General features: G+C 39.2%; 12 protein-coding genes and 1 long non-coding RNA gene across 14 annotated transcripts in view; 6 read left to right on the top strand and 7 right to left on the bottom strand.

Moving 5' to 3' along the window:
* Positions 1 to 4,679: 4,679 nt before the first annotated feature.
* Positions 4,680 to 5,494, bottom strand: LOC105922505 (histone H3). Its single transcript, XM_012858398.3, has one exon. It carries the CDS (start codon positions 5,316 to 5,318, stop codon positions 4,908 to 4,910), a length of 411 nt encoding a protein of 136 aa, XP_012713852.1. The 5' UTR covers positions 5,319 to 5,494; the 3' UTR covers positions 4,680 to 4,907.
* Positions 5,495 to 5,597: 103 nt separating this feature from the next.
* LOC105922506 (histone H2A-like) lies at positions 5,598 to 6,087 on the top strand. Its single transcript, XM_012858399.3, has one exon. It carries the CDS (start codon positions 5,700 to 5,702, stop codon positions 6,084 to 6,086), a length of 387 nt encoding a protein of 128 aa, XP_012713853.1. The 5' UTR covers positions 5,598 to 5,699; the 3' UTR covers position 6,087.
* Positions 6,088 to 6,905: 818 nt separating this feature from the next.
* On the bottom strand, positions 6,906 to 14,950 carry LOC105922507 (membrane-spanning 4-domains subfamily A member 4A). The gene is made up of 7 exons (XM_012858400.3): positions 14,818 to 14,950; positions 12,026 to 12,259; positions 11,836 to 11,937; positions 10,708 to 10,764; positions 10,075 to 10,284; positions 9,069 to 9,194; positions 6,906 to 7,575 (listed from the first exon to the last, which is right to left on the bottom strand). The coding sequence occupies exons 2-7, from the start codon at positions 12,227 to 12,229 to the stop codon at positions 7,495 to 7,497; spliced, it is 780 nt and encodes a 259-aa protein (XP_012713854.2). The 5' UTR covers positions 12,230 to 12,259; positions 14,818 to 14,950; the 3' UTR covers positions 6,906 to 7,494.
* A 2,644-nt stretch (positions 14,951 to 17,594) lies between these two features.
* Positions 17,595 to 19,436, bottom strand: LOC118565169 (histone H2A-like). Its single transcript, XM_036144882.1, has one exon. It carries the CDS (start codon positions 19,355 to 19,357, stop codon positions 18,971 to 18,973), a length of 387 nt encoding a protein of 128 aa, XP_036000775.1. The 5' UTR covers positions 19,358 to 19,436; the 3' UTR covers positions 17,595 to 18,970.
* Positions 19,437 to 19,651: 215 nt separating this feature from the next.
* LOC118565168 (histone H3) lies at positions 19,652 to 20,274 on the top strand. The gene has a single exon (XM_036144880.1). It carries the CDS (start codon positions 19,739 to 19,741, stop codon positions 20,147 to 20,149), a length of 411 nt encoding a protein of 136 aa, XP_036000773.1. The 5' UTR covers positions 19,652 to 19,738; the 3' UTR covers positions 20,150 to 20,274.
* Positions 20,275 to 26,364: 6,090 nt separating this feature from the next.
* On the top strand, positions 26,365 to 34,082 carry LOC118565534 (B-cell receptor CD22-like). The gene is made up of 6 exons (XM_036145953.1): positions 26,365 to 26,615; positions 29,405 to 29,665; positions 31,629 to 31,889; positions 32,458 to 32,548; positions 32,653 to 32,710; positions 33,952 to 34,082. Exons 2-6 carry the CDS (start codon positions 29,620 to 29,622, stop codon positions 34,045 to 34,047), a joined length of 552 nt encoding a protein of 183 aa, XP_036001846.1. The 5' UTR covers positions 26,365 to 26,615; positions 29,405 to 29,619; the 3' UTR covers positions 34,048 to 34,082.
* Positions 34,083 to 36,529: 2,447 nt separating this feature from the next.
* LOC118565415 (B-cell receptor CD22-like) lies at positions 36,530 to 48,207 on the top strand. Its single transcript, XM_036145850.1, has 8 exons — positions 36,530 to 36,619; positions 37,633 to 37,738; positions 43,291 to 43,470; positions 43,612 to 43,872; positions 44,713 to 44,791; positions 44,887 to 44,950; positions 45,748 to 45,938; positions 46,193 to 48,207. The coding sequence occupies exons 1-8, from the start codon at positions 36,530 to 36,532 to the stop codon at positions 46,275 to 46,277; spliced, it is 1,056 nt and encodes a 351-aa protein (XP_036001743.1). The 3' UTR covers positions 46,278 to 48,207.
* Positions 48,208 to 48,578: 371 nt separating this feature from the next.
* Positions 48,579 to 81,931, bottom strand: LOC105923485 (complement C3). The gene is made up of 44 exons (XM_036144879.1): positions 81,759 to 81,931; positions 81,664 to 81,678; positions 81,542 to 81,577; positions 81,268 to 81,306; positions 79,526 to 79,715; positions 79,195 to 79,360; positions 78,991 to 79,061; positions 78,604 to 78,695; positions 77,650 to 77,732; positions 77,039 to 77,126; positions 76,838 to 76,940; positions 75,587 to 75,701; positions 73,278 to 73,393; positions 73,036 to 73,179; positions 72,605 to 72,820; positions 72,297 to 72,497; positions 71,360 to 71,512; positions 71,091 to 71,220; positions 70,610 to 70,678; positions 64,788 to 65,096; positions 64,226 to 64,499; positions 63,190 to 63,275; positions 62,669 to 62,808; positions 62,380 to 62,589; positions 62,124 to 62,184; positions 60,994 to 61,077; positions 60,691 to 60,894; positions 59,287 to 59,362; positions 58,716 to 58,872; positions 57,892 to 57,999; positions 56,847 to 56,997; positions 56,303 to 56,466; positions 55,360 to 55,515; positions 55,148 to 55,207; positions 54,194 to 54,284; positions 53,798 to 53,849; positions 53,127 to 53,214; positions 52,896 to 52,985; positions 52,517 to 52,622; positions 51,494 to 51,583; positions 51,329 to 51,412; positions 51,133 to 51,213; positions 49,730 to 49,877; positions 48,579 to 48,813 (listed from the first exon to the last, which is right to left on the bottom strand). The coding sequence occupies exons 1-44, from the start codon at positions 81,842 to 81,844 to the stop codon at positions 48,669 to 48,671; spliced, it is 5,328 nt and encodes a 1,775-aa protein (XP_036000772.1). The 5' UTR covers positions 81,845 to 81,931; the 3' UTR covers positions 48,579 to 48,668.
* Positions 81,932 to 82,569: 638 nt separating this feature from the next.
* On the bottom strand, positions 82,570 to 115,664 carry LOC105923893. Its single transcript, XR_004932228.1, has 44 exons — positions 115,530 to 115,664; positions 115,435 to 115,449; positions 115,313 to 115,348; positions 115,035 to 115,073; positions 113,221 to 113,410; positions 112,870 to 113,035; positions 112,665 to 112,735; positions 112,262 to 112,353; positions 111,269 to 111,351; positions 110,660 to 110,747; positions 110,459 to 110,561; positions 109,200 to 109,314; positions 106,716 to 106,831; positions 106,474 to 106,617; positions 106,043 to 106,258; positions 105,735 to 105,935; positions 104,714 to 104,866; positions 104,407 to 104,536; positions 103,927 to 103,995; positions 100,897 to 101,205; positions 100,376 to 100,643; positions 99,219 to 99,304; positions 98,698 to 98,837; positions 98,409 to 98,618; positions 98,153 to 98,213; positions 97,022 to 97,105; positions 96,718 to 96,921; positions 95,389 to 95,464; positions 94,808 to 94,964; positions 93,822 to 93,929; positions 92,917 to 93,067; positions 92,349 to 92,512; positions 91,389 to 91,544; positions 91,178 to 91,237; positions 90,261 to 90,351; positions 89,865 to 89,916; positions 89,216 to 89,303; positions 88,984 to 89,073; positions 88,605 to 88,710; positions 86,317 to 86,406; positions 86,152 to 86,235; positions 85,956 to 86,036; positions 84,553 to 84,700; positions 82,570 to 83,688 (listed from the first exon to the last, which is right to left on the bottom strand). It is a non-coding gene; the product is annotated as a complement C3 (long non-coding RNA).
* A 2,520-nt stretch (positions 115,665 to 118,184) lies between these two features.
* On the bottom strand, positions 118,185 to 124,931 carry ccdc130 (coiled-coil domain containing 130). The gene is made up of 10 exons (XM_012878213.3): positions 124,860 to 124,931; positions 122,561 to 122,592; positions 122,210 to 122,263; positions 122,044 to 122,126; positions 120,990 to 121,045; positions 120,839 to 120,899; positions 120,606 to 120,748; positions 120,342 to 120,514; positions 119,114 to 119,252; positions 118,185 to 118,728 (listed from the first exon to the last, which is right to left on the bottom strand). The coding sequence occupies exons 2-10, from the start codon at positions 122,561 to 122,563 to the stop codon at positions 118,226 to 118,228; spliced, it is 1,215 nt and encodes a 404-aa protein (XP_012733667.3). The 5' UTR covers positions 122,564 to 122,592; positions 124,860 to 124,931; the 3' UTR covers positions 118,185 to 118,225.
* A 22-nt stretch (positions 124,932 to 124,953) lies between these two features.
* LOC105937074 (transcription factor IIIA) lies at positions 124,954 to 126,443 on the top strand. The gene has a single exon (XM_012878214.3). The coding sequence runs from the start codon at positions 125,049 to 125,051 to the stop codon at positions 126,129 to 126,131; it is 1,083 nt and encodes a 360-aa protein (XP_012733668.2). The 5' UTR covers positions 124,954 to 125,048; the 3' UTR covers positions 126,132 to 126,443.
* Positions 126,444 to 137,223: 10,780 nt separating this feature from the next.
* Positions 137,224 to 137,967, top strand: LOC105937057 (persephin). Its single transcript, XM_012878187.2, has 2 exons — positions 137,224 to 137,415; positions 137,509 to 137,967. Exons 1-2 carry the CDS (start codon positions 137,337 to 137,339, stop codon positions 137,964 to 137,966), a joined length of 537 nt encoding a protein of 178 aa, XP_012733641.2. The 5' UTR covers positions 137,224 to 137,336; the 3' UTR covers position 137,967.
* Positions 137,968 to 139,888: 1,921 nt separating this feature from the next.
* The window catches only part of wdr83 (WD repeat domain containing 83), a 5,229-nt gene continuing 2,660 nt past the window's right edge, over positions 139,889 to 142,457 (bottom strand). For both annotated transcript variants that reach the window (XM_012878185.3, XM_021324381.2), the window contains exons 7-10: positions 142,357 to 142,424; positions 142,095 to 142,203; positions 140,348 to 140,462; positions 139,889 to 140,143 (exon numbers count right to left, since the gene is read on the bottom strand). In XM_012878185.3, the coding sequence (XP_012733639.2) occupies positions 139,988 to 140,143; positions 140,348 to 140,462; positions 142,095 to 142,203; positions 142,357 to 142,424 (448 nt within the window). In that variant the 3' untranslated portion in view covers positions 139,889 to 139,987. The remainder of the gene's footprint in view (positions 140,144 to 140,347; positions 140,463 to 142,094; positions 142,204 to 142,356; positions 142,425 to 142,457) is intronic.

Raw genomic sequence — 142,457 nt, 5'->3', positions numbered from 1 at the left:
CAACACATTAAATCACCGAACATCATCCTTCTGCATAGTACAAAACAATATGTTAAAGACAACTGACACACTGATGGAGAGGGGAACTTCTCATATCCAGCTGCTGCGCATGAAATGTGGTCTGTATCAGAAAAAGTGTACACAAATGAGGAGGAGGCCTCTGCCAAAACGTCCCGCCCGTTCTTGATCCAGATGTAGGGATGCTGATCAGGCAGACAACTGCTTTTGCATTTCATCTCTGTCCCAGCCTGAATCTGTCTGCGTTCTGATCTGATCACTTGCACCTCGAGGGCTGAACGCAAGACGACATAAGAGAAATTAAACTTGTGAGATCACTTAACACATTTGAATCATCCAATTAAAATGTAAAATCTTACCAGAGACAATCAAATGAACCCCTGGTAAGCCAGTGTACTTCCCATCGCGGTGATTTGTTATGAACCTCGTCTTGTAGATAGCAGAGTCTATCTCTCTTACATCCCTGATTTCTGCAGTGCAGTTGTTTTTATACGCCACACGACCGCGGTAGTCTTGGTCACTTTTCAGATCCACAGGAGCATAATTTGGCCCTTTGGTGAACCACAGTAAGTTTTTGACTTCTATAACTGTATCACCCATTTTGGGTGGATGTGTATAGTTGCAATGTAATTCTACTGTCATCCCTTTTATGGCACAGATGTATGCGGGAGAGTAAGTCACGCTCCACTGGTTTTCACCCTGAACCCCTGCAACACATTGGAAAACAGAACGGGATTAACTAATTGGACTAAAGTTCAGCACATAAATATGCAGCTCAGGAAGAATATTGTTACTTTTTGACTAATTCTGTTGATTTCTAGATGAGGTGGCTGTAATTGTTGTCATTGTTTAAATGAGCCAGTTGTATCTGTATTTGCAGATCAGTGCTGTGAACCAAATGAATTGAGACTCTTGTTCAGAAGTAATCTGTCTTTCTCTTTAGACATTTGTATACTCATTAACTGCTGTCATTTATTACTTTTTAGAGAACTGATCCACGACTGTATCTGGCACGTTCTTCAGCACCGATGTACAGAATCAAGAGTGTGTGTGGGGTGCGACTGATGCCCTTTCTTCCACCACTCAAATAATAAAACGAAAATCTTTTCAAATACCTTACATAAATGAGAAACAAGAATTTTTTTCCCTGTTCTCCTTCCCTCCACATGTGAAAATGTTTTACTCTCTGTTCACATAGAGTACAAGAAGATATAAATGTGTCTAATTGTGGACTTGGAACTGGGACTTATTAGTTAAAACATAAAGTTTTGCTTGATAAGCCAAGAGAAAAGGGAAGTGGGGTCCTTATTAGGAAATAAAATTCTGACAACCAAAGAAACGTAGGCCAAAATTGATCATGACCAGGATGGCTGCGAATCTTCACCAACATTTTGAATTGAGAAAGCTCCCTGGATGGGAAGCGAAACGGAATATTTCTTAGTCAGTTGTAACATTTAAGAACATGATGATTTAATGCAAGACTGCCACTTTTTCTTACATTTTTCAGCTGTGTATAATAAAAAAAAAATCTATCAATGACATGAAAGACATATGAGTTCCCAAATAGTGTTTATGTTCCAAACGTTTCTCGGAGACGTGCAATGGAAAGATTCCAAGACATTTTATAGAAAACCACGTCTTTCTGAGACCTTTTAGCAAAATAGGAACAGTACTCTTTAAACAAACCAACTCAAACCGAACAATTTCTATGACTTTTCCACTTACGTAATACTCTGGTGTGTTCAACAAATTGGATGCTTCCCCTTATTTTCTCATCCTTAGAGATAAAAAGAATAACCTACAGTACCTGACAGAGAGAGGGCCGAGAGAACAAATACGCTTACTGCAGCAGTCGAATGCATTGCTTTTTCTTCCATCTCTTTTTGTGGCCTTGATGACATGAAGTCTTCAGAAATATGTGTTACAAATGATTCTACCTTCGATGCTGATGGCCACTGTCAGTAAAGACATATTTCCTCTGTGGTTTGTGGACAGGATACAGCATCAAAAATAGCCCATGTTACTTTTGTTTTCACACCATTTTAATGGCTGTAAGCTTGTGAAGGTCTTAACAAGGTTGCAAGGGGGGGGGGGGGGTTCACAAAGTGCACATCTAGGCTTGCTTCATTTCAGGGAGGAACCAAAAATGATGACGTCCAAAGGCTTGCTACCCAGTAGTGCCACATCAAGTTTCCTGCAAGTTTTGACAGCCATTTCATCGCCTCAGTATTCAGTCAAAATGAGGGGGTTTGTTGGAGAGTTGCTGTCACTTCAGCTTTTGGATATCATTTTGATAGCCTGGATAGTATCACAGTTTGGAGACAAGTTTGGGTGAGAGGAGCTTGGTGACTGAAGAGGGCTAGGAGAGGATAGAGGATGGATCCAGCTAGGAAGAGGAGGATTTCACCTATCAGGCAATATTTGATTTCTCCTAATAACATTAAGTAAATCTTACATTCTTAAGATTCATAAGATTTGCTTACAGATAACTGTATTTTCACAGTTACTTTATTTATAGGTGAGGTGAAGCTGGCCCACAAACCGACGTCCCTTTATCAACATCATACCGTAGTTCAACCTTGTTGGAGGTTGTCTTTCTTTGCTGTCTCTACTTCATGACGCCACTGCTGAGCTGTCTGCAGAGTCAAATGTTTCTGCCACCGAACTGGTTCCCCCTCATAAATGTTGGAGCAAAGCCTTCAGCAGGAGATGACAAAGCCAGCAAGTTGGAGACCACCTCACCGGGCAACTATGGGAAAAGTATCAGATTTTGCAGTCTATACGCATCCTAACCCTAGCTCTCTAGACTCTAGATTTAATGTTATAGGTTTTGGTTGACTGCAAGTTTTATAATATCTAATATTTATAAATAAAATAATGACTGATTTGGATTTTCTTGTTTTGTTTCCTGTATACAGTTGCACATATTGAAAAAAATTTTTTTTTAATAAAAATGCTAAATAAAAATTGGCTAAGTTCCTTAGGCACTTTGTCTGCTTAAGGCCATGCCATTTCATTAAAGTAACAGAAAAACATATGATCTATATCGGTAGCCAGCCATATAATCTTGTACTTGGAAAAAATATACACATAACATGTAAAACATATTTTAATATACAGATGTGATAATCATAAGATACATATATGGCTATTATTAATGATAATTCACAAGGGCCCTAAAAGATACAAATAGAGGTTCATTCATTATAGCTTCATTCATTATATTGTTGACTGATTATGGTTCCGGCCAGTAGTTGGGTTTCATGTGCAAATGAAGCCGAGTGAACTGAACCCTTTCCTGAGCTCAAGTTAGGGGTGTCAAACTCATTTCTATACTGGGCCACTTTGGCATCATGAAGTCATTAAAAGGGACGATTGCACCTGTTTAGATGACACCTTTGATTTCATAATTTAATCTCAATTCACATAGAAATATTTTAAAAATGCACAGTAACATAATAGTAGCACCCTTAGGCCAGGTTTGCACAGTTTATCTGCAAAATAAGTTGATATTGGGGTGTGTTAAACTTTAAACTAGTCATCACTTTTTTTCTCTTTTTCAGTTTTTTTAATGTGTTGTGGGAAGACTGACATCTAGTGGCAGGATGCTGTTACTACACAGTTAAATCAACATCCGCTACAAAAGGCCCAGTTTTGGGCACTTTATACAATTTAAAAGGATATATGCCTCTACTTTATGACATGATATGCCTGTTTGGCTCTTGAGGGCCAGATAAATTGCCTTGATGGACCGGATTTGGCCCGCAGGCCTTGAGTTTGACACATGTGGCTCGAGCGGTTCAATGCCTCATGAGGCCTCATCTCATTCCATTATTACCTTTCTGGAGGCCAGATGCTGAGCCAACACTTTACCCAAATCATCATCATAGTATTGCATGATGTACAGCTCAATTAAAGGTACATAGCCACCTTATTTGACTTTTCTTTATTCTTATTTATACATCAGTAGCTCACTATGCATCAGTTTTTATGAAAAATGATGATGTCCTGCTGGCGTATTAGTTATTTTGGTGTTTTATCCTAAGTTTTGCTCAATTTGTTAGTAAAAGCCTTTCGTGTTTATTTATGATTTTAACAGAAGTACGTACTGGGCATGTGCAGCAGGGCTTAAAACAAGGCGGTGGTCAATGGCTATTAGCACCTCCAGGCGAAACAATGAAGAACGTTCCAAGATCCGGTGGTGGCATTTCAGAGGGTCAGGCTCGGTCTGGCATTATTTAATATTGATTTATTAATCAAGCAAACCGACATTATGAAAGCTCTGCGATATTGTCACTAGATGCCGTCACATCTGTTTATATCTGCTAATCGTGCCTGCGGGGGCAATATTCATTCACAAAAAGGACCAACAAAACATTACCAAGATGGAGACTTTGTGTATAAAACCTTATTTCATCATGATCAAATGGGTTTTGGTTTTTTCAAAGCATATACTGTGGCTATATATACACACACCTTTAAAGAATAGCTGAAATTTGGTTTTGCCAACTCATGCATTGATAAAGATGCACATTACACTTCTTTTGTTGCAACTTTGACTGATACAGGGTCTTTCAAACAAGATTTTTTTTCCTTTTTCCTATGAAAACTTTAAAAAAGGCACAACGTGTATCTGCCACATTTTTGCTTTTAATTTAAAATAAATAAAATAACTTGACCAAAAAGGTGCTCATAGTAGAGCTGGTAAACATGAAATTTTCATCTTGCAATTTTTATAAGCAACTTTCCCTCATATTGCTCTTTGGTGTCTTTATCTTCGTCACTTAGTTACATTTAGAAAATATGTAATACACAAGGAAAAAGCTCTTGAGTGAGAGTGTGTGGCTCTTAAAAGAGCCTTTGAGGTTTGAGGAGCGCTGAGGAGTTTTTCAAGCTCTCTCTCCGCGGATGCGGCGGGCCAGCTGGATGTCTTTGGGCATGATGGTGACCCTCTTGGCGTGGATGGCGCACAGGTTGGTGTCCTCGAACAGACCCACCAGGTAAGCCTCGCTGGCCTCCTGCAGAGCCATGACGGCCGAGCTCTGGAAGCGCAGGTCGGTCTTGAAGTCCTGAGCGATTTCTCGCACCAGCCGCTGGAAGGGCAGCTTGCGGATCAGCAGCTCCGTGGACTTCTGGTAGCGGCGGATCTCTCTCAGAGCCACGGTACCGGGCCTGTAGCGGTGAGGCTTCTTCACGCCGCCGGTAGCCGGCGCGCTCTTCCTGGCCGCCTTGGTGGCCAGCTGCTTCCTGGGAGCTTTGCCTCCGGTAGATTTACGGGCGGTCTGCTTGGTTCTGGCCATGCTTGCTGCTTCCTTTGCAGTAGGACTGGAAAGTATGAAGCAGAAAGCGGGGAGCCGCTGCTGTTAAAGGGTGGCAGCAGCCGGGAGGCGGTGCCGCTGCGGGACGTGTCCAGCTGCTGATTGGTGAGCGGCTCCTCCCGGAGCTCAGCTCCGCCTAGAGAGCGCCGAGCAGCCCTGCCTCTCGGACCAAGTCCTCGCTGCTTATTGGAGGAAGGTCGCTTGGAAAAGTGCGCTTAAATTCACGCGTGTCCCGCTCTGCCGGCAGCTTTTCTGGTTGGCTGTTTCAAAAAGTCCCGCTTTCTCGGCGCACATTTAAGGCCGGCTTTCAGCGTCCGGGGTGACATTTCTTCTCGGCATCATCTCCAAGACAGAAGCATCACAATGAGCGGACGAGGCAAGACCGGCGGAAAGGCCCGAGCCAAGGCGAAGACCCGCTCCTCCCGCGCAGGGCTGCAGTTCCCCGTGGGCCGCGTCCACAGGCTGCTGCGTAAAGGCAACTATGCGGAGCGTGTCGGTGCCGGAGCGCCCGTCTACCTGGCCGCCGTGCTGGAGTACCTGACGGCTGAGATCCTGGAGCTGGCCGGCAACGCTGCCCGCGACAACAAGAAGACGAGGATCATCCCCCGTCACCTGCAGCTGGCTGTGCGCAACGACGAGGAGCTCAACAAGCTGCTGGGTGGAGTCACCATCGCCCAGGGCGGTGTGCTGCCCAACATCCAGGCTGTGCTTCTGCCCAAGAAGACCGAGAAGCCCGCCAAGGCCAAGTAAAGCGGCCCAGCCACCAACCTGCTGCTCAAAGCAGCCCCACAACGGCTCTTTTAAGAGCCACCCACTTACACTCTGCACAGCAATGATCCTTTTATTGGTGTAATTACATTTGATAAATCATAAAAAAGTTTGGATCTAATTACTAATAATGAATTCACATTTCAAGTGAGTATTTGAATATTGTTGCTCTCGAGTTAAGGGCAATTCTACTTTTAGATAAAAAAACTCATAATTTGTCATGAGTACCACAAAGCAGTGGCGCCTGCAGAAATATTTCATAGGGGTGGCCGGGTGGAGCCACTTAAACTCTTGGGGTGGCACTGAAACTAAAAGCTGTAATTTCAGGATTTTATTCCACTGTTGTAGTAAAGCTGCATGTAGAAAACAGGCAGAATCAGAAAGACTTAAGTAAACGCCTACTAATATCTTATGGTTTTTAATGGTTTTCTGAAATTTTAATGTTCCTAATGAACTAATGTGCATAGCCCAATAATAGCACAGTTAACATTTTGAGTTGAACAACAATACATTTTTATTGCGTAATTACATTAGGAATAAGGTGTGCATTTATTAATGTATTGGAAAACAAAACAGTTACTAAGGGAAGTAGATACTGGCAGATACAAATAAGTGCAATAGAAGCCAAGGAAGAGCGTCTGTCTTGCTGGCTGTGCCTGATAGGATGAAATGCTAAACTGACGCTACTACAATAGACACTGGCCAGTGGGGTGGCCAGGACATGGCCACCCCCTGGAGGCGCCCCTGCCACAAAGGCGGGATGTTATTCCAGCATTCTCACTACAAGGGAAAACAAAATGAAACATTCCACACATTCGGTGTTGAGTTTTATTATTCAGCCACCATTTTCAATCCAAGTGTTGACAGAGACGCCCATGTTGCCTTAATGTCTCTATCTGCAAATTACATTGAAAAAGATGCTTTTTAACACAGATACTGAGTAAATATGGAAACTCAAAATTACCCCCTCCCTCCACCCAATTTACAGACTACCATGTAAGATTAAATCTAATTCTAATTTTACAAAATTGTATCTGTTTGACTGATAAAACTACAGGAGAATCAGAGATGACCTGATTTCATTGTATTGCATTTCCCGCTGCAGGCACATCTGTGGATTTGAGGATTGCTTTGAGTACTAGAGTTGTAGGAACTTTTTTTTTTTTCCCACGACAGGATCATTTTGGCACTAAATTAACTCCACTGAAGGCTTTATTAGAACAATTCCTTAAAACACAAAGTTTTAGCATATTTCCCAACACAAATTGAAAAGTGTGTTGTAAAAGCAAACAAGCAGAACAGTGAAAATACAAAAAAAATATGTTGACAGAAGAGTTATGACACAGTTTAGTGGTTTCACTGCAGTCTAACAATATTCAGACTTTTCTCCTCAGGGGGATTCAGATCGGTGGTTGTTCTCGGTGCTACATTCAGACGCTCCAGAAGGAAGAGAGCAGCTGTCATCCTCCTCCTACAGGACAAAATCCAACATCTTAAAATCAGATCTAAATCTCATAGCACAAAATACTAATTCAATTCCCTGTGATCAAATCCCAGACTGGGTTCTCTCTTCTGGTTAACTACTACATAGGAACAGGGACAAATCTTCTTGCAAGATGGCTTTCACATTTTCTTTACACTGCAAAAACAGAACTAAAAATAAGTAAAATGTTCTTGAAATGAGTGCATTTGTCCTTGATTTGAGCAGGTAAATAATATTATCTGCCAATGGAATAAGTATTTTTACCCCTAAAATAAGATAATTGGATATAATGCACTTGAAATAAGTTAATGGAGATGAGTTCTTCCTATTTTAAGTGCACATTGGCAGATTATCTAATTTACCTGCTCAAATAAAGTACAAATACACTCATTTCAAGAAAAATGTACTAATATTTTGTTCCGTTTTTGCAGTGTACAAAGAATTACCAGCCAGGATCCTGCAACACACTGGTTTAGATCAATGTCTATTGATCAAAACTATATATATATATATATATATATATATATATATATATATATATATATATATATATATATATATATATATATATATATATATATATATATATATATATATGAAAAAATTTAAAAAGTGTACCGATACCAGTATCGGACGGGGCCCCGATCCAGCACTAAAATGGTGGTATCGGTATCGGCGAGTACCAACAAATAGGGCGCCGATACCATTTTGATGTTTGTATGTCACTTGAACGCAGCCTTCTCTCTCCCGACTAGTATTATACATGTTATATAAGTTCATGAAAGCTGCACTATTTTGGCATTTGAGAGCCCAAACTCAGGGTTTAAAAGACATTATTCAATTATTAATGTAATTGTACTGTCTTACTATTACACTACTATTATACATGTTATAACTTCACGAATGTTGAATAAACTTTTGGCTCTCAAAGGCCAAAATAGTGCAACTATTTTCACCCATTCCAGGTAGGCAATAAAAAGTTATACTACCCTAAGTAGTATGCAGTTCTTCATATATACACGCACACATCAATTCCAAACAGATGGTATCGGTATCGGCCAATACTGCACAGCCTGGTATATGGGCCAAAAAATTGGATCGCGCAACACTAATATATATATATATATATATATATATATATATATATATATATATATATATTTTTTTTTTTTTTTTTGTTAGAGTCCAGATGTGTTATAAAAACCAACACAATACACTGATACTTCTGTGAGGCTCTGACTTCATAGATATCAGTGAGCTGCATTTTATCAATCTGACACAAGGATACAGAGAAAATTCTCTTAGTCTTATACTGATTTTATTTAACATTTTTGAGATTCATCTTTGCAGCTTGTTAAAGTTTCCTTTAATCCTACTGAAGATGATTTCCTTCCTTTTGCTTTCATTGCTTTTGTACGAGAATGTATGAGAAGTGTTCATGTTCGGTGCATTAGAGGGACACTGGAATCACGTCGTCTTACCACAATACTGGAGTAACGCTTGTGGCTTCTGATCATTCTTCCAGAGAAGACACACACAGTGATGGAGACAGACACTTGCAGGACAAGCAGGACCAGGAAGACGCCCATGAGGCCGTAAAGGAGCTCCTAAAAGATGTGACGACAAACATAAAGACAGATGGGAAATAAACACTCTGAACGCTCTGGTTGTGTACACTTGCATTTTTCCCCTCTTCACCGACTCTAATATAGACATACGGTCATCTAAATCTGTTGATATGTGACGCTGGAGGTTCCAGAAGGTTGTATCTTGACAAGACAACGCCTTTTTAAGTTCTGGGTGGTGATCACAGTTGAGTGCAGCGGTCTAATTTCTCTTTGCAAAATAAAGAGGATTCATTTTAAAGCACTCCCTGGATTGAAAAATATGCAAAAAAACTGGAAAGTCCGTGAAGATTTAAGGAGAGTTGGAGATTTACACAAGTTGCAGAAGTCTTTAGGACTTATGCTGTTTGGACAGAGCCATTTCTAAAGCACTGACGATTCCAACCTTATCAGTTAAAACAACTGTATAGAATTATGAGTGATTCAGATGTGTCACCGCTCTGCAGATGTGTGGAAAAAAGACCCAAACTGCACCCCAGATAAAACGAAATTGGTTAGGAACCACCATGGCTCCAGCCTGCCATTGGAGCGTAAAGTCTTGGAACACCAGTGCCCCTGTCCACGATGAAGCCAGCTTTACATCAACTTAAACTGACAGGATGTGCACCCAGAAAGCTCCACAACCAACACATGTAAGATGGACTGGGATCTGCAGTGGGCATCACGGATGAGGCCAATCTCTCCTGGAGAAAGAGTTGTTGGTCAGACGAGAACGGTTGATCTGCCCGGACACAAGGGCAAGAAGAACTTTTGGAGGAGTTGAGGTGAGATTTTCAAACTTAAAAGAACACTGAACCAGCCGTGAAGCGCGGCGTCTCTAAACTTTGACCCTGAAATGCTCCGATCATCTATTCAGACTTACATCTAGCATCCTCAGGTCTCGAGGGCATCTCAGCTTCCATTTATCCACGGCGCTGTCGGTCACGTTCGGGGTTTGGAAGTCGACATTGGAAGTCTGGAAGTTGCAGAACATCTCGGAAGGTCGGCCACTGGCCAGCAGCACGCAGTCGTAGGTCACCCCAGCCACGCCGAGCAGGACGCTGAACACGTTGGACACCAGAGACACCCAGACCTGCGCAGACAGGGACCACTTACACTCCAACTGATTCCTAAACTCTTTGATCATTCCACTGATGTCATTAAAAATGACTGATGGGAAAGGTGCTCCAGGTGGATGAGGTGGAGACACCTATATTCTGATTAGATTAATAACTGATTATATGAACAACTCACAGCTAAATTAATGTAGAATAAATTAAGAACTATCATTTAAATCTTGGCGATAAACATTTGAAATCTTAAATTTATTTAGTCAGAACACAAATGTATAGTTTAAAGTTTATCTTCCCACCTGTGAAGCTTTCTGAGATAATCTTTTTTTTAACCTTTCTACTGCTTCACTAACAGTAGTTCATCTTTAGTACCCTCACGCGTTTAAAATAAATAAATAAAAACAGAAAGGTAAGATGATTTGCTCCAAAAGGCAAAACCTCACCAGTTTGACTGAAGAGTGTCTTCCTGTCGCCACAGCCAGAGAGCCGGACACCACAAACTGAAAAGAACCAAAAAAAAAAAGGCAAAGGTTAGATTATTAAGGTTTATCCTGGGAGAGAAAAAACAAATACTGTGATTCATTATCTCACTCATCTGTCACATTTCAACGAGGAGTCCTGGATCCATTGTGATCTGTCCAAGGTGGCAAATTTTCAGACTTTGTGTTGATACATGAGGTACCGGAGAATTAAGTAATTTAGTTTTCCCATTGCAAGCTACTATTCTGGCGAAGCAAATTCACCTCATCCCAGGATCCAAACACCAGCAGCTTCTATCGATCATCTTCCCTTTTTAAAGATCTAGGTTTCGAGGTCAGAGATTTCCAAAGACTGTCTTCAGACCCAGGGTCTGATCCCAGCGTCAAAAGCCTGGAAAACCACTGAATAGGTGTGCAGATCAGATGGATCACCTTTGATTGAGGATTAGCATCTCTACTGTGAGCTCCGCTCAGACGATTGAGCGTTCTGCCTTATTTCTAAGTCAAAACCTGTACAAAGCCGGTCAAGTTAATTTCCAATTATTCCAAATCCAATTTTCTCAGTAGAAACCCTCAGCCTCAGACTTAACAAATCCACTTTGTTATCCAGTGACCGGACATTGGCCAGAAAGAGAGTCGGAATAGGTGGCTTCCTAGCCTTCAGCTGGGCCAAACCGCCCGCCAGCTTCCCCTTCTTCTGTTTTCGGGCACAACATTTCCTCTTGACCGTTGCTTCCCTGCACTCTGCAGCGCCGCCCTCAGGAGTCACCGTCTACCCAGTGCGGATTTCAGCTTGAGTGATGTATTAAAAACTGAACTGCCTCTGATGCCCATCAGTTTGGTTGAGCAGAACTTCAGCCGTGAATTTATCCCTGAACCGGTGCCTAAATCAGCCTCAAAGTAATTAAAAAAAGGCTTTATACTAGGATATGGAGAAGCCGTAGCACTTCTACGCACCACCACAGCAAAAAAAAACACGTAGTACAAACGTATAAAAGAACAAATCTTACATTTAATCACATTTTTTGACTCACATTTACAAATTCACAAACCTACATATACGTTTTTATTGAGTTTTTTTTGTTTACGTACCAAAACACCAAGGGCAAATGGAACATAGATGATCAGAGCCCTTGTGGATAACACCGTCAGACTGAACAGAACACACAGCACGCCGATGAAGATCTGAACGACCTGAAAAAAAAAAAAAAAGAAAAAAGGATTGTTCAACATCTGCTGATTTCACTTAGCCACTAATTTCCGTTCTGTGTCAGACTCTCACCCCAAGGCCCTGTGGCTCCCCCCGCAGGAAGGTGGTCTCCTTGCTGCCTTTCTCAGAGGGGTGAGGCGGGGTCTTTGGGACGGGGTTCAGAGCCCGCGCTGTGGGACTGGCAGGAGTCTGCAGGGGGATGGAGGCGTCATCTTTGGGGATGACTTGTGTTATGATCGTGACTCCACCCACTGTGGTGACGGATGTGGACGTCATGATGGAGGTCGGCGGAGCGTAGAGGGAATTCTGGGAAAATATACAAGTACAAAATAAAACTCAAAATCCTGAAGCTGCTTAAAATATAAACTGGAACAAGAGTTTGTAAACTGCAGAAATCCAAGTGACAAATCACGACCTGGCCCCCTTTTTAGCAGTATAAACAAATGCATCACCATGAAACGTCCACTGGCCATCAGCGGGTATCAAAAGAAGCTAATCAAACTTGAGGCGATCAACAACACGTTATAACAGTGCATCATTGCTTAAAAAAAAAAAAGATCGAACCTAACTGCATCAATGAGCAATAAACTTTTTTTTTCTCACAATCCAGCAGCTTGGAGACCCTGTTTGAGCCGCAATAATTCTCAACAAGGGTTTTCTCTCCAACTATATTCGGGTAAACTCTTCTTTGCAACATTGCTTCATTTAATTAAGATCTCTGTACCACTCCCAGAGGGTCCAGCCACAGCATTTGAGGTCAGAACATGGACTGCTTAATTGTAACACATCAGTCTTTTCCCCCCATGGCCTTTAGTTGCACTTTTGCTGCATGACTGTCCTTCTAAAGTCTTGGGCTTGATTTAAAATTCAAATGTAGACGGGCAAGCCTTGGTTATACTGCAATTTCTTTTTTGTTTTTTTTTTTTTTTGTTTTTCAGAGAAAATGCTTTTTTTTTTTTTTTTTTTTTTTACCCCCAGCAGGTCTTCCACAAAAAGCCAAACAATGATGCATACAATCTTTTTCTGATTGACTAGTCCTCCAAATCAAATAGTTTGACACGGAGGATGAATAAAACAAAATCAACTAAAGAAAAAAAATACAAAAATAAATTACATATTTTTAAAACACAGAGATTTAAAGTACTTCTTGATTCTAAAATCATACAAGATGCTATATATTAGAAACTTCATATATTAATATGACCCGAGAAAAATAAATAAATAAATAATTTGATGACAAAGTGGATTTTTAAGGCTTGTTGGTCATGTTGCACCGGGTGTCACATGACCAATGACGTCATTCGTTGACAATTCGTTGACCCCCATGGGCCCCCCCCGGAGAAAATGAGCGCCACGACACAACAGATAAATATGCGTCCACTCTCAGAGCACTCACGTCCAGCTTATTAAGTAAAATTATCGGAACACATAATGCTCAGAACCTGTGCTTTGTGCTGAATGTACATCTTTTTCTTTTATGCGCTGTTTTGGCGAATTTCAGCCATCATAAATTATGCCAGGCAATCGGGCTTCGACGAGTTGTTTCCGTGTTTACATCCCAACTTCCAGCCAGAACTGCGATTATAAGCCCCGATTCCAATTACACACCAGCAACCCATTTCGTTTATTGTCCTGAAATGTTTTTCTGAGACTTACCCGAATCGTAACAGACGCTTGCGCTGTCTTTCGTGTTAAAATCATCACTTTGTGAATCCCCATCTGAACTTGTCGTGGTGTACTCCATTGTACTCTCTGTAGCTTAGCCTGGGCTACATCTACGAACAACGTCATCGTACCACGTGACCCAAATTGTGGAGTTTTTGCCTAGCGGTCGCCGAGGGGCAATTTTTAGTCCTTAAAAAAAACTTTAACAGTGCATTCACGATCTTAATGCCACATTTTTTGAAAATATGGTTACTAATGCATGTATTTCCGAGTTGACCGATCTCAGAATAAAGAAGTACTTTAAGTTGCTGATCGGCTAAACTCTCTAGTTGCGTTTTGAAGAAAAAAAAACAGTTCAATCAAATTGCTTTCAAACAAACCTACACCTTTAAAACTAGGTCTGCAGAGTTGAAGCCCTTTAGCTCAGAGAGTTTTACCGAAACAAAATCCTATCCTGCATTTGTTTTATGGTTATTGTTTTACAGGACCAAACAGGAAGACCTTTTGTGGACTCGCTGCTTCTGTTGAACTTTATTTCCCAAGTCCAACACACCACAGGTGTCCTGATAAGACACATAAAGATGATTTTAGTAGACGTGTTGGACCCTCCTCCTGACTTTACCAGCAAGTTTCAGGGCCACATAAGCTGCTGGCAGCTGTTCCATGGGGAGGGCCCATCTCCTGATAAACACAGATTATGACTGGACTCTGGGAAGTTTTGCGCAAACAGCCAGGAAGGGTAGCAGCGCAACACAGACACACTCCATGCAGAAAAACTCCATGCAGAAACAGCCCTGGGCCAGAAATCAAAGCAAGGCTTTTCGTTTTGTAGGCTGATGTGATGGTCTGCGCGACCGTGCGTGGAGCAGCATAAAAATAAACATATTATATATATATATATATATATATATATATATATATATATATACATACATATATACTTCATTCTACTCAGAGCAACGCAATCTTATTGACTTTATTTTAAAAGATATATTAATACCCAGGGACAGAAATAAACACGTTCATCCGGCGTTGGAATAAAATGTGGAGGAAAACAACACCATTTGATAGGCCTAACAGGGAAACCCGTGGCGCAGCACAATAGTTTCGAAAAACAGCAAACGACAAGAAAAAGAAAACCTCAAGTATTATTTCAGAAAGCACTTATCTCATTTCATGAATATAATAAAGTTGCGTACCTGCTTTAAATCCTTGAGTTTTCAGACCGACTCGGCGTACGTCTGAGCTGAAGCCTTCCTGAATAAAGTTGAGGTGCCTTCAGGTGTCCTTCGTAAACCGGAAACCTCACAAACGTCACTTTCTCCGCTCTGAAACTCGGCTTGCGATAAACAACGTGATCAGCACAGAGGATAATAGAAAAAAGGAAACACATTCATACATTTAGATGTCAATGAAAATAATCACAAAGCAACCACATTAAATAAAGGCAATTGTGTTGTCTAACACAAATTACGACAACTTTGGGGGATTTAGCAAGCTGTATGCATAAGTTATGAATCATTTGAATTAAAATTTGATTTTATACAATATTATTAACACCTTAAGCATATGTTCAACATTACAGGCAGCTTTGTCCACCTAGTTTCCTGAGTCTTTACACTGTGCATGTTAAAATCCCGAGGGTATATTAAGGCAACACAAGGAAGTTCCGCGGCATCACTTCTGGGAACGGGAATTTATTGCCAGTAGTCAAACAAACTATATTTATATACAGAGTCAAATAGCTCCATACCAAACACACACATGAAATAAGTGAATATAAAATAAAAAAAAGTATATACATAAACTCTTCAGCAAGAGATACCTTGCTGTTCCTTTGTTTTTTTTAGATTCAACAAACTTGCACATTTATTGGGTGCTCATTGATGATGAGCTTGTTTTTCAGACAATTACATCATTTAACAGTGGCTTTTAAAGAGGAAAAAGTGGTGTTAGAGCCATAAATAGAAAATATTTAAGTTATTTGTATAAGGGTTTCCTCTTTATTTTTATCATATTCAGTAAGAAGATTTGTTCAGGCCATTTTATTGTGAAGTTTAGTTTTACTTTGCAAGGCTTGCTTCCTGTCGACCCGTATATTGTATCAGAAAAAACTATGGATGGATTATCTAGCCATAGAGCAATACAGTTTTACCGTGTAAACTGTGGATGACTTGGAAAAGGAAGAACTTCATTTTTTATAAATAAAGATTTTTTTTTTGTTAAAATTCCCAGTTTGCACGTGTCCTTTACTTCCAGTGTCTAAGGAATGACACCGAAATTTGGATCTCTTGACATAACAAGTGCCTTTTTAAAATAAAGTGTAATAATTAAAGGCTACCATTTTGTAGAATATTCTTGTATTTCACTTTTACTTGTCCCCATGTTCTAGTGGGTCCTGTGGAGGCTCTGATATAAAAGAACAAAGTAAATATGAAATTATTAAAATGCAAAAATTCATACTGTAGAAAGTGATAGAAACATCTACCATGGACAGTCTTTACGCATTAATTTGTCTGCTACTTTTTTAATACATAAGGAGCATGGAGAACCCAATTCTGTACTTTGAGTAAGATGGTGACACCAAAACTGAATGATAACCTGAGTGGCTGTCCATTTCATCATTGAAATGAGAACATATTAATATATTATTGGTATATACTAGTATGACTATTAAAGAACAGCAGATTAAACTTTAAGATATGTAAAGGCCTAGATTAAATGAATTTTGCGACCACATCAACAGATTAAATAATTGCTTACTTGCCCTGCCCCCGCTGGCGCACAGCAGCGTTGAAATGACACCATGGGAACGCCGAGCGCTTCAAACGGAGGCGCTCCGGGCGAACATGTGCATCTATGCACATCTGGCAGAGATGAACCGACATGCAGGAATACTCTGAATCAGTAATTTTCCAGGGGTGCTGAGCTAATATTTAGAGGTGCTTGAGCACCCCTAAAAATGGCCTAAATACGCCTCTGCATTTGAACCCAAAGGAGAAAATCTGTTCTCTGTTCTGTGGTTAGGGTTTTCATGCAAGCATTTAGGCATTAATTTGAGAGGCAATTAACATTACAAACTAATAGATAAGGCTAAATATAATGCTCCATGCTCTATTGCAGCTTGCAGAAAATTATGATTAAAAAAGAAAAAGTTACTTAGCTGTCTGTTTTATTTCATTAGCATAACAACAGCCCTGATATAAAATGAAGTGTAGGTTTTCAGATTGAGCTACATGGTAGTCTGGTGAGGTATGTTGACATTTGTAATAATATATTAGTGTACAGTAGCGTGTCCGGTAAGTTAAGTGACATGCCATTTTACATAAGCTAAATGCAATTTATTTTTTATACATAAAAGGACAAATAAAGGCTAATTGATAACGTTAATTTATTGGACGCTTAGCTCTGGTTTGGGTGAACCAGTTCTTGTCTGAGAGCGTTATTAGGTTTGAAATTTACTAGTATGTTGTGTTTTGAGAAACTTCTCCTGAGTTTCTCAGAAACCCGCGACACATGTGGAAGGACAATGTTCTAGCGTCTGCTCTCTCCTCTGTGTTCGAAGCTGTGTTGTTGTTTTTCTGCCAGCTTTGTTGGCTGATTTGACAAAGGCCCATTTTGGGTTACCAAAATGATTTCCTGATGTGCTTGTGTTCTTTTTGTTTTTCCTTTGTGGCAGAGGCAATGTTTTCCGCCCGGTAACTCAGAACTCGGAGGTGAGCGGCATTATGTATGTGGTCCAATGCAGCGAGGACTCCTACATTGGAGAAAGTAAACAACAGCTACATAAACGCATGGCACAGCACAGCAGTCCACTTGCACCTCGAGAACAAAGGGCACTCTTTAAAGACAATGATGTCCAGATTTTGGACAGGGAGAACTGATGGTTTAAAAGAGGAGTCAGAAAATGGATGGATGGATGGATTGATGGATGGATGAAAGAAGCCATCTTGGTCAAAACAGAAAAGCCATCACTAAACAGAGGGGGAAGATAGCGTTTCCAAATCCCCAATGTTTACAGCTCGGTCCTCCACATTCCAACGAGATTACATAGCAGTATCATCATGATTCAGGTGACCAAGTACTCCACTCACACTTCTAATGACCCATGACAGTGGTGGGTGGGTCATTGATTTGCATCTGACTTAGAATGCACCTAGAAGGATGGGTCTCCATATAAAAAAACAGCAGTGCACCAACTACAGGTTGTTCAAGTGTGAGCCATTAGAAATGACAAAGACTCCAGGATAGGTGGTGCAACGTCTTCAGAAAGAACTGAACGAAAGTCCGCTTGCCTCCGATTTAAGCCTGTTTGCTGTTGCGATGACCCGGATAACTGAGAATTTACACAGGCATTTCTTTACTTGGTCACAAGAGTTTCACTGGATCCTGTGTCGATTGTTTAGTTCAAATGAGTCTGTTAGCAGCTTTTCATCTAAATGAGGACACACGTCTACAATATGGGGGGAGGGGGGCAGTCCTGCTATTCTTTGTTAAAATCCCTGTAAACTAGATGATTGAGTCAGGGGTCAGACTGAATATGATTGATTGATTAGTTCAACAAACCCAACGGCTGCTTCTTCGACACTTACAGGCCATCATGTTACATGTTCGATGTTCCTGATTAAAATATGCAAAAAGGGGAAAATGAGGAACATCACTGCACCTCCTGAGGTCATGACTGATTACTAGAAGTTGCTTTATTCCTTGAGGATGAAAATTTAAAACAGCCATGTTAGTTATTATTCTATAAGCATTTAAGGGTCCTGAAACAGCGTTTTCCAAATGTTCAGCTTCTACCGCACAGAATAATAGTAAAAGTCTTAAGTGTTCCTATTAAATTAAAAACAGGGCTAGAACTGGGTGTCCAAAGTGCAGCCTGGAGGACATTTGCTGCCACCTGTTTCACAGGTGAAGAAGTCTTCGACTCATGGCATTTTCCCTTATGTGGATTTTCTCCCTCTAAAGGAATCTATACATTTTGAATACTTTATAAGTTTCAATAGGCAATGCTGCTTCTTAAAATAAACCAAATGTGGAGCAAAGGCTGAGGGCAAACTCCGGGTGGAAAAGTGAAAAAGAACTCCACTGAGCAGACCTTGCAGCTCTGCATCAAAATACTGATGGATTTGGTCCTTGTACACATGTAGACGGGTATTTATAAAACACGAACATGTGTCCTACAGAATTTAGCGCAGTTTGTCACATTTTAAAGAGACTGGCTCCTCATACCAACTGAAAATAAATCAACGTAGACGCATCACAGGATCATTGCTCTGCAGTTTAAGTGGGTGGCTCTTAAAAGAGCCGTTGTGGGGCTGCTTTGAGCAGCAGGTTGGTGGTTGGGCCGCTTTACTTGGCCTTGGCGGGCTTCTCGGTCTTCTTGGGCAGCAGGACAGCCTGGATGTTGGGCAGCACACCGCCCTGGGCGATGGTGACTCCACCAAGCAGCTTGTTGAGCTCCTCGTCGTTGCGCACAGCCAGCTGCAGGTGACGGGGGATGATCCTCGTCTTCTTGTTGTCGCGGGCAGCGTTGCCGGCCAGCTCCAGGATCTCAGCCGTCAGATACTCCAGCACGGCGGCCAGGTAGACGGGCGCTCCGGCACCGACACGCTCCGCATAGTTGCCTTTACGCAGCAGCCTGTGGACGCGGCCCACGGGGAACTGCAACCCTGCGCGGGAGGAACGGGTCTTCGCCTTGGCTCTGGCCTTTCCGCCGGTCTTGCCTCGTCCGCTCATTGTGATGCTTCTGTCTTGGAGATGATGCCGAGAAGAAATGTCGCCCCGGACGCTGAAAGCCGGCCTTAAATGTGCGCCGAGAGAGCGGGACTTTTTGAAACAGCCAACCAGAAAAGCTGCCGGCAGAGCGGGACACGCGTGAATTTAAGCGCACTTTTCCAAGCGACCTTCCTCCAATAAGCAGCGAGGACTTGGTCCGAGAGGCAGGGCGGCTCGGCGCTCTCTAGGCGGAGCTGAGCTCCGGGAGGAGCCGCTCACCAATCAGCAGCTGTACACGTCCCGCAGCGGCACCGCCTCCCGGCTGCTGCCACCCTTTAACAGCAGCGGCTCCCCGCTTTCTGCTTCATACTTACCAGTTCTACTGCAAAGGAAGCAGCAAGCATGGCCAGAACCAAGCAGACCGCCCGTAAATCTACTGGAGGCAAAGCTCCTAGGAAGCAGCTGGCCACCAAGGCGGCCCGCAAGAGCGCGCCGGCTACCGGCGGCGTGAAGAAGCCTCACCGCTACAGGCCCGGTACCGTGGCTCTGAGAGAGATCCGCCGCTACCAGAAGTCCACGGAGCTGCTGATCCGCAAGCTGCCCTTCCAGCGGCTGGTGCGAGAAATCGCTCAGGACTTCAAGACCGACCTGCGCTTCCAGAGCTCGGCCGTCATGGCTCTGCAGGAGGCCAGCGAGGCTTACCTGGTGGGTCTGTTCGAGGACACCAACCTGTGCGCCATCCACGCCAAGAGGGTCACCATCATGCCCAAAGACATCCAGCTGGCCCGCCGCATCCGCGGAGAGAGAGCTTGAAAAGTTCCTCAGCGCTCCTCAAACCTCAAAGGCTCTTTTAAGAGCCACACACTCTCACTCAAGAGCTTTTTCCTTGTATATTACACATTTTCTAAATGTAACTAAGTGACGAAGATAAAGACACCAAAGAGGGAAAGTTGCTTATAAAAATTGCAACATGAAAATTTCGTTTACCAGCTCTACTATGAGCACCTTTTTGGTTAAGTTATTTTATTTATTTTAAATTAAAAGCAAAAATGTGGCAGAGAGACGTTGTGCCTTTTTTTTTAAAGTTTTCATAGGAAAAAAATCTTGTTTGAAAGACCCTGTATCAGTCAAAGTAGCAACAAAAGAAGTGTAATGTGCATTTTTATCAATGCATGAGTTGGCAAAACCAAATTTCAGCTATTCTGTGTATATAGCCACAGTATATGCTTTGAAAAAACCAAAACCCATTTGATCATGATGAAATAAGGTTTTATACACAAAGTCTCCATCTTGGTAATGTTTTGTTGGTCCTTTTTGTGAATGAATATTGCCCCCGCAGGCACGATTAGCAGATATAAACAGATGTGACGGCATCTAGTGACAATATCGCAGAGCTTTCATAATGTCGGTTTGCTTGATTAATAAATCAATATTAAATAATTCCAGACCGAGCCTGACCCTCTGAAATGCCACCACCAGATCTTGGAACGTTCTTCATTGTTTCGCCTGGAGGTGCTAATAGCCGTTGACCACCGCCTTGTTTTAAGCCCTGCTGCACATGCCCAGTACATACTTCCGTTAAAATCATAAATAAACACGAAAGGCTTTTACTAACAAATTGAGCAAAACTTAGGATAAAACACCAAAATAACTAATACGCCAGCAGGACATCATAATTTTTCATAAAAACTGATGCATAGTGAGCTACTGATGTATAAATAATAATAAAGAAAAGTCAAATAAGGTGGCTATGCACCTTTAATTGAGCTGTACATCATGCAATACTATGATGAGGATTTGGGTAAAGTGTTGGCTCAGCATCTGGCCTCCAGAAAGGTAATAATGGAATGAGACGAGGCCTCATGAGGCATTGAACCGCTCAAGCCACATGTGTCAAACTCAAGGCCTGCGGGCCAAATCCGGTCCATCAAGGCAATTTATCTGGCCCTCAAGAGCCAAGCAGGAATATCATATCATAAAGTAGAGGCATATATCCTTTTAAATTGAATAAAGTGCCCAAAACTAGGCCTCCTGTAGCGGATGTTGATTAAACTGTGTAGTAACAGCATCCTGCCACTAGATGCCAGTTTTCCCACAACACATTAAAAAAACCCAAAAAGAGAAAAAGTGATGACCAGTTTAAAGTGTAACACACCCCAATATCAACTTTTTTTGCAGATAAACTGTGCAAAGCGGGCCTAAGGGTGCTACTTTTATGTTACTGTGCATTTTTAAAATACTTCTATGTGAATTGAGATTAAATTATGAAATCAAAGGTGTCATCTAAACAGGTGCAATTGTCCCTTTTAATGACTTCATGATGCCAAAGTGGCCCAGTATAGAAATGAGTTTGACACCCCTAACTTGAGTTCAGGAAAGGGTTCAGTTCACTCGGCTTCATTTGCACATGAAACCCAACTACTGGCCGAAACCATAATCAGTCAGCAATATAATGAATGAAGCTATAATGAATGAACCTCTATTTGTATCTTTTAGGGCCCTTGTGAATTATCATTAATAATAGCCATATATGTATCTTATGATTATCACATCTGTATATTAAAATATGTTTTACATGTTATGTGTATATTTTTTTCCAAGTACACGATTATATGGCTGGCTAGATATGTTTTTCTGTTACTTTAATGAAATGGCATGGCCTTAAGCAGACAAAGTGCCTAAGGAACTTTAACAATTTTTATTTAGCATTTTTATTTAAAATTTTTTAAAAATATGTGCAACTGTATACAGGAAACAAAACAAGAAAATCCAAATCATTCATTATTTTATTTATAAATATTCAATATTATAAAACTTGCAGTCAACCAAAACCTATAACATTAATCTAGAGTCTAGAGAGCTAGGGTCAGGATGCGTATAGACGGCAAAATCTGATACTTTTCCCATAGTTGCCCGGTGAGGTGGTCTCCAACTTGCTGGCTTTGTCATCTCCTGCTGAAGGCTTTGCTCCAACATTTATGAGGGGGAACCAGTTGGGTGGCAGAAACATTTGACTCTGCAGACAGCTCAGCAGTGGCGTCATGAAGTAGACCTCCAACCTCCAACAAGGTTGAACTATGATGTTGATAAAGGGACGTTGGTTTGTGGGCCAGCTTCACCTCACCTATAAATAAAGTAACTGTGAAAATACAGTTCTCGGTAAGCAAATCTAATGAATCTTAAGAATGTAAGATTTACTTAATGTTATTAGGAGAAATCAAATATTGCCTGATAGGTGAAATCCTCCTCTTCCTAGCTGGATCCATCCTCTCCTAGCCCTCTTCAGTCACCAAGCTCCTCTCACCCAAACTTGTCTCCAAACTGTGATACTATCCAGGCTATCAAAATGATATCCAAAAGCTGAAGTGACAGCAACTCTCCAACAAACCCCCTCATTTTGACTGAATACTGAGGCGCTGAAATGCCTGTCAAAATTTGCAGGAAACTTGCAAGCCTTTGGACGTCATCATTTTTGGTTCCTCCCTGAAATGAAGCAAGCCTAGATGTGCACTTTTTGCACACACACACACACACACACACGCCTCGACACACGCCTCATCTCATAACATCCCAACAGAAAGGTCAATATCACGGCTGCAGTAACTGTCACACGTTGAATGAAAATGAATATAAACCTACACAGAAAACATTTATAGTCTTTCATTTGTACAATAAAATTATAAACTAGCAAATAGCTGGAGAAAAAAAAATGTAAACACACTAAATGCAAAGTTTGTTTTAAATCACTTCCCTGCTGTCTTCAGTAGTGTGGTTTGTCTGAGTTCACCTTTTATTGTAATATAACATTTTATACATAGCCACCGTAAGATCACCCTATGGATAAACATTGTACTAAATGAAATAATCAAAAGATAAATAGCATAGCAAATCTTTGGACTTGCATTCATTGAATAGATATGAAAGTCAGAAATTTAGGGGAAAAAAACAAGGTTGTGGTTGGCCTTGTATGTTCATAGGACTGTTTTATATTAAGTGTGACAGGGAGCCAGTGGAGTTAATGTGTGAAGAAGATGATGTGATGATGCATGCTGCTGTCTTTTGGACTAGTTATAGTTTATTGGGGGATTTCTAGAAGACAGAGAACATATGCGCTGGCTAGAAAAAAAATGTCAGTCAAATTTACTTTTTTTTTGTTGCATTAACCAATAATAATAAAGAAAAGATCATAAGCAACCAACTGCACTAAAACAAAGGTCACACAGGCTCCCACAATGTCACCAGGAAACCAAATACCCAACACAATTGTCTTTCTCAATCATGCCATACCAAGCCCTTCAAGGATAAACTACAAAGGGAACAAAGCATAAAAGTTTGCACAACCTTGTTAAGCCCTTCACAAGCTTACAGCCATTAAAATGGTGTGAAAACAAAAGTAACATGGGCTATTTTTGATGCTGTATCCTGTCCACAAACCACAGAGGAAATATGTCTTTACTGACAGTGGCCATCAGCATCGAAGGTAGAATCATTTGTAACACATACCATTTCTGAGAACTTCATCTCATCAAGGCCACAAAAAGAGATGGAAGAAAAAGCAATGCATTCGACTGCTGCAGTGAGCGTATTTGTTCTCTCGGCCCTCTCTCTGTCAGGTACTGTAGGTTATTCTTTTTATCTTTAAGGATGAGAAAATAAGGGGAAGCATCCAATTTGTTGAACACACCAGAGTATTACGTAAATGGAAAAGTCATAGAAATTGTTCGGTTTGAGTTGGTTTGTTTAAAGAGTACTGTTCCTATTTTGCTAAAAGGTCTCAAAAAGACGTGGTTTTCTGTAAAATGTCTTGGAATCTAGATATTTTTTTTTTAATTATACACAGCCGAAAATTTTAAGAAATAGTGGCAGTCTTGCATTAAATCATCATGTTCTTAAATGTTACAACTGACTAAGAAATATTCCGTTTCGCTTCCCATCCAGGAAGCTTTCTCAATTCAAAATGTTGGTGAAGATTCACAGCCATCCTGGTCAATTTTGGCCTACGTTTCTTTGGTTTTCAGAATTTTATTTCCTAATTTGGGATACTGTTTAAAAAAAAAAAACAAGAAGGACCCCACTTCCCTTTTCTCTTGGCTTATCAGGCAAAACTGTATGTTTTACCTAATAAGTCACAAGTCCAAGTCCACAATTAGACACATTTATATATTCTTGTACTCTGTGTGAACAGAGGGTAAAATATTTTCACATGTGGAGGGAAGGAGAACAGGGAAAAAAACTTTTTTATCATTTATCATGTAAAGGAAAGCTGTCCATGTCATTAGGAAAGCACCGCAGAATTAATTGGTAAACCAAGAAAACACTTTCTAAACATAGAAATTGCATTCTGTTGAAGGTATTTGAAAAGATTTTCATTTTATTATTTGAGTGGTGGAAGAAAGGGCATCAGTCGCACCCCACACACGCTCTTGATTCTGTACATCGGTGCTGAAGAACATGCCAGATACAGTCGTGGATCAGTTCTCTAAAAAGTAATAAATGATAGCATTTAATGAGTATACAAATGTCTAAAGAGAAAGACAGATTACTTGTGAACAAGAGTCTCAATTCATTTGGTTCACAGCACTGATCTGCAAATACAGATACAACTGGCTCATTTAAACAATGACAACAATTACAGCCACCTCATCTAGAAATCAACAGAATTAGTCAAAAAGTAACAATATTCTTCCTGAGTTGCACATTTAGTTAATCCCGTTCTGTTTTCCAATGTGTTGCAGGGGTTCAGGGTGAAAACCAGTGGAGCGTGACTTACTCTCCCTCACACATCTGTGCCATAAAAGGAATGACAGTAGAATTACATTGCAACTATACACATCCACCCAAAATAGATGATGCAGTTATAGAAGTCAAAAACTTTCTGTGGTTCACCAAATTGCGAACTAATGGTCCTGTGGATCTGAAAAGTGACCAAGACTACCGCGGTCGTGTGGCGTATAAAAACAACTGCACTGCAGAAATCAGGGATGTAAGAGAGATAGACTCTGCTATCTACAAGACGAGGTTCATAACAAATCACCGCGATGGGAAATACACTGGCTTACCAGGGGTTCATTTGATTGTCACTGGTAAGATTTTACATTTTAATTGGATGATTCAAATGTGTTAAGTGATCGCACAAATTTAATTTCTCTCATGTCGTCTTGCGTTCAGCCCTCGAGGTGCAAGTGATCAGATCAGAGCGCAGACAGAATCAGGCTGGGACAGAGATGAAATGCAAAAGCAGTTGTCTGCCTGATCAGCATCCCTACATCTGGATCAAGAACGGGCGGGACGTTTTGGCAGAGGCCTCCTCCTCATTTGTGTACACTTTTTCTGATACAGACCACATTTCATGCGCAGCAGCTGGATATGAGAAGTTCCCCTCTCCATCAGTGTGTCAGTTGTCTTTAACATATTGTTTTGTACTATACAGAAGGATGATGTTTGGTGATTAAATGTGTTGCACAATTGGAAGTAAAACATGTCATGAAACAATTAGGATTTAGTTTCCATCTGTTCCATCGGACAATTCTTAAGAGACAGATGCTAAATTATTTTTAGATAAATCAGATTGCAGATGTTTAACCAAAATACCCAAACATGTGTAGGAAACCTTTTTCAGGTTGTTCCATCTGTATTATGAATTATGCATTATTAACTATAAGCAAGAAAAGATCAATTTTGCATGAATTTTAAAAACACAACATACTTAAGAAAAAATTACTTGCTGGAATTAACTATACACATTTATTTAATGTATGTTGCATTTTGGAAATTGTACAACATGACATACAATGCAGTGGAAAGGTATTTTCACCCTTACAGGTTTCGTCTGTTCTTTTTTAAAAAGAAATAGCTAAATTTAAATGTTTCAAAACAACATACAAACTCAAATTTAAGACAAAGATAATACATTCAATACACTTTTTTTTTTCAAATAATTACTTTATATGTAATTAATTAGTAATATGTTTTGCTTGACATGGCAAAGTGCTATAACTGTTCATGTTTCCTATTCCAGATATGCCAAAGCTGCCCAAGGTCTCACTGGCTTCCTCTGGTGAGATAGTGGAGGGCAGTTCAATAACCCTGACTTGTACCAGTGATGCTAATCCTGCAGCTACTTATACCTGGTACAAGAAGAACATTCCCAGTCCTCTCAGCAAAGACTCACAATTTGTCTTCAGATCTACCCAGTCCTCTGACTCAGGAGAGTATTACTGTACAGCTGAGAATGTGCTGAAAACAACAACATCTAAAGTCATCTTCATTGATGTAAAATGTAAGTATGCTTTTTTTTCCCCGGGTTGTTCTGACCTGCTCTTAAATATTGACTTAAAATGGGTCTCTGGGCCGATTGCTGGATCCGCTCCAGAATAGCTGACTGCCGATGGAGCCCATAGGCTCGTCTCCGCAGCTTGCAGGGGCTTCAGCGCTGCGGCTGTTGAGGGGTTTCCTGGGGCTCCTCTCTGCTCCTCTCTGGGATGGGGGAGGCAGCTTTCCCTGTGTTAGTCACTCTTGGGCACCTTTGCTCTGAGGGTCCCTTCAGGCATCTGGGGTTCCTGTAGCGTCTGCCTGAGTGCTCTGTGGGACGGGTATTTGCTCCTCAACCACTACTGAGCATTATTCTTATGGCTAAACCTTACAAACACAAGCGCACTTTCGCAAATACTTACAGGTGCTTGGATTCAGGTGCTTACTGATTCACTTCTATACAGAAAACCCCTATTATTACCTTTAGTTGTCACTTTATAATTTTTTTTATTTTATTAAATAATACTGTATATTCTTCAGTGATGGTATCAAGGTGTTGGTTGTTTGTACGTATAACACTATCGATTGGCTTTGCTGTTCTCTTTGCAGGTGAAGAAGCGGACTCAGAGGGTGTTATATTGCCCTTTCCTTTTTAACTCCTCTTTCTCTCCCCTTTTTAACATTTTGTCCCATCTGTTTTTCTCCTTTTTTCCCCTCTTTTACCTTCCTGTTTCAGTGTCCATTTAACATGAAATAGTCCCAGTATAAAATCAAATAAAGCTTCTTGCATATATAAATCAAGCGGAGCACTATGGTGAAAGCAGTAATGCTCCACTTGTGAAAAAAAAATTTGCTCTTTTTAGCATTAAGACAATAATTCTTAATGCTGCATTGCCAGACAGGACACACACACACACACACACACACAAATTATATATGAGTGACTATGTTAAAATAGCTGATAGTACTTATGTTTCGATACCTTATGTTACACCACTTATTGTGGCTATATGCCAGCCAAAAGCACTGGTAAGAATCACTGTATGGTTACTGAATTTAATCATTTTCAACCCATCACTGTGGTGGAGCTTCTGTAGCGAGGGTGCATCATTTCCGATAAAAAGGATAAAGAGGCCGACTAAAGGGCATGTTGTTTGATGTGAATATTGGGTTTGGTTAAGAGGTTTCCCCGATAGGCTCACAGCACACTGGATAGATTTTGAATAAAAAGGGAGATGATTGTCATGAAACGAGAGACTGATTCAGGACCCAGTATTCAGCCAGACATGAGGGTGACAATAAGAAGGCTTTTATAAAGCTCAAAACGTCCAGTCAGGTAATATGCAGGCTCGGTGGTCAAATAACAGTTCCAAGTCAGTACACAGGCGGGCAGGAAAAAACAGGCAAGGACAACAGGATCAGGCTCAGGCTGGCACAGAGGTCAAAAACGCAAATTGGGTCAGGTCAACAGGCAAACAAACAGAACAGGGAATGCTGGACTAGACTCACCAAAAGATAATGATCTGGCAGAGTGCAGGAGACAGAAGCAGGTATAAGTAGGGGAGTGAGCAGGTGAATTGAGTAGAAACTAATTACAGGAAAACAGGTGGAAGTAATCAGAGGCAGGGAAGTGACTGACAGAACCGAACTGATAGGTTGGTGACTGCTGACAGGGGAGTGACAAACTGATTGGGTGAAAACAGGGAGGTGAACAGAACTGAACTAAAAGCTTGCAGAACCCTGACTGATAATATAAAATGAAGAACAAAAGCAAACAACAACAAAACTCAAACTATTCCATAAACCAAAACTAAGACAGAATCTAAACCTAAGACAGAATCGGTAAAATAGAAAGAAGTACAAAATAAACCAACCACAAAACCCCAAATCATGACAATGATTGCACATCAAGAGATGGGGATGATGAGTTGCAGGGACTTTTAAAAAGATGAAAGGGGAAAAACCTACACATCAGATGTTCACTGTGGAAACAATATTTTATTGTGATATTCTGATGTCACGTGGATCTTTCATTAGGTGAATTTTGTTATCAACGTGACGTTGAACCAACAGCAAAGACCTAGTCGATTTAAATATTTCTCTTTAGGTACATTTTGGCTATTTGTGGTTCCACTTAGCACAATTGTATTCTGTTCATGTACCTTTAGCAGTCCTAATTTCAGTAACAAAGTGGTGCATTTCTGGCTGGTGTTCTTGACTTTGGACTTTTGCACAAAAACCTTTATTTTGCTTAGAATTCAAATTCTGTAATTTAGTCCTCTCAACTTATCTTATACAGCATGTCCTGCATTTGGGCCCAATGTGAAATACAAGTTAAAGAAATAAAACTAAATGAAAAATGATCCTCAATGTAACCAACATCACTTCTCAAAAGAAAAAACAACAGAGTTTTAGTTCTCACAACTTGACACTTAACTGGCTTTTGTGGAGGAAAGGATGTGGTTGCACATGCAGGTTAATATAGCGACGCTGCGGCTCATGCATATCCTCATCCAAATTAAACTGTCTATTATTTTCAGTAGCAAAGGTTTACCTTTATTTAAAACTAACATATACAAGAACCCCAATGTGTAGCACATAAACCGAGAAACAAACTTGGAGAAAAACAGGTTGTTGCAGACCCATTATTGTTGCAGACAATAATGTATTATATACGTTATTTGTGAAAACGCAGTTTTATTCACAACTGGACGTTCCATGTTTCTAAACACTTATATTTTAGTTTATCGCTGAACAAAGTAATTAGATTCAAAAGGATTATCCAGTTGCTAAAATGCTCCTTTTTTTCTCTTTCAGATGCACCAAGGATCCCGATTATTTCAGTTCATTCTTCAGGTGGGCTAGTGGAGGGAAGCTCAGTGACTTTGAATTGTAGCACTGATGCTAATCCAGCAGCTAATTACGCCTGGTACAAGGACCACGAAGTTGATCCCCGCAGCAAAAACTCACAACTTGTCTTCAAATCTGTTCAGTCTTCTGACTCTGGAAAATATTTCTGCACAGCTGAGAACATGCTCAAAAAGATGGCATCAAAGGAGATCGTAGTTGATATAGAATGTAAGAAAACAGTTTTTTTTTATATAACACCCATGTTTAAATTTTTACATGAAACCTTTGATGATCCAGATAAAACAGCCACTCAGTTTGAAGAACCTAGTTGATTAAGGCAGCAGCACGTTATAGTGAGAGCAATTTGACAAACACAAAAACATGTAATAATGTAAGATTCAAAACACATGCATAGTTTGGAGTATTTCCATAGTAGGTTTCATAAGATAGAGAACACTTTCAGTGAAACCAGTTCTGATAGGTTCAGTTTAGATTTGAGGGCTTTCCACGCTTTCCTGTTTCAGTTCGAACACGAGAAGCAATACAAAATGTCATTTGATTTGTAGGTCTCTGAAGAAAAGTGCATAAATAAGTAGGAACCAAGCCAATAAGCGCCTTCCACACCAGACATCCAGTATGCATATCACGTCAGGAAAGCATCCAGTTCACAGTGGTGGGTGGGGCAGCTCCAACCAGTGACATATATCAGAGCACAGTCGACTATAGGAGCTGAAAATAATCAAGTATGGTCAAAATAGGAGCTTACATCAAAAGCTTCAGGGCTCTGAGAGAGAAACGTGACTTGTTTATACAATAGGAACTGGGCTTTACCCTTGATAACATTTATTTCATATTAACTTTTAAGGAAAGCTACCTGACAATAATTATTCCCATGTACTTGTGATTGGTGACCAGCTTCAAGGGAACTGATTAATTTGAAGAAAAACAAAAACAGCAACAATAATAATATTATTAGCGTTATTATTAGCATTATTATTAGCATTATCAAAATTGTATCAAATTTTTTTTAGGTTTATAGTTAACAGATTAACTCATACATAAAGGCTGTCCAAATAATGAATATATAGATATAATCAATACAAAAAAATTAATAATTTGAAGATACCCATTTACGTCAAAATCAATATAAACTGACCCATCGACCCTGTTCTTCATATCTATTTGTTACATATGTGTGTAACAGACTACAGCAGCTCATCTCATCAATGATCAGCTGCTGGAAGATTAAACTCTGCTAACATGTCAAGTACTGCCAGAAAAACATTTGCAATCCACTTTTTGTCAAGAAAAAAAACTAAAACATTGTTCATAGTAACTTTCCCTATAAGGCAGACAGGCAATCAATGAAAAAATGCATCATTGCTATAAACTAAAGCTATGACACTGATGTTTGAGATTGACTTAAAAAGGTTAGTAAAGCCAGACATGGATCATGTGACACTCATATATTTATCTAAACAATTGCTGAGTATTCTCATACTTATTGGTTTTGCCCTAATTAAAAAAGTTAGTTAAGTTTGTCATAATGTAATAATTATATGTTTTGCTCATAACCAAAAGAAACTATTTCCCTTCAAAACATTTAGCTATTTTTCTTAGTATTGCTATTGAGTTTAAAAATTTTAGTATTTTTGAGTAACCCTATCAAACATGTTTGTGGACACAAAAAAAATCAGTCTAGTTTCTTACTGAAAAGCATTTTATAAGCTTCATTTTAAAGAGTAATGCGAAAGCCAAAAAAAAAAAAAAACAAACAAAAAAACATCTTTGACAGTAATGGAAACAAATTTATTCTTTTTTTAAAACTTAAATTCTGTAGAAAGCTGCGATAAGTTGTGAGGTTTTCACCCAGACAAATTTGGGAAAGAAAAATATTGATAACTGTATAAAATCCAAACATCATTAAAACCCAATAATGAAACTTCTCTAAGACCGTGAAGGTTCATCCACTGAGAGTCCTGACTAACATGTATCAGAGTATGGATGAGCCACACAAAGGACTTGTCATTCCAACAAAGTTTCTATTGGCTAACTAGAAATAGGACATGAGCTGCATGTTTGCCACTCCTGGTCTACAGTATCTAAAAATTAAACATGTCAGCTGTCATGTTGCTATTTGATATGATCGTCCCTGTCTGATCCTTACAGCTACATTTATTTTGTCATTCAGATGCTCCAAGGCTTCCCTTGGTCTCACTGACTCCTTCGGGTGAGATCGTGGAGGGGATTTCATTGACGCTGACGTGCAGCAGTGATGCTAATCCGGCAGCTAATTACAGCTGGTTTAAAGAGAATAACGAGTCGGCGCAATATTCAAGACGAAACTTCACAATCCCAAATATAGGCCCACATCACGGTGGCCTTTATTACTGTGAAGCTCACAACAGAAGAGGAAGTCACAAATCTGCCATACATTTTACTGTTGTTGCAAGTAAGTCGGATAAGGCATCCTGTTCACACATGCTATGAAAACCTAAAGTGATATTATTTTGAGTTTCATTTTGTGTAGAGCATTTCAGAAGTTCCGGACTGTCAGAATCCTGCACTGTTTTCCTACACACCCTTTAGTGGAGACTAAGCTTCACTCAGACTCTGCCTTGGATTAATGCTGATCCCTGCTGCTCAGACCATCTTGGGCCCTGTTTATATGACAATTATACATTGAAAACAAGATTGTTGTTCCATTTCTATTAACATATCTACCTGATAACGTTTTGATCACCATCCTCACACACTGACAGTAGAAACATTAAAAATGGTGTATTTTCCTTGCCTTGCCACTAGAAGGCAGTATATTTTTTGAAACTCAGCACGTGAACAAATGTTTGAGAGTCACTTCTCATTATTAAATTTAACAAACTGCATTTTTTCCTCAGTTCAGCAGAAAAAAAACATGAAAATAAGTTAATACTATATATCTGTTTTTGCATCAGCTGGCTGTGATGCAGGTTTTTATGCCCATTTTTCAATAAAATGTTGATTTGTCTTAATTTCCCTAGGGACAACATTCAAGATAATGAATTTCACAAAGCTGGCTGTAATTTTTCTGCTGTTGCTGATTCTTCTGTTTGTTCTTTCTCTTCAGAAGAGGTAATATCAGAAAAAAATGATAGTTTTACCTCATGTAATCTGACCTTTAATTATTTACACTTTTATCCATTCGGTTAAATATTGACTTAACTCACTTAATCCAGGAAGAAGAAAACAGTCGTCTTACAAGCTGAATCTGAGGAGCATGAAGAGAATATACAGGTAAGACATCCATTTGCTTATATCTAATAAAAGTAAAGCTGTGAACTGCACTTGCTGCACTGCTGGTATAGATTCTCAGCCATTCAGGAAACGATCATCTTAAGTACTAAGTAAGTTAAAGGAAACTGGACATTCTCTTGTTTCTTTAAGGGCAATACATCAGACAGAAAGAGAACCAGATTTTCAAGACAAATATGGTGTTATTTATAAATTAATATAGTTAATTTATAATACAATCTGAAACCTGGTGCTGGCCGGGAACCTCTGCTGGAGCTTGCTGAATATCTCGGTGGTGAAAAGATGCTCACAGCTGAAGGTGACCGGTTGGGTGGTAGATGCCAGGCTAGGTCAGAGTCTGAGAAACTGGCTGAGGCCATGCACAGCAGATCTAGACAGAAAGGGCCAGACAAATCCAGAGGTTTAGCAAGGCTCATTGTCATGGAAAATAGTCCAGGTCGGGGTCCAGAAAGCAAAAGACTGCACAGATGTCTGACTGGGATTTGACAAGGTAGGAAAACCTGTTTAACGTGATCCTGGTGGAGATAATATAATCATATAAGAAGAAATGCTGGTTGAATATGAGCGTGCAGAGGGCAAAACATGTTTGCTGACCTACTCAGAGTTGGTTTGAAAACCAGACATTTAAATTTCTCCTAAATGTCCTTTTGTTATGCCCCCTGCGCATGCAGAAGGCGTGCCAAACGTTCGGTTTGCATACCGTTTGGTTACAACTGTGATCTATAAAGGAAAATTGTGTGCTGGTGTGCCTGCTCATAGTGTTATAAATCTTTTTTTTTGGTATGTGCCAAATTATTATTATTATTTTTTTTTTTGGCATACGTACACTTTTAGAATGGATTCTACACAATGTTTATACTGTAAATGAGGCCCCATATGAGGACATAAAAGGGATATTTCATTAAAGTTCTCCCTTTTCGCATTTAAATAATTCAGTTGTGGTTTTTAGAAGATCCAAATAAGATATAAAGATATTTACCCATAAGCCTGTTATATTTAACCATGTTCAGAGAGGTGAAACCTAGTTAAGAAACATAAGAAGTCCAGTTACCTTCTACTTAAGTACCTAAGATTAAAACTTAAAATAGCTTTATATGAGCTAAAGTAAAGCTTTTAATTGATAGTTCAAACAGGTCTGGAAAATAAATGTTTTCCATACTTTTGAAAAAATCTATTCTAATAAGCCAACTTGTTTATTCACATAATTTTATCCCCTATACAAGGTTGGCTTGGATCCTGATTATGAGAACATCTCAGCTTTGAGAGCTTTTATCGCATCCCAGGAGGAGGCGAAAGAGAAGCAAAACAATCCAATGTGAAAACAAGTCAGGATACAGCATTGGACGTGGATGAACAAGGCTACACATTTAGACATGAGTGAAAATAAGATCTTAACCAAAAGATGACACTTATTTAAGCTGTGGCTAAAATTTAGGGACATCTTTTGGGAGAAATTCCAATAAAACCAATTTTTTAAAACGTTGCAATAGGTTTATTGGAAGATATTTGGTGTTGGGTAGATTATCATAAAAATTTAATGGGATAGTTTCATGTTACTCAAAACAAAACTTAATTGAAGTGAAACTATTACAATGAATCTATCATATATAGATCTCTTGTAGAAGGTGCAGTTCTGAAGGCTTGCTGATAAGAGGCAAATGAGGGAACACAGGAATAGTGCTGTAACATGCAGAGATTTCAAAATATTGGCTCATTCTACATCTATTTTTAAGAAGCCATCTTTAGGTAATTCCTTTTAGGAAATAAGCACTGGGAGATGGCAATTTTTTGTTGATACTGTTATTAATTTGTTATTTTGTCTGTTTGTATTGTCAGAAAGATTCCCCTAAAAACTGATGTGGGTTCTATGGCTTATGCTTGTTATTTTGCCTTTTTGACTGTCATCAAATTCACACCTTTATATATCTCATGCTCTATATTTTGCAACTTATTTAATTGTTTAATTTGAAGTGTTTTTATGCATAATCTTTTTATCTGAGTTTTTTTAATGGATGTGTTTTAGCTTGCAGTGATGTACAGCACTTTGTTTCAGCTGTTAAATAAAGATGGTATGGTATATCTCTACATGGTATATATCTACCCCCATCACCCTCTGTGACGCCACCATTGACACTGTGGAGTCTTTCCGCTTCCTGGGAACTATCATCTCCCAGGACCTAAAGTGGGAGCTGAACATCAACTTCCTCACCAAGAAAGCCCAGCAGAGGATGTACTTCCTGCGGCAGCTGAAGAAATTCAACCTGCCAAGGACAATGACGGTGCAGTTCTACTCCTCCATCATTGAGTCCATCCTCACCTCCTCCATCACCATCTGGTACGCTGGTGCCACCGCCAAGGACAAGAGCAGACTGCAGCGTGTCATCTGGTCTGAAGAGAAGGTGATTGGCTGCAATCTTCCATCTCTCCAGGACCTGTACGCCTCCAGGACTCTGAGGCGTGCAGGGAAGATTGTGGCTGATCCCCTAGCACCCCAGTCACAAACTATTTCAGACACTTCCCTCTGGCAGGAGGCTGCGGTCCATCAGGACCAAAACCTCACGCCACAAGAACAGTTTTTTCCCATCTGCTACCGGCCTTATGCACAAGGCTAAGAGCCGCCTGTGACACTTGACACTGTCTCTCTCCCCCGTTCAAGACTAACAAGCTTCTGCGTTACATTAACGCACAGTCTACTGTGTATATAGCTTCAGTATATATATCTATTCTATTTTATTTTGTTTTGTCTGCACCATCAACACCAAGTCAAATTCCTTATAAGTGCAAACCTACTTGGCAATAAACTTGATTCTGATTCTGATGTCATCATTTGGAGATTAAATAATATTTACAAAATATCAAAACCTTTTATTGCATTCCTTTTTATTCTATGAGAAGGTCACCATGCATTTTATATAAAGGACGCGGCAGTGGTGAAGGAGTAGAGTACGCGTCCTGTGTTTGGAGCCCTCAGTCTCGACCCGCAGTTGTCCTGGGTTTAAGTCTCGGCCCGCAGACCTTTGCAGCATGTTATCTCCTGCTGTCTCAACCCCATTTCCTGTCAGTTAACTGTTAAATAAAAGGCCACTAATGGCAATATACACACACATATCCATATTTTGAGTTAATAATTTCAGGCACTGCAGCAACATTATAATTGTAATACACACCAACTGTATATATATATATATATATATATATATATATATATATATATTATATATATATATATATATATATATATATATATATATATATATATATATATATATATATATATATATATATATAACAAATTTAGTTATTGTCTGGAAAGGAAAAGGTGACCACTACAGCCATTTTAATCACCTCAGTTTGGCCGTGCATCATTTGCTCTTCCCGCTTGTGAGCATTTCAGCAACAGGTTTTTTTTCTGGACCAGCCAAGGTTTCTCAAATTTCCATGAGTTCTTTGTGATGCCAACAATGAAGCATCCTGATACAATCAAGTATGTGGAGCGGCTTCTCCATTACAAATCTGTGGAAAGCACTGCCATAAATGAAACGTCAGTCAAAATAGCCAGAGAAAATTTGGTGGTGATAACCATGATGGAGCAGTATGTTTTAAGGCAAACATGATCAGAAAGTTGCTAAAATAACATAAAACTGGCATTTTGGCACCACTGCCATAAAATGAGGGAAGAAGAAGGAATTCAGCGAGAATCGCATGCGTGCTTACGACATTTTCAGTGATTGTGCGCTGTTAGCAGCTTTAATACATCATGGTTAATTTATGGGTAACATTAGCGACTTGGCCAAAACGCAGATGATTGACAAGCGAATGACAAAAAGATCCCTAAACCTTAATGCGGACGTCACAGGTGTGCCGATCCTCGGTGAGCGGATCCCCTGCATGGCGAGAACCAACCAGGGAAACCCCTTTGAATAGGTGACGTCACCACAGGTAAACGCAAACCCAAGCGGGGAATTCCTCTCCCTTCCGGGTTTGATTCTTGGATAATCTCCAAAGGGAGAGTCTCTGATCGGGGCCAGAATAAAATAAAATAATAAAGTCAGATCAAACGTGGACTCCAAACGGTTCAAGACAAGAGGCAAAAAGAGGAAAGAGGAAAAACTTGTTTGAAAAACAGAATATCGTGATGGAAGTAATACTTACTTGCACAAGGTTTACAATCTGGCGACGAGTCTGTGGCTGGAAGGACCTTAAATAGCAAATGAAGGGGGACTGAACTTTACGGTGAGTGGGAATGATCATGAAAAAGGATAATCAGACATGCAGGATCATTACTGGTCCATCCATTTTTTTTAACACGTCTATCCCTTGTGGGATCGCGAGGGGTGCTGGTGTCTATCTCCAGCTGTCAATGGGAGAGAGGCGGGGTACACCCTGGACAGGTCGCCAGTCCATGGCAGAGCAACACAGAGATAAACAGGACAAACAACCTTTCAACCACACACTCACACCTATTTAGAGAGGCCAATTAACCTAACAGTCATGTTTTTTTTGGACTGTGGGAAGAAGCCGGTGTACCCGGAGAGAACCCATGCATGCACAGGGAGAACATGCAAACTCCATGCAGAAAGACTCAGGGTTGGACTCGAACCCCAGACCTTCTTACTGCAAAGCTACAATGTGCAGCCCTTCAATACAGGTCTGATAAAGATTTTTAACAAAATATCAAAACACTTTTTTCTCTTTGTAAACAGAAGTTAACACACTTTTTTGCTTTATCAGCAATAATAGGACAGCTTTTGATTATTTTATTTCTTTTACTATCGTCATGGTCTTACATTTGCCTGATCATGCATACGATGATGGAAAGAGGAAGGAAACGGGGTTTATTTTCAACAACCTAATTCTGCAGGGCCTGTGAAAAAAAAATAACTTCCTTCTCGTGTGTTCTGCAGATAACAGTCAAGTTCTGGGATTTTATTCACTCCTTCAAAGAGATGAGAGAAGCAGCTATGAGTTTCTCTGCAGCAGTCCACGGAGTTATTGTCTTCATTGTAGCGGGTAACGTAAAGTACAATTTATTTCTCACACTGAACAGCTTGCAAGTGTAGGGTAATATTAGAAGCTTTGTCCACTTATTAGTAAGATGATAGCAGGAACTTGCAGTGTCTAGACATTGGTTTGCAGAACAAACTTTCACAGATGATCTAGTTCTGAATATGATCTGGATCAGATTGTTTTGTAAGGTACCTTGAGGCAACATATTTGTTATGAAAAAACAGCACTGAAATAAAAACTGATCCAGGTCAATCTTTGCACTTTGCTTAAATCTGGGATGTCGTTCAAGGGACATTATATTACATTTTTATGCTATTGGAGGAGATTGTTGTAAAGGTTTATTTTTGTTTGCTATAAGCTCTGGCTCAATAGATGATTGATGCCAAAGGTTTTTAGAATTTCATTTTAGATCAGCAACAACAGTCTGCTTGAGGTTTTTGTGAACTTGTTATATTTAAAATGTTTCATGTGCTCCAAGCAGGCTTAATGAAGAAAGGACATTATGAATGTTATGTCAGATAAAGCTGTGAATTTTGTTACATTATTTTCATAAAAGTAAATGCTTTTTAAGAAGACAAGATCAGAAATTCCTTTATTGTCCCACAATGAGGAAATTCGGGGGCGACAGTGGGAAAGACACAATTTATAATAATGAAAAAAACAACTAATCTAATCTAACGTTGGTTCTAAAGCAGCAGAGAATGAAAGAGCTTTATCAGAAAGGCCAAAATATAAATAAATACCAGAGCAAGTATTGCAACAATTATTTTTAATACTGCATACTGCATATGAAAAGATTAAATATTCAAGTTAAACAGTGGAAAAAACCCAGCCTATTTACAGAATGATGTTCGAAAAAAATAAATGCAATATGGATGATAGATACAGCATCATCTCGGAGAATAAGGCATGCCACTTTCCCTTAGCGTCTGAGAGACAGTGTGAACGTTTCATGATCAGATCTGATGATGATCTGATTTAATTCTTTTTTTTTAACACCAGGTGTGATCACATGCACATCCAGGGTGCTTTTCCATAAATATTTCTACTTTAAGTTAGAGGTTTAATCTAGCTTCATAACTCATGACTTCGGGGAATCCGAAGTATATGTGTTTTTTTTTTTTTTTTTTTTTTTTTTTTTGTACCTTTAAAATCAGATTTTAATTATTTTAGGGCTTGATACAGACCTTGTGTGGACCTTGTGTGGATCTCTTGCATAAAAAGCAAAGTCTCTGTTTAACTCCAGAGGGAGAAAAAAAAAGACAATAACAATACAAGGAACAAATAAAAGCGAAATGTATGACTCTGTGCCTATGATGGCAAGACCATTTCCATTGTATAACCCAATCAACAGGAAATTGAGAGCAAATAATGGCAATGAACTCCTTCCTTCAAATATACAAATAGATATAAGTAAGCCCTGTACGTGTGATTGTCTGTTCTGTGCAATTAAAAACGACATCTCTGGGATAGAAGAGGAACATACTGGGAGGGACTTTTTGACACTCCTAAATTAGACATGTAAAAACACATTCTGGAACCGCTTATATTTTCCATGAAAATCAGGCATTCGTTATTGTTGCGCAATGTTTGCATGAATCACACAGACCATTGTTGTAAATTAATGTAGAATGGCACAGGTGAAAGAGCGAGGCTGTGGCACTCAGGTCATGCTCGTATTCATGTCCTGTAAAGTCTGCGACAAATGGTTTACAGTTGAAATATTTAGAATCTGGTAAAGTTAATTCAAGATCTAAAAGGGCTGACAAGTTTACATTGTAAAAGTACAGAGAATAATCGTTATTGTTCCGTTGTTGTGTTGACATAATCAAAATCTGAGGCTTTAATCTACTCTTTGTGTTTTGAGCTGAGTTTGTTCACAAAAACACGTCAGCAAAATATAACCAATGGACCGTGATTGGTTTTAAGCTCAGCTAATTAAACCTGGTCCCTCTCCTAGAACCACCAAATATGTATTGAATGCTGTTGGTGGTATTGATGTCTTACGCTGTGTTTACACTGAATAGATACGGTTGTGGTGAGGAAAGGAACCCGAATCATTAAATGTGCATAGCCATGTTGTTTGACTTCTTTTTAAATGTATACGTCAGCACCTCACTCTGGTTGTATACAAAGTTTTTATGAAAGATTATCACGTCCTGGTGACGTATTAGTTGTTGTTTTGGTGTTTTATGCTTTGTTTTTGCACAATTTGTTATTAAATAAAGCCTTTTGTGTTTATGAATATGGGTTTAACTGAAGCGGACGTTAAAGCTGCCAATCGCTCAGGTGTGACCACAAAGTTGATTGACGTGCGTAAATGTTCTGATATGAGGCCCTTAAATTTGCTGTTAGATCGGTTTATTTAATTAATAACGGTTGGTCTTCCGTCACACTGAGCTGCCACTTTTCTGCGAGGGATTTCAGAGGGTCAGGCTCGGTCGGGCTTTATATAATTTTGATTTATTATTAAATAAAAAATTTGTATGTCCGTGTTTGAGCTGCCGTGAGGGCTTCGTACGTCAGTGCATTATTGGTACATCTGAATTTTTGTGGAAAGATGACTGCACCACAACTTTTTTTCTATTTATTCTTTCGATTATTATTGTTTTCTTTTGCATGTGCACCCTTTGTACATGAGATCCTTCAAAGAGTAAAACTTTGGACCACGGGTTATTTCAAAAATGTGTTTCAGTTCCATTTGAATGAATTAACCGGAGCATTTTACTAATGATTTGTTTTGTGTGTTTTATCTTACAGCTGTTTGTGGTCAGAATGGTTGGCGTGTGACCTACGCTTCTTCTCATATTTGTGCCCCAATAGGATCAACCGTTGAAATGCGGTGTTCCTATACGTACCCACACGCACGCAACAAAAAAACTGCTGTAAAGAATACCTTTTGGTTTACACAACAGACAAATGAGATATATAGAGACCTGACAGCAGAGGAGGAGTACTTGAATCGTGTCACTTCCACATGCCAAGACAAAATCTGCACTCTGAACATCTCAGATCTGAAGGAAAGTGACTCAAAAGTGTACAAGTTCCGTTTCACAACAAACCACACAGCTGGAAACTATACTGGTTTACCTGGAGTCCATTTAACTGTTACAGGTAAAAGCTTTTGGTTTTAAGCTATTGCAAATATTACTGTGACCAATGCAAATAAATGCGGAACATGCTTTTATAATTTATTTATTATTAATTTTATTTGCTCCACACAGATATTCGGGTGAATGTAAAAAGATCAGAAGGCTATAATCCAAGGAGGATCCTGCTAACATGTAACAATAACTGTGGGCAGCTTTCTCAAGTTTCCTACAGTTGGTTCAGGAATGATGTAAAACTCAACACAGCGACTCAGATTCTTTCCCTGACCAGTTCTGAAGCTACAAACAAATATCATTGTGCCATAAAAGGACATGAGCGTATCCTATCTCCTGCAGTGTGTAAGTTTGGATCTCCATATCTCTCTGATGGGAGTGTTTAAAGGGTCTATAAGTAAATAATGTACATAATATGATTTAGACTTTTGATTATTTTCATTCAACCTAGATGTTTGTTACTGATGGAAAATGAGATAGGATTCTTAGGAAATAAAAGTAATAAAACAACATAAAACCAGGATCAGTTTAAAAATGTTTTTACTCAAATATTTAAAATGGTCAATTAATGAATCAAAAATGATTCATGGCGTTTTCTCTTTATTGACATTACAGCAATGACACCTTTCTTATAACTGCTGATGAGCTTTATGGTTGTTTCTGCTGGTAGTTTGATGATCTCTCTCCGGTGATGAGCTCCAAGTCCTTCAGGTTGGAAGGCCTCCTTTCCATAACCATAATCTGTAGTTCCCACCACATATTTTCCATCAGATTCAAGTAAGGACTCTGGCCGGTCCACATCAAGACATCAGTACCTCTTCCAGGCAGAAGAAGCATTTATCCAGGGGTCATTGTGTGAGAACTGCACTCAGTACATCACAGGGGAACACAGAGATACAGGACAAACAACGTCCGTACATGACCTAATAAACCTATCACACACATTTTTGGACTCTGGGAGGAAGCACACGTACCCCGCGGACCCCAGCGGACCTACGCATGGACGTAGACAACATGCACACTCCATGCAGAAAAGATCCAAGGCCTGGAATCAAACACAGGCAGCATCAGCTAACAGTGCTACCAACTGTGGCACCGTGCAGCCTGAAGAAGAAACATGTCGGAACAATTAAAAGATTACAGTAAACTTACATCTTCCAGGTTAATGAATTATTTAGGATAAGCAAATTTCAATTGATGGTAACATTTTAATTTCACCTAAATATTTCTTTTAAGAGTCCCGACGTGGACCCAATGACAGGGAGGCCTTCCAACCGGGAAAGATGTTAAGCTCATTGTAAATGACTCATGCTCAAAAATACAGGTGTAAAATGCAAGAATCCTATTCTAAGAAGAGTTTATTGCGAATAGAGGCTTTTTCCATTATTATACAGATGGGTGTAATTAATTTTTTGGCATTCCACTTTCAAAGATAGAAATAAAAACTGTGTTTTTTCGTTTAAATAATACCCCGTTGCATACCATCTTTTGGTCTATATGAGTGTTATATCCTCTTTGCAAAATATAAAAATACATTTCTCTTTTTAGATTTATTGATATGTGGAATCCTGTGTTTTTAATAAATTGAAATAATTTGCAGAGTCATCAGGTTAATCTGAAAACTGGTTGAATTTTTGCTCATATCCTCTCCAGATCCTCCAAAGGTTCCCATACTGTCAGCGAAGCCCTCGAATGATATTGCTGAAGGCACTCCAGTGACTCTGACGTGCAGCAGTGATGCTAACCCTGGAGCGACATACACCTGGTACAGGGCGAATCAAAATGTTCAACCATTCAGAAAAGAACCACAAATAGTCTTCAGCTCCATCCAGGCCTCTGACGCTGGACGGTATACCTGCGCAGCAGAAAACGACCTTGGAAGCGGCGGTTCTTCAAGCATTTATATCAATGTGATGTGTGAGTAAAATATAAAGGAGAAACCGATGTAATCTGATTGAATGGGAGGTTTTTAAAAAGCGGAAAGTACTACTGATGTGATTCTCTGAGCCTGAACAATCATCAGAGTAATCATAAAAGGAAGTAAACAGTGTTTTCTTTACAAAAATCATTACTTAAGGTAAATTTACAAAAGAACAAATGTGGCATTGAGCAGATTTCGCTATGCCTGATCTTTTGAATTGAAAGATTTCCAACAGAAAATTGAGTCTTTGTTTGTTGCCTGCCTGATCAAATTTCACAGTCTGCTGTTTGTGGATTAGACAGTCAAGCAGATTTATATCCTTTTACGGTATTTACCTGGAAACCAGTTCAGAAAATCAGACGCCCACTGTTAATATTTTCTGTAATGTAGTCGAAACAGACGTGTCCCCCTTCAGTCCTTCACTTACTGACACTGTTTACTCATGCAGACCGCCCGAAGACCTGTACTGTGTCGGTGACCCCCTCCGGTCAAATAGAGGAGGGTAAACCAGTGGATCTGACTTGTATGAGTGACGCTAACCCAGCAGCTGAATTCACCTGGTACAAGGAGAACAAAATCCTTCCAGATATATCCAAACAGGTCTATCATTTCCACGCAGTCAGCTCTGACGACAGAGGAAGCTACTTTTGCAAATTCCAAGAACCAGTATGGACACCTTGAGTCTTCGCCTCTGTTTCTAGATGTCCTCTGTGAGTTTTCCTTCTGAGGAATTCATGTCTGTATAGCAGGAAGTGATCCATATGTTTTATTTCATTTTTTTATTTAAAAAAAACGTTTTAAAAATTGGTTATGTTCACTCCAATCAACGAAACCTCATTTTGTTCTTGCAGATGCTCCCAGATTTCTTTCTGTGTCACTGAGTCCCTCTGGTAAAATTGCAGAGGGCAGCTCAGTGACTCTGACGTGTAGCAGTGATGCCAACCCAGCCGCTGATTACAACTGGTACAAGGAAGGAAAGGACTCACCAGAAGCCTCAGGAAAAAACTTCACCATCAGCAACATACAGCACGAACACAGTGGGGACTATTACTGCAAAGTCCAGAACAAGATTGGACGTCACAACGCTACTGTATCTGTGATCGTTGTGGGAGGTAAGCCTTCATGATTCATTGATAAGGGAGAGATCCAGCAAAATTCACTTTTTCGAGTCACTGGGAATGCAGAAAATGCAAATGCACTCTCTGTCCAGGAGTTGTGCAGATATCTTTATATTCTTTTTGAGTCCTATTTTTGAAGCCATTCACTTTTCTCTGTTTTCTATTAACTGCTTTTTTTTTAACTATTACGTCACAGTATTTGCTATGGAGCTGCTAAACAAGGTCATGGACTTCCAGCTTACCAGTCTTGTGAATCTGGCATTTTTATTTATCGCAGCGATTTTGTTGTGCAAACTGAAAGATGCTTATTACACCGTCCTCCATCCATCCATCCATCCATCTATTCATCCATCCATTTTCTAACACGTCTATCCCTTGTGGGGTTGCGAGGGGTGCTGGTGTCTATCTACAGCTGTCAATGGGTGAGAGGCGGGGTGCACCCTGGACAGGTCGCCAGTCCATGGCAGAGCAAAAATGGCAGAATGGGGTGCAGTAATTTACAAAGACCAAAATTTAATGATTTCAACATGACAAAGGAAGGATTTAAAAGCATGATATGCCCCCTTTTAAATCTGTCAAAAATCCCTATACTGTGTAAAGTTTGAGTGGAGACTGAAGGTTAAGCAGAAGACATTTCAGTTTTAGGAGAGCAGGAGCAGATGGCATTAACACATGTTTTTCTGAATACTGGTGATAACCACTATATTTATATCAGCATCTGCAGGAGATTTATATAGATATGCTTAAAAGAGTGGAAAATACATTGATTTTGTTGAGTCAATCTCTAAAACTCTTAATTAGGTTTGATTGATTGATTGATATTTTGTCTTTTAGGGCCATCAAAGCTTGCAGCCATTGGAACTACTCTTTTTATTTTTCTGATCATATTTATCTTTGTCTTCTTATTAGTGAGGCAAGTTCATCTATTTTTTTTTTCTACATTTGTTACATTTAGGCACAACACGGTCCTTTTAAAAAATATAAATAACACATTTTTCTAACGACTAGAAATCGGAGATCTTCAATACCACCTTCACCCAAACCAGTAGAAAGCCCCAGAAACATTGAGCAGGTAAGGCGGGAGTTAGGAAGCGTCCATAATTTCTTCTTCAGTGAAATTGTGTCCTGACTTGTGTTAATGATCTTTTACAAGAGTTTGTGAGTTCTGAGCGGAGCTAGGATTGAGGCGCTAATGCTGGTGGGATCAGTGATGACCAAGGTGTCAAGAAAAATTAAAGACAGGATATTTAATCAGTTTAGCTTGAGATTAATTACATCTACTTTCCAGCTTAGTATTTTTTTCTAATTGTACTGCTCACAGCAAAATCACACCATATGTTGGTAACAAACCAATCAATTCACGTGTACAAAGGCGTGAAAACATTAAAAGTAGATTTATTACGTTGCGTGTAACAAAGTAGGATTATCAAAGAATATGTTTTGAACGGATGAAGCCAAGAAGCTGGGAAAAACGCATAAAAAGCCAAGAACCGGGTGAAATCTGTCAGTGGTTTATAAAGCAACATTGCTATCTTTACTGACAATCATACCAGCAGGTTGGGTCATTATTGATGGCCTGTAAAAAGTTTACTCCTTAATGCATTTTAGAAAGCATGTTCAATGCTTATTTCCTGTGTTTCTTAGTATGAGTGGATTGCCTGCATCATTACCTCTTTATACCGAGAAAAAGGTTCTTTCCACCGAGCATTTATCCTAGCTGAAAGGCATTGCAGCCATCTTATTCAGCCCGTTGTTATTGCAAACTGTGTACGGAAACAGTTTTGTGTATAGTAAGCTGTCCTACTGCTCTTCTCGTCTGTTTTGACACGTGAATTTGTAACAGATTTCTAAATTTGTTTGGTTCTGCAGTGTCAACCCAGTCTTCCTGAGTCCCAGGAAGACGTTCAGTATGCCAGCATACAGTTCTTGAGGAAGCAGAAAGATCCTGTCTATGCCAATTTCAAACCTGCTAAACCTAGGACATCTGATGAGGAGGAAGAGGAGGAGCAGGATGTGGAGTATACCACTGTTAAATTTGCCAGTACCAGTTGTGGCCACAGGTAAGTAACTCCTATGACAGAATCTCATGCTCAGTTAAACATTAGGAGACCGTACGTTTGAATTGTTACAGAAGACAATATATCCTCAAGTCATGGTCTCTAAATTTACCCATCAGAGTAGCCTGTTTGAGGAGATTCATGTCTATTTTATGATCTCTGGTACAAACTTGCGCTGTAAAACAAAACAATGATAAACAGATTATCATTCATGTACGTTTTTGTGTCTTTTTTTCCCCTTGTCATTATTTTTTCAGAACTGAAGGCCCAGAAAGTGGAGAGGATTTAACTGCATTGTACAGTGTAGTCAACAAATTCCAAAGACCTAAGTTGAATAGTTAACATTTATATTATACAGAGAAACTCATGGTCCTCTTTCACTGACATCACCTGTAGCATTGTTGATCGTCTATAGCTAATCTTTAGGCTGATCAGGTTGGTTTCTTCTCACCCATAGTAACAGCCCCTTTGTTGCAAACACCTTTTGACCCGGGACCATTACACAATTATTTCTGTATAATACTTCAACAGTAACATAAATCTTGGCTTTAAGTAAAACAAAGACCAACAAAAGACTTGGGGATAAGGACACCAGTCCTAGCAAAGTCAACAGCCAGACCATTAAGGTGTTTTTTGTGGAATTAAAGATTCTCAGGTAAGAAAATACATTGTTTTACCAGGACTTTTAGTTTTTCTGTGTATTTATCAGTGCATATATTTGCTGATGTGTAATTGACGTGAAATGAACAACTAATTTATGCAATTTCGACGTCCTCTCTGTTAGAAATGGGACATATGAGTGGAACGGCCGGTTATCCTGGAAACTGCACGCTCACCGTAGACAGTCTTGGACACAATGCTATGACACAATCTATCAGATAGCACCCTAGTGGTGACACATTATTTCACTGACATGTGAGGAAGTGTACAGCTCTTGCAAGGGCTTGTCTGAGACTTCTTTTTAAGATCATGGGAGGATCAGGCGGGGCTCTTCCATGTTCCTTTTTCCTGCAGCCTGATGGATCAAGAGCCCGTCAGCGCTGACGTGTCTGTTACATTTCTCTGGCTTATTAGATTAAATGTGTTAACCTATAGATTCCTGTTTCAAGCGTCGTTCCTCCAAAACCTTTTAAGCCAAGTGGAGTTCGCTTAAAGGGAAAAGGGCCGAAGTCCATTAAGCTGTTTCACTGCCAGCAGGGTGCTGTAGCTTTTAACATCTCATGTGTATCATTGTTTTGAAATTAATATTTAGGGTCAAATTACGGTTCTAAGAAAACTAACTGAATGGGGATTTGACTGGCATGTATTGACAACCTTATTATTGTAACACAATTAAATGCTCCTGGGTTCAAAAACAGACAGATTTTGTGTTCAAAAGTGAGACTCTTAATTTATTCCCTTCACTGTTGGTAGATTTTACCCAATCACTGCACTGCAGGAAAATGTAAAATATTCTTATGACACAGATGTTTAGACAATATGGAGTACTTGAGCCTGCTTCAGTGTAATGATGCTGGTCAGAACATGTCGACCCAAATGCTGCCAGAATTTATTAATTTTCTTAATTACAAACTGTCATTTGTCCCTGAGAAGGCGTCATATGGAAATCCGTTGGTTGGGTGCTGGGTTTGTCTCAAAGCTACTGCTCCCAGTATCCTCCTCCTCTCTGGATTAATCTCTATCATATGAGCTGGAGACTTTAATATCACTGCTTTCCTCCCATGTGGCTATTTTCTTATGTTCCAGGAACTGTATTCGGTGAGCTATTAACCTCTTCATCATTCCTCTGCAACTTTCAATTGTGTTTCTTTTTTTTTTTAAGATTTTTACTTTTTTCTCAGTATCGCACATGGAGCAGGATTTAACTATTGTGATTCACAAGCCCAAACACATCGAAAGACGAAAAACTGCTCAAATTGATTTAAATATGCACTTTAAAGGGCAACATTCTTGTGTAAATGATTCTATTTATTTTGTTACTAATCATTTTTCATGCTGTTTGACCAAATAAGAGAACAATCTAAAATTAGTGTATAGTATTTTGCTTTAAAATATTACCTTTTTACCATCATCTTGTCCATAATGCAAAGAAGTTACCGTAAGGAACTATGCTCTAATCTCCAGTGTGTTTTGCTTGCCTCGGTCTGACCACAAACTTCCTGTTTTGCAAGTAAAATTTTGGTTGTTTAACACATAATAACCTTCTGATTTCACCATCAATGAATCAAGCCAGAGAAATAAAGGAAAGTGTTGAGTTTCAAAGAGAGACAAAGTAATATTATTGTTTACAATTTATTTTTAATGTTCCACATTTGCAATACAGCAGCTAGCGTAGCTATTTGAGCACACATCCTTCTAAATTTAGCCAAAAACATTTTTCAATTTCCCTTATTATCTTACAGTTTACCCGTTTTAATAATAAATATATCATCAAATGCTACAGTGGAACACTTATTAAAAAGAAGAGTAATGCTTTGTGGTTTCTATCACTTCTCTTTAAAAAGACAAAAATTGTATGTATTTTTTTTTTTTTCTGTAGCAGTTTATTGTTGTTCCCCAGTCTGATTATATGTTCAAAGTGCTCGGGAAAACCTAACAGTCATGTTCTGATAGATAGACATAGTTTCACTTGCATTTTTTTTCCCATCCTTGCAGAGATTCACAGGGATAAAAAAAGAACGGTTGTTTTCCCTTTTAGGGTCAAAAGTGTGTGTGGCTGTTGTTCAGCTTGAACTACAGCCTGCAGCCGTTCTCAGACAGATCCCTTGCAGCGTCAGTGAGACTTTTGCATTTATTTTGCAGGCTGGCATTGCTTGAACACTCAGCATCTGATGGCCAGTGCTCCACCCAGGTGTCCTTCCCGAGCATGTAGATGAACCTGGGCACAAATATAAGAACATATGGAAGAGAAAAGCTGAGTTTAGCCCCTGTTAGAGCTGTTAATGTATGTCACCTTAACATAGTTGTGAGCTCCGTATTTGAAGTCCTGCCCACAATTAATATTTTTAAAGGATATCCAGTGGATGTCTTTTTTTGAAGATTTTCTGACTAATCTGATTTACTCAGAGCAATATTTTTGTGTACGAGTCAAGTTAACAGCTTTTTAGAGCAGAGGGCATTTAAGCGTGAAATTCATTCATCTAAAACAACTAAAACCGCATAAATGTCACAGCAGTTCAACTGTATCCATGGGGATTTTTTTTGTACACTGTCGTTTTGCATTAAATTGTTAGTGACACTGAAGGCTATCGGTGTTGAAACGTGGTTTGCGGCCTAGTGAAACATGGAGAGATGGGAGGTCCAGTTCTTTTCAATTGTTTTGGCTCTTTTGGCTCAGCTCCATGTGCAGAGTGAGCTTTAACAGCTCCCAAATATCACTCAGAGCCTTTAGGTTTAGCCGCATTTAGCAGTCGTGAGTGGAATGTGAATTGCTATTCATTTTCAATCATTAAGTCAGGCTATTCCACTGTATTAAAATGACTGGCCTCCTTGTCTCTCTGTGTGCCAGATCTGTATCGTTACATTTGTTGTTTGTGGAGCCTCGTGTCTTTCTTTGCATGTGATTAGCTGCATCTCTTGCCCTTCAAAATAAAGTTTGCACCCATTATTGCATACTGTTGCAGCCTTTTGCACAAAGGGATACTAACAAAGAGGCCTGCTGGGCTTGATTTAGCGCTGGATCCAGTTTGGTAAAAAAACAAAAAAAACAGCAAACGTCGACTAAAAGGACTGTAGGAATGAAGAGGCAGTTAAAAACCAGAGTTATTGATACTGAGAGTATTATACATGCTCACCCGTTGTTGGTAGGGTCATTGGTCCACTGGTCCTCTTTCGGACCGATGATGAGATACTGGGAGCCCTCTTTTAGTTTGAGTCCCTCTCTGCAGCCTCCGTGAGACATGAAAATCCTCTTCTGACCGACTTCAACTCCAGCTTCTACACCTGGAGGGTTGCAGGTACAAAAACACTTTTATCTAGTTATAATTTAAATAAACCGACTACAAAAGGTAGGTTTTTTTTTTAATTATAACAATCACATGATATAAAAAAAAATGTCAAACCCTCTTTCAGTTTTAATGTACAAAAAAAAATCTATCTGGTGAAATTTTTAAAATGTAAGGTGAATGAAGGCTGAAATGAAAAAAAAAATTCTGTTAGCTGTAAAAAACTATTTTTGGTGAGATTGACTACCTCCAACTTTTTAGCTTGTTGAAAAGTTAAAATTACAGACAGGCACTTCACATCAGATGGACATGACGAGCACATCGCTCCTCAGCTTTTTAAAGGAGGTTAAAACTGCAGAGATTTACTTTGGTGTGAGGCTGATTGTTAAAGTGAAAACCATGGTGAGAGATAAGGAGCTGTCTGAGGCCTTTAGAAAGAAGATTTTAACAACTTGTCAATTTGGTTGTGGATTTAAAGAGGTCTCAAAATAATTCAAAGTCAGCAATTCCACTGTACAGACATAAATGTACAGGACATTCAAAGCAATCCTGGACCAAGTAAAAGCCCAGATCTTGATCTCATTGAGATGCTGTGGGTTGATTTGAAGTGGGCTATGCATGCAAGTAACCTTTTAGCAAGATGGAGTTTGTAAATGATCAAGTCAGGATGTGCAAGGTGTGCATGGCCTACCAAAAAAGGCTGGATGCTCATATTGAATTAAAAGGTGATTCTTTGGGTTAATGGTGGCGAAACGTATGAAAACGGGCTATTTAATCTCTTCTTAGATATGTTTTGGTTTTAAATTAGCATTTTACAGAAAATGTCTAACATTAAAGGTGAGAGATGCTTTTGTGTAATTTACCAAGGTCTCGGTTTTGTTCATCAGAAATCTGTCAATTTAACAGGAGCGTGCGGCAACCAGAATCAAAATTAAGGATGCTAGTCTTCATCCTTTCATTGTCTTAGATCTTAATTTTGCTTCATCGTCCCTTCATCTAGCAAAACACATTAAAATCTACAGGTATGTCAAACAGTTTAGGTTAATTTTGGTGTCCAGAACCGATGTCTTAAAAAATGAGGGTTTGCATTAATTAGTACAATAAAATAAATGTTACCACTGCACATTTCTAACGTGAAATAATAAGGGTCATAAATATCAAACCGCACAAACCAGTCCAGTAGGTGGTTAAAAATGTACAAACATGAGGCCGTGTATGTCAAGAGAGCAAACCAAGGCATTGCTGCCACTCACCAAGTTTAATGACCTGGGTAATCTCCATCTCATATTTATCATAGTAGCTCTCAGTGACACTGAGCACCTTCACCTGCCAAACTGAAGCACAGAACACACCAAACATGGAGAAATGGTTAAATCCTAATGAAAACGAGCGCCCTGCTGAATGTTTAGCTCGCTCAAACACCACTTTGACCGATTTTCTTCGTCATACCATGGTGTAAGCTCGAGCAGGCAAAGATCTCCCTTTCTTTGTTGGGGAAATTATCACTGTCGGCTTTTGAGACGCAGCAGTCGCCTGCAGAGTAACACAAATACATGAATACCGGGTATCATAAGCGTACGGCGATTTCCTGCCGGAGGTGCGACCGCTTGTTACCCTGCGTGCAGCGGCAGACGTTGTTGTCGCAGATCCGAGTGAGCTCCTCCCTGTCCTCCCTGGGAGAGTAGGTACGACTGCAGCGGTGATCTGAAAGCGGAGGGAATTTTTGTTTTATACTCTATATGAAAAATACATGTAAAAAATAAAGTAAAAAAATTAGCTTGCAGTGCGCCAAACAGAAAGCAACTAACATTCATTAGGGTCAAATTTCATGAGGTAATAAGGTACAAAAGTATTAATTTTGTCTCATTACAATGACAAACATAAGATACCGACTTAAAAAATATCAATAAACATCAGTCTTAGTATTTCTATTTTCTAGTGACGATGAGAAAATTCCCTCAGATATTTTAAAATAGTTTGAAAATTTACAGTGCCTTGTAAGACTTGATCGTTTAAGCGTTTTCCTACATTGCCACGCCAAACTTTAATGTGTTTCTGTGGGATTATATGTGATAGGTCTACAAAAATAGCAAATAATCATAAAGGGGAGGGAAAAGAATATGCTTGCATATTCATTAAAGCATAATATTAAAAGGTTTATTTCTTTCAGTGATTCAGTTCACTAAGTGAAACACATTATATAGTTCAATAATACACTGAAGGCATTTTCAAGCCTTTATTTTGGTTGACTATGGCAATTTTCAGCTCACTCACTACATCCCTCCTGAGCAAATTATCATTATCATTGGCCTGTCTGGTGTGGTCCTTTACATTAGTATTTATTTCTGGGTGTCAGACCAAAGAGGACTAAAAACAAATGCATGTCACACCTTTCAGATTTTTATCTGAGCAAAACAAAAAACGTACATCTTTTAGCTGCTGCTTCACTCTTTTTGCGCTGCTTAGTGTTAGTGAGTTATAAGCTTTCAACACAATTATTTGCAGTCTATGCTTGTAACAAATTATGCAAAATATTATGGGGGTATGAATATTTGCACCAGGCACTATATAGATAAAATCTGATTTCTAATTCAGCACTATTTAATGCTTGTGTAGCACGTCTTCATATTCACTTACCTGGGTTGTAATACTCATAAACGGTGACAGACGATGGCTGCAGGAGACCAACTTTAAAGGTCTGCTGAAGCCTGAAGATGAGAATTTCGGGTTCTTTGTGAGAAACCTGAAAAGGAGAAACAGGGCAAACAATTAGTGTGAAAAAGAAAAGTTAGAAAATGACACAAACTTGCTATTAATAATCCAGCAGGCTGCACGGTGCCAAAAAGAAAGGGACTTTGCCTGATGTCTTCTGAAAATGTTAATTAATGTCAGGAAGGTAAATACAATCAAACTGCAATTAGCTGCACTTTCAAGGCTTTATAATGGATTAGCACACGTGAACTCAGACTCCTTTGCTGTAATCCATTTAATTAGAGAAAGACTTATCATGTGTTACCTTGAACAGGTGAATGACCAGGGACCCTCTATCACTCAGGTTATCCACGATCTGAAAGTTGCTGATGTAATGATCCACCGAGTTGGAGAGCTACACAAACAAATGTGAGACATGTTAATAACCCCGGCCTGAGGAGCGAGGCATTCCTTTGTTGTATAATTTTTCAAAATAAATACAAGATAAAAGGCATCCATGCTGTTTTTTCAACCACTGTCATAGAAGGCTCATCACCATTTCCAGGTCTGAATTCTCTGGGGTGAAGCCCGTGGGGAGACTGATGTCAAGAACCACCATTCTGACATCCCTAGGTCCCAAAGCCCTGTCAATAATAGACAACAGAAAATAGTTTATCTTTTTGTTATTGGTGGGCTGCTCAGTCTAAGTCAGGGGTTCAGTCTTTAGCAGATGAGATCTTAGTGCCTAATTCAAGACTGATAGTAGGACGGGACAAGAGATGGATGGACAGATTGGTGAAGGGTGACTGAGCTCCCTACTAGACATAAGCTGAAGGCTGTGTCATCTGGGGATGCTGGTCCTCAGCATCAAAAAGAGTCAGTTAAGGTGATTCAGTCATCATAATGCTACCTGGGCATTTCTGTTTGTAGACAATATTTTTAAGATGCTACAAGAAAAGAAGCCTGGTAACCAATGAAAGCACTCAATGAACAGTTATTGCTATTTTAAGTTTAATGTAGCAGTACATTCAAAAGGACCCATATCTATCTATCTATCTATCTATCTATCTATCTATCTATCTATCTATCTATCTATCTATCTATCTATCTATCTATCTATCTATCTATCTATCTATCTATCTATCTATCTATCTATCTATCTATCTATCTATCTATCTATCTATCTATCTATATGTATATCATATATATGTAGATATAAAGGCTCACCTCACTTTAATTGTGATCTGGAAGGATTTTTCTGCATCAGCTGGAGGCTTTTCTGGTTAGAAAGGGAGACAATAAAAATTATTTCATGCAGATATTCAATGGTTATGCATTATTTTCTTCATTACTCTACAATATGATAACATTTCACAGATGTTTAATGATTGCTTTTATAAAACAAGACTTCCACAAAAAGTTTAATGATAATTTTTTTATCATTAAACTTTATGAGGACTTGGATTTCTGACTATTGTTGCATCATAGTTGCTACTACTTTTATTTTATATGCGTTTAGCTTTCAGTGTTGTTGAGTGAGGTGAGACCCTTTGGCATTTCATTTGAAATTTCTCATTAAAACTGTATTTTATAACACCTATTTGAGTTTGTGTGTTCACTTACCACTGGATTCTTCAATATTAACACTGAGCTCAAAGTGCGTGCAGGGTGCTTTCTCTGCAACTTCATGTAGCTGGTTGTAATAAGTCACAACCTTAGGAGGAAATGTAAGTAACAAAAGGAATTTACTTGACACAAATCTTTCTCATAAATACGTTTTGAATTTAATACATATTGCAACAGGATTGTATGTTTTTCTTACATATATTTAATGCTTCAGAACAGATTAGTTTGCTTCACTGCATTGTGGGTTTCATATGCAGGTTCATCCCATTGAATGTCTCTGTTGCTTGTGCATCTTTGTTTACCACATTTTTTCCTTCCATTGAACTTTCCACAGATACCCTTGGATACATTACTCTGTAAACAGCTAAGTGCTTTAGCAACGGCCTTATGTGGCTTGGGGAGAGAGTAAATTACTGTATGCTGGACAGCTGTCAAGTCAGCAGTGATTACCATGAGCCTACAGGCCACAACTCACATTTTCTAATATAAAAGTACTAGTCTGATGGCCATTGAAGCAGTGTTTTAAATATTTTACTGGTCTAATGTAGCCCTGTGATAGACTGGCGACCTGTCCAGGGTGAACCCAGCCTCTCGCCCATTGACAGCTGGAGATAGGCACCAGCACTCCTTGCAAACCCACAAGGGATAGACGTGTTAGAAAATGGATGGATGGATGGATGGATGGATGGATGGATGGATGGATGGATGGATGGATGGATGGATGGATGGATGGTCTAATGTAACGTGAAAGTTTTCTTAGAAACTCAATTTTGGGTTTCCGTTATAGACATCAACAGTAAAAAATGCTGTATATCACACTGAATATAATGAATCTACATAAAATACAACACGAGTTTTCTTCTAAACTAACTTCAAGTTTAGGTTTAAGGTTGGATGTTACTGAGATGCACATGCATAAAGGAGGCTGGCTTTCTAAATATTGGTTCATACCTCCAGGATTCCTTCCCCGTTCCCTTGAGCCACAACGTCCATGTCGATACCAGCAGGCAACTAAACAGAGAACCCCACAAAGAAGGAGTAAATTGAAATGAAAATTATTTACAGTACTCATGAGCTCTGGAAAAAAAAAAAACACCTCTGAGCCCACCATCTGATTTTATTAGTTTTGTAGTTTTTTTGGACCATTTAATTGCATGATTTACCTTAGAGGAGCGAGCAGCATAGGCCGTGTCCGGGTTAAAGTGGTAACGGATTTCCTTGCGTCCCGTCATCCTGATGTCCACGTTCAGACTGAGGTCAGCAGGAGGAGGCCGGTTGATCATGTATTCTGACAGAGCCTGGAGCACAACCATAGTGGACTGCAAGAGCAAAGAGAGGAACAGTTTCTGCAAAATGCACTGCCACAAAATATCGCTACCATCTTTTTTTGTTTGTTGCACATTTGGTTTGTCTAAATACATGAAATATTCAAAAATGAATTATTTAAATTGAATGTAGATTTGTAGAATGTAGAATAAACAACATGGAATGCCAACAAGCATTTATCAGCTTCAAGTTATTTAAGTTATTTCATTTCTTTGTGTGTTATTTGAAGTGAATCAACAAAGTTGTCTCAAACTTATACACAACTAAATTTAAATCAATTGTCTTTTAAGTAAGGTGTTTGTTTCTGACAGTAAATGGCATAAACATAAGACAAAAGGAAAAGATAGCAGTATAAAACAAGTATCTGTTTAAAAATAAATAAATAATAATAATACCTTTTTTTATTTAACTTTGATGTTGGACATTGTTTATACCCCTCTCAATAATTAATGGGAAAAAAACTTTTTGGTATTATGGTAATCAAACACAATTTATCATTGCTGATCAGATTCCTGCATCTTTCCTCTAGTATTTTGATGATTTATGAGATCTGTGACTATTTCAGGTTGGAAGTCCTCAAATCTTTAGCTCGTTCCACACATTTTCCACCAGATTCAGTTTTGGGCCCTGGCTGAGACTCTCCAAAACATTAATATGGTCTTCAGTCAGAATAAAGATGGTGGTAAAATTAAAAGTGTCATTAAAACATCAAAATCTGGAAATATATTAGGTACATCTTAGCATCTTATGAGGAAATAACAGACCACTTCAGGCTGGTACCTGAGTTGAGCCGAAGCCTCCACCTCTTCTTCTCTGATTGTTGAGCCATTTGAAGGGCACTGCAGCATCCTCCATGCGTCCCAACTTTATCAGAGCGAGCAAAGCATAGCCAGTTGCCTCCAGTGTGAACAAGTGGTTTTCCTTGTCAGGCCAGTGGCTCTTATCTAAACAAGTGAGCAGAAGAAAAACAGGCTTGATGAGGTGAAGTAAGGCTTCTGCAGGGGTTGATGCCTCTGCTCCGTTAATAAGCTGCAGGAGAGGATGTACTGATAAACATGCTGCATATCATGCGATAAAGAAGAAAAATAAACTTTTTTCTTAAGAATTCAAAATTTTACTTGTGAAGGAAATTAACGATTCACATGACTTAACGGAAGGGAAAAACGGCTTTGCTCCAATTGTTAAAAGCTGGTAAGTCAGTAGTTTTGTAAGCAGAAAGGTTAAAGGAACAGTGATAAATTGGTCTGATCAAAGCACCATCAAAGCTAGTCCCTGCTTTGTCATATTACCTGAGTATGCAAATGAAGCACAATATCCAAAATACCTGGAGATGCTGCTTCAAGTAAAGACAGATGAATGTTGTTGTGTGTTCCCTGCAGAGCCAGAGCATAGGAGGTGATAGCCACCGTGTACGGTCTCCTTCCACGAATCAGCAGGGCTCTCGTCAGGAACTGGGTAGTCGAGCTGATAGCTGCCTGAAGCAGACAGAATGATGACATTACAGACTGCTTTATAATAATTAACATCAGAGGAGTCTCTGGGGGAATCTATGTTCATAAGTAATATAAAGGGGGTTAGAACCAATGTGGGAGTGAACATAAAATCTGATGAGATCAACCAAAACAAAAATCAATGTTTTTTTTTTTTTTTTTCTGGTTGTTTTTCTTGGCAGATCTTTGTTCATATTTTATGTCTCACAAAGTGTTGTAGTTTTTTTCAATACATTGCTATAATTTCTTTAAGGAGAAACTTTTAAATTACACTCATCAGCCTCTTTATCAGGTACATCAGCTCAATAGCTAGTTAGCACAAATAATGAACCAGACAAACCAAGTCAATGTTTAGACTCTGATTGTGTGGGGATTCCCATTAGAAGTCACCTAATTAGTAGGGAGCATTCACCTCTGTGTGTAATTTTTTGAATAAATACAAATATGTGTTCTGTGAAGATCTGAGAGAAGTTTGTTGGAGAACATTAGTAAACAAACAGCACCATGAAGATCAAGAAATGCAGGAGACAGGTCAGGGAACAAATATGGAGGACATTATAGCAGAGATAAATTATAAAACCACTAAAAAATATATATATATAAAACAATATCCCAAGCTTTGAACATCTAACTTTAGCAATCCTGAACTGCCGATTAGTAACATTTTAATATAGCAACTAATACTACTACTACTACGACTACTACTACAACTACTGCTACTAACAACAACAACAACAACTGTAATAATAATAACTTTAAAAATTATGTTAGATAAAAGACTTTTACATTTCACATATGCCATTATATTAGCTCTATTAAACTTAAACATTAAAAACCAGGCTATTAAAAAATACAATAATAAAGATTTGTGTAAATTACCTCCACCTCTGGCCTGCCACAGTTAATCCCTGCCTTCTCGGCTTCGGCAACTGCAATGTGGACAAAGGCTGTCAGAGTTATTTGTGGGTCGTCACCACGCAGACCACCCTGCAGAATGAGATGAGAAAAGAAAATAGTTAGAACCTGAATTCTTTGAAATGTAATATCAATAAATATGCATTTTTCACTTCATAGTTCCTTTTCTTCTCTATTTCTGATTTTTATAGCTTTCTATTTGTAAGTTTCTGTTTCCTTTAGTTTTAAACCAAGCCACAAAGCTATGGATACATTACATTATATTTTTTTATGCTAAGTATTTGTTCAAAATTACTTTTTTTATTTACCCTCAAATAAAGTATTTCTGTTTTTATTCTGTTGCAGAAGTCAGAAACATGGATTGTATCCATAATGTAATTTAAACACAGAATCAAATTTTCTTGAAAACAGGAACTTTCCTTGCATCTGGACAACATGATCAGTCATAACTGTTGGGTTTTGTAACCAATTATTTACACAATAAAATCTGCAATGTCCGTTTTAATCAAAAACCATAGAGTTATATCGATATTTAAATACTCTCACGAGTAACTGACAATAACAAACTGGTGAGTAACCTGCAAGCAATAAAAGTGACAAAGCTGCTTTGTACCAGAGTCATATGTCATTATAAGCATTTTTACAAAACATTTTTCAAGCGTATAGTCTATCCACTGCTTAGAGTCAGCTTTATGTTAGTTTAAAAATGTAGCTGAATGTGCATGATAAAAAGTGTGAGAGTGCAGTAAATGTGCAGACGACAGAGTGCGTTCTTGAACGAGCCTCACAGTCATCGTGGTGGTATAAACCGGGTTGTCCTCTTTGTACACGCCTTGCCGGATTTTGTTGGTCACCAGGTAGAGCAGAGGGTCGCAAACTTGTTGCTCGGAGATACTAACGATGGGGTGAGCCATGGAGAACACTTTGACGACGTACGCTGTGATCCTGCACATTGAAATGGAAATGAGTCGATGCACATGTTTGGAAAATCTGTTAAACTAAGGATTCAATTAACTAGTTTTAAATGTGTACAACTGTATTGGTGTGACACTGTCTCTTCTCCTATTATAAATAATTAACAACCACACATGGCAGGAAAGCCAGAAAAATATATATTTTAAGTGATTTTATCTTCTCTTTTATCTTCTTAAGCTATAGAGCCTAAAGAGAAATGGGAATTGTCAGGTTAAAGCTTTATAAAAACTGGTTTTAATTACAGTGAGGTTATATTTTACCTGGTTAAGTAAAGGAATCTGCTGACGATCAAAAACCAGCAAGAATATTATGTTTGATGTGTTTCTGCTTACCTAAATTTGGGAATTTGCTATCAAATGTAAAAATGTAATTTTGCAGGATTACCATGTACTTGCTCCTTGACGCCTGTAGGGGGGGTACGAGCCATCACTCTTTCTGTATGCCAGCTGGTTCTCATAGCCTTAGAAATAAATAACATAAAATAAAAAATAGATCAAATGCAACAGAATATTTAAACTTCTCGATGTCAGAAAAATAACCAACCATAACCATATAAAAACATTCATCAGCTAATTAGTCAACTATGCTCAATTTATATATCTGTCAATACATAAAAGTGAATACATTTTTTTTCCTGTTTTATTTATAAATTTACAAATTACAGGAAATTTTACCGATAAGAAAGTCAACATACCTAATCACTACCCGGTCTTGCAAAGAACCCCATAATTGGGCACTGTTAGTGAGCGCAGATGATTTAAAGTAGATTTTTTTCCTGTACAAGTGAGGTTTCAAATAAAATCCATGGATCCCAACGGCATAAGAAGTTATGTCAAAGGAAACTATTTCGTAGGGCATGTTAGGTCTGCCTCTTTTTCCTGGGGGTGAACACATTACTGCGGAGTTGCTCTTGTCCGTTCATTTTGAGCTTCCCATCTGTCTGTCAAGTAACTTGTGGAAATTGGAAATGTTGGCAGCTTTTTGGATATCACAAAGTTAGGGTAAGAATCTACATTGTCAAGATAAAGACAAACATCTCTGTCCCCTGGAGTCGATTTGCAAAGAAAAGCATGAATACAACTGACAGAAATGCTTTATATATATATATATATACATATACATATATATATATATATATATATATATATATATATATATATATATATATACATACATATATATATATATATACACACACATATATATATACATATATATATACACACACACACACACACACACACACACACACACAAATATATATATATATATATATATATATATATATATATATATATATATATATATATATATATATATATATATAATATATATATATATATAGATATTTATATATAGATATAAACTTAAATGTTGTTACTTTTACTAGTAATTCTGGGTTTGTTTTAGTTCCAAGATGTTTTGTGTTATTCGTCAAGCAGCCCAAACTTGTGTTTTCAGGAATGCTAGCTGTGCTAACTCCGCTATTCACAAAGATGCTAAATACAGTTTAAAATGTCAGCTCTGTAGTGATTTGGCATAACCACTCTCATTATTATCCTGTGTAGCATTCTATCAATATAGCCATTACTTGTCTTTTTATTCAAGTAATGTATTTTTTTGTTGATTGAACTTTTGTTTGATCAGTTCATCCTGAAAGTGACCAGTCAGTCAATTTACTGCTCATTATATCTTTGTGGAAATACTAATCATCAAACTTTCCATTTGTCAATTTGTTTACTGTATGTCGACATACTGCTAAATTAATCCACTTCATCGCTGTCTAACCTCTCCTGATGTATCGGAAAGCCTCAGCCTTGCGATCCACCCCTACACTCTCCCAGTTGTTGCTCCGGTCCAGATAGAGGGTGGCAATAAGCGGCAGAGTGATGGAGGCCAAGTTCTGCTCCACGCAGCCACCAGGCATCTGGATGAGAGACGCCAGGGAGTTCTCACTGATGGAGTTATCGATGCTGTCTGCCAAAACATTACCTGGAAAGAAGCATTAAAGGAGCAAAAATCTGGATTCCTCTGTTTTTGTGGGATATTTTTTTTAAATCATCATCCCCGCTTGATTGGTTGGTGACTCACCTCTGACATTAATGACGGTTTCAGGCACAGAGTTTGGCACGACTGACTCCAGTTCAGCCCTACCGATGCGAACCGTCTGAGTTCCTGCAGTACAGGAAAGAAAATCGATAATATGTCGTTGATTGGGAAAGAAAAGATTCTAATTTTACCCAAACACTGTTCCAAAAGAACAACTTGCAAGTTACACAATAAAAAAATAAATAAAACACCAAATTCCATCCTAATTTAGATCAAGAAAACCAAAATGTTTATAAAGCGTGAAACAGATAAATGAATCATTAGTTTCCATGAGTTGATTTAAAAAACACATTTCTGACACAAAAAGAGTCTTTAGGGCCAAATCAGACGTGTAGTTCCATTTAAGGATGATTACATGGTTTCCATAGATGCAAAGTCACTGTCCAAACAAAGAATTCATTATTTTCTTTAGTGAAAAAAAGATCCTCCTTTGACATATTTTGATATTTTTTAACTGGATGTGTGGTGAACTACTGACTACAAAGGAATTGTACTGTTTTACATCAGAAACTGCAGAATTTTAGAAATCCATTTGAATGCTGTCATAATTAAAATCTTTCAAAGACAGTTTTGGCTCTGTACTGTGATTTACGATAGTGCTAAATTGGAGTTTAATGAGATTAATAAACACAGTGGTAAACTGAATGAAAAAGCCACAAACTGCAGTTATAGAGTAAACCAATCCAGCTAAAACAGTCCAGCTGAATTTCTTTGATTTGTTAATAAAATAAAAGAGTACTTTAAATTCCCATGTAGGGTGCCTGACAGGTAGGTCTCCGTGCCTATCTCTGCCTCAAGCATTAAATCATCAGATAAATATTTCCTTTATAATCAGCAAAGCCTTATGTTGGTATTCAACGCCATTAAGCTGCCGTGTGCTGACTTTTTTTTTTTTTCACCCTTTGTTTGTTTCCTATTTATTTCTAATCCAGGAAAATAGTACGCTATCACAAGCTACTAGCCTGAAGACAACTGAGCTGGACTCGTTGTAAAAATGATGACGTATGCCAGCAGTGGTAAAACAAACAAAAAGAAAGGAGCCTGCACATAACATCCTACAGATGAAGTATCTCAAAATGTGGTTTATATGTATAGAAGGTAAAACTACATGCCTCCTTGAGCAGACGGATTCAACACTGTACTCCAGACTTCCGTCTTCTGCACTCCGTCCAGCTGTTTGGGTCATGAGAAATTGATTGTACAAGTTAAACCAAAACAAGTTGGAATTTTATTGTAAAATCAAACTTGATATATTTAGAAAGTAAGGAGGAATTACATTTAGTTTAGTTTATTTACTTTACACACAGTGACAAAAATCAAAAATTTCTGCCAAATACAGTACATTCCCTTCAAAGTTCAGCGACTCACCACGACTCGCAGCGTTTTCTGGATGCGGTCACCGCCCGTCATATCTCTGCCAACCACCATTACTTCCAGCGGAAGCTTGCCCACCACCAGAGGCACAATGGTGTAAGGCACCGCCACAGAGGAGCCCGCCGGCACCGTCACTTCCTGGGTGTGTTTGTCCTTGAAAGCCACGCTGCACATGCCCTCTGTCTTCATCAGCACCACCCTCACCTGAGCAGAAAGATGGCACACGGAGATGAGTGCCAACTAAGCTGACCAAACGAAGGGAAAATCAATGGCGTCCTCTTACGTGCATCTCATCGTAGCCGTAGTTGTGGACGACAGCTTTAATCTCCACCTGTTCGTTCCTCGCCACAGAGTAAGGAAGCTTTAGGTCGACAAAGAATCGCTTCCAAGTTTTGAAATTGTACGGCTCCGCGACACAGAAACCTGAAGCCAGATGGGGATCAGGAATGAGTTTTCCAAGGTTGCTCCTGTACTGTTCATGCAAATGAGAGGTTGAACTTCCACAGCTTATAGGTTCTTGGATTTGTACCATCAGACGGGGTTTTGTGAAGTTTGACAAGTCGGTTAGCCTTTACAGCTCCCCCATTTTTTTTAACTTTAAAACAATAAATATTTGCTGTGCTTCTTAAACTATAAATAAAGTCACAGTTACATTTTTTTTCTTCACTTTTCTTTAGCAGGGGGATATTAAGTAATGTTTTATCCCAAAAGACTGCAGGCCAAATATTGAAATCAGCTCAGAACAGTGCAATGTTGAAGACAACATATTATGTGTAGTGCATTTCCTGCCTCTGCCAGCTTTACCTGTCTGAGGTGATGCACTGATGGCCAAAATGCCCCACTCTGTGATGCTGTCAGGTAAAGGATTTTCCATATTCTTCAATGCCAACCTGTTGATCAAATTCAACGTTTCAATATGTCCAACAGGCATGAAACAATACATTTTCCATGCAGAAACCTAAAGACAGAATGTTGCACGACATGAAGCGCCACTGGACAATACTGTGTAGCTTAAACTGGGAAGGCTGCCTTACTGTTAAATCCATCCCACTGTTCCAAAATGCTTCAGATTCAAATTATCAAACTTTTCAGTGCAACTTTGAACTATAAAAAAAGTATTAATAAAAATGTTTACAGTCTTTCTTTTCCAGATTCACTTTATGGTGTTCAGTTTTTAAATATGAAACCAAAGACTGTAAGATTTTATAATAATTTAGAATAGGATAGTGTGAAAAGTCTGAACTAACAAGCATGCTCTTTATTTATTTCAAATCTATCGTGGAAAAAACCTGAATCCCATCCAGACTTTTTCAGACTTTTCAGAGTGAGTGAATCTTAATAGATGAAAAAACCCATAAACTGAAATTATAGAGTAAACCAGTGCAGCAAAACCAGTTTAGTAGAATTTCTTTAAATTTGTTCAATGAGCAGTTTGCCTTTCAAAAAAAACTCACATCTCTAGACCTCAACCACATTTTCCTACTACTAAGTTTTAAAGTTGTTCTTGTAAAGTAATGTGGTTTTCCATGGAGTAAACACATTTTGACAATACTTCATAATAATGAAATCATCACATTTAAATTCTGATTTATATGTGATGTGTTCATTTATCAATTTGACCACCAGGAACTCCTCCATAAGGGTTTTTTTGATGCTTTTGTTAAAAAGAAGCAAATCAAAAGAAAAGAACAGTTTTCGAATTTCCCAGCCATGCTTATGCAGCAACATACTTAGTGCAAATGGATCAATGAAATGTACAAATGCAAAATAAACAAGGAACAATTCAATGTGTAAGACAAGATAAAATGTTCATTAGAAGCTCACTGCTCAGATCATTTACCCGTCTTTGTCTGGCTCACTCGGCAAGCTCACGTCCATCCACAACCAGGACTCGTAGAACTTGGAACGAAGATAGACATCACTCTCATCCAAATATTCCCACTCTTCTTCTTCATTGTCCTCCAGCAGCGCAAACCCCCGACCAACTTCTGGAACGGCAGCAGCAACTCGAGCTCGTTCTGGTGCTCGAGACCATTTGTTTGCATCTGAAAAGCTGATGCCTTTCAAACCCGTTGTGGTGCGCTCACGTGCGACTGGTCGACTTCCAGACCATTCTGTAGAAATGAATTCATAATTCATATTTATGAAAAGGTAAAATCATACCTGCTCATACTTGTGATTTGCACAGCTCAAGAGTATTTTTTATTTATTTTTTTGGTGAAAAGATGTAAGCCTTTGTGCAATTTCAACACGTTGCTGACACTGAAACCGTCAACGGCGACGGTAATTACCTTGACCTTACATAACACTATAATATGTAATTAGCCAGGTAGCGTTTGCACAAACTAACTGCACAACCAAAAAATTAAACTGCAACTAAATGAAAAAAGTTGAGCATTTACCAAACATGTCGCTGGAGAGAGGTATCATCAGCCGTGAATATAATTTCACATCAACAGAATAGGGAAGATAAGCACGGGTCGGTGGAAGGGTGGTGGTTGGGGGAGCAGTGGTCATGGGCGGAGGGGTGGTGGGAATCTCTGTGTTGAACACCTCGTCCCTGTAAGTGGCGCAGCAGTAGCGGAAGGCCAGGATGCACTCGGGGCCCTCGGTGATGTAGAGGGAGCGCCGGGTGCAAGAGTACGGCATTGGGATGACCCTGAGGCCGTCTTTGCAGCAGCGCCGCTCCAGCTTCTCCTTGTAGTGACTCTCTGAAAGCAAAGGGGTGGGTGAGAGGGAACGAGTGGGGAAATCAGAGCTTATTGTTCATACATGCACCGCAACATCTCCCTAATAGTGACCTCTTCACTTACATAAAACGTACAAAAAGTTTAGAATGGACGAGGTTTTTGGCAGAAGGGTCACCGCTAAAGGGAGGCTGTAAAGTAAAACATCCACAAACAACAGGTGGAAACTATGCCGTAACATGTTGTAACTATTGGGGAAGGTTTGTCAACTGCTTTAAGAGTCTTCAGGCTCATCTTTAATGTTATCTGACCCAAAATTAGGAAAATATTTTGGGTCAGGTGTTATGGACAGAGGTGGAGCCAGTCCTTCAAATGACATGCACAAACAATTAAAAATGCTGCACAAGAAATCCAATTTTAAAAGTAAGGCAGCTTGTTTAAAAGCCCTTAAAACAACCCACTGCACGTGAGGTTGATTTTTTTTTTATTGATTCCAATTTGGCTACTTCAACCTCATGATCACTGTGAGTTCAGCAGGATGTGAGTCGCTTTTTAATTAAATTAAATCTATCTTGTCTTTCTAACTAGTCGTAATGGATAAAAGTTTGTTCTGTCATCACCCGCTCAGGGGAGTTCCTCTTTATAATATATAATCAATATATAATCAAGTTTTCTGAGGACACTGCTCTCCTTGGTTTGCTCAAGGAGTCGCGTGTTGCCCATAAATTGTATATTAAAGCTGCTAACATTCCCATTATTTCTTGGGTCATTAGGTAGATAAAGCCCATATGACATGCAACGTAATATCATGAAAAGGGTCAAGCCTTTCACATATTTAGATGTACATCTAGACTGTCTATGTCTAAAAAAACTGTTTTGTGTCTGTAAAAACATTGTGAGGCATGTCTACATAACAATACTTGAGTCTCTCCTTGGGTACAGCAATACTTGCCGGATTGGTGAAACTGACTGTTCAGAGAAAGGGCCCAGATTTCCAAACTGGTGAAGAGAGTGAGCAAGATCACAATTCCAGCTTCCCAAGAGCCAATTCAACAGGGCATCATGGTTCAATTAAAAAAATGTGCTGTCCTCTGACTATATTTTGTTGGAGTCAGATGAGAGGTACAAGGTTCGTTTATGTAAACACAATCGTATCAAAAATCTGTTCATTCTTCTCTCCATCAAACTGTGAAATAATCAGTCTGCTGAATTTTTGTATGAATTCCTAATGCACATCTATGAATGGTTGTCATTAATGTTGTTTGCTTTTATTAATATACTGTCCAGTTCAGTTCCTCTATTGTCCCAGGTGGGAGAAATTTGTTTTTGCAGCCAGGCTTTCTCATTCATTCATTCAAATAATTAAAAAATCAAATTCCGTCCGTCCGTCTTCTTCCGCTTATCCGGGGTCGGGTCGCGGGGGTAGCAGCTTCAGTAGGGAGGCCCAGACGTCCCTCTCCCCAGCCACTTAGGCCAGCTCCTCAGGAGGAATCCCAAGGCGTTCCCAGGCCAGCCGGGAGACATAGTCCCTCCAGCGTGTCCTGGGTCTTCCCCTGGGCCTCCTCCCGTTGGGACGTGCCCGGAACACCTCACCAGGGAGGCGTCCAGGAGGCATCCTGACCAGATGCCCGAGCCACCTCAACTGGCTCCTCTCGACGTGGAGGAGCAGCGGCTCTACTCTGAGTCCTCCCCGGATGACTGAGCTCCTCACCCTATCTCTAAGGGAGAGCCCAGACACACTACGGAGAAAACTCATTTCAGCCGCTTGTATCCGGGATCTCGTTTTTCGGTCACGACCCAAAGCTCGTGACCATAGATGAGGGTAGGAACGTAGATCGACCGGTAAATCGAGAGCCTCGCCTTTTGGCTCAGCTCTCTCTTCACCACAACGGATCGGTACAGCGCCCGCTTCACAGCAGACGCTGCACCAATCCGCATGTCGATCTCCCGCTCCATCTTCCCCTCATTCGTGAACAAGACCCCAAGATACTTGAACTCCTCCACTAGGGGCAGCACATTCTCCCCAACCCGGAGAAGGCACTCTACCCTTTTCCGGTTCAAGACCATGGTCTCGGATTTGGAGGCACTGATTTTCATCCCGGCCGCTTCGCACTCGGCTGCGAACCGCTCCAGTGAGAGCTGTAGATCACGCCCTGAAGAAGCCAATAGGACCACATCATCCGCGAATAGCAGAGACGCAATTCTAAGGCCACCAAAACGGATCCCCTCAACACCTTGGCTGCGCCTAGAAATTCTGTCCATAAAAGTTCTGAACAGAATCGGTGACAAAGGGCAACCTTGGCGGAGTCCAACTCTCACCGGAAACGAGTCCGACTTACTGCCGGCAATGCGGACCAGACTCTGACACCGGTCGTACAGAGACCTGACAGCCCTTATTAAAGGGTCCGGTACTCCATACTCCCGGAGTACCCCCCACAGGATCCCCCGGGGGACACGGTCGAATGCCTTCTCCAGATCCACAAAGCACATGTAGACTGGTTGGGCAAACTCCCATGCCCCCTCCAGAATCCTGCTGAGGGTGTAGAGCTGGTCCAGTGTTCCACGGCCAGGACGAAAACCACACTGCTCTTCCTGAATCCGAGATTCGACTATCCGACGGACCCTCCTTTCCAGAACCCCTGAATAGACCTTACCAGGGAGGCTTAAGAGTGTGATTCCTCTGTAGTTGGAACACACCCTCCGGTCCCCCTTTTTAAATAGGGGGACCACCACCCCAGTCTGCCAATCGAGGGGAACTGCCCCCGATGTCCACGCAATGTTGCAGAGCCGCGTTAACCAACACAGCCCCACAACATCCAGCCACCGAGGAGCTTTTTAACAACCTCGGCAACCTCAGCCCCAGAGATGGGAGAACCCGACCCAGAGTCCTCAGGCTCTGCTTCCTCAATGGAAGACGTGTTGGTGGGATTAAGGAGGTCTTCGAAGTATTCCGCCCACCGACACACGACGTCCCGAGTCGAGGTCAGCAGCACACCACCCCCACTGTAAACAGTGTTGGTACTGCACTGCTTCCCCCTCCTGAGACGCCGGATAGTGGACCAGAATCGCTTCGAAGCCGTACGGAAGTCTTTCTCCATGGCCTCTCCGAACTCTTCCCACGCCCGAGTTTTTGCCTCGGCAACCAGCCGAGCCGCCTGCCGCTTCGACTGCCGGTACACATCAGCTGCTTCTGGAGTCCCACAGGCCAAAAAAGCCCGGTAGGACTCCTTCTTCAGCTTGACGGCTTCCCTCACCGCTGGTGTCCACCAGCGGGTTCGAGGGTTGCCGCCGCGACATGCACCGACAACCTTGCGGCCACAGCTCCGACTAGCCGCCTCAGCAATAGAGGCGTGGAACATGGTCCATTCAGACTCAATGGCCCCCGCCTCCCTCGGGACGTGTTTAAAGTTCTCCCGGAGGTGGGAGTTAAAGCTCCGCCTCACAGGGGACTCCGCCAGACGTTCCCAGCAAACCCTCACAGTGCGTTTGGGGCTGCCCGGTCGGACCGGCTTCCTCCCCCGCCATCGGAGCCAACTCACCACCAGGTAGTGGTCGGTGGAGAGCTCCGCCCCTCTCTTCACCCGAGTGTCCAAGACATGCGGCCGCAGGTCAGATGAAACGACAACAAAGTCGATCATTGAACTGCGACCTAGGGTGTCCTGGTGCCAAGAGCACATATGGACACCCTTATGCTTGAACATGGTGTTTGTGATGGACAATCCATGACGAGCACAGAAGTCCAACAACAAAACACCACTCGAGTTCAGATCAGGTGGGCCATTCCTCCCAACCACGCCCCTCCAGGTCCCACTGTCATTGCCCACGTGAGCGTTGAAGTCCCCCAGCAAAACGAGGGAGTCCCCAGGAGGGGCACTCTCCAGTACCCCTTCCAAGGATTCCAAAAAGGGTGGGTAATCTGAACTGCTGTTTGGCCCATAAGCGCAAACAACAGTCAGAACCCGTCCCCCCACACGAATGCGGAGGGAGGCCACCCTCTCGTTCACCGGGGAAAACCCCAACGTGCAGGCACCGAGATGGGGGGCAACAAGTATGCCAACCCCAGCTCGGCGCCTCTCACCATGGGCAACTCCAGAGTGGAAGAATGTCCAGCCCCTCTCAAGGAGGCAAGTTCTGGAGCCAGAGCGGTGCGTCGAGTTGAGTCCGACTATCTCTAGTCGGAACCTCTCAACCTCGCGCACAAGCTCAGGCTCCTTCCCCACCAGAGAGGTGACATTCCACGTCCCAAGAGCCAGCTTCTGCAGCCGAGGATCGGCTCAAATTCCATTAAAATAAATTTGTTTTTATCCTAGGATGCCTAAACCTTCTCTCAGAGTGGAGAAGCTATGTTACAGAACAGAACATTAATTACCTTTGTATGACACATTACTCCTTTGTTAGACTATTAAAGACCCTTTGAATACTCTAACTTCTAAGTATATCATCGATCTGCCTTTTTCCTTTAGATCTTTTGTTGTGTCATTTTGTTGGGTCTGGTGTTTTTGGGTCTTAATCTTCATATGTTAGTGTTCTATCATTTACTTATTTGTTTTTAATCACCCCAACAACATGTCAAACGGCTGTACACTAGCCAGATGGCTAAAGAAAGCACATTTCTCTTCATTGAGGTAGCACATTCCCATTTTAAATAAATAAATCACATTGGTTATAAATGTAAAACATTTAAATCCCAAATGCTCACTGTTAGAGAATATTGTGAAATAGCGCCAACAAGTCTATAACTATTAGACACAACTGAGACAAAACATTTCTGTCCTTTAACCACAAAACTGCTGAATTATCTAAATTGGACTGGGACTTTAACTGGAACTGCTTGCTTAGATGAGAGAGGGGATGGATATTAAACGGTCCAGTTGAGCTTGTCTTGAAACAAGGGAGGAATTTGTGAAAAAGCACCTCCTGCTAGCTGTTAGGTATGGCGGAGGATCTGTGATGCTGAGGGGCTATTTCTCTTTGAAAGGCCCTGGTAAATACCAGAACATTTAAAAGAAGAAACTCGTGGACAAGAAATGGCTCAGCATCAGGTTCAGATCCAAAACATAAAACTGGTTCACAAAAACATAACTCCATTTAAAAAGTAACAATATTTGACTTCTCCCTCTCCTCCCCACATCAGTTTGTTCAAACTGTTTCTGCCTTTATGCCCAGGACTCTGTAGAAAAGTTTTACCTGAATAGAAAAGGGCGTTATAAACATATGGAGCCCAGGAGATGAAATAACCTGCACTAACCTTTTGTTGTTATTTTATTACACAATGCATCTCTATATAGGTAACAATACCACAAAATAGACAAAAAGTATAGTTTTTATTCAGCAGTTATTACTACTAATGGGGGGGGGGGGGGGGGGTCAAATAAATGGAATCAATAAATCATTGCATTTCAAGTCAAAGTTAAAGCAGGAGGAGTCTTGTAAATCTTATGCAAGACAACACAGTTTCAGCCTCACTATAAATCCCGTTTAGGATTAAGTGAAAAGCCACATCTTTTCTGTTTTGAGCGGATTTACAAAATACTCACCCAGCCGTGCTTTACGTTGGATGAGTTCAGCAGTGCGCCTCCTTCTGGCGCTGCCTGGACAGCGTAGGGCTAAACGACAAAGAGAGTGTTGTCATTTTATGTGCGTATTAGTAACTGCACATTAAACACCTATGTGGATGTTTAATTATCAGTTAATATATAAAGCTACCCGGCTCTCTGATGCCCTTAGGGAAAGGAGAGTTCAAAGCAGCTGCTTTTAAGCACAAGTTATTTAAATAGAGCAGATGTTATATTCTTAATAGATAAAATGAATAGTAAAAAGAAAGTCTTCATTTCCAGACTTTTCAGACATATTTTGAGAGATTGAAATCCTTTTTAGATCTTTAAACAAATGTGTCTGCTCTTATGGTAAAGAAAATACTCGAAACCAAATGTGCAAAGTCATTACACAAATGTGATTCTTCTGGTTTACAGGTATATTTTCTCCTTATTCAATAACAGGACTGATACGTGTGAATACCTTGTCGGGTTTTGGTTTTGACTCCACCGCTGGAGGAATAAAGAAGTCCCGCATCAGTAAACACTCCTGTTGCATCTTGACCACCTCCTCGGGTACAGCCGATGTCTCCGTGCTCCACCACGTCCCAAATCTGAACGCAGGGTTCAGTTGGGAAGAAAGAAAGAAAGAAAGAAAGAAAGAAAGGTTTATATGAACATCATTTTGTTTTGTAACCTGCTGCCTTGTGACGCCATAGCAGATTTTACTAGTAAATATAAACAAAGACGTGCCTTTCTCTGTGTCAGTCGCTCTCCGTTCAGGAGGTACACAGCGTTGTCCACAGCCACCAGGCTGACTTTTGCCCCTGGGTCACCTCGTATCTGGAAGCGAAAGTTTTTCCCAGGATCGTAGTGTGGGCGTACAGAGTCTGTTGTAACCTTCAGCTACAAAATAAAGATATGAAAACAACACATTTCTGAAAAAAACTATACTTGATAAATTATTCATCCAATCATCTCTAAAAAGAATTAAGCAATAGTTGACAGCTAGCTCTCTGTATTTTTTTTGCCATTTAAATACAAACAATAGTTGAAGAAGTCTCTTATAGGAACGTTGTCTAAAACAGGGGTTCCCAAAGATGACTCAGTTTGTGAAATACCCTTAAGATTTCTGACTTTGCAATGTTAAAAAATATCTTAGTTTTAATATAACAAACAGATCCCCTATCATGGAAAATTATCTTTTTTTTCCCTCAAAAATTTCCAACTTTTTGACATCAAACAAAATACCAATTCTTTCCTGCAAATATGTGAAGTTAATCTAAAGATGTGAGTTTTCTGTTAATCCTCTGTGGCCAATAATTTTTTACTACTTTATTCATTGGATTTCGGGGGTCGCAGGCTGATAGGTTAAGACCCCTGATCTAAAACAGCATAACATCTTTTAATTTATACTTAAACAGCAGATTTTTATTTCTACTGTTGTAAAACTAATCTTTACATAAAGACAGGTCTGAGCTAGAAGAGCATCTGAATTTGGCCAGTTCAATGCTTAACTATTTCAGCTTACATCTAAAGTTACCTTAACAGTTTTATAGTAGTAAGAGAAACAGAAAGACATGTAAACCACACACAGCCCAACTTCATTTGATTTTTAACATTCACTCTCTGCAGTAACCTGAGATTTTCAGTCCTCCCCGGTAACTCTGAGAACGAGCTAAACGCTCACCCCTCCAACGCAGCTGTCCACCACGTCTATCCAGACAGAGTCGGACACCAGCTCCTCCCGCCCTGTCCAGGGAATACTGTAGAACGCCACGACCCGAAACGAGGGCATCATCTCCGATGTGACCAACAAGCCAACGCTGGTCACCAGCTGGCCCGTCACGTCCTGACGCTTAGCGCTTATGATTTTACCTTTATTCAGCACCTGCACGGTTTTGGAGGACAACGTTCAAGCGTTTCACTATAGCAGACACGACGCCTGATTGTGCACACAGGAAATGTCTTTGTTTGCGACATTTGTCTTTGTCTCACCAGGTAGGTGACGTGGTTGATGAATTGTCTGTGCGACTTGTCAGACGAAGAGACGGAGAACTGCAGGGATAGTCTCTCTCCTACAGACGCCGTGTTGGTGTCCGTGGAGATGTACAGGTAGTTCTTCTGCGCCCCACTAAAGGTCCTGTATGGATGAACAGTAAACTGCTGCTTGGCCTGCTGATCTGGTCTCAGGTCAGCCTGGACCGTCTCTGCCTAGAAAGACAAAAAAATAAAGATACAGTTCTGTTTTTTTCTTCCCCTTTCAATTTGGAGCCTCAAAATGCTTTTCTTCTCACCTATTAGGAACAAGTAGATAACTAAAATATCTTTAATCTTTCTAGTATTAAACATGTTTTCTCTGTTAGTTGTGATAAAAAGCTGCATGTGTGCGTTTTCCTCACGCTACATTATCGTGCAGTTCTGCTCACAGTGAGAGTTTGAAGCTGTTGTTCAACGGGCATGTTGATGGTGGCTCTAGCGGTTCCCGATGAGACGGTTAGCGGTGAGGCCAGATGCGTCAGCTTGACCAAGACATTACGGGCGGGGGACCCGTCATGTTGGCTCACCTGAATCTGAAAGAGTTTAAGAAAATTGTTTGGACTTCTGTTTGAATTGGTCAAAACTAAATGACTTTCTGGAGTAGAATGAAAACACTGAAGACAGCCCTTACTGTTATGTCTAATGGCATTCCCGGCTTGAAGTACTTTGGCGTGTCTTTGAAATATATGACATACGGGGACTTCACAATTTTTATCCCAGTCTTTTCTGCCTCAACCAGATCGCTTCCTGAAAAAAAAGAATTAGCAAACGTTTGAGTCTCTAGATTTGCACGGCTGGCAGATATACCCCCTATAGACTGGAGGCTGCGATTGCAGACTAAAAAAGTACTCACTCCAGAGCGTTAAATGTAAAGTCACACCAAACTCTTCAGGTTTGTTTGAGAACTGTAAACCATGTTTTACTTTCCTTCTAATTTAAAATGATACGGAACTTGTATGTAAAGCAGACAAATATGTATGGTTGTAACGTGACAATAATCAGAAAAATAAAATGGTAAAGTTCAAAAAGTTCCCTTTAGTACTTTACCAGGTGCAGCACTTAATAGGAATATATTTCATTTTGCTTTGTCTGAAATATTTTTGAAGGGGGCTGTGTTGAAAAGTGTCCCTGTGCTGGACTTTACTGCTTGAACAATCTGGTCCTTCCTTTGTGTGGATCTAAGGGAATATTGCAATTCTACCGTAAAAAAGACAGCTAATGAAAAACGTTAAAAATAAATAAAACGTTACTAGATTATAGCAACACAGTTAGTCAAAGATAAGATTTGGATTTCCCAGAAACCTAAATACAGTGGATAGACATTTGCCCCATGCTGCGGACCTGCTCTGATTACACCAGACATCCTGATAAACTCTGGTCAGATTGCAACATACGTGAGAGTTTGGTCATTCCCAGCTGGTCCTTGAGCAATAGAGCACTGTATTGAGCAACAACAAGAAAAATGTAGGCTTGGGTCCTCTCAGCCTGGGAGCTTGAGGGTCCTTCTTAGGATCTTAGCTGTTCCTACGATTGCGCTCTTCTGGACTGAGATGTCTGATGTCTCTCCAGGTATCCGTTGGAGCCACTTCTCCAGAGTGGGGGTTACTGCCCCGAGTCCTCCGGTGACCACGGGCACTACTGTTGTCTTCACCTTCGAGCCTCTTTCTAGTTCTTCCCTGAGCCCTTGGTATTTCTCCAGTTTCTCGTGCTCTTTTTTTCCTGACGTTTCCATCATTTGGGACGGCCACATCAATCATAACGGCTGTCCTCTGCTGCTTTTCAATGATCATGATGTTCATAATGCTCAAGGCCTGCTCTTGTGCTGCCACAATCAATGCTTTCCTTCAGTCCAGCCCGTTCTAGCCATTGATAGGATTTGGTCATATGAGCCACTTCAGCTATCTGTCAGTGGTACGTCCCAAGCAGAGGTTTTTCCTCCTGCGATGGTTTCCTTCAGTTCCTTCTCTTCCAGCTTCCGTTGTCTGAGACATTCACTGAGCTCTTCATCCCCCGGGGCCATATTCCTGATATATTCTTGGAGCTAGGATGTTTCATCTTTGAAGGTGGCTCGGATCCTCACTAGGCCTCTGCCTCCTTCATTGCATTTAGTGTACAACTTGCGGATAATTAATTTGATATGGAGTCCACCATGGTGAGTAGCTTTCAAGTCTTAACATCAGTGTTCTGGAGTTCCTTCTTTGGCCAACGTACTACCCCAGCAAGGTAGCTGATTGCAGGAAAAGCATAGCTGTTGATTGCTTGGACTTTGTTCTTGCCATTGAGCTGACTTCTCAGAACCAACCTTACTCGTTGCAGGTATTTGGCATTTGCTGCTTTCCTTGTGGCCTGCCTGTTTCGCTTGTGGTATTTGAGGTACTCATGGCTCTCTTGAGCATCTACTATTCTCCCTTCTGGGAGTGCAACTCCCTCTGTGTGGATTACCTTCCCTCACTTTGTCACCATCCGGTCACGTTTCTCATGCCCGAATGGCAATCCAATGTCCCTGCTGTGGATCCTGGTGTGGTGTGGATCAATGTCTCAGTCTTAGCATACAGCTAATTTACAGGAGGTGGCTGATAGTGGCCCCACTTCTGAGTTGGTATCCATAGCCAGACTTGTTGATTATTTGGCTGAGGGGGTTCAGGCCTATGCAGAACAGCAGAGGAGACAGAGAATCTTCTTGGTATATTCCACATTTGAAGGAGATTTGTGCAATTGACTTGAAGTTGGCCTCTATGGGGGGTTTCCACAGCCTTGTAATCAATCCATACAGTACATGGGTTTGTTTGCCTGACTTTGCAGTCTACAGTGACTGTTCTGTCAACCAGCAGCTGGTGTTTGGCTCCACTGGTGTTTTTAACCTTTGCCTTTCAGGGCCTCTGTCATGTGTTGATCCTTAATCAGTAGGTTGTTTCTCCCAAAGTGTGACTGAGTCCTTACCTGCCTTGGTCAGCACAGACGCTTTCACATACACAGAGCTTCCCACTAGAGCTTTGATGTCAGGGTAAGCTCTCCTAAGCTCCTCCATAGTCAGCCTGACTGTTCCTCCATCCAGCTGCATGTAGGAAAAGAAGAAAACGCAGAATTTCTATATTTCTTATGCGCTTCCCTGATTCGCTTTATTAAAAGCTAACACATCATGTTTAGCAGATTTTTTTTTTTGGTGAGCTAAAATTCAAATGCATAAATTTATTTGCATCGATCAGACATGTATCTTTACATTTTCTGGTGGAGTTAAGTTGTCACAGTGACTAGAAATATGATAGAAAGATGCAGGAAAGCATCTGTTGCAAACTCACAGCCGGTGGGATTATTGCATAATTATAATATCTATCTATCTATCTATCCATCCATCCATCCATTTTCTGACCTGCTAAAGCCCTCATGGGGTCGCGGGGGTTGCTGGTGTCTATCTCCAGCATTCACTAGGCGAGAGGCGGGTTACACCTTGAACAGGTCGCCAGTCTGTCGCAGGCCATTATGATATCCTACTAGGATAATTTATTAATACAATGTGAAGATGGTTTTCTTTACGGCAATAGTTTTTAAACGGTAATGATGTGGGAGCCACATCTGGCGGTGAGTCAAAGAGTATAAAGGTGTTGTCAAGTCAAAAGTACTAATGGTGCCAAAAATGTAATCTTTTGTCTTTAAAATGACAAAAAGACATGACTGAGTTTCCTACATGCTGAACAGAAAAACTATAAACAAATAAAGTAGATGGATTATTTTTTGTTTTTTGTAAAAAGCTATTATTACTATTATTAATCATGCAATATTTTGATCAAATAAATAAAGTCGCTCAGTTTTTGTAGGAAAAGGTTGTCTAAGTCGTTTTAGATTGCAGGGTTCAGCACATCTATACTAATTAAAGAAAGGGGTCCAGTTTGTATTATTACTTCAGGCTCAATTGAAAAAAAAAATAAATCATTTTCTGTCATAAGAACATGGTTTTCTTTATTTAGCCAGGTTTAATTGACAATTCAAAGGCAGATTTGGGTCAAGCAAAGTCTGCTTTTGAGTAAAACTACTGGATACATGTGGTACGATTGACCATTAAATTTAGAGAATGCAAAAAGCGTGGTTATTTTAAAATGATTACTTTGTGGTGTAGCTAAAATCTTCTCGTTAGAAGATTTTAATTCCTCTGTAATGGTTTTGCCCTAATTAAAAATGAGAGGAGAAACTTACATCTGACACCTGCTTCACAGAAGGTAATCTTTTCATCTCTTGATTGAGTTTCACTCCAAACACGACGTAAGCCGTGCCCTGGACAGGCTCCCCATACAGGTATCTAAAATTCAGTCACAAATTTGTTGTTTGGCTGACAGTTATCGGCAAATCTAACAGGAAAGTAAGACAAGGAGTCAATAAGGTTTGTGCCCAACCAACCTGGCTGAGATTTCTACAACCAGCTCGTCGTCATCCAAGCTGAAGAAGGGTTTTTTAGGGGTCAGTGTAACATTGAAGCCAGGAAGAACTGGAAAATAAAACAATTGAGTTATAGTTTACCGGTTTAAAAATGTAACTTGTGTATAGCAAAAAGTGTACAAAACACAGTATTTTCTGCCTGCCAAATGTCACTTTGGCATTCATTTCCCAGATAGCTAAATAAATTAGACGAAACCTTTGTTTTTTGTTTTTTTAAAACCGCTGCTGAAAAAAATAAATGTATGCATTATATACAACAAACTAGGATACATAAATTATTTTGCTCATACCGGTACATTACTTGAGTTAGATACCATTCTTATGGCTAAATGATTCATAGGTAAAAGCAAGCATTAAAGATTTTCTTTGGAGATGAAACTTTGGAGACTTCCAATGTAAACCAAAAAAAAAAAAGTTAAAAGACCTTCAGAAAGTCTTTTATCTAAAGCTCAGTGTCTGTGGTAATGTCTGATAGAATAACAAGGAAACAACATGATTTAAGATTCTACAGAAGTACAAGACATAAAACCATGATGAATGTCGTTAGACTAAGCTAAATTTAATTCCCCTACCATATTTCTTCACCTCAAAACGGGAGGTGAATGTGTTTTGCTCCCAGTGGTCAAACTTAGCCGTCACTAGCCATGTCCCTTCACTGTAAAAAAAAAAAAAAATTACAGAAAGTCTATAAAATCAAAGGAAAGATAAAATAAAAATAAATAAATAAATAAGACAACATTTTTGACAACAGGTGGTTGCTCTCCTATAACTAAATTGTGGTTTGAAAAAAAGGATGTGTGTGTGTGTGTATTCTTAAGTTGATTACAACACCTAGAAACTTTTAAGGAATAATAATTAACAATTTCCTATTTTTATGGGGTTGAAACGTGGCATGTCAAAATGGGAAAGACAACAGAACCTGTTTTGCAAATAAGGCAAAAAGTGTGCTGAGCTCTTTTGGTCAGGAAATGACAGCTTGAAAAGAGCTTCTGAATTATATCAGCAGCTACAACAGAGAGCGTCCCTTCGGCTGCGCCCTTCTTCAGGGGTCGCCACAGCAAGTCACAACATACCTGCCAGAATTTTTACACCAGTTACCGGATATAATGTTATTATAGAAAACAAATGTCTTTTCAAGATGGTAGATTTGTTGAAATATCTCATCAAAATGAGTTTACACATATTGCCAAAAAAACAAAACAATCACACCATACCAAAGCCAAAGATAGTACTACAATTATGAACAAAAACTTAAATTATTGTAAAGCTTGTTTTTAGCAGAGCCCATCTAGGTTTCCCCTCTTAGTTGATTCCCATCTAACTCTTCTGAGCATAAAAAAATTACCATTGAAAAGTAAAACCATCAGTTTCAGAGCTTTCTTTTAAAGTAATGCCTGAATTCTTTTTTTTAAAACTGCAGAAACAGTTTGATCTTAATCTAGATTGTTTTATTTAGAGTTTAGACCTTAACAGATTGAAATGGGCTAACAGGGAACAAGCCAAAATTTAAGAAATGCTCAACTTACTTGACAATCTCAGACAGGGGGAAAGTATCTGTTATAACGCCATGCAAGGCTCTGGTTCTGGAGAGCTGACTGACCACCACACCATCTGGATTCTGACACACAAAATGTATTTTGATGACAACAACAAAAAGTAATGACAAAAAAAAAAAAAAAAAAAAAAATATATATATATATATATATATATATATATATATATATATATATATATATATATATATATATAATTTGAGAGAAACTTTGTTGGATCTCATGATTATCTTCAACAAATTTAAAACACCAGATCATATAACCGGATTATTCCAAAACATATATTAAAAGGAGACTCTGACTCTCTTTTTTTTAATCTCTGTATTCACAGCATGTTTGTTTTTATCTACAAGGTGTTACCTGAATGTCTATACTGATGGAGCTGTCAACGGCTTTAAAGAACGGAGTGGACACAAAGGTTCTGAAACGAACTGGTAAAGAGAGCAAACACAAAGATTTAGTTGACAAAACACTCAACCTAAAATCCTTGATACTTTGTATATATAATTTGACTGCTTGTGTGTTGTTTTATGAATAAGCTATTGTAATCGCTTTTGTTCTCACCAGTGTCTCCGGGGTTGTAGATGGGTTTGTCTGTTTGAATAAAGATATACCCAGAATGAAAGGACACCATCAGCACTCGTTCCTCAGAGTGTAAATCCGCAAAGTTTAATTGCAGATAAACAAACTTGTTCTGTTTTTCCTCGCGGTTCAAAAGAGCAGATGAAAGCTGCGAAAACCAGCCATTGGGACACAAGGTTTAGAATTCATAATAAATTTTTGGTACTAATTGATGCAAACGTTACAGAGAAACCATAGTTAATAAAAAATCTACGACTAAGTATTTCTTTATTTGGCGCTTGATGGTAAAAATGTGTTGTTTAACATAACTTACCTGTATAGGCTTGAGAACATGGTATTTATTAGCCTGATTGAGTGTAGCAGAGTCCTGGAGGAGCATAACGCTTTTGCTAAAGTCCCAGATGGCGATGGAGACGGTGACAGGGCTGGATGCGCCATCTGCTTGTAAGTAGATGTTTTCCTGGATGTCCGTCCTCAGGATGTCTGGAGCCACCAGAGTGAACCTTCAAATAAGAATCATTAGACAGCTGCTTTTGCGTATTTATTTGTGGGCAGGCTACACGTCCTGCTAGAAAACGTAGGAAGCTTGTGAGGACGGAGAAGCATGAAGTGCTCTAAACCTTCCTGGTAGGCTGACTTTGTACTTTGTAACACCAGCAGATGACACAGTGCCACAAATTATCCAGGTCTGTGGAAACTTTACATTTGACTTTGATCCACTCGAAGCTGTAGTTATCCCTTTTGCTTTTTAACCACCCCATTTCCTTCCACTCAATTTTCCAATAATACGCTTGGATTACTGCCAGATTATTTAATACTGATATTTGTCACTTACCCACTTTGTAGAGGGTGTCAGTGACTGTCTGACGGACAGTGGTAAATACAAGTCTGTCCCATATTATGTAGGTTATAACGTAACTTTTCTTTACTGAAATTGGTATTATTGTTCCTGTGTAATATTCCAATCTTCATCCAAACTGAATTTGGGGGATTTCATTACCTGTACACCACAAGCGACAAAATCAATAATTGAAATACCCACTCTGTTGCTAAACCTATTGGGTCACCCATCCAAATCGTTCAATTCAGGTGTTCCAAACAGCCATACTATATGGCCATGGGTGTATAAAATCCAGCACGTAGGCATCCCGACGTCTTCCACAAACATGTTTGAAAGAATGGGTCGCTCTTAGCAGAATGATTAGTGCAAGAACTTTGTGTAGCGAGTTTTAAGGAGTGGGTTCTTATGACCTAGACGGTGCATCCAAGCCTTACATGACAAAGTATAAAGCGTCGGACACAGTAGCGTAAAGCCCACAGTGGCTGGACTCTAATCGAGAGCAAAGAAGCCCTGTTCTATGAAGGCACAAATCCTGCCTCTCTGTCTGGCAATCCAATGGAGGGGTCTGCGTTTGGCATTTATCAGGATCAACAACACTTGCTGCACTTGGTCCGTTGAAAAGTTTGGTCCACAGGCGATTATGATGTGGCGCTTGTTTTCAGGAGCTGGACTCAGACCCTTAAGCTACATTGAAATGAACTCTTAATGTTGCAACCTAACAGGAAAATTTGGACATATTTATGCTCCTAACTATATGGGAACTTTTTTTGAAATGGCTCCTTTCCTGCTTCAGCATGACTCCACAAGACCTACTCGTCCAACATAAGCATCTGACCTCACAAATACAGATCTGGAAGAATGGGCAAAGATACCCGTAAACACACTCTAAAAACTTTATGGAAAGCCTTCCCAGAGGAGCTGAAGCTGTTAGAGCTGCAAAGAGAGGGCCTACATGATTATCCTAAAACGTATGAATTAAAAATGGGTCATCAGTCAAGTTCATGGGTATGAGAGCAAATGACTGAAGACAAACTAGAAAATCACTATGTGTAATCATTTTATATACTAGACATTTTTTAATTACTGAAATAAAATAACGTTTTGATGATGCTCTAAGTTATTGAAATGCACCATAGTATAACTGTATGGATACCAGAACTGTTGTGTTGTAATTTTATCCATTTGTTGCATTGTTTACTGTAAAGTAACAGTACCTTGGTGAAGAACTGATGATTTGCTTTGTATTTCCTCCTCTGCAAATGAATGGGACAAGAAATCATTCCAGACACTAAAAAACTAAAATGTTTTATTGTGTGATATAAAAAGATTTTATAGGCTTCTAAGTTTGTTTCATGTTGTACAAAATGTTCCACCATTTAATGACGACTAAACAAAATAAGGAATAAAAAAATAATAATTAATAATAATAATTATGGATTGTACTGATATTAACTTTGTTTTAAAATAATACCACTTTTGATAACTTACTGATGGTGGCGCAGGTAGTCCTCAAACGATATAAATCTGTAGAGAGGAATCATAAATATTACCTGAAGTTGTCATATGTAAATGTTGCAACTGTTCACGCAGTTTGGTGCAAACATACATACTCTTCATTCCAAGGTCTGTAAAGGACAAAGCTTGGTTAGTAACTGAAATTCAACGAGATGGAAGAGCAGAAACTCCTGCAGAATGGAAACCTTACAATCTCATGTCGTCCACAACACGTCGTCCATCAGAACCACAGAACAGAAGGATAAATAAAAGGTTTTTCAGCTTCCACAGAACCATGACGATCGTCTAGGACGTTTCTGTGGACTGTAGTCAACAACAGAGGTGATCAAATATATGGTCCGGAAGATGTTTCCCGTCATCAGGTGGGGGGGGCAGTGTCCAATCAATAATGAACAAACAGTAAAACACACTGGAAGCAGCCTTTGAGCTTGGCCAAAGGGTCAGAGGCACACTGTGGAAAAAGAGTAACTACAGAGATTACAAAATACTTATTAGGTTAACGGATTAGTTTCTCTTATTGGTTACATCAACATTGGTGCAATTATTGGTTGAATAAGGCAAAACAAATGATTCATGCTAAAAAAAATTCTTGCCATAATAACCCACGGCTGCTCTGTTGATTAAACACACTTTTCTGTTAAAAGGGCACATTTGCTATTATACTGAAAAGAACATATACATTAATATAGTTTTGAACTCGACTGTTTTTCCCTCTTTTAAACACCGACAGCAAATCTGAAATTCAGCTTATTTATTTTGACGTTTTAAATAACAGTTGTGTGGACAACTTGTGTGATTTGCACTTTATCTTAGCTCACCAGACAATTTAATTAATCAATACCTTGTTTATTACTATTTAACTGCTGATGAACTCATATTTCATCTGTTGATGGGAAACATTCACTGCGCATGGTTTGGATAAACCATAAAAATAATGATAAAAACAAAAAATAAACCTGACAAAATCTGTTGGGTACCTATTAAAGTAATGCACAGGAGACAATTTCGACCAGTTTTATTACCAGATAACATGGTTTCACACATCAAGCAAGAAAAAAAAAAAATCAAACTGAACAATATTTTAATCGTTATCATACAAATATGAGACATAAAACATTCACAAACGCATTCCGAGGCAACGAAAATAACTTCAGCTGACCAAAACTGATATTTTTATTTCAGAGGACACTGTAAGGCAAAAATAATAATATTAGTATTGATAATACAAGAAAAAAAGTTAAATATTACAGCAGATCTCAGTTCTTAAGCATTTTCTATTTTTACATTTTTCTCTTCTCTGGGGAAAAAAAAATCCATTTAGGTTTTTATTCCGCCTCAAAGTCAGGAGTCAGAATCTGAGTCGCTGTAGTCGGCAGTCAGGGTCTGACCACAAACTTCCTGTTTTGCTAGTAAAATTATGGTTGTTTAACACATAATAACCTTCTGATTTCACCATCACTTAATCAAGCCAGAGAAATAAAGGAAACTGTTGAGTTTCAAAGAGAGATGAAGAGATATTATTGCTTAATATTTATTTTTATTGTTCCACATTTGCAATACAGCAGCTAGCGTAGCTATTTGAGCACACATCCTTCTAAATTTAGCCAAAAACGTTTTTCAATTTCCCTTATTATCTTACAGTTTACCCATTTTAATAATAAATATAGTATCAAATGCTACAGTGGAATACTTATTTAAAAAAAGAGTAATGCTTTGTGTTTTCGATCGCTTCTCTTTAAAAAGACACAAGTTGTATGTTTTTGTGGGTTTTTTTTTCTGTAGCAGTTTATTGTTGTTCCCCAGTCTAATTAAATGTTCAAAGTGCTCGGGAAAACCTAACAGTCATGTTCTGATAGATAGACATAATTTCACCTGCATTTTTTTCCCTCCTTGCAGAGATTCACAGGGATAAAAAAAAGAACGATTGTTTTCCCTTTTAGGGTCAAAAGTGTGTGTGGCTGTTGTTCAGCTTGAACTACAGCCTGCAGCCGTTCTCAGACAGATCCCTTGCAGCGTCAGTGAGACTTTTGCATTTATTTTGCAGGCTGGCATTGCTTGAACACTCAGTATCTGATGGCCAGGGCTCCACCCAGGTGTCCTTCCCCAGCATGTAGATGAACCTGGGCACAAATATAAGAACATATGGAAGAGAAAAGCTGAGTTTAGCCCCTGTTAGAGCTGTTAATGTATGTCACCTTAACATAGCGGTGAGCTCCGTATTTGAAGTCTTTCCCACAATTAATATTCTTAAAGGATATCCAGAGGAGGTCTTTTTTTGAAGATTTTCCTCAGAGCAATATTTTTGTATACGTGCAGAGGGCATTTAAGCGTGAAATTCATCCATCTAAAACAACTAAAACCGCATAAATGTCACAGCAGTTCAACTGTATCCATGGGGATTTTTTTTGTACACTGTCGTTTTGCATTAAATTGTTAGTGACTGAAGGCTATCGGTATTGAAACGTGGTTTGCGGCCAAGTGAAACATGGAGAGATGGGAGGTCCAGTTCTTTTCAATTGTTTTGGCTCTTTTGGCTCAGCTCCATGTGCAGAGTGAGCGTTAACAGCTCCCAAATATCACTCAGAGCCTTTAGGTTTAGCCGCATTTAGCAGTCGTGAGTGGAATGTGAATTGCTATTCATTTTCAATCATTAAGTCAGGCTATTCCACTGTATTAAAATGACTGGCCTCCTTGTCTCTCTGTGTGCCAGATCTGTATCGTTACATTTGTTGTTTGTGGAGCCTCGTGTCTTTCTTTGCATGTGATTAGCTGCATCTCTTGCCCTTCAAAATAAAGTTTGCACCCATTATTGCATACTGTTGCAGCCTTTTGCACAAAGGGATACTAACAAAGAGGCCTGCTGGGCTTGATTTAGCGCTGGATCCAGTTTGGTAAAAAAAACAAAAAAAACTAAAAGGACTGTAGGAATGAAGAGGCAGTTAAAAACCAGAGTTATTGATACTGAGAGTATTATACATGCTCACCCGTTGTTGGTAGGGTCATTGGTCCACTGGTCCTCTTTCGGACCGATGATGAGATACTGGGAGCCCTCTTTTAGCTTGAGTCCCTCTCTGCAGCCACCATGAGACATGAAAATCCTCTTCTGACCGACTTCAACTCCAGCTTCTACACCTGGAGGGTTGCAGGTACAAAAACACTTTTATCTAGTTATAATTTAAATAAACCGACTACAAAAGGTAGTTTTTTTTTTAATTATAACAATCACATGATATAAAAAAAAATGTCAAACCCTCTTTCAGTTTTAATGTACAAAAAAAAAATCTATCTGGTGAAATTTTTAAAATGTAAGGTGAATGAAGGCTGAAATGAAAAAAAAATTCTGTTAACTGTAAAAAACTATTTTTGGTGAAATTGACTACCTCCAACTTTTTAGCTTGTTGAAAAGTTAAAATTACAGACAGGCACTTCACATCAGATGGACATGACGAGCACATCGCTCCTCAGCTTTTTAAAGGATGTTAAAACTGCAGAGATTTACTTTGGTGTGAGGCTGATTGTTAAAGTGAAAACCATGGTGAGAGATAAGGAGCTGTCTGAGGCCTTTAGAAAGAAGATTTTAACAACTTGTCAATTTGGTTGTGGATTTAAAGAGGTCTCAAAATAATTCAAAGTCAGCAATTCCACTGTACAGACATAAATGTACAGGACATTCAAAGCAATCCTGGACCAAGTAAAAGCCCAGATCTTGATCTCATTGAGATGCTGTGGGTTGATTAGAAGTGGGCTACGCATGCAAGTAACCTTTTAGCAAGATGGAGTTTGTAAATGATCAAGTCAGGATGTGCAAGGTGTGCATGGCCTACCAAAAAAGGCTGGATGCTCATATTGAATTAAAAGGTGATTCTTTGGGTTAATGGTGGGGGAAACGTATGAAAACGGGCTATTTAATCTCTTCTTAGATATCTTTTGGTTTTTAATTTGCATTTTACAGAAAATTTCTAACATTAAAGGTGAGAGATGCTTTTATGTAATTTACCAAGGTCTTGGTTTTGTTCATCAGAAATCTGTCAATTTAACAGGAGCGTGCAGCAACCAGAACCAAAATTAAGGATGCTAGTCTTCATCATTTCATTGTCTTAGATCTTAATTTTGCTTCATCGTCCCTTCATCTAGCAAAACACATTAAAATCTACAGGTATGTCAAACAGTTTAGGTTAATTTTGGTGTCTAGAACCGATGTCTTAAAAAATGAGGGTTTGCATTAATTAGTACAATAAAATAAATGTTACCACTGCACATTTCTAACGTGAAATAATAAGGGTCATAAATATCAAACCGCACAAACCAGTCCAGTAGGTGGTTAAAAATGTACAAACATGAGGCCGTGTATGTCAAGAGAGCAAACCAAGGCATTGCTGCCACTCACCAAGTTTAATGACCTGGGTAATCTCCATCTCATATTTATCATAGTAGCTCTCAGTGACACTGAGCACCTTCACCCGCCAAACTGAAGCACAGAACACACCAAACATGGAAAAATGGTTAAATCCTAATGAAAACGAGCGTCCTGCTGAATGTTTAGCTCGCTCAAACACCACTTTGACCGATTTTCTTCGTCATACCATGGTGTAAGCTCGAGCAGGCAAAGATCTCTCTTTCTTTGTTGGGGAAATTATCACTGTCGGCTTTTGAGACGCAGCAGTCGCCTGCAGAGTAACACAAATACATGAATACCGGGTATCATAAGCGTGCGGCGATTTCCTGCCGGAGGTGCGACCGCTTGTTACCCTGCGTGCAGCGGCAGACGTTGTTGTCGCAGATCCGAGTGAGCTCCTCCCTGTCCTCCCTGGGAGAGTAGGTACGACTGCAGCGGTGATCTGAAAGCGGAGGGAATTTTTGTTTTATACTCTATATGAAAAATACATGTAAAAAATAAAGTAAAAAAAATTAGCTTGCAGTGCGCCAAACAGAAATCAACTAACATTCATTAGGGTCAAGTTTCATGAGGTAATAAGGTATAAAAGTATTACTTTTGTCTCATTACAATGACAAACATAAGATGCAGACTTGAAAAAAAATCAATAAACCTCAGTCATAGTATTTCTATTTTCTAGTGACGATGGTGAAAATTCCCTCAGATATTTTAAAATTAGGGCTGGGCAACGATTAAAATTTTTAATCGCGATTAATCGCATAATTTGCCCGATTAATCATGATTAATCGCATTGTATGCGCAAACTCCAAGAATGAATTCAAAAGTAGTGTAAAGAGCACTTTTATTTTAATGTTCTGCTGCCATATGAACAAAAGTGTTGTAACATTTGTAGCACTTATTTTATACTGGATATTTTCAACCCATCTATTGAATTTAGTGCACTAGTTGATCTTTTCTTCATAAGAGAACAGCAAGCACTGCAGCCAAAATATGGCCTTTTTTGACCTGCTGTATATTAGCCAGTCCTTAAGCATGATGTATCATGAAACTGTTGACCTTTTGGGTTTTGTGGTTTTTATTTTATTATTACAATTAAATAATAATAATAATAACAACAATAATGTTATGTTCAGTGTTTTTTCGCTAATCCACCTCTTATATATTTCAATCCTTATGTAATTTTGTCTGTGTTGTGTGCACCTGCCTGTTGCTTTAATCCTATAAATTTCCCCGTCGTGGGATAAAAAAAGGATTAGCTAATGTTATCTTATCTTAAATTACACTTTTTAATATATGTACTGGGTTCTTTCAAGGTCTTAATTACATTTTCTGTGTGGGCTCCAGTAACATATGATAGATAATATCTACTTTGAAAGTTAACATGAACTGCTGCTGAAGATGAACACTGATCTACCTGGATGTTCCATGGAGGACTGAAACCCCTTAGTCAGAGACGTCTGTGGGTCTGTCAGGGCAATGACAGAAGTTTCGTCTCCTCTCTCTGTTTCTGTGGCTCAACGTTTTCATGTTTTTTCACGTGCTTAGATAAATTTGTTGTGTTTCCACTGAAATGAACCGGCTTTTTACAAAACATACAGCTTGATTTTATTTACGGAATTAAAATAAAGCCAAACGGTGCTACTTCCCCTGTTCATGTTTTTCTGCTGCTGCGGTCTCTCTCAGCTGTTTGTGTGTTAAGTTTGTGTGAGAGCTGAGTGGGCGGGCCAGGCTGAGCCTGCGTGCTGATTGGCTGGTGCCGCTGAGCCATGTACGAGAGGGGAGGGGGAGCACCAGAGTGCTGCCATGACAGCGCGCTGCAGTCAGCGCGTGCTGACTGACACTGACTGAAAGCATGTGAGCAACATGCGTTAATGCGCGATAAAATAAATATCGCCGTTAATAGTCTAATGAATTAACGCGAAATTAACGCGTTAACTTGCCCTGCCCTATTTAAAATAGTTTGAAAATGTACAGTACCTTGTAAAACTATTTGTACTGTTTGATCGTTTAAGCGTTTTCCTACATTGCCACACCAAACTTTAATGTGTTTCTGTGGGATTATATGTGATAGGTCTACAAAAATAGCAAATAATCATAAAGGGGAGGGAAAAGAATATGCTTGCATATTCATTAAAGCATAATATTAAAAGGTTTCTTTCCTTTAGTGATTCAGTTCACTAAGTGAAACACATTATATAGTTCAATAATACACTGAAGGCATTTTCAAGCCTTTATTTTGGTTGACTATGGCAATTTTCAGCTCACTCACTACATCCCTCCTGAGCAAATTATCATTATCATTTATCATTGGCCTGTCTGGTGTGGTCCTTTATATTAGTATTTGTTTCTGGGTGTCAGACCAAAGAGGACTAAAAACAAATGCATGTCACACCTTTCAGATTTTTATCTGAGCAAAACAAAAAAACGTACATCTTTTAGCTGCTGCTTCACTCTTTTTGCGCTGCTTAGTGTTAGTGAGTTATAAGCTTTCAACACAATTATTTGCAGTCTATGCTTGTAACAATTTATGCAAAATATTATGGGGGTATGAATATTTGCACCAGGCACTATATAGATAAAATCTGATTTCTAATTCAGCACTATTTAATGCTTGTGTAGCACGTCTTCATATTCACTTACCTGGGTTGTAATACTCATAAACGGTGACAGACGATGGCTGCAGGAGACCAACTTTAAAGGTCTGCTGAAGCCTGAAGATGAGAATTTCGGGTTCTTTGTGAGAAACCTGAAAAGAAGAAACAGGGCAAACAATTAGTGTGAAAAAGAAAAGTTAGAAAATGACACAAACTTGCTATTAATAATCCAGCAGGCTGCATGGTGCCAAAAAGAAAGGGACTTTGCCTGATGTCTTCTGAAAATGTTAATTAATGTCAGGAAGGTAAATACAATCAAACTGCAATTAGCTGCACTTTCAAGGCTTTATAATGGATTAGCACACGTGAACTCAGACTCCTTTGCTGTAATCCATTTAATTAGAGAAAGACTTATTATGTGTTACCTTGAACAGGTGAATGACCAGGGACCCTCTATCACTCAGGTTATCCACGATCTGAAAGTTGCTGATGTAATGATCCACCGAGTTGGAGAGCTACGTAAACAAATGTGAGACATGTTAATAACCCCGGCCTGAGGAGCGGGGCATCCCTTTGTTGTATAATTTTTCAAAATAAATACAAGATAAAAGGCATCCATGCTGTTTTTTTCAACCACTGTCATAGAAGGCTCATCACCATTTCCAGGTCTGAATTCTCTGGGGTGAAGCCCGTGGGGAGACTGATGTCAAGAACCACCATTCTGACGTCCCTAGGTCCCAAAGCCCTGTAAATAATAGACAGCAGAAAATAGTTTACCTTTTTGTTATTGGTGGGCTGCTCAGTCCAGGTCAGGGGCTCAATCTTTAGCACATGAGATCTTAGTGCCTAATTCAAGACTGATAGTAGGACGAGACAAGAGATGGATGGACAGATTGGTGAAGGGTGACTGAGCTCCCTCCTATACACAAGCTGAAGGCTGTGTCATCTGGGGACGCTGGTCCTCAGCATCAAAAAGAGTCAGTTAAGTTGGTTCAGTCATCATAATGCTACCTGGGCATTTCTGTTTGTAGACAATATTTTTAAGATGCTACAAGAAAAGAAGCCTGGTAACCAATGAAAGCACTCAATGAACAGTTATTGCTATTTTAATGTAGCAGTACATTCAAAAGGACCCATATCTATCTATCTATCTATCTATCTATCTATCTATCTATCTATCTATCTATCTATCTATCTATCTATCTATCTATCTATCTATCTATCTATCTATCTATCTATCTATCTATCTATCTATCTATCTATCTATCTATATATATATCATATATATGTAGATATAAAGGCTCACCTCACTTTAATTGTGATCTGGAAGGATTTTTCTGCATCAGCTGGAGGCTTTTCTGGTTAGAAAGGGAGACAATAAAAATTATTTCATGCAAATATTCAATGGTTATGCATTATTTTCTTCATTACTCTACAATATGATAACATTTGACAGATGTTTAATGATTGCTTTTATAAAACAAGGCTTCCACAAAAAGTTTAATGATAATTTTTTTATCATTAAACTTTATGAGGACTTGGATTTATCACTATTGTTGCATCATAGTTGCTACTACTTTTATTTTATATGCGTTTAGCTTTCAGTGTTGTTGAGTGAGGTGAGACCCTCCGGCACTTCATTTGAAATTTCTCATTAAAACTATATTTTATAACACCTATTTGAGTTTGTGTGTTCACTTACCGCTGGATTCTTCAATATTAACACTGAGCTCAAAGTGCGTGCAGGGTGCTTTCTCTGCAACTTCATGTAGCTGGTTGTAATAAGTCACAACCTTAGGAGGAAATGTAAGTAACAAAAGGAATTTAGTTGACACAAATCTTTCTCATAAATACGTTTTGAATTTAATACATATTGCAACAGGATTTTATGTTTTTCTTACATATATTTAATGCTTCAGAACAGATTAGTTTGCTTCACTGCATTGCGGGTTTCATATGCAGGTTCATCCCATTGAATGTCTCTGTTGCTTGTGCATCTTTGTTTACCACATTTTTTCCTTCCATTGAACTTTCCAAAAAATCCCCTTGGATAAATTACTCTGTAAACAGCTAAGTGCTTTAGCAACAACCTTATGTGGCTTGGGGAGAGAGTAAATGACTGTATGCTGGACAGCTGTCAAGTCAGCAGTGATTCCCATGATCCTACAGGCCACAACTCACATTTTCTTATATAAAAGTACTAGTCTGATGGCCATAGAAGCAGTGTTTTAAAATTTTTCTACTGGTCTAATGTAGCCCTGAGATAAACTGGCGACCTGTCCAGGGTGTACCCAGCCTCTCACCCATTGACAGCTGGAGATAGACACCAGCACCCATCGTGAACCCACAAGGGAAAGACATGTTAGAAAATGGATGGATGGATGGATGGATGGATGGTCTAATGTAACGTAAAAGTTTTCGCAGAAATTCAATTGTGGCTTTCCGTTATAGACATCAGCAGTAAAAAAAAAATGCTGTATATCACACTGAATATAATTAATCTACATAAAATATAATACGAGTTTTCTTCTAAACTAACTTCGACTTTAGGTTTACAGTTGGATGTTACTGAGATGCACATGCATAAAGGAGGCTGGCTTTCTAAATATTGGTTCATACCTCCAGGATTCCTTCCCCGTTCCCTTGAGCCACAACGTCCATGTCGATACCAGCAGGCAACTAAACAGAGAACCCCACAAATAAGGAGTAAGTTGAAATGAAAATTATTTACAGTACTCATGAGCTCTAGAAAAACAACATGTCCTGTAAGCCTGCCATCTGATTTTATTAGTTTTGTAGTTTTTTTGGACCATTTAATTGCACAACTCACCTTAGAGGAGCGAGCAGCATAGGCCGTGTCCGGGTTAAAGTGGTAACGGATTTCCTTGCGTCCCGTCATCCTGATGTCCACGTTCAGACTGAGGTCAGCAGGAGGAGGCCGGTTGATCATGTATTCTGACAAAGCCTGGAGCACAACCATAGTGGACTGCAAGAGCAAAGAGAGGAACAGTTTCTGCAAAACGCGCAGCCACAAAATATCGCTACCATCTTTTTTTTGTTGTTGCACATTTGGTTTGTCTAAATACATGAAATATTCAAGAATCAATTATTTAAATTGAATGTAGATTTGTAGAATGTAGAATAAACAACATGGAATGCCAAAAAACATTTATCAGCTTCAAGTTATTTCAGTTATTTTATTTCTTTGTGTGTTAATTGAAGTGAATCAACAAATCTGTCTCCAACTTATACACAACTAAATTTAAATCAATCGTCTTTTAAGTAAGGTGTTTGTTTCTGACAGTAAATGGCATAAACATAAGACAAAAAGAAAAGATAGCAGTATAAAACAAGTATCTGTTTAAAAAATAATAATAATAATAATAATAATAATAATAATAATAATACCTTTTTTTATTTAACTTTGATGTTGGACATTGTTTATACCCCTCTCAATAATTAATGGGAAGAAAACTTTTTGGAATTATGGTAATCAAACGCAAGTTATCATTGCTGATCAGATTCCTGCATCTTTCCTAGTATTTTGATGATTTATGAGATCTGTGACTATTTCAGGTTGGAAGTCCGCAAATCTTTAGCTCGTTCCACACATTTTCCACCAGATTCAGTTTTGGGCCCTGGCTGAGACTCTCCAAAACATTAATATGGTTTTCAGTCAGAATAAAGATGGTGGTAAAATTAAAAGTGTCATTAAAAATCCAAATCTGGAAATATATTAGGGACATCTTAGCATCTTATGAGGAAATAACAGACCACTCCAGGCTGGTACCTGAGTTGAGCCGAAGCCTCCTCCTCTTCTTCTCTGATTGTTGAGCCATTTGAAGGGCACTGCAGCATCCTCCATGCGTCCCAACTTTATCAGAGCGAGCAAAGCATAGCCAGTTGCCTCCAGTGTGAACAAGTGGTTTTCCTTGTCAGGCCAGTGGCTCTTATCTAAACAAGTGAGCAGAAGAAAAACAGGCTTGATGAGATGAAGTAAGGCTTCTGCAGGGACTGATGCCTCTGCTCCGTTAATAAGCTGCAGGAGAGGATGTACTGATAAACATGCTGCATATCATGCTATAAAGAAGACAAATAAATAGCTGATATAACAGCAACCTTCACCTTTTTCTTAAGAATTCAAAATTTTACTTGTGAAGGAAATTAATGATTCAAATGACTTAACTGAAGGGAAAAATGTCTTTGCTCCAATTGTTAAAAGCTGGTGATTCAGTAGTTTTGTAAGCATAAAGGTTAAAGGAACAGTGATCAGTTGGTCTGATCAAAGCACCATCAAAGCTAGTCCCTGCCTTGTCATATTACCTGAGTACGCAAATGAAGCATAATATCCAAAATACCTGGAGATGCTGCTTCAAGTAAAGACAGATGAATGTTGTTGTGTGTTCCCTGCAGAGCCAGAGCATAGGAGGTGATAGCCACCGTGTATGGTCTCCTTCCACGAATTAGCAGGGCTCTCGTCAGGAACTGGGTAGTCGAGCTGATAGCTGCCTGAAGCAGACAGGATGATGACATTACAGACTGCTTCATAATAATGAACCTCAGAGGAGTCTCCGGGGGAATCTATGTTCATCAGTAATATAAAGGGCGTTAGAACCAATGTGGGAGTGAACATAAAATCTGATGAGATCAACCAAAACAAAAATCAATGTTTTTTTTCTGGTTGTTTTTCTTGGCAGATCTTTGTTCATATTTTATGTCTAACAAAGTGTTGTAGTTTTTTTCAATACATTGCTATCATTTCTTTAAGGAGAAACTTTAAATTAGTAGGGAGCGTTCACCTCTGTGTGTAATTTTAAAATAAATACAAATACAAGTATTCTATGAAGATCTGAGGGAAGTTTGTTGGAGAACATTAGTAAACAAACAGCACAATGAAGATCAAGAAATACAGCAGACAGGTCAGGGAACAAATATGGAGGACATTAAAGCAGAAATAAATTATAAAACAAAGCTTTCAACATCTCACTTTTGCAATCTTGAACTGCCGATTAGTAACATTTTAATATAGTAACTACTACTACTACTACTACTACTACTACTAATAATAATAATAATAATAATAATAATAATAATAATAATAATAATAACAACAACTGTTATAATAATAAACTTTAAAAACTATGTTAGATAAAAGACTTTCACATTTCACATATGCCATTATATTAGCTCTATTAAACGTAAACATTAAAAACCAGGCTATTAAAAAATATAATAAGAAAGATTTTTTTTGTGTGTAAATTACCTCCACCTCTGGCCTGCCACAGTTAATCCCTGCCTTCTCGGCTTCGGCAACTGCAATGTGGACAAAGGCTGTCAGAGTTATTTGTGGGTCGTCACCACGCAGACCACCCTGCAGAATGAGACAGGGAAAAGAAAATAGTTACAACCTAAATGCTTTCAAAAGTAAACAACTATAAAAGGTTTGCCGACTTGTCATAATATGTATTTTTCACTTAATAGTTACTTTTCTTCTCTACTTCTGCTTTTATAGCTTTCTATTTGTAAGTTTCTGTTTTCTTTAGTTTTAAACCAAGCTGCAAAGCTATGGATACATTACATTATACTTTTTTATGCTAAGGATTTGTTCAAAACTACTTTTAGTTGCCTATTAAATTATTATCAGACATATATTTACAAATTGATAATTAACTGAACTGATAAGCTGATTTAGTCTTTAGAAAATCGACAAAGGATCGTGTTGAATGTTTGTTATATTATCATACGTTATTTACCCTCAAATAAAGTATTTCTGTTTTTATCCTGTTGCAGAAGTCAGAAACATGGATTGTATCCATAATGTAATTTAAACAGAGAATCAAATTTTCTTGAAAACAGGAACTTTCCTTGCATCAGGACAACATGATCAGTCATAACTGTTGGGTTTTGTAACCAATTATTTACACAATAAAATCTTCAATGTCCGTTTTAATCAAAAACCATAGAGTTATATCGATATTTAAATACTCTCACTAGTAACTGAAAATAACAAATTGGTAAGTAACCTGCAAGCACTAAAAGTGAGAAAGCTGCTTTAGAAAAATAATCACATGTACCAGATTCATATGTCATTAAAAGCATTTTCACAAAAGATTTTTCAAGCATATAGTTTATCCAGTGCTTAGAGTCAGCTTTATGTTAGTTTAAAAAGGTAGTTAATTGTGCATGATAAGAAGTGTGAGAGTGCAGTAAATGTGCAGACGACAGAGTGCGTTCTTGAACGAGCCTCACAGTCATCGTGGTGGTATAAACCGGGTTGTCCTCTTTGTACACGCCTTGCCGGATTTTGTTGGTCACCAGGTAGAGCAGAGGGTCGCAAACTTGTTGCTCGGAGATACTAACGATGGGGTGAGCCATGGAGAACACTTTGACGACGTACGCTGTGATCCTGCACATTGACATGGAAATGATTCGATGCACATGCTTCGGAAAATCTGTTAAACTAAGGATTCAATTAACTAGTTTTAAATGTGTACAACTGTATTTGTAACTCCTCAAACACATGGTGTGACACTGTCTCTTCTCCTATTATAAATAATTAACAACCACACATTGCAGGAAAGCCAGAAAAATATATATTTTAAGTGATTTTATCTTCTCTTTTATCTTCTTAGGCTATAGCGCCTAAAGAGAAATGGGTTAAAGCTTTATAAAAACTGGTTTTAATCTCAATGAGGTTGTATTTTACCTGGTTAAGTAAAGGAATCTGCTGACAATCAAAAACCAGCAAGAATATTATGTTTGATGTGTTTCTGCTGACCTAAATTTGGGAATTTGTTATCAAATGTAAAAATGTAATTTTGCAGGATTACCATGTACTTGCTCCTTGACGTCTGTAGGGGGGGTACGAGCCATCGCTCTTTCTGTATGCCAGCTGGTTCTCATAGCCTTAGAAATAAATAACATAAAATAAATATAGATCAGATGCAACAGAGCAAAATATTTAAACTTTTAGGTGTCAGAAAAATAACCAACCATAACCATCTAAAAACATTCATCAGCTAATTAGTCAACTATGCTCAATTTATATATCTGTCAATACATAAAAGTGAATAAATGTTTTTCCTGTTTTATTTATAAATTTACAAATGAAAGAAAATTTTACCGATAAGAAAGTCAACATACCTAATCACTACCCGGTCTTGCAAAGAACCCCATAATTGGGCACTGTTAGTGAGCGCAGATGACTCAAAGTAGATTTTTTTCCTGTACAAGTGAGGTTTCAAATAAAATCCATGGATCCCAACGGCATAAGAAGTTATGTCAAAGGAAACTATTTCGTAGGGCATGTTAGGTCTGCCTCTTTTTCCTGGGGGTGAACACATTACTGCGGAGTTGCTCTTGTCCGTTCATTTTGAGCTTCCCATCTGTCTGTCAAGTAACTTGTGGAAATTGGAAATGTTGGCAGCTTTTTGGATATCACAAAGTTAGGGTAAGAATCTACATTGTCAAGATAAAGACAAACATCTCTGTCCCCAGGAGTCGATTTGCAAAGAAAAGCATGAATACAACTGACAGAAATGCTTTATATATATATATATACATATACATATATACATATATATATATATATATATACATATATATATATACACACACATATATATATATACATATATATACACACACACACACACACACACACATATATATATATATATATATATATATATATATATATATATATATATATATATATATATATATATATAAACTTAAATGTTGTTACTTTTACTAGTAATTCTGGGTTTGTTTTAGTTCCAAGATGTTTTGTGTTATTCGTCAAGCAGCCCAAACTTGTGTTTTCAGGAATGCTAGCTGTGCTAACTGCGCTATTCACAAAGATGCTAAATACAGTTTAAAATGTCAGCTCTGTAGTGATTTGGCATAACCACTCTCATTATTATTCTGTGTAGCATTCAATAAATCAATATAGCCTTTACTTGTCTTTTTATTCAAGTAATGTATTTTTTTTGTTGATTGAACTTTTGTTTGATCAGTTCATCCTGAAAGTGACCAATCGGTCAATTTACTGCTCGTTATTTCTTTGTGGAAATACTAATCATCAAACTTTCCATTTATCAGTTTGTTTACTGTATGTCGACATATTGCTAAATTAACCCACTTCACCACTGTCTAACCTCTCCTGATGTATCGGAAAGCCTCAGCCTTGCGATCCACCCCTACACTCTCCCAGTTGTTGCTCCGGTCCAGATAGAGGGTGGCAATAAGCGGCAGAGTGATGGAGGCCAAGTTCTGCTCCACGCAACCACCAGGCATCTGGATGAGAGACGCCAGGGAGTTCTCACTGATGGAGTTATCGATGCTGTCTGCCAAAACATTACCTGGAAAGAAGCATTAAAGGAGCAAAAATCTGGAATCTTCTGTTTTTCTGGGATATTATTTTTTAAATCATCATCCCCGCTTGATTGGTTGGTGACTCACCTCTGACATTAATGACGGTTTCGGGCACAGAGTTTGGCACGACTGACTCCAGTTCAGCCCTACCGATGCGAACCGTCTGAGTTCCTGCAGTACAGGAAAGAGAATCGATAATATGTCGTTGTTTGGGAAAGAAAAGATTCTAATTTTACCCAAACACTGTTCCAAAAGAACAACTTGCAAGTTACACAATAAAAAAATAAATAAAACACCAAATTCCATCCTAATTTAGATCAAGAAAACCAAAATGTTTATAAAGCGTGAAACAGATAAATAAATCATTAGTTTCCATGAGTTGATTTAAAAAACACATTTCTGACACAGTCTTTAGGGCCAAATCAGACATGTACTTCCATTTAAGGATGATTGTATGGTTTCCATAGATGCAAAGTCACTGTCCAAACAAAGAATTAATTATTTTCTTAAGTGAAAAACAGATCCTCCCTTTGATATTTTTTAATTGGATGTGTGGTGAATTACTGACTACAAAGGAAGTGTACTGTTTTACACCAGAAACTGTAGAAATTGTATAAATCCATTTGACTGCTGTCATACTTAAAAATTTTCAAAGACAGTTTTGGCGCTGTACTGTGATTTACGACAGTGCTAAATTGGAGTTTAATGAGGTTAATAAACACAGTGTTAAATTGAATGAAAAACTGCAGTTATAGAGTAAACCAATCCAGCTAAAACAGTCCAGCTGAATTTCTTTGATTTGTTAATAAAATAAAAGAGTACTTTAAATTCCCATGTAGGGTGCCGGACAGGTAGGTCTCCATGCCTATCTCCGCCTCAAGCATTAAATCATCAGATAAATATTTCCTTTACTATCAACGACGCCTGATCTTGGCATTCAAATGTAACGCCATTGCTCTTTTGCAACATTAAGCTGCCGTTTGCTGACTTTTTTTTCCTTTCACCCTTTGTTTGTTTCCTATTTATTTCTAATCCAGGAAAATAGTACGCTATCACAAGCTACTAGCCTGAAGACAACTGAGCAGAATTCGTTGTAAAAATGATGACGTATGCCAGCAGTGGTAAAAAAAAAAAAAAAAAAAGGAGCCTGTACATAACATCCTATAGATGTAGTATCTTAAAATGTGGTTGGTATGTATAGAAGGTAAAACTACATGCCTCCTTGAGCAGACGGATTCAACACTGTGCTCCAGACTTCAGTCTTCTGCACTCCGTCCAGCTGTTTGGGTCATGAGAAATTGATTGTACAAGTTAAACCAAAACAAGTTGGAATTTTATTGTAAAATCAAACTTGATATATTTAGGAAGTAAGGAGGAATTACATTTAGTTTAGTTTATTTACTTTACACACAGTGACAAAAATCAAAAATTTCTGCCAAATACAGTACATTCCCTTCAAAGTTCAGCGACTCACCACGACTCGCAGCGTTTTCTGGATGCGGTCACCGCCCGTCATATCTCTGCCAACCACCATTACTTCCAGCGGAAGCTTGCCCACCACCAGAGGCACAATGGTGTAAGGCACCGCCACAGAGGAGCCCGCCGGCAGCGTCACTTCCTGGGTGTGTTTGTCCTTGAAAGCCACGCTGCACATGCCCTCTGTCTTCATCAGCACCACCCTCACCTGAGCAGAAAGATGGCACACGGAGATGAGTGCCAACTAAGCTGACCAAACGAAGGGAAAATCAATGGCGTCCTCTTACGTGCATCTCATCGTAGCCGTAGTTGTGGACGACAGCTTTAATCTCCACCTGTTCGTTCCTCGCCACAGAGTAAGGAAGCTTTACGTCGACAAAGAATCGCTTCCAAGTTTTGAAATTGTACGGCTCCGCGACACAGAAACCTGAAGCCAGATGGGGATCAGGAATGAGTTTTCCAAGGTTGCTCCTGTACTGTTCATGCAAATGAGAGGTTGAACTTCCACAGCTTATAGGTTCTTGGATTTGTACCATCAGACGGGGTTTTGTGAAGTTTGACAAGTCGGTTAGCCTTTACAGCTCCCCCATTTTTTTTAACTTTAAAACAATAAATATTTGCTGTGCTTCTTAAACTATAAATAAAGTCACAGTTACATTTTTTTTCTTCACTTTTCTTTAGCAGGGGGATATTAAGTAATGTTTTATCCCAAAAGACTGCAGGCCAAATATTGAAATCAGCTCAGAACAGTGCAATGTTGAAGACAACATATTATGTGTAGTGCATTTCCTGCCTCTGCCAGCTTTACCTGTCTGAGGTGATGCACTGATGGCCAAAATGCCCCACTCTGTGATGCTGTCAGGTAAAGGATTTTCCATATTCTTCAATGCCAACCTGTTGATCAAATTCATAGTTTCAATATGTCCAACAGGTACGAAACAATACATTTTCCATGAAGAATCCTAAAGACAGAATGTTGCATGACATCAAGCGCCGCTCGACAATACTCTGTAGCTTAAACTGGGAAGGCGTGCTGAAAATGAATGATATGAAGCTTTGTCAGCTCAGCTGTAACAGGGGCACACATCTAATTACAAGAGGAAATCTGCTGCCTTACTCTTAAATCCCTCCCACTGTTCCAAAATGCTTCAGATTCAAATTATCAAACTTTTCAGTGCAACTTTGAACTATAAAAAAAAGTATTAATAAAAATGTTTACAGTCTTTCTTATCCAGATTCACTTTACGGTGGTCAGTTTTTAAATATGAAACCAAAGATTGTAAGATTTTATAATAATATAGAATAGGATAGTGTGAAAAGTCTGAACTAACGAGCATGCTCTTTATTTATTTCAAATCTATCGTGGAAGAAACCTGAATCCCATCCAGACTTTTTTAGACTTTTCAAAGTGAGTGAATCCTAATAGATGAAAAAAAAACATAAACTGCAATTATAGAGTAAACCCGTGCAGCAAAACCAGTTTAGTAGAATTTCTTTAAATTTGTTCAATGAGCACTTTGCCTTTTAAAAAAAAACTCCCAACTCTAGACCTCAACCACATTTTCCTACTGCTAAGTTTTAAAGTTGTTCTTGTAAAGTAATGTGGTTTTCCATGGAGTAAAGACATTTTGACATACTTCATAATAAGGAAATAATCACATTTAAATTCTGATTTATATGTGATGTGGGTTTTTTTTGTAGTACTTGCTTGACCTTTCATTTATCAATTTGACCACCAGGAACTCCTCCATAAGGGTTTTTTGATGCTTTTGTTAAAAAGAAGCAAATCAAAAGAGTTCTCGAATTTCCCAGCCATGCTTATGCAGCAACATACTTAGTGCAAATGGATTGATGAAATGTACAAATGCAAACTAAATAGGGAACAATTCAATGTGTAAGACAAGATAAAATGTTCATTAGAAGCTCACTGCTCAGATGCAGCGGCCGCTGTAATGGTTCATTTACCCGTCTTTGTCTGGCTCACTCGGCAAGCTCACGTCCATCCACAACCAGGACTCGTAGAACTTGGAACGAAGATAGACATCATTCTCATCCAAATACTCCCACTCTTCTTCTTCATCGTCCTCCAGCAGCGCAACCCCCCGACCAACTTCTGGAACGGCAGCAGCAACTCGAGCTCGATCTGGTGCCCATTTGTTTGCATTTGAAAAGCTGATGCCTTTCAAACCCGTTGTGGTGCGCTCACGTGCGACTGGTCGACTTCCAGACCATTCTGTAGAAATGAATTCATAATTCATATTTATGAAAAGGTAAAATCATACCTGCTCATACTTGTGATTTGCACAGCTCAAGAGTATTTTTTTTTTTTTTTTTTTGGTTGCTGACACTGAAACCGTCAACGGCGACGGTAATTACGTTGACCTTTATAACACTATAATATGTAATTAGCCAGATAGCGTTTGCACAAACTAACTGCACAACCAAAAAATTAAACTGCAACTAAATGAAAAAGGTTGAGCATTTACCAAACAATTGGCCAGAGAGAGGTTTCCACCGCTGTGAATCTGATGTCTCATCAACAGAATAGGGACGATTAGCACGGATCGGTGGAAGGATGGTGGTTGGGGGAGCAGTGGTCATGGGTGGAGGGGTGGTGGGAATCTCTGTGTTGAACACCTCGTCCCTGTAAGTGGCGCAGCAGTAGCGGAAGGCCAGGATGCACTCGGGGCCCTCGGTGATGTAGAGGGAGCGCCGGGTGCAAGAGTACGGCATTGGGATGACCCTGAGGCCATCTTTGCAGCAGCGCCGCTCCAGCTTCTCCTTGTAGTGACTCTCTGAAAGCAAAGGGGTGGGTGAGAGGGAACGAGTAGGGAAATCAGAGCCTATTGTTCATACATTCACTGCAACATCTCCCTAATAGTGACCTCTTCACGTACAAAAAACGTACAAAAAGTTTAGAATGGACAATGTTTTTGGCAGAAGGGTCACCGCTAAAGGGAGGCTGTAAAGTAAAACATCCACAAACAACAATTGGAAACTATGCCGTAACAGGTTGTAACTATTGGGGAAGGTTTGTCAACTGCTTTAAGAGTCTTCAGGCTCATCTTTAATGTTATCTGACCCAAAATTATGAAAATATTTTGGGTCAGGTGTTATGGACAGAGGTGGAGCCAGTCCTTCAAATGACATGCACAAACAATTAAAAATGCTGCACAAGAAATCCAATTTTAAAAGTAAGGCAGCTTGTTTAAAAGCACTTAAAACAACCCACTGCACGTGAGGTTGATTTTTTTTTATTGATTCCAATTTGGCTACTTCAACCTCATGATCACTGTGAGTTCAGCAGGATGTGAGTCGCTTTTTAATTAAATGAAATCTATCTTGTCTTTCTAACTAGTCGTAATGGATAAAAGTTTATTCTGTCATCACCCGCTCAGGGGAGTTCCTCTTTATAATATATAATCAATATATAATCAAGTTTTCTGAGGACACTGCTCTCCTTGGTTTGCTCAAGGAGTCACGTGGTGCCCATAAATTGTATATTAAAGCTGCTAACATTCCCATTATTTCTTGGGTCATTAGGTAGATAAAGCCCATATGACATGCAACGTAATATCATGAAAAGGGTCAAGCCTTTCACATATTTAGATGTACATCTAGACTGTCTATGTCTAAAAAAACTGTTTTGTGTCTGTAAAAACATTGTGAGGCATGTCTACATAACAATACTTGAGTCTCTCCTTGGGTACAGCAATACTTGCCGGATTGGTGAAACTGACTGTTCAGAGAAAGGGCCCAGATTTCCAAACTGGTGAAGAGAGTGAGCAAGTTCAGCCAATTCAACAGGGCATCATGGTTCAAATAAAAAAATGTGCTGTCCTCTGACTATATTTTGTTGGAGTCAGATGAGAGGTACAAGATTCATTTATGTAAACACAATCGTATCAAAAATCTGTTCATTCTTCTCTCCATCAAACTGTGAAATAATCGGTCTGCTAGAGAAGAACAGAAACAGTGATGGATGGAAACACTTTGCATTGGAAGTCTTCAAATTGCGGTATGTGAATTTTTGTATAAATTCCTAATGCACATCTATGAATGGTTGTCATTAATGTTGTTTGCTTTCATTAATATACTGTCCAGTTCAGTTCCTCTATTGTCCCAGGTGGGAGAAACTTGTTTTTGCAGCCAGGCATTCTCATTCATTTATTCATTCATTCATTCATTCATTCATTCATTCATTCAAATAATTAAAAAATAAAATTCCATTAAAATAAATTAGTTTTTATCCTAGGATGCCAAAACCTTCTCTCAGACGGGAGAAGCTCTGTTGCAGAACAGAACATTAATTACCTTTGTATGACACATTACTCCTTTGTTAGACTATTAAAGACCCTTTGAATACTCTAACTTCTAAGTATATCATCGATCTGCTGTTTTGCTTTAGATCTTTTGCTGTGTCATTATGTTGGGTCTGGTGTTTTTGGGTCTTAATCTTCATATGTTAGTGTTCTATCATTTACTTCTTTGTTTTTAATCACCCCAACAACATGTCAAACGGCTGTACACTAGCCAGATGGCAAAATGAAGCACATTTCTCTTCAAAGAGGTAGCACATTCCGATTTTAAATAAATAAATCACATTGGTTATAAATGTAAAACATTTAAATCCCAAATGCTCACTGTTAGAGAATATTGTCAAATAGCGCCAACAAGTCTATAACTATTAGACACAACTGAGACAAAACATTTCTGTCCTTTAACAGAAAAACAAAACAATTTGTGAATTATCTAAACTGGACTGGGACTTTAACTGGAACTGCTTGCTTAGATGAGGGACGGGATGGATATTAAATGGTCCAGTTTAGCTTGTCTTGAAACAAGGGAGGAATTTGTGAAAAAAGCACCTCCTGCTAGCTGTTAGGTATGGTAGAGGATCTGTGATGCTGAGGGGGCTATTTCTCTTTGAAAGGCCCTGGTAAATACCAGAACATTTAAAAGAAGAAACTCGTGGACAAGAAATGGCTCAGCATCAGGTTCAGATCTAAAACATAAAAATGGCTCACAAAAACATAACTCCATTTAAAAAGTAACAATATTTAACTTCTCCCTCTCCTCCCCACATCTAAACCCTTCTTGTTTATTTTGTTTGTTCAAACTGTTTCTGCCTTTAAGCCCAGGACTCTGTAGAAAAGTTTTACCTGAATAGAAAAGGGCCTTTATACATATGGAGCCTAGGAGATGAAATAACCTGCACTAACCTTTTGTTGTTATTTTATTACACAATGCATCTCTATACAGGTAACAATACCACAAAATAGACAAAAGGTATAGTTTTAGTTCAGCAGTTATTACTACTAATGGGGGGGGGGGGTCAAATAAATGGATTTTTTCCATTGAAATCATTGCATTTCAAGTTAAACTTAAGCTAAAGCAGGAGGAGTCTTGTAAATCTTATGCAAGACAACACAGTTTCAGTCTCAATATAATTCCCGTTTAGGATTAAGTGAAAAGCCACATTTTTTCTGTTTTGAGCGGATTTACAAAATACTCACCCAGCCGTGCTTTACGTTGGATGAGTTCAGCAGTGCGCCTCCTTCTGGCGCTGCCTGGACAGCGTAGGGCTAAACGACAAAGAGAGTGTTGTCATTTTATGTGCGTATTAGTAACTGCACATTAAACACCTATGTGGATGTTTAATTATCAGTTAATAAATAAAGCTACCCGGCTCTCTGATGCCCTTAGGGAAAGGAGAGTTCAAAGCAGCTGCTTTTAAGCACAAGTTATTTAAATAGAGCAGATGTTATATTCTTAATAGATAAAATGAATAAAAAAAAGAAAGTCTCCATTTCCAGACTTTTCAGACATATTTTGAGAGATTGAAATCCTTCTCAGATCTTAAAACAAATTTGTCTGCTCTTATGGTAAAGAAAATACTCGAAACCAAATGTGCAAAGTCATTACACAAACCTGATTCTTCTGGTTTACATGTATAATTCTCCTTATTCAATGACAGGACTGATACGTGTGAATACCTTGTCGGGTTTTGGTTTTGACTCCACCACTGGAGGAGTAAAGAAGTCCCGCATCAGTAAACACTCCTGTTGCATCTTGACCACCTCCTCGGGTACAACCGATGTCTCCGTGCTCCACCACGTCCCAAATCTGAACGCAGGGTTCAGTTGGGAAGAAAGAAAGAAAGAAAGAAAGATAGAAAGAAAGAAAGAAAGAAAGAAAGAAAGAAAGAAAGAAAGAAAGGTTTATGAACATAGTTTTGTTTTGTAACCTGCTGCCTTGTGACGCCATAGCAGATTTTACTAGTAAATATAAACAAAGACGTGCCTTTCTCTGTGTCAGTCGCTCTCCGTTCAGGAGGTACACAGCGTTGTCCACAGCCACCAGGCTGACTTTTGCCCCTGGGTCACCTCGTATCTGGAAGCGAAAGTTTTTCCCAGGATCGTAGTGTGGGCGTACAGAGTCTGTTGTAACTTTCAGCTACAAAATAAAGAAATGAAAACAACACATTTCTGAATAAAACTATACTTGATAAATTATTCATCCAATCATCTCTAAAAAGGAATTAAGCAATAGTTGGTAGCTAGCTCTCTGTATTTTTTTTGCCATTTAAATACAAACAATAGTTGAAGAAGTCTCTTATAGGAACGTTGTCTAAAACAGGGGTTCCCAAAGATGACTCAGTCAGAAATCTGAAGGGTATTTCACAGACTTTGCAATGTTAGAAAATATCTTAGTTTTAATATAACAACCATATTCCCTATCATGGAAAATTATCTTTTTTTTCCCCTCAAAAATTTCCAACTTTTTGACATCAAACAAAATACCAATTATTTCCTGCAAATATGTGAAGTTAATCTAACGATGTGAGTTTTCTGTTAATCCTCTGTGGCCAATAATTTGTTACTACTTTATTCATGGGATTTCGGGGGTCGCAGGCTGATAGGTTAAGACCCCTGATCTAAAACAGCATAACATCTTTTTATTTATACTTAAACAGCAGATTGTTATACTGTTGTAAAACTAATCTTTACATAAAGACTGCTCTGAGCTAGAAGAGCATCTGAATTTGGCCAGTTCAATGCTTAACTATTTCAGCTTACATCAAAAGTGTCCTTGACAGTTTTATAGTAGTTATAGAAACAGGAAGACATGTAAACCACGCACAGCCCAACTTCATTTGATTTTTAACATTCACTCTCTGCAGTAATCTGAGAATGTGAGATTCTTCTTGTATGAGCCGATGTGACGAGTGAATTTCTCCATTGTGAGATCAATAAAGACTATCTTATCTTATCTTATCTTTTCAGTCCTCCCCAGTAACTCTGAGAACGAGCTAAACGCTCACCCCACCAACGCAGCTGTCCATCACGTCTATCCAGACAGAGTCCGACACCAGCTCCTCCCGCCCTGTCCAGGGAATACTGTAGAACGCCACGACCCGAAACGAGGGCATCATCTCCGATGTGACCAACAAGCCAACGCTGGTCACCAGCTGGCCCGTCACGTCCTGACGCTTAGCGCTTATGATTCTACCTTTATTCAGCACCTGCACGGTTTTGGAGGACAACGTTCAAGCGTTTCACTATAGCAGACACAACGCCTGATTGTGCACACGGGAAATGTCTTTGTTTGCGACATTTGTCTTTGTCTTACCAGGTAGGTGACGTGGTTGATGAATTGTCTGTGCGACTTGTCAGACGAAGAGACGGAGAACTGCAGGGATAGTCTATCTCCTACAGACGCCGTGTTGGTGTCCGTGGAGATGTACAGGTAGTTCTTCTGCGCCGCACTAAAGGTCCTGTATGGATGAACAGTAAACTGCTGCTTGGCCTGCTGATCTGGTCTCAGGTCAGCCTGGACCGTCTCTGCCTAGAAAGACAATAAAATAAAGATACAGTTCTGTTTTTTTTCTGACCCTCCAATTTGGAGCCGCAAAATGCTTTTCTTCTCACCTATTAGGAACAAGTAGATAGCTAAAATATCTTTAATCTTTCTAGGAATAAACATGTTTTCTCTATTAGTTGTGATAAAAAGCTGCATGTGTGCGTTTTCCTCACGCTACATTATCGTGCAGTTCTGCTCACAGTGAGAGTTTGAAGCTGTTGTTCAACGGGCATGTTGATGGTGGCTCTAGCGGTTCCCGATGAGACGGTTAGTGGTGAGGCCAGATGCGTCAGCTTGACCAAGACATTATGGGCGGGGGACCCGTCATGTTGGCTCACCTGAATCTGAAAGAGTTTAAGAGAATCGTTTGGGCTTCTGTTTGAATTAGTTAAAACTAAATGACTTTCTGGAGTAGAATGAAAACACTGAAGACAGCCCTTACTATTATGTCTAATGGCATTCCCGGCTTGAAGTACTTTGGCGTGTCTTTGAAGTATATGACATACGGGGACTTCACAATTTTTATCCCAGTCTTTTCTGCTTCAACCAGATCGCTTCCTGAAAAAAAGAATTAGCAAACGTTTGAGTTTCTAGATTTGCACGGCTGGCAGATATACCCCCTATAGACTGGAGGCTGTGATTGCAGACTAAAAAAGCACTGACTCCAGAGCGTTAAATGTAAAGTCACACCAAACTCTTCAGGTTTGTTTGAGAACTGTAAACCATGTTTTACTTTCCTTCTACTTTAAAATGATACGGAACTTGTATGTAAAGCAGGCAAATATGTATGGTTGTAACGTGACAACAATCAGAAAAATAAAATGGTAAAGTTCAAAAAGTTCCCTTTAGTATTTTAACAGGTGCAGCACTTAATAGGAATATATTTCATTTTGATCCCCATCTGTACTGTGAGCTTTGTCTGAAATATTTTTGAAGGGGGCTGTGTTGAAAAGTGTCCCTGTGCTGGACTTTACTGCTTGCACAATCTGGTCCTTCCTTTGTGTGGATCTAAGGGAATATTGCACTTCTGAACGTAAAAAAGACAGCTAATGAAAAACGTTAAAAATAAATAAAACGTTACTAGATTATAGCAACACAGTTAGTCAAAGATAAGATTTGGATTTCCCAGAAACCTGAATACAGTGGATAGACATTTGCCCCATGCTGCGGACATGCTCTGATTACACCAGACATCCTGATAAACTCTGGTCAGATTGCAACATACGGGAGAGTTTGGTCATTCCCAGCTGGTCCTTGAGCAATAGAGCACACTGTATTGAGTAATAGAAAGACTAGCAACAACAAGAAAAATGTAGGCTGTCAAGGAAATGAATCCAAATTATATTACTAGATATTTATACATATAAATAACTGCTCTCTCACCCACCCCTTGTGCTCCTGAGCAGGGTGGGTGGCTCTCCATTTCACAAGCTTGGGTCCTCTCAGCCTGGGAGCTTGAGGGTCCTTCTTAGGATCTTAGCTGTTCCTACGATTGCGCTCTTCTGGACTGAGATGTCTGATGTCTATCCAGTTATCTGTTGGAGCCACTTCTCCAGAGTGGGGGCTACTGCCCTGAGTCCTCCGGTGACCACGGGCGCTACCGTTGTCTTCACCTTCCAGCCTCTTTCTAGTTCTTCCCTGAGCCCTTGGTATTTCTCCAGTTTCTCATGCTCTTTTTTTTTCCTGATGTTTCCATCATTTGGGATGGCCACATCAATCATAACGGCTTTCCTCTGCTGCTTTTCAATGATCATGATGTTCATAATGCTCAAGGCCTGCTCTTCTGCTGCCACGATCAATGCTTTCCTTCAGTCCAGCCCTTTCTAGCCATTGGTAGGATTTGGTCATATGAGCCACTTCAGCTATCTGTCAGTGGTACGTCCTTTGCAGAGGTTTTTTCCTCCCGCGATGGTTCCTTCAGTTCCTTCTCTTCCAGCTTCCATTGTCTGAGACATTCACTGAGCGCTTCATCCCCCGGGGCCATCTTCCTGATATATTCTTGGAGCTAGGATGTTTCATCTTTGAAGGTGGCTCGGATGCTCACTAGGCCTCTGCCTCCTTCTTTGCATTTAGTGTACAGCTTGCGGATAAGTAATTTGATGTGGAGTCCACCATGGTGAGTAGCTTTCAAGTCTTAACATCAGTGTTCTGGAGTTCCTTCTTTGGCCAACTAACTACCCCAGCAGGGTAGCTGATTGCAGGAAAAGCATAGCTGTTGATTGCTTGGACTTTGTTCTTGCCATTGAGCTGACTTCTCAGAACTAACCTTACTCGTTGCAGGTATTTGGCATTTGCTGCTTTCCTTGTGGCCTGCCTGTTTCGTGGTTGCCATTTGCTTGTGGTATTCGAGGTAATCATGGCTCTCTTGAGCATCTACTATTCTCCCTTCTGGGAGCGCAACTCCCTCTATGTGGATTACCTTCCCTCACTTTGTCACCATCCGGTCACGTTTCTCCAGCCCGAATGACAATCCAATGTCCCTGCTGTGGATCCTGGTGTGGTGTGGATCAGCGAGTCCATGTCTCAGTCTTAGCATACAGCTAATTTACAGGAGGTGGCTGATAGTGGCCCCATTTCTGAGTCGGTATCCATAGCCAGACTTGTTGATTATTTGGCTGAGGGGGTTCAGGCCTATGAAGAACAGCAGAGGAGACAGAGCATCTCCTTGGTATATTCCACATTTGAAGGAGATTTGTGCAATTGACTTGAAGTTGGCTTCTATGGGGTGGTTTCCACAGCCTTGTAATCAATCCATAAAGTACGCAGGTTTGTTTGCCTGCCTTTGCAGTCTAGAGTGACTGTTCTGTCAACCAGCAGCTGGTGTTTGGCTCCACTGGTGTTTTTAACCTTTGCCTTTCAGGGCCTCTGTCATGTGTTGATCCTTAATCAGTAGGTTGTTTCTCCCAAAGTGTGACTGAGTCCTTACCTGCCTTGGTCAGCACAGACGCTTTCACATACACAGAGCTTCCCACTAGAGCTTTGATGTCAGGGTAAGCTCTCCTGAGCTCCTCCATAGTCAGCCTGACTGTTCCTCCATCCAGCTGGATATAGGAAAAGAGGAAAACGCAGAATTTCTATATTTTTATGCGCTGCCCTGATTCGCTTTATTAAAAGCTAACACATCATGTTTAGCAGATTTTTTTTTTTTGGTGAGCTAAAATTCAAATGCATGAATTGATTTGCATCGATCAGACATGTATCTTTACATTTTCTGGTGGAGTTAAGTTGTCACAGTGACTAGAAATATGATAGAAAGATGCAGGAAAGCATCTGTTGCAAACTCACAGCCGGTGGGATTATTGCATAATTATAATATCTATCTATCTATCTCCATCCATCCATCCATTTTCTGACCTGCTTAAGCCCTCATGGGGTCGCAGGGGTTGCTGGTGTCTATCTCCAGCGTTCACTAGGCGAGAGGCGGGTTACACCTTGAACAGGTCGCCAGTCTGTCGCAGGCCATTATAATATCCTACTAGGATAATATATTAATACAATGTGAAGATGGTTTTCTTTACGGCAATAGTTTTTAAACGGTAATGATGTGGGAGCCACATCTGGCGCTGAGTCAAAGAGTATAAAGGTGTTGTCAAGTCAAAAGTACTAATGGTGCCAAAAATTTAATTTTTTGTCTTTAAAATGACAAAAAGACATGGCTGAGTTTCCTACATGCTGAACAGAAAAACTATAAACAAATAAAGTAGTTGGATTATTTTTTGTTTTTTTGTAAAAAGCTATTATTACTATTAATCATTGCAATATTATGATCAAATAAATAAAGTCGCTCAGTTTTTGTAGGAAAAGGTTGTCTAAGTTGTTTTAGATAGCAGGGTTCAGCACATCTATACTAATTAAAGAAAGGGGTCCAGTTTGTATTATTACTTCAGGCTCAATTGAAAAAAAACAACAACAAAATAAATCTAATTTTCTGTCATAAGAACATGGTTTTCTTTATTTAGCTAGGTTTAATTGACAAATCAAAGGCAGATTTGGGTCAAGCAAAGTCTGCTTTTGAGTAAAACTACTGGATACATGTGGTACGATTGACCATTAAATTTAGAGAATGCAAAAAGCGTGGTTATTTTAAAATGATTACTTTGTGGTGTAGCTAAAATCTTCTTGTTAGAAGATTTTAATTCCTCTGTAATAGTTTTGCCCTAATTAAAAATGAGAGGAGAAACTTACATCTGACACCTGCTTCACAGAAGGTAATCTTTTCATCTCTTGATTGAGTTTCACTCCAAACACGACGTAAGCCGTGCCCTGGACAGGCTCCCCATACAGGTATCTAAAATTCAGTCACAAATTTGTTGTTTGGCTGACAGTTATCGGCAAATCTAACAGGAAAGTAAGACAAGGGGTCAATAAGGTTTGTGCCCAACCAACCTGGCTGAGATTTCTACAACCAGCTCGTCGTCATCCAAGCTGAAGAAGGGTTTTTTAGGGGTCAGTGTAACGTTGAAGCCAGGAAGAACTGGAAAATAAAATAATTGAGTTATAGTTTAACGGTTTAAAAATGTAACTTGTGTATAGCAAAAAGTGTACACAACACAGTATTTTCTGCCTGCAAAATGTCACTTTGGCATTCATTTCCCAGATAGCTAAATAAATTAGACGAAACCTTTGTTTTTTGTTTTTTTAAAACCGCTGCTGAAAAAAAGAAATGTATGCATTATATACAACAAACTAGGATACATAAATTATTGTGCTCATACCGGTACATTACTTGAGTTAGATACCATTCTTATGGCTAAATGATTCATAGGTAAAAGCAAGCATTAAAGATTTTCTTTGGAGATGAAACTTTGGAGACCTCCAATGTAAACCAAAAAAAAAAGTTAAAAGACCTTCAGAAAGTCTTTAATCTGAAGCTTAGTGTCTGTGGTAATGTATGGTAGAATAACAAGGAAACAACATGATTTAAGATTCTACAGAAGTACAAGACATAAAACCATGATGAATGTCGTTAGACTAAGCTAAATTTAATTCCCCTACCATATTTCTTCACCTCAAAACAGGAGGTGAATGTGTTCTGCTCCCAGTGGTCAAACTTAGCCGTCACTAGCCATGTCCCTTCACTGTAAAAAATAAAAAAATAAAATAATAATTTTACCGAAAGTCTATAAAATCAAAGGAAAGATAAAATTAAAATAAATAAATAAATACAACAACATTTTTGACAACAGGAGGTCGCTCTCTTATAACTAAATTGTGGTTTAGAAAAAAGTATGTGTGTGTGTGTATTCTTAAGTTGATTAAAACACCTAGAAACTTTTAATGAATAATAATTAACAATTTCCTATTTTTATGGGGTTGAAACATTGCATGGGAAAAATGGGAAAAAATGGGAAAAACAGAACCTGCTTTGCAAATAAGGTAACAAGTGTGCTGATCTCCTTTGGTCAGGAAATGACAGCTTGAAAAGAGCGTCTGAATTATATCAGCAGCTACAACAGAGAGCGTCCCTTCGGCTGCCCCCTTCTTCAGGGGTCACCACAGCAAGTCCCTACAACATACCTGCCAGAATTTTTACACCAGTTACCGGATATAATGTTATTATAGAAAACGAATGTCTTTGCAAGATGGTAGATTTGTTGAAATATCTCATCAAAATGAGATATACCCCATGAGTTTACACATATTGCCAAAAAAACAAAAACAATCACACCATACCAAAGCCATAGACAGTACTACAATTATGAACAAAAACTTAAATTATTGTAAAGCTTGTTTTTAGCAAAGCCCATATAGGTTTCCCCACTAAGTTGATTCCCATCTATCTCTTCTGAGCATAAAAAAATTTACCGTTTAAAAGGAAAACCATCAGTTTCAGAGCTTTCTTTTAAAGTGATGCCTGAATTCTTTTTTTTTTTAAACTGCAGAAACAGTTTGATCTTAATCTAGATTGTTTTATTTAGAGTTTAGATCTTAACAGATTGAAATGGGCTAACAGGGAACAAGCCAAAATTTAAGAAATGCTCAACTTACTTGACAATCTCAGACAGGGGGAAAGTGTCTGTGATAACGCCATGCAAGGCTCTGGTCCTGGAGAGCTGACTGACCACCACACCATCTGGATTCTGACACACAAAATGTATTTTGATGACAACAACAAAAAGTAATGACAAATAAATAAATAAATATATATATATATATATATATATATATATATATATATATATATATATATATATATATATATATATATATATATATATATATGACACTTTGTTAGATCTCATGATTATCTTCAACAAATTTAAAACACCAGATCATATAACTGGATTATTCTAAAACATATATTAAAAGGAGACTCTCTTTCTCTCTTTTTTTTCTTTAATCTCTGTATTCACAGCAAAACATTTTATTTAATTTATCTACAAGGTGTTACCTGAATGTCTATACTGATGGAGCTGTCAACGGCTTTAAAGAACGGAGTGGACACAAAGGTTCTGAAACGAACTGGTAAAGAGAGAAAACACAAAGATTTAGTTGACAAAACACTCAACCTAAAATCCTTGATACTTTGTATATATAATTTGACTGCTTGTGTGTTGTTTTATGAATAAGCTATTGCAATCGCTTTTTGTTCTCACCAGTGTCTCCGGGGTTGTAGATGGGTTTGTCTGTTTGAATAAAGATATACCCAGAATGAAAGGACACCATCAGCACTCGTTCCTCAGAGTGTAAATCCGCAAAGTTTAATTGCAGATAAACAAACTTGTTCTGTTTTTCCTCGCGGTTCAAAAGAGCAGATGAAAGCTGCGAAGACCAGCCATTGGGACACAAGGTTTAGAATTCATAACAAATTTTTGGTACTAATTGATGCAAACGTTACAGAGAAACCATGGCGACAACTTCGAAACCGTAGTTAAAGAAAAATCTACGACTAAGTATTTCTTTATTTGGCGCTTGATGGTAAAAATGTGTTGTTTAACATAACTTACCTGTATAGGCTTGAGAACATGGTATTTATTAGCCTGATTGAGTGTAGCAGAGTCCTGGAGGAGCATAACGCTTTTGCTAAAGTCCCAGATGGCGATGGAGACGGCGACAGGGCTGGATGCGCCATCTGCCTGTAAGTAGATGTTTTCCTGGATGTCCGTCCTCAGGATGTCTGGAGCCACCAGAGTGAACCTTCAAATAAGAATCATAAGACAGCTGCTTTTGCGTATTTATTTGTGGGCAGGCGACACGTCCTGCTAGAAAACGTTGGAAAGCTTGTGAGGACGGAGAAGCATGAAGTGCTCTAAACCTTCCTGGTAGGTTGACTTTGTACTTACCTTTGTAACACCAGCAGATGACACAATTATCCAGGTCTGTTGAAACTTTACATTTGACTTTGATCCACTCAAAACTGTAGTTATCCCTTTTGCTTTTTAACCACACCATTTCCTTTCCACTCAACCTTCCAATAATACGCTTGGATTACTGCCAGATTATTTAATACTGATATTTGTCACTCACCCACTTTGTAGAGGGTGTCAGTGACTGTCTGACGGACAGTGGTAAATACAAGTCTGTCCCATAATATAGGTTATAACGTAACATTTCTTTACTGAAATTGGTATTATTGTTCCTGTGTAATATTCCAATGTTCATCCAAACTGAATTTGGGGGATTTCATTAGCTGTACACCACAAGCGACAAAATCAATATTTGAAATACCCAATCTGTTGCTAAACCTATTGGGTCACCCATCCAAATCGTTCAATTCAGGTGTTCCAAACACCCCTATATGGCCATGGGTGTATGAAATCCAGCACCTAGGCATGCCGACGTCTTCCACGAACATGTTTGAAAGAATGGGTCGCTCTCTGGAGCTCAGTGAATTCCAGCGTGGTTCTGTCCAATCGTGTGTAGTCCACAGTCAACTATTAGTGGTATTATAATAAACATGGAAGACATTTTGGAATAACAACACCTTAGCCGAATGATTAGTGCAAGAACTTTGTGTAGCGAGTTTTAAGGAGTGGGTTCTTATGACCTTGACGGTGCATCCAAGCCTTACATGACAAAGTATAAAGCGTCGGACACAGTGGTTGGACTCTAATCAAGAGCAAGGAAGCCCTGTTCTATGAAGGCACAAATCCTGCCTCTCTGTCTGGCAATCCAATGGAGGGGTCTGCGTTTGGCATTTATCAGGACAACAACACTTGGTCCGTTGAAAAGTTTGGTCCAAAAGCGATTATGATGTGGCGCTTGTTTTCAGGAGCTGGACTCAGACCCTTAAGCTATTGAAATCAACTCCTAATGTTGCAACCTGATGGGAAAATTTGGACATATTTATGCTCCTAACTATATGGGAACTTTTTTGAAATGGCTCCTTTCCTGCTTCAGCATGACTCCACAAGACCTTCTCGTCCAACATAAGCATCTGACCTCACAAATACAGATCTGGAAGAATGGGCAAAAATACCCGTAAACACACTCTAAAAACTTTATGGAAAGCCTTCCCAGAAGAGCTGAAGCTGTTAGAGCTGCAAAGAGTGGGCCTACATGATTATCCTAAAACGTATGAATTAAAAATGGGACATCAGTCAAGTTCATGGGTATGAGAGCAAACGACTGAAGACAAAATAGAAAATCACTATCTGTAATAATTTTATATACTAGACATTTTTTAATTACTGAAATAAAATAACGTTTTGATGATGCTCTAAGTTATTGAAATGCACCATAGTATAACTGTATGGATACCAGAACTGTTGCGTTATAATTTTATCCATTTGTTGCATTGTTTACTGTAAAGTAACAGTACCTTGGTGAAGAACTGATGGTTTGCTTTGTATTTCCTCCTCTGCAAATGAATGGGACAAGAAATCATTCCAGACACTAAAAAACTAAAATGTTTTATTGTGTGATATAAAAAGATTTTATAGGCTTCTAAGTTTGTTTCATGTTGGACAAAATGCTCCACCATTTAATGACGACTAAACAAAATAAGGAATAAAAAAAATAATAATTATTAATAATAATAATTATGGATTGTACTGATATCAATTTTGTGCTAAAATAATACCACCTTTGATAACTTACTGATGGTGGCGCAGGTAGTCCTCAAACGATATAAATCTGGAGAGAGGAATCATAAATATTACCTGAAGTTGTCATATGTAAATGTTGCAACTGTTCACGCAGTTTGGTGCAAACATACATACTCTTCATTCCAAGGTCTGTAAAGGACAAAGCTTGGTTAGTAACTGAAATTCAACGAGATGGAAGAGCAGAAACTCCTGCAGAATGGAAATCTTACAATCTCATGTCGTCCACAACACGTCGTCCATGAGAACCACAGAACAGAAGGATAAATAAAAGGTTTTTAAGCTTCCACAGAACCATGACGATCGTCTAGGACGTTTCTGTGGACTGTGGTCAACAACAGAGGTGATCAAATATATGGTCCGGAAGATGTTTCCCGTCATCAGGTGTGGGAGGGGGGGAGGGGGGGGGGCAGTGTCCAATCAATAATGAACAAACAGTAAAACACACTGGAAGCAGCCTTTGAGCTTGGCCAAAGGGTCAGAGGCACACTGTGGAAAAAGAGTAACTTCAGAGATTACAAAATACTTATTAGGTTAACGGATTAGTTTCTCTTATTGGTTACATCAACATTGGTGCAATTATTGGTTGAATAAGGCAAAACAAATGATTCATGCTAAAAAAAATTCTTGCCATAATAACCCACGGCTGCTCTGTTAATTAAACACACTTTTCTGTTAAAAGGGCACATTTGCTATTATACTGAAAAGTACATATACATTAATATAGTTTTGAACTCGGCTGCATTTCCCTCTTTTAAACATCGACAGCAAATCTGAAAGTCAGCTTATTTATTTTGACGTTTTAAATAACAGTTGTGTGGACAACTTGTGTGATTGGCACTTTATCTTAGCTCATCAATTTGTTAATCAATACCTTATTACTATTTAACTGCTGATGAACTCATATTTCATCTGTTGATGGGAGACATTCAGTGGGCAAGGTTTGGATAAACCATAAAAATAATGATTAAAAACAAAAAATAAACCTTTCAAAATCTGTTGGGTACCTATTAAAGTAATGCACAGGAGCAAATTTCGGCCAGTTTTATTACCAGATAACATGGTTCCACACATCAAGCAAGAAAAAAAAAATATTCATGTATTATCATACAAATATGAGACATAAAACATTCACAAACGCATTCCGAGGCAAGGAAAATAAATTCAGCTGACCAAGACTGATATTTTTTATTTCAGAGGATATTGTAAGGCAAAAATAATAATATTAGTATTGATAATGCAAGAAAAAAAGTTAAATATTACAGCAGATCTCAGTTCTTAAGCATTTTCTATTTTTACATTTTTCTCTTTTCTGGGAAAAAAAAAAATCCATTTAGGTTTTTATTCCGCCTCAAAGTCAGGAGTCAGAATCTGAGTCGCTGTAGTCGGCAACTAGAGATGTGACTCCTCTGGTACTTTTGTTTTGTTCCTTCTGCCCAGAGTCCACCTCATTATCCAGTCTTTCATCTGTTTCCTTTACAACTTTGGCAAACAGCTCATTTGAACTGTTGTTGTTATTATTATTCACTGCCACTGTCCCGTCTCTGTGTGTTGGTCCAACACGTCGGGCTTCTTCTGTCTGCGTTACCGGTTCTTCTTCGCGTCTGTCGACTTCCCGCTGAGATGTTCCCTGGGTTCTGGCACCGCACTCTTCATTTTTAGCTCCAGAGCCGATCGAGCGTCTGCGAATTAAGGGGCTCTGTGAGGAACCCAGGGCTTTGGCAATGGCGGCCTCTTTCCCCTGTAGGCTTAGCTTATGAAGCAGACTGCCTGCAGCACCCCCTGCTGGCGAGGACAAGGTATTAAACCACGAACGAGTGGCGATCTCCTTCCGCTTGCTGTGCTTTTTGTCCTCATAAGCTTAACAGGAAAAGAATATAGAAGAAAATTTTTAGTCAGATTAAATCTATTTTTTTATACCTGTAAACCAAAAATCTTCATTACTGTTGATTAGAAAATATGTTATTCCACTGTTTCCTTTGCACATTTATCAGACATGTTGTGTGAACATGTGAATGTTCTCAGAAAAATTTACCTTCTGATACACTTGAATATTTTTAGATTTAACATGCACGAGGATGTATGTACAGTGTGGCTATTATAAAAATAAAACCTGTTTTATTGGTGCAATTATTGGTTGAATAAGGCAAAACAAATGATTCATGCTAAAAAAAATTCTTGCCATAATAACCCACGGCTGCTCTGTTAATTAAACACACTTTTCTGTTAAAAGGGCACATTTGCTATTATACTGAAAAGTACATATACATTAATATAGTTTTGAACTCGGCTGCATTTCCCTCTTTTAAACATCGACAGCAAATCTGAAAGTCAGCTTATTTATTTTGACGTTTTAAATAACAGTTGTGTGGACAACTTGTGTGATTGGCACTTTATCTTAGCTCATCAATTTGTTAATCAATACCTTATTACTATTTAACTGCTGATGAACTCATATTTCATCTGTTGATGGGAGACATTCAGTGGGCAAGGTTTGGATAAACCATAAATATAATGATTAAAAACAAAAAATAAACCTTTCAAAATCTGTTGGGTACCTATTAAAGTAATGCACAGGAGCAAATTTCGGCCAGTTTTATTACCAGATAACATGGTTCCACACATCAAGCAAGAAAAAAAAAAATTCATGTATTATCATACAAATATGAGACATAAAACATTCACAAACGCATTCCGAGGCAAGGAAAATAAATTCAGCTGACCAAGACTGATATTTTTTATTTCAGAGGATATTGTAAGGCAAAAATAATAATATTAGTATTGATAATGCAAGAAAAAAAGTTAAATATTACAGCAGATCTCAGTTCTTAAGCATTTTCTATTTTTACATTTTTCTCTTTTCTGGGAAAAAAAAAAAATCCATTTAGGTTTTTATTCCGCCTCAAAGTCAGGAGTCAGAATCTGAGTCGCTGTAGTCGGCAACTAGAGATGTGACTCCTCTGGTACTTTTGTTTTGTTCCTTCTGCCCAGAGTCCACCTCATTATCCAGTCTTTCATCTGTTTCCTTTACAACTTTGGCAAACAGCTCATTTGAACTGTTGTTGTTATTATTATTCACTGCCACTGTCCCGTCTCTGTGTGTTGGTCCAACACGTCGGGCTTCTTCTGTCTGCGTTACCGGTTCTTCTTCGCGTCTGTCGACTTCCCGCTGAGATGTTCCCTGGGTTCTGGCACCGCACTCTTCATTTTTAGCTCCAGAGCCGATCGAGCGTCTGCGAATTAAGGGGCTCTGTGAGGAACCCAGGGCTTTGGCAACGGCGGCCTCTTTCCCCTGTAGGCTTAGCTTATGAAGCAGACTGCCTGCAGCACCCCCTGCTGGCGAGGACAAGGTATTAAACCACGAACGAGTGGCGATCTCCTTCCGCTTGCTGTGCTTTTTGTCCTCATAAGCTTAACAGGAAAAGAATATAGAAGAAAATTTTTAGTCAGATTAAATCTATTTTTTTATACCTGTAAACCAAAAATCTTCATTACTGTTGATTAGAAAATATGTTATTCCACTGTTTCCTTTGCACATTTATCAGACATGTTGTGTGAACATGTGAATGTTCTCAGAAAAATTTACCTTCTGATACACTTGAATATTTTTAGATTTAACATGCACGAGGATGTATGTACAGTGTGGCTATTATAAAAATAAAACCTGTTCCTGGTATGACAAGAGACCTTTTTGTTGATAAGAAGATAATTTAAGCCGTATAAGGAGGATATAAAAAATGATAACATACTTGTTGATTATTAGGAGTGAGAGCATATTCCCAGAAGTGGTACTTACAGTCAGGTGTCTGGAAAGTTAGTAGTCCAGCCAGTTTTTTGTCCTCCTCTTTCTCAGGCAGGAGAGGTATGGATAAGTTTGTTCTCATCCTTACAGCGTTGTCTTTCTCCTCCTGCTCGGCCAGAACCTTTTTCTCCTCCTGAATTGTCACATAAAGACAAGGCGTCTGTTTTAAAAATTACAACATAATAGCATCTAGAAAACAGAAAACATTTTACAGAAAAATGACAGATTGCTGGACACTTGTAACGAGGTATTTTTACAGTTATGATAATAATTTCAGAGTTCGTGGCACAATTCTTGCGCTAAAGTTATCCTGATGCTGGTCTTTAGAGCGCTACAGTAATTACTACACAGAAGTTCTGTTGAAAAAAGAAAAGAACATATTTATACCTTAAAATTAACTAGTTATGGAACCTTGAGAGGGAGAACTTAGAAACCGACTCTCACTCAAAATGTTTATGAATTTAAAATTATGACTGTTCACAATTGGATTAAATGTGATGATTTCATGAAAAGCTAAAAAAAGATTTTAATCATTAACTTCAAGAGTCAAACAGAGTTGTTACACGAAAAGAATGATATTTTGAACATTTATGGAACAATATTTATGTCTGTAATCTAAACTGGCAGAACGTCGTGAAAATATAAATCTGAAATAAAATTAAGGTAGAAATATTTATGCTGACAAAGCCCATAGATCAATATATCTCACTTAATTCAATAAGATGAGGATCTGCAGTGTTTATGAGTCTGACTTAATCCATAAACTGTAAATCTTATTAATTATTATTTTTATTCCTTATTTTGTTTATGTGCCAGATCAACACTTTAATTTTTGCACAATATGTCTTGCTGTTGTAATATTTAACAGCTGTTTTGATCTGACTATATTCCTACATATGAATTGGATCCGTTTGCCTTGTGAACTGCCTTCAGACTTGTTCTGATTTCTTGTTCTGATTTGTCACTTTATGCAGAGGGTATAGAGTAGTTTAGCATTTAATCGACAAACTTTCCACCTTAAACGTCAGGCCACATTCAGGGCAGGACATAAAACAGGACACTATGTCTTTCATTCTGTATAATGCTTCTATATGTATTAAAATTTAGTAATTTTTTACTGGAAAGAATAAACTTTTTCCTCCTTAATATCTCTTTTTTAGTTTAGTATGTTTATAATGGCAACAGTTTTGCAGAAGGGAAAGCCCAAGAGCTAATTACTTACTCTGAACTTCCTGCGGAGGGCGCTGTTGAGCTGAAAATCATCCTTCCAACCCGCCTGATAGTCTTGGATTTCAGACAGAGAGGGGAGAGCCTTGGTGAGCTTCTCTTTGTCTTTCCCGCCATGGTCCAGTTTGTACATGGCATCCGTCTCCAGCTTTTCTTTCTCTTCCCGTTCTGCTCCGAGACGACACAAGAAGGAGCTGATTACGATCGGCAAAATAATGCGTGTAAAGCGGATCCAGCCAAGTGGAGACAAATCTTTTACCTGTGGTCAGGATCTGCTCATTTTCAGCCATGTCCCAGCGCTCCTCCTTCCTGCGTGCTCCACTTACTATCACATAGTCACAAGTCGCAGGATCCGTCTGCATCTCAATGTAGTTGACACACAGGTGACACTTCATCCTAAACCTGCATGGGAAGACAGAAATAAGCTTTTTAATTTTAAAGCTCACCAATTTTTTTCACACGCAACGCTAAGTCTGGTGCTTTGCACTTCACCTATAGATTGGCGTGGTGTAGTAGTTCCCCACTTTTTTCTTCTCAGCATTGTAACGAACCCCTGGGGTAAACACATGGTTTGGGTTATAAAAAACAAACCGATGCTTCGTTTGACCGAATAAATGTTTTGTTTTCTTTTACTTTAACTTACCCATGCCAATGTGATTCTTGCAGCCATCACACCAGATGTTATAGGGCATTTCAAACCTGGAAGGGCAAAAAACAAACATTCTGACTTAAAGTTAAAGATACTAATCTGTCAGTTTTTAATATTGGCTCTTTATGTAGTGTAAGTTTTATTTTTTTATATAATATGTCCAGTCATTTGTGATTCTCATTAGTCAAACTGAACACAGGAGCAAAGACAAGAGAGAGGACGTGAACATTCTTTACATAAAAGACGAAAACGCGGTTTCACTGCCATCATTTTAGTTTGTGTATTTTCCTTTGCATTATGTGCTGGTGAAGATTCTCAGTCATCCAGGTCATGGTCATTCCAAAAAAAGTAAAAAAACAAAGCAACTGGACTTGTTTTCCATAGTTGAAAATGTTTTGCCTCCTCTCCAGGAAGCTTTCTCAATTCAAAAAGTCTGGAGTAATGTGGAGTAACAAGCTTTATACTACTGCCAAACAACGGCCTTGTAATGGCTTAGATAACATGCAAGTTCAACCGAAACAGGTTCACCCCTTAGTACTGGGCGGTCGTTTAAGCCTTTGCAAAATGCATATTTTTTTATACGTCATTGGGACATTTATTTTGAAAATCTCAGGTGGGAACTTTATTAGGTCATGTTGGTTCTGCTGGCTAACCTGTGAGAGATGCATGCCAATTGTGAAGTGTGAGCACAACAAGTTAAGAGCCAGAAGGGCTACTATAAGTTAAAAGCAGTCAAAGGATGCTAAAGATTATTTGTAAGGTCCTCATTTCTACTTCTAAGCATGGGTCAGCCAGCGATGTATGTTTACATGTCATATATAACTTTAAGTCTTTGTTTTGCCATCTTGCTATTACATTGAGTTTTATGTTGCATTTTAGTTCGACGGTGGCGTCGTGTGGTGCTGTAATACCAAACCTCATTAAGATTGTACATCCTACAATAATATCAACATCATGCCATCAGTAAAACAAACTCTTTATTGACTTAAGAAGAGGTGGAAGTGATACGCGGCAACATCAGTTCACTTTCTATTCATGTGGTACTAACCTGATAATGAGGATGCCCTGGGAAAGCTTCCTTGCCCTCTCGCGAAGGGCGTGAGTTTTGTGATACCCATTGAGGGATCCATGCTAATGGTAAAGAATGGCAGAGATAAATATATAGCTCTACAATTCCTGCACAATAAGTAGCAGGCCAGATCTATCGCGTTCACCTTGGCTGGATCGAAATCCGGAGGGTAGTATTTGTTTGTTCCTTTTCTTTCACCCTGTCAAGAAAACAGTGGGTTAATCAGGTGAGACAATTTCATACTGAAACACACAAAGCTACAATAAAAAGAAGATCCAGAGGACAACTTCCTATCCCATAGGAAGTACAAGCTTTAACACATGTTAAACTGTAAAGACAGAGGAAAAGAAACTATGTTCCAAGTTCAGCATCTTCATTATTTTTCTATTAAGATAACATGTTTAATTTCAAGTGATTGTTTTACCTTTTGTGCAGCATCTGTTAAAGAAAATGTATCAATACAGGCAACAAGCAGGTTAAAAATAATTCAACTTACCATATTGACAACTCAAGATCAGCACTTGGCTCCTTTAAACATAAGAAAGTTTTGTTACTGACAACATAATATTAAAAAAAAGAGACGTGCTCAGGTATAAACGCGTTATTATATAAATACATTATACTAAACTTCATAAAATATTAACCTTTTGGAAAAAAGTCCCTGAGAGGCAAGTTAATTTATAAAGGCACTTTTCAGTAACAAGATGCTTCAAAGTAGAGGAAGATCATGAATCAGCTAATATGGAAAAACAGAACTTAAAAAAGGAGAAAAAAAATCAACGAACACTTAAAGTGATTGAGTTTAAATTACATTAAACTGTCTGCAATGAAGAAACAATGAGAGTTAGGAACACTCGTCATTATATTTTAGTATTCTCCCGAAATGTTAGTGCTTATGAGAAGAGATGTTCATGAGAGTTTTGGTAACAATTGATAATTGTTTTGATTTATTGCCCCCTGTTAAGCTTTTTAATGTGTTTGTAAGGGTATAATTTGACTATTTGTAAGCTAACTTAAATAAAACCCGCTGGTCTGGGATGGAACTATTGAAAATGTTGTGTAAATTTAGTATTGGATGTTTCCCATCTGCATTATATTGCCAAAAGTATTCACTCACCTGCCTTGACTTGTTTATGAATTTAAGTAACATCACATAGGGATTAAAAAGACTTTGGTCCCCCGTTACAGCAATAACGGCTTCAGCTCTTCTGGGAATGCTGTCCACAAGGTTCTTAAGTGTGTTTATGGGAATCTTTGACCAGTCTTCTAGACACGCGTTTGTGAGGTAATTCACTGATGTTGGACAAGAAGGCATAGTTCTCAGTTTCCACACACCTGTGGCCATGGAAGTGACTGGAATGCTGGATTTTCATTGTTTGGATGACTGAGCGAATACTTCTGGTGTGTTTGTCTCTCTGTGTATATATATATATATATATACACACACACATATATATATATATATATATATATATATATATATATATATATATATATATATATATATATATATATATATATATATATATATATATATATATATATATATATCCATCCATCCATTTTCCATACCGCTTAATCCCTCATGGGGTCGCGGGGGTTGCTGGTGCCTATCTCCAGCTGTCAATGGGCGAGAGGCGGGGTACACCCTGGACAGGTCGCCAGTCTGTCGCAGGGCAACACAGAGAGACAAACAGGACAAACAACCATTCACACCTAAGGACAATTTGGAGAAGCCAATTAACCTAACAGTCATGTTTTTGGACTGTGGGAGGAAGCCGGAGTACCCGGAGAGAACCCACGCATGCACAGGGAGAACATGCAAACTCCATGCAGAAAGACCCAGGGGTGTACTCGAACCCAGGACCTTCTTGCTGCAAGGCAACAGCGCTACCCACTGCGCCACTGTGCAGCCTCATATATATATATATATATAGATATATAGATAGATATATATATATATATAGATATATATATAGATATATATATATATATATATATATATATACACATACACACACACACACACATATATATATATATATATATATATATATATATATATATATATATATATATACATATATATATACACATACATACATACATACATACATACGTCCGATGGTATATTTAGCCGCTTTATTAGGTGATGGATTGGAAAACCTTCTTACCAACACCCTACGATTTAGTGCTAGATTCAAGTTGGGACTCTGGCTGGGCAACTACATTAGAAACATAAAATAAAAACGTGCAGATAAAATGCAAATATTTATTAAAATAAAAATCTACCAGGGGGGTGTTATAAATATATGTATAAATCATGTTTTGTGTCCAAGCTTTTAAAATACTTGAACTTTCTCAACTGTGGATCAGTATTCTGCAGATTTTTTATGTTCATTACATGAAATCATTTATTTTGACATGTAACTCCGCTAATTTTTTTTCCTCCAAAATATCTACTTGCATTACACCTTAACTAGTAAAGGCCTTCAAGATTAACGCCGAAACAACCCTGACAAATGAGTTTACCCACACTCCATAACAGCAGACCCGCATAGCTTTAGGTGTGATCGGTTTCTAAAAGGTCCATAGAAGTAAACGGATCAAATCTTTAATTTCAAAGAAACGTTTCAGGCTAACGTTAGCAGCAGTTTGCTATTTGCTATTTCTATAACATGTGTCCTAAAAGGCAGATGATTCAATGGCTGAAAAACATCACTAACTGAGTTCTGATTCCTAGATGAACAAATGTTGGGAATAATTGTACAGCTAAGATGAAAAAACATACTTACAAGTTGTATTTTTAGCAGCACTGCTAAGAAAAAAAAAAAACACAAAAAACAACAGATACCAGCGGCTAACGTAATTTCCGTGTCCGGTCGTAGCCGGATGTTACGTCACATTGAGGGGCGTTGCGGGAAGTACCGCCGTCCGACAGGACAACAACGCGCGTGGAACGTTCTCCTCTTTATTTAAAAAAAATGGAAACCAAAACAGAGCCGCACAAACGCTTCTTCTGCTCGTTTCCCGACTGCACGGCCGCTTTCAACAGACAGTGGAAGCTGGACGCGCACCTGTGCCGACACACGGGGGTCCGGCCCCACTCGTGTCAGCACGAGGGCTGCGGCAAGTCCTTCTGCACGCCGTACCACCTGGCCCGGCACGAGCTCAGCCACAGCGGCGTGAAGCCCTACCGCTGCTCCGTGGAGGGCTGCGGGGAAGCCTTCAGCACGAGCACGAACCGGAACAGACACGTGAGCCGCGCGCACGGCCAGGAGCAGAAGAAGTACGCGTGCAGGTTCGAGGGCTGCGGCCTGGAGTTCAAGAAGAACAAGCAGCTGAGGGCCCACGTGTGTGACCGGCACACGCAGCTGCCCCCTTACCAGTGCGCCCACGAGGGCTGCCAGATGCGCTTCTCCACGCCCAGCAAGCTGAAGCGACACCAGAAGGTGCACAGAGGTTACCCCTGCAAGGAGGAGGACTGCCCCTTCACGGGGAAGACCTGGACGGAGCTGCTGCAACACAGGAAGGAGCAGCACCGGCCGGTGGTGAAGTGCGAGCGGTGCGGCAAGGTGTTCAGGGACCCCCGGTTCCTCCAGCAGCACCAGCGCGTCCACTCCGACACCAGGGTGGTCTACAAGTGTCCCAGGGAGGGCTGCAGCAGGTCCTACACCACCATGTTCAATCTTCAGAGCCACATCAACTCTTTCCACGATGACCTTCGCCCATTTGTCTGCACCCACGACGGCTGCGGGAAGACCTTCGCCTTAAAATGCAGCCTCCAGCGCCACGGCGTGGTCCACGAACCGGAGGGGAGGAAGCCGAAGAGGAGCCGGCTGAAAAGATCCATCGCGTCCAGACTGAGCGGCTTCCACGAAGCGAAGAGGGCGGCGTACAAAAAGCACCGGAGACCCGAGCCAGAGAGCAGGGCCCGCGAAGAGAAAGCGGAGCAGCCCGGCCCCATCGTGCTGGTGTCCCTCATGCAGGACACGTCTTTAATAGGTGGCCCCGCTGTGGACGCGCAGGGACTCACAGATGTCCTGGCAGCTCCGTTATCGTTATAGGTTTCTGTGAAAAGCACTACAAGGACAGGAGGCAACTGATAAGAGAGTTTTGGAGTTTATGTGTCTGCACGGTCAATGTATACACACGTGATGTGAAGAAGATGAATGCAACTCGAGAGTTTTGGAGCTGTTTAATTCCTCCAGAAGTTATTTATTCTGTGTTGCCAGTTCTTGTTTGGATGTAAGGGAGAGGGCTGGACCTTATCCCATCTGCCACTGCGGGCGAGGAAAATATGTTTGTATATCTATGTTCTGTTTTTGTTTGACAAAAAGATTTGAGTGTCGCAAATAAAAGCAACCGGTTGTTCTGGCTTTTGTGTCCCTTTCCTCGGGGTCTTTGAGTAGTATTACCCTTGGGTAGTGGGAGCAATAAAAAAAATTCTCCTTTCCTTTTTTTGCATTTTCACAACTGAAGCAAATTTGTATATTTGGACTATTCTATCTATAAAGTTTAACCAGGACACTAAAATATCCAAGAAGTATACTTACACTAATGAAGTTTAAATAAAACTCAATTCAATTTTATTTATATAGCGCCAAATCATGAAACATGTCATCTCAAGCCACCTTACAAAGTCAGCTTAACTGTTTGTTTTTTATACTTTCAGGCGAGTCTTCCAAGAGATTTGTAAATGTATAAATTAACATCAGGACTGCACAACTTATGTTTAAATAGTAAAACTAGATGCAATTTCACAAACAGGACTAATAAATGTGAGCTATTTATAAAGGTAATGTTCAGGCAATTGCTCGTATTATAGTGTATGCATGATGATGCTTATGTGATGCAGCTGAAGATGTTCCAGCTGGGCATTATGACTTTTTTGTGTGTGGAAAAGTCATAAGGAAAATAAATGGCTTGCCAAAAATCCAGATTTAGCCAGACTGAAAACCACCTTCTGGACATGATGACTTCTGTTTGTATCCTGTGGCTGCACAGACGTATTCACATACCGATGTTGGACGAACCCTGAGCAGAAGGTCACCACTGCCATATCATCATCACGTCCACCAACCCTGTTGCATATTCTAATATGTGGTGAGAGATCTGCACTTACCAGTCACCGACGCAATCTCAGTTTTGAGATTCATTTATTGAGGATGTCTAACAATAGGGTCAAATCTTCGAATCACTTCTGCTTGTGATCGTCTGCTTTGTCACTGCAATTTTTTTAAACAAAACTATTCTTGCTGCAAATAGGCACAGATTGGACAGGAGGTTCTGCCTGTGTGATAACTTAAAATATCTATAGTACCCTTACTATAGGTAAGGGTACTATACCTAAGGACTTAGCAGCATAACATATCTATAACAGGGGACTATTATTTCTGTTGTCTAATGTAAAATATCACAATTATGTTTCCTGAATATTTATATTTACATCTACATTATTTAAAACAGAGAACGCCTGACTTTGTGGTTTTCAAGTAAATGTGGTTGTTTTGCAGAATATTTAGCTTTTGCCATTCGGCTCTTCATGGATGATCCCTGGAAGCATAACGAGCTGATTAATTAGTCAGGCTGTCTTTGTGAACCCTGTGATTGGCTGATTAACAGACAGGCCACCTGTTTAAAACTACCAACTGTAGTTTTAAAACAAGAGTTAGATGGGCTGGGCTGATGGAGTTTCCACATAACTGTCCCTGTCAAATATTACCAGACAGCTTTGTCCTTCTTCCAAGAGGGGAGAGGTGTGGGAGGTTTCTTTGAGCCAGCTGACTGGCCGTGTGTAGCGTCAGTTAGTGGAGGGGCAACTCTGGTCATCTCCTGTACTTTTCAATGAAATCTCATTTAAAATAATTTAACACATAAAAGCTCCATAATGGGAAATGTTAGGAATTTTGAATTGTTGCTTTTTAAAATCCTTTGGTGTAGCTTGACACTGGAAACCAGCTTTTATGTCTAGCTGAAACACAGTCGTGCAGGACATGTTCTGGATTACCTGTTCGTTTGGTACTCGGACCTGAGCGTGTGTCAGCTTGCCTTGTCCGTCAACATTTTTCTGCAATTTCAGAGCCAAATGACAGCAGGCAAGCTTCTAGATGCACAAGATTTCCATAGCATACTCATTCAATTTATGGATAGTTGTCAGAATTAAAACCCACAAAAGGAGATGTATATAATTCCTCCCACTTTAGTGCTAAAAAAGTTCTCTTCTGGCATACTTGAGATAACTACAGCAACAGTGTGGCATTATTCCATGGTCTCCAATCGATGGTGCCCTCTTGAACCAGAGTGCTATTTCATTCCTGTTCACTCGCCTGAACCGCGGGGAAGCTGGAGCAGAAACCTTTCACATTCCTGGGCCTTCGTGACAGACGGCCCAGCATCCCGGGCCTCGACCAGCTGATTTACAGCGTAAACAGGAGCCGCGCCGTGCAAGTTTGAGATTCCAAGGCTAAATCCTCCAGGAATATTTCCACTTACTGGAAGTCTGCTCCCCACATTCCTGCCCCCTTTCGGCTCAGACGGTCCCTATATGGGCTGACTGTCTGACCAGCTCGGTTCAGGAATGTACAGTACACCTCTTTTAATTAGTATGCATGGAACGTCTGTGTGTCATCCGGCACACCTCGTGTCTGCCACATGCTGGCATACCTTCCTACATCGCTGCTGAAGTCATGGCACCTATGTGCATCAGATATAGATTTTTTTTTTTTTTTTTTTGAGAACACCGGCCACAAAATGATTGCGTACAGTAACCCTGAAAACAGTGTTAACATGAAACTGTTATGTGGTTTATGTTTATTTTTAAAATTTCTGTGACATATGTGCTTAGCATTTAATTTGCCATAGCGTCCCCTGTTTGATCTACACCTTTTTATTACCTCATAGATCCTTTTTTGTTTAACCCTGTCTCATATTGACTGCATTGAGTTCATAGATACCCAGTAGTGCACATTGTTTTCCTGTGGATTTATCTGAGATATTCAAACTAACCATGTAAAATTATATTTTAATTCTGAGCTTAGAGTCCGTCTTTACATACTGCACTGTAAAAATAGACCTAAAAATAAGAATTTTTTTCTTGAAATTAAAGTATTTTTCCTTGATTTGAGCAGGTAAATAGGACTATTTGCCAATGGAATAGTATTTTTGCACTTAAAATAGGAACAATTCATCTCCATCACCTTATTTCAAATGCAGGATTTCTAATTATCTTATTTTAAGGGTAAAAATACTCATTCCATTGGCAAATAATCTTATTTACCTGCTCAAATCAAGGGCAAATACATTCATTTCAAGAAAATTTTACTTATTTTTAGTTCTCTTTTTGCAGTGTGTTTTATTTTGTCAGTTGTGAAAAAACTGAGGAAATATACAGCTATTCCAAAGTGTTTTAGTCAGATCACTTTAGCAGGAATTGTTTATTAGAACCAGAGGATGTGTCTGAAGAAAGTGACACATCAGCAACACATATAGCCATTTTCCTCTTTTCTGCATCTCTTCTGTGTTGTGACAACAGAGCTAAGACATTTTGAACGTAATATTTGGGACAGAACTGTTCTTTCGTTTGCAAGAGTATAGATAGATATATACACATACACTATATTGCCAAAAGTATTTGCTCACCCATCCAAATTATTGGAATCAGGTGTTCCAATCTCTACCGTGGCCACAAGTGTATAAAATCAAGCACCTAGGCGTGCGGACTGTTTTTACAAACATTTGTGAAAGAAGCTCAGTGAATTCCAGCGTGGAACTGTGATAGGATGCCACCTGTGCAACAAACCGAGACGGCAATGCGGATCCGCGAATCGGAAGCGCATAGTACGAAGGGGTCGGCAACTTTCTGCAGAGTCATTCACCACACACCACCAAACTTCCTTTGGCCTTCAGATTAATTCAAGAACAGCACAGAGAGCTTCACGGAACGGGTTTCCATGGTCCAGCAGCTGCATCCAAGCCGTACATCACCAAGTGCAACGTAAAGTGTTGGATGCAGTAAAGCACGCCGCACTGGCGTCCAGAGCAGTGGACACACGTTCTCTGGGGTGAAGGATCACACTTCTCCATCTGGAAATCTGATTCACGAGTCTGGGTTTGGCGGGTGATAGGAGAACGGTACTTGTCTGACTGTATTGTGCCAAATGTAAAGTTTGGTGGAGGGGGGGGGGGGGGGGGGGGTGGTGTTATGACCTGGGGTCGTTTTTCAGGAGGTGGGCTCGGCTCCTTAGTTCCAGTGAAAGGAACTCTGAATGCTTCAGCATGCCAAGACATTTTGGACAATTCCATGCTCCCAACTTTGTGGGAACAGTTTGGAGCTTACCCCTGCCTCTTCCTACACCAGGGCACAAAGCAAGGTCCATAAAGACATGAATGGCAGAGTCTGGTGTGGAAGAACTTGACTGGCCTGCACAGAGTCCTGACCTAAATCCGATAGAACACCTTTGGGATGAATTAGAGCGGAGACTGAGAGCCAGGCCTCGTCCAACATCAGTATGTGACCTCACAAATGCGCTTCTGGAAGAACGGTCAAAAATTCCCATAAACACACTCTGAAACCTGTTGGACAGCCTTCCAAGAAGAGTTGAAACTGTTCTAGCTGCAAAGGATGGACCGACGTCAGATTGAACCCCTATGGATAAGGAATGGGATGTCACTTAAGCTCATATGTGAGTCAAGGCAGATGAGTGAATATAGTGTATCTACTCTGTGGTAGTGGATAATCAGTAAGAACTAAAAGAGAAAAACAGTAATTAGAAACTATTTAAACTCAAACTGGCTGATCAGCTGATGCAAAGTTGAAAAATATCGGCATAAATCATTTGTGCATGAATCTGGTGTGTAAGCATGATTCTCTGTGAAAATATTCACATTGTCACCAAACCCCTGATGGCAAAAACAAAAAGGCTTTTTGTACTTGAACGCTGGCATGGTGAAAAAAGGTAGTTGGTTCAAATACCATCTGAGGCCTTTCTGCATGGAGTTTGTGTTACAGGTAGAAGTTGTGAGGTATGTGTTTGTGAGAGATCAGTCTTTGCATCTATGAGGTGTTGTCTTAAAATACAACTATAGACGTGGCTTTAATTCAAATGTCGTAACCAATCAGAAACTTGCAAAACTGTTACCTCACCAACTGGGATTTCCCAGATTGCTTCTAATCTTGTGCATCTAAAAGTCTGAATTTGAAGAAAAGACAATACATATTTTTTTTATTCTAGCATTTAACAAATAGAACTTATTTGATAAAACAAAATCCACAATAATGTTTCATATACCCTAGTCTATATTTTTTTATTGTTGGTTTATTTAACTTGTGTTCTAATGCTACTATAAGCACATAACACATTTTGGATATTCAGGCAGTGTGATTATATATCACAGTAATTTATAATGTGTGGGATGCTCTCAACTATTTTCGTCTTTTTCTCTCTTTCTGACAGTTCCGGAAAGTGATGCTACATTTTTCCCATTCCTCTTTTCTGACCGTACTGAATTCCAGACGTGTTCCTCAGACTATAATCCAGAAGGATTCCTTTATCTCCACTGTATTTCTCCCACCACCTCCTCTGGCTTCCCTTTGTCTTCTTATCTGTCACTCCGTCTAAAGCCTTTTATATCCCTGGGAATGTGAATATGTCTGGTTCTTTGCCACTTTCTGTCTTTATTTTCCATTTTTACAGATAGAAAAGGCAAAACAATCAATGGAAACAGTGCTCATTACATTAATTAAGTGTATGTCTGTGTAGGTTTCCAGATTGCAGGACAATTCATGTGAAATCTGAACAGGGCATGTGTAGCTATGTAAAAGTATCTTTAATACTTTAAAGATAACTCGGCTGTGCCAAATAATATCCAATTTCTGAAACATAAACAAGCCGGACTTTTGAAGGTTTGAGCCAAAACATGTTTAATTATTAAACACTATGATGGGCTTGCCACCTTTGCATAGACATTTAGTAGTATTAAGCTTTCAGCTGTATGTTCCGGGTCACTATTCTATTGGAGCAACCACGCCCCTTGACTGAAGGGGAGCTTTCTGACATTGGGCAGTGTGTTTTAAACAAACATGCATTTGGAGTTCTGGACTTCATTGTATACTACCCAAGGTGAACATTAAAATGACACAAACTTATGCAAATGAAAAGCTATGACATAACAGAATGGAAAAATACATCTCTAACCTTGATCTTGATGACATCAAAACCTGGATTACTTTAAATGTATTGCTGTCAAATTGTGACAAGAATGAAGTTGTCATCTTTGGACCACAGTTTAAAAAAAAATCCTAATTGATCAAATAATCTAAATGCCAGTAAATCGGTAACAAAGAAAAAACTAAACTAAACACTTAGTTGTTATTTTTGATCAGGACAGCTTTCGAGGGTTTCCTTTTTTCATCTCAGGAATATCGCCAAAACTAGAAATATTCTGTCCAGGGTTGATGCTGAAAAACTAATTCATGCATTTGTTACTTCAAGGCTGGACTATTGTAATTCTTTACTATCAGGAAGTCCACAAAACGCAGTTCAAAGCAAGAGTTGTGATGAAAATTAAAAAGAGAAATCATATTTCTCCTAGTTTAGCTTCCTCTCATTGGCTTCCTGTTAAATAGAATTTTAAATTATCCTCCTCACATACAAAGTCCCAAATAATCGAACTCCATCATGCATCAGAGACCTGATATGACCCTTGACGTACATTGGTGTTTGGTGAGCACATCACAGAGACTGGCATTTGAGACAATAGTTAAGATGATCCTGTCTACTTGGTCCTCCATACCTGTCGGAACTCGATGCCAAAAAGGTTGGCCACTATACCTTTAAGACCAGGCTTAAAACTTTCTTTTTTGACAGAACTTATAGTTAGAATGAATGGCTTAGGTTATCGTAAATAGGAAGATTTTCCCAGAAATGTTGGTAAGAAAGGTAAGTCCTTTTTTGCATACCTGCGCATGCGCAAGACCATCCTACCTGCTGTTGGGGGGGGGGGGGGGGGGGGCAATTGACAAAATTTCCCAAATATACTTTGGTATTATTTCTTTCTTCTGAAGCCTTCCTCTTCTCATGAACTTCTAAAACAGTTTGCTTCTTGCGACTCTGAGTGAGCCATGTTCAAAGTAAACTGTGAGCAGCGGAGCTACAATGAACGGCTGAAACCAAAGGTAACTGGAAACATAAACATTAAAGGGGAGTTTTCCTCTCCACTGTCGCTACATGCATGCTCTATATGCGGTATTGGTGCCTAGTCGACAATGCAGATTGGCAGATTTATTGATAGACTTTGTTCTGTTGTATCCAGGCATTTTGTTCTGGCAAGGTTTGAATGGGATAGTTGGCAGATTTATTGATAGACTTTGTTCTATTGTATCCTAGATCTAACAGAACAATTAACATTTTAATGAGCAGAAACTAAGACTGGTACCAAATCTAACAGGCTAATAATATTAAGTGATAACAGAAAACGTAACTATTGATAGAAAAAAAGGAACTAAAGAGAAGCAATACTAAAAGGTGCAAACCTAAAAGAACAGTGGGATCCTTGGGAGCCTAACCTCAAACGTTAAACAGAAACTGACTGTGACAGAAAACTGAAATAACAGACTAAAGATAAGGTGGGAGAACATGAACCAAAACTGCAGGATACCCTGGAGCCCAATGCAGATTATTGAAAGTCCTGACAGTCTGCTGATCTACTTGGATTTTTACACACAGCCGACTTTTGGGTTTGCAGAGAATGGTTTGGAAAATAAAATAAAAAATTCAATGACTGACAGTTGTGAAGATGAAAATACCTTGTTTATATCGGAGGTCAGAGGAGAGTGGGTACACTTGTCTGAGATAATAGAAAGGCAGCAGAAGCTCAAATGACCACTCGTTACAACCATAAAATGCAGAATACGCTCTCTGAATGCACAAGATGCTTAACCATGATGCAGATATTCCACAGCAGCAGAAGACCAACCCGGGTGCCACTGCTGTCAGCTAACAACAGGAAACAGGCTTTCCAAAATCGGACAATAAGAGACAGGAAAACATTGTCTGATCCATCGTGTCTTCAGTTCAGCTGCGACATTCTGACAGTAAAATAGACAGTTTGCATAAACAACATGAACACTGTCATGCATCCATCCAGCCTTGTACCAATGGTTCTGGCTGCTGCTGGTAATGCAATGCATGGGGGGACTTTGCTTGGCAAATAGGTTCTAGTTGTTTAATACCATCTTTTTGTACGATCTAATCAGAATTCGGAGGGACCTTTTAGTCTAGGTTCCAACAGTGTCTAGTGTTATATACATCCTTTTTTTTCCTGGCCATCCATCACCATGTGGAGGGATCATTTGTTACAGACTGTTCTGAACATCAAGAGTTCACTTCCAAACTCGGATCCAGATCCTAATTTTGGAAATATTGTCTACTTGGGCTAATTTGTGATTTCAGATGAGGTGAGAAGAAACTGAAGAGTGACTTTTATTGGAGAGGTTGAGTAATCTTCTATTTGTTTTGGACCTCTCTTTCACTTTGATTAAATCCTTTCTCATATGAGAGCTCAGAAATATTATCCCAAAAAGAACTAATAAAATTCCTTGCAGTAAATTTTGTTAGCTACTGTTATTTCGGGATTTAGGGATGGCTCCAGAGTAAATCACATCAACAGAACTGTAATCGATGAGCCTGTTTAAAAGTAATAAATATGGAGAAAGCCTTATTGGACATGTTTGTCTAAAAAGCAGAAAGAATCCAAGAATTCTGTGCATAAAAATTACAAAGTTAATTGAACAGCGCTTCTCCACTGAAATATTTGTTTCATATTTTTATAAAGTATTTACCCTTTTTAATTAAACTAATTAACTCTTTTTTTTTTGCTTTTAGATATCATCCTACACATTGGCTCCTTTTACAATATAATGTAAAAGCCAGTTAACATCCAATAGATCAAAGCAACCTCTCCTTCAGTTCAGTTGTATCTGTATCAGCAGATAAGACTCAGTGGCTCTTCAACTGGTTGTACATTGACTTAAAAGTGACCACAACCGTCTTTCAACCATTGTTCAAAAACACAAAATGGATTAAACAAATCTGTTTTGTCCTGTTGCTGCAGAACAAGCAAAGATTACAACCAAACATCTTCATCTAAGGTTTCCTCAATCCTTCTTATAGATGCTACTAAGCCATGTTTTTATATTCTCTTTTTTTCTTGCATGTTTCTTGATTTCCCTTCTAAACAGACCTTACCTTTGCAGTATTTTTTATTTCTGAGAGAAGTAAGGCCTGTAAAGTCTGACGTGAGATTCTCTTTCTCAGTCTGGTCAAACCATGTGGTGCATTTGCTGGGACGTCCACTCCTAAAACTATCGGCAGATGTCTTCAGAGGTTTCCACTCTAGAATAATGTTCTTTACTTTATAATCACTCATTTTTTAGCTTATAGCCCCTTCCAGATTGGGGTCATTGCTCTCCTTATCTGGCCTCAGTTTAGGTGAACATCCATTTTTTGACAGGTGTTACATTTTCCATCTACTGATGAACAAACGGTCAGTGCTCTGTGAGATGTTTAAAGCTGCTTTAAACCTCTCCAGCTGTTTCCCTGTTATGTTTGCTGTGTTCCTTAGTCTTAATGATGCTATTTATTCACTGATGAATAAATCCTTACTAATTATGTGACTTCTGAGGCCTACATTGGATTTGATCAGAGGTATGACAATAAAAGGGAGTTGAATATATGTGCATGATATACATTTTAGATATATATTTGTAAAAAAAGATTGAAAGTCAAATCCTGCTTTCTTCCCACTCTTCAGTTGTGCTTTTTCCCTCACTGTTTTTAAGTATGTATTAAAAAACACACAAATTTTCAGTGGCTTCTCACACACTGTGAGCTGGTTTCTCGATGTTCGTCCTTTATTTTACCAATTTTACGACACTCCTAGTAGTACGTTTTATTTCGTTTTTTGTTTTATCTCATAATTATTATTTGTCTTGATTTAATCCATTTCAGTACTCTGTAGCACTTTGTTTTTTTTAAATGTGCTTTATAAATAAAATGGGTTTGGATTTTATGTGCTACTTTCCACTGGTTTGTCTCATAAAAGCCCAATAAAATTAATTGAAGCTTGTGGAAAAATTCAAGGAGTTTGAATACTTTTACAAAGCACTGTACATGGATCACCAGTGCTAAAGGCATAGTCAAGGTTCGGTGTCACAGCGAGCCGTATATCATCAAAAAATAATTTCTGAGTAACCAGTAGATTGAAAGCATTTAATAAATAAATAAAAATCCACCCGTCTTTTTCTCTGAAAAATAAGGAGTTGAGGTGTTTGCCCGGTACTTTCATTGTAGAGACAGGGCAACAAGATGCATTCTTCTTTCAGATTTTGCATTCCACTGACTGCCTGTTGGGCCCTGTAATCATTGCATAATGCATATTCTACATGAGCTACATGTCAGCCACACATTGCTGGTGAAATCCCTCAATTTATGGACCTGCTCAAGAGGACTCACCCATTGAGGAATTTCTGCTGCACCGGGGCTTTGTTCTAATTATAAAACGCTGGTTTCTTTTTTTTGGTTGTTGTTGCTGAACCTTTTGATGTCCTTCGTTCTGACCCCTGGATTTAACATGCAGGCGGAGATTAGAGGCAAACTGCAGACTCCAACAGGGGCCAGTGTAATTCCGCAATAACTCAGCGGCGCTTTTTAGCAAACTTATTTTTGTTTTTTACGTTTCCCATACCCATAATTTCCACATTTTTATCTCTAAGATATTTAATTCACGAGCGTATCTGTCTGGCTTTTAACCACGTCTATCTTTTGAATCGTTTTTCACTCATATTTCTGGTAACCTTACTGTCCAAAATAGCTTCTTAAAAAAACCCTGAACTGTTTGCGAAACCATAACGTTAGTGGGCAGCTTCCTCTGGAAAAACACCTGTGGGGAACCTCTACAGGATAAACCGCTGATTTACACCAACGCATAATCCCAACAGGACAAATTCTGGGTCAAGCGCCCGCCGGCCCTCCTACGCTCCCCGTCAGTCTCAGGTGAGCGGGAGAGTCATCTGGCAAGTAATGGGTTAGTGTCTGATCTCCCCCCCCCCCTACACCTCCTCGTCTCATCCCTTCACCCCCCCTTCATCTCAGAGGGATATATATTGGAGGTGGTGACTTGTCTCCATCTAAGGCGCCACTTCTAGACGGACGTACACGGTCGTCTTTGGTTCATTCTGAGGGACTGCACTGACGAAGACCAGACATCTAACCATGAAACCCTTTTTGAAGGTGCTTGTGATTCTGTTCTGCATCGCCAAGGGAGAAGGCCACTGGCTGAGGTCACTGATTGGTAAGTAGGGATGTCATGACCTATTGCTTTAGCAATAATACCAATGAGTTGAGAAGTTTGCTCATTAGATTTATGAACATCTGTCTGTCCCAGGCCTGAAGCAGAAAACTCTATTGCCTCCAGACGAGGGCAGAAGAAGCAGACATTTAGTTGTAGAGGAAGTCCAAACGGAAGCCTCTGGAGCGGAGACATCTCCCGTCTACGTTGCCCCAAATCCGGTCCGGACACGCCGCTCAACTCCCAGCTCCCAGTGCGGCCTGCGCTCCATCCTGCTGCAGGTTCGAGACCTGGGGTTAGGCTACGACTCGGACGAGACGGTCCTATTCAAGTACTGCAGCGGGACGTGTCCCCGCGCTCGCTCCAACCACGACCTGACACTCAGCAACCTGCTGCTCAGCGGACTGCTCCCGCACCCGACCCCCGGGGAGCCGTGGCACAGCGCCCCGTGCTGCCGGCCCACCCATCACGAGGACATGGCCTTCCTCGACAATTCCCACCGCTGGCACAAAGTGGAGAAGCTGTGTGCCGCGGGCTGCAGCTGCGCGGATTAAACAGCCGGGGTTAAGGTTTATAAAGAGGGCAGGTGAGAGAGAAGAGAAGATATTTGTCGAGGGAAAACTTACTCCAAAATGGACCGAATAACACAACACTTCCGGCTATTTTTGTCCAGTAAAACCCCCTCCAAAAGCAGTTTCTAATGTTTGTGTTTGTCTACGGAGGGCTCAGATTACATGTTTGCATTAAAGATGCGTAAAGACAGGGGAATAAGATTTATATTTAAAGGAAGCGTTGGCTTTAGAGTTCATTTTTTTCAGTTAGGGCTTAATAAAATTTAGGGTAAAACTTTACAAATTATTTAGCTTGAATTCTAAGGTATTTGTAAATAGGATAATATGTACATATTGAGAAAAACTGTAATAAAAAATAAAAAAACTGAAGCTATTCGGAAATGCCTGTTGTACCAACAACGCTGAATTAAGGTCTCAGATGGTTCAGCTGCTTAAAAAGTGTAATTATGTAAATACAACAAATATTTATTTATTTAATATTTTTATTTTTATTTATTTTGTAATGTAGTCGTGTTTATGTATATCTATAATGAAAATTTACTTTTTTTTTTTCCTTTTTTGCATTAATGTAGAAAATGCATTAAACATGATGTGGTTTCATTTACAATGCGTGTGTCATGTTTTCTATCACCGTTTGAACCAGGGGTCTTGGTAGGTAATTTTTGCATCATTCAATGACGATGTCAATATTTTGGTGGGTCTTGTAGTAGGTATATTTCGACACAATGTGCATTTAGTTTTGTAATAAATAAAAGGAGATGTAGGAGACTTTCTAGTTATGATTATGAAACGTTTCTCTTCATCTTTTGTTATCTTTTTAGAGAGAGGCACACAGAAGTCTGTGGGATCTAGCTGTATTCTCATGAGTATCACAAAGTCTAAAAGGGTGCACACATTAAAATGTATTACCACAGATGCAGTTAAGATTCATGGTTAAAAAAATATTTAGCCGATCTGGGTCCAGAGAAGCTTTCAGTTAGGTTCAGATCTGGACCACCGTCTGCCATTTGCTTTGTACATTCCGGTACAAATAGACCTTTTATCAATTATTGTGGTCGATTAACCAATTGTAGATTTAAAACTCCGACCAAACTCAAAGCATCGGTGATCCAAGGATCAACAAAAGCCAGTAGAAACACATGATATAAGAGAAAAGAAAGATACAGATAAATTCCGAGGACTTGACATTCTCTACCACATGAAACCTAGAAAACAACCAACAACCACAAAAACTAGAGCGACATAAAGCTGAAATGTAGATTTTTTTCTTCTAATTAACTAAGTTTTGTACAAGTTTTTATGAGTTTATATTGAGCCCCCTGTTTCAATATTTGCATCTCTGACCGGCCCAAAATAAGCAACGAAACAACGATGGCTATCAGATCATATAAATATTCCTAGTCTCTTTTTAATAAGACTTTAAATGATCAAATCCATCATGTCTAGCAGGATTAAGGACCTACTAGAAAAGCTTCCATAATATTTTATTCAGAGCAAATACCAACAGCAAACCCTTACACTGCAAAAATAGACCTAAAAATAAGAAATTCTTTCTTGAAATTAAAGTATTTTTCCTTGATTTGAGCAGCTAAATAGGACTATTTGCCAATGGAATAAGATTTTTGCACTTAAAATAGGAACAATTCATCTCCATCACCTTATTTCAAGTGCAGGATTTCTAATTATCTTTTTTAGGGGTAAAAATACTCATTCCATTGGCAAATAATCGTATTTACCTGCTCATATCAAGGGCAAATACATTCATTTCAAGAAAATTGTACTTATTTTTAGTTCTCTTTTTGCAGTGTAAATGCCCGTTGCTTACTTGTACGGATGTTGAATATCAGGGGGGGGGGGGGGGGGGGGGAGAAACACAAATCAAATTGAACAAGAACTTCATATACTCACGTTTAAATATTTTAATTTTTCAATAGAAAAATGTTCTATTTCTAATAGAAAGAAAAGGTCGTCTCCAAACACAGGGGTCACATTCAAGTCCATTTCTAAGTGGCCAGTGTATCATCTTCTGCCTCCTCTGGTTGTGCCCCCCACACCTGAACCCGGCCCTCCATGGCTGTGAGGAGGCAGGTCTCTATAGGGTGGAAAGACAGCGACTGGACCACTGCTTTTCCCACTGGCAGCTTTAGCGACAAAGATCCCTGCAAGTTCAGACAGACAAAAAATTACATAGTCAGATTTCTGCTTTGAGGTTTAGAGACCCATAGAGTTTTATAGTGTTACTGCGTTTGACAACTAGCCACATGATTCACATGCAATTATATCCTTGAATGTAAAGATCCATGATGACAGTAAGACTGTTTAGCCCCGTGGAGGTTTGTAATTGACATAAAACGTATACTGACCTCCACCAGGTCCCAGCAATAAACATGTCCGTCCTCAGAGCAGCTCAGTACGTGGGTGTCTTTATTGGACAGGCAGCAGTCCAACTTGTAGCCCTTCATCTTGTGTCCAGTGTATCTACACAAGCCCACGACAGCAAACACATTACTGGTGTCAAAACAAATAATTTACTTTATGGACAAATCAGAAGATAGAGGACGGTCAAACATTATAATAATAAAAACATTACAATAGCTAAACTTTCTTTTTCAAGATTTTTGTTGAGCTTCAATGTTTAGGTTCTTTTAAACTGTTTTGACCAAAGCATTCATTTCTCTAAACACAAAACGCGTTTAACAGAATTGAATATAATTTCTTATTTACAGCTCTTCAAAAGTTTGGATTCGGTTGAGTTTTCTGCTTTTGGATTACTATTCTATATGTAGCACCACACCCGTCAGTGCGAACCAATAAGGTCGTGTCTAGCTTCTTTCCCCTTTCTTACTCGACAAGGGTCCCCTTTAAGCCCCCTTTTTTTATATTGCTATTGAACTTTTGGCAATCAGGATTAGAGATTCAGCTCATTGCTCTGTATAAAAAGAGGCGGGCGGGTGGAGAAATTGTCCCTTTATTCCGCTGACCTGCTCCTTTTTCTTTCAAAAAAAACATGTACTACAATCCCAATTGCTCTAAATCCTATCAAAAAATTCAGGGAAGTATCTGGTTACGGACTAAATGTATCGAAAACTATATTATTGCAAATTAATAAGAAGCTCGACAAATAGCTTTAAATAGCTTCCCCTTCGCAGTCAACAAATATAGCTTTGACTATTTAGGTGTTTGTGCAACATATGATTACAATCGCTTGTTTAATTTAAATTTTACTAAAAAACTAAACAAGGCCAAGCTGGATATGGAAAGGTGGTCATAGCTCCCGTTTTCTCTTGTAAGTAGAATCAATTAGGTAAAGATGACAATTACACCGAGGTCCTCAGTTATCTAAAATTTTAGAAAGATTCAGTGGGTTGTGTCTCCCATCACCTGACCGTTGGGAAACCTATGGGAGGAAGAACTAAGGGAATCCTTTACGGATGAAGTCTGGCAGGCTGCAGTTGCAAGAATTCACTCCTCATCAATCTGCATCAGGCATTGCCCGCTGCAGTTTAAGGTGCTGCACAGACAGCACTTTTCTCCAAGTAAAACGGCAAGAATATACCCCAAACTTCAAAGCTTTTGGGAAGCAGTTCTTAGAACAATATCATTTATGTGTAAGAGAAATTACAAACCGACTTCTATAACTGCTATATTTGGGGTTGCAGCCCCTACCACCCCGTATATGTCAATACCAGCGCACCAGGCCGAATCAATAGCATTCATTATACTGCTTGCAAGATGCTTAATATTGCTCAACTGGAAAAAAAAAATCACCTCCAACTCAGAAATTGGGGATAGAAGATGTAATCTAAAGCTTGAATGTCTCATTAACATCGGCCTCTACTATACTGGCTTTGGGAACTCCTAGACCAAGTTTATCTACATAGACTGAATCCAAAGACTGAATGATCGGCTTATACTGGCTGATCATTATTAGTTTTCTGGTTTTCTTTGTAAGGACTTCTACAACACAGACAAACCTATATGTTTGAACCAACTTTTAAACAGCAGTTATACATCTTAACATCTTCCTGATAGTAAACGTTAAACCATGACAAGAACACAAACTGCAAAAATAAATAAATAAATAAATAAAAAAATAAGATCTGGACTCACTCTCCCAACATTTCCCCAGTGCTCTTGTCCAGAAGTCGTACTGTTGAATCCAAACTGGAGCTCAGGGTGCACTGCCCGTCCTGACTGAAACACACACATGTGATGGGACCTGGAACACACAGGCATACACCGTTTATTGCCTTCGGTGAAAGAAAAATTGCTCTCACAGCAAAAAAGCACAACTGCGGCTACCTATGCGACCGATAATAAGAAGTTTAGTCTTTATTGTCCCAAAGAATTCCATCAAAACGAAGTTACTAACTGCTGATGAAGTCAACGTGAAGCTGTCCCATTCTCAGGTCATAACGCCTCACTCTTCCATCCACAGACCTGAACACAAGATCCAAAAATACACTAAAAGCA

This window comes from Fundulus heteroclitus, chromosome 13 (assembly GCF_011125445.2).
Source record: "Fundulus heteroclitus isolate FHET01 chromosome 13, MU-UCD_Fhet_4.1, whole genome shotgun sequence".
Classification (NCBI taxonomy): Eukaryota; Metazoa; Chordata; class Actinopteri; order Cyprinodontiformes; family Fundulidae; genus Fundulus; species Fundulus heteroclitus.
This window is presented reverse-complemented; position numbering and strand designations above follow the sequence as displayed.

Excerpts from the sequence above, each read along its gene's own strand:
- LOC105937057 (XM_012878187.2), top strand. The coding sequence starts at position 137,337 with ATGAAACCCTTTTTGAAGGTGCTTGTGATTCTGTTCTGCATCGCCAAG. Across the intron at positions 137,416-137,508 it reads CTGGCTGAGGTCACTGATTG|GCCTGAAGCAGAAAACTCTA; the intron begins GTAAGTAGGGAT and ends TGTCTGTCCCAG.
- LOC118565168 (XM_036144880.1), top strand. The coding sequence starts at position 19,739 with ATGGCCAGAACCAAGCAGACCGCCCGTAAATCTACTGGAGGCAAAGCT.
- LOC105937074 (XM_012878214.3), top strand. The coding sequence starts at position 125,049 with ATGGAAACCAAAACAGAGCCGCACAAACGCTTCTTCTGCTCGTTTCCC.
- LOC118565169 (XM_036144882.1), bottom strand. The coding sequence starts at position 19,357 with ATGAGCGGACGAGGCAAGACCGGCGGAAAGGCCAGAGCCAAGGCGAAG.
- LOC105922506 (XM_012858399.3), top strand. The coding sequence starts at position 5,700 with ATGAGCGGACGAGGCAAGACCGGCGGAAAGGCCCGAGCCAAGGCGAAG.
- ccdc130 (XM_012878213.3), bottom strand. Across the intron at positions 122,127-122,209 it reads CGGATTTCGATCCAGCCAAG|CATGGATCCCTCAATGGGTA; the intron begins GTGAACGCGATA and ends CTTTACCATTAG. Across the intron at positions 120,900-120,989 it reads CAAGAATCACATTGGCATGG|GGGTTCGTTACAATGCTGAG; the intron begins GTAAGTTAAAGT and ends TGTTTACCCCAG.
- LOC118565534 (XM_036145953.1), top strand. The coding sequence starts at position 29,620 with ATGCTCAAAAAGATGGCATCAAAGGAGATCGTAGTTGATATAGAAT. Across the intron at positions 31,890-32,457 it reads ACATTTTACTGTTGTTGCAA|GGACAACATTCAAGATAATG; the intron begins GTAAGTCGGATA and ends TAATTTCCCTAG. Across the intron at positions 32,549-32,652 it reads GTTCTTTCTCTTCAGAAGAG|GAAGAAGAAAACAGTCGTCT; the intron begins GTAATATCAGAA and ends CACTTAATCCAG.
- LOC105923485 (XM_036144879.1), bottom strand. The coding sequence starts at position 81,844 with ATGGTTCTGTGGAAGCTGAAAAACCTTTTATTTATCCTTCTGTTCTGT. Across the intron at positions 78,696-78,990 it reads CCATCAGTATAGACATTCAG|AATCCAGATGGTGTGGTGGT; the intron begins GTAACACCTTGT and ends TTTGTGTGTCAG. Across the intron at positions 58,873-59,286 it reads CGTCAAGGAGCAAGTACATG|GATCACAGCGTACGTCGTCA; the intron begins GTAATCCTGCAA and ends TTCAATGTGCAG.
- LOC105922505 (XM_012858398.3), bottom strand. The coding sequence starts at position 5,318 with ATGGCCAGAACCAAGCAGACCGCCCGTAAATCTACCGGAGGCAAAGCT.
- LOC105922507 (XM_012858400.3), bottom strand. The coding sequence starts at position 12,229 with ATGACGTCCACATCCGTCACCACAGTGGGTGGAGTCACGATCATAACA. Across the intron at positions 10,765-11,835 it reads CATTTGCCCTTGGTGTTTTG|TTTGTGGTGTCCGGCTCTCT; the intron begins GTACGTAAACAA and ends GGTTCTTTTCAG. Across the intron at positions 7,576-9,068 it reads AGCGTTACTCCAGTATTGTG|GAGGAGGATGACAGCTGCTC; the intron begins GTAAGACGACGT and ends TTTGTCCTGTAG.
- LOC118565415 (XM_036145850.1), top strand. The coding sequence starts at position 36,530 with ATGATTGACAAGCGAATGACAAAAAGATCCCTAAACCTTAATGCGGAC. Across the intron at positions 37,739-43,290 it reads TATTGTCTTCATTGTAGCGG|TGACGCTAACCCAGCAGCTG; the intron begins GTAACGTAAAGT and ends GACTTGTATGAG. Across the intron at positions 43,873-44,712 it reads ATCTGTGATCGTTGTGGGAG|GGCCATCAAAGCTTGCAGCC; the intron begins GTAAGCCTTCAT and ends TTTGTCTTTTAG.